This window comes from Lissotriton helveticus, chromosome 1_1, assembly GCF_964261635.1.
Source record: "Lissotriton helveticus chromosome 1_1, aLisHel1.1, whole genome shotgun sequence".
NCBI lineage: Eukaryota > Metazoa > Chordata > Amphibia > Caudata > Salamandridae > Lissotriton > Lissotriton helveticus.
In genome coordinates, this window is record NC_136057.1 from 1,522,061,106 (window position 1) to 1,522,205,284 (window position 144,179).

Here is a 144,179-nt window from a genome sequence, read left to right on the forward strand (position 1 = left end):
AACCCAGTTAACCCGGCCGTATATCGTCAAAGGGATATTCTGCCACTTCGAAAACAACAAACAAATATCCTTCATAACCTTCGTCAGGTTGACCTTTGCAATATCCTTAAGGTCGGAGGTGATTAGAACTCCTAAATATCTAAACTGGTTACTTAGCGGGCCATCCCAGTTATCTACTCCCCAGCACATTATTTCAGTTTTAGTATTGTTTATTAAATAACCAGAATACTGTCCATATTCCAGCATGATCTCCTCTACTCTGGGGAATACCTCCGCCGGATTACTGGTGTAAATCATTAAGTCATCCGCATAAAGGGCCAGTTGGGAAGAATAATCATTTATTCTAAAAGGAGTGACCCTGTTATCCAATCAGAGTGCCTGAGCCAGGGGCTCAATGTATATATCAAACAAAAGGGGCGATATAGGGCACCCCTGTCTAGTCCCCCTCCCCACATTGAGTCGAGGAGACAGCAAACCATTCAGCAATATTGCTGCTGAGGCTCCCTCATAACAACTCCTGAGGGTATTAATGAAGATCCCCCCGAACCTCATAGTTTTAAGCACATCCCACAGAAATCCCCAATTGACGCGATCGAATGCCTTGGCGGCGTCATAAGCAGCCACCGCCAATGGCTCCGACCGCGTCGCCGCAAGATCTATACAGCCTATGAGTTGAAGGGTCAGCTCGTGAATGTGCCTTCCCGGAATAATACCTTTTTGGTCTGGGTTAATCAGGGACGGAGCCAGCCTGGCCAGTCTCCCTGCCAACACACCAGTAAAGATCTTATAATCGGCGTTTAGCAGGGAGATTGGCCTATAAGACTCCGTCCTGAGGGGATCTTTGCCTGGTTTTAATAACAAAACGATGGTGGACTCTTTCCAAGAGGGTGGGATTCTACCATGTGGGCTATAGATAAAGTTAAACAATTCACACAGTCTAGGTGCTAATAAATCTATGAATATTTTATAGACCTCACCCCGTAGAGCGTCAGGTCCGGCTGCTTTATTTTTTTAAATTTTATTAATTTGTGATTTAATCTCCTCTTCTTAAAAGAAGTCTGTTGAAGGGAGGAATGGCACTGCCGGATGTTCTCTGGTATTCTTTCTCCTTTCAATTAAAAAACATTCGTACCCTCTTAACCGTTCCAGACGATTCTCACTGGGGTCGGATATTAAAGGCGATGCTAGATTTAGAAGGGGGAGGTCCGGGTTTTTTGTATAAATACGGGTCTCCAAAATTCTTCAAAAAAGTCCGTCTAAAGGTTTTAAGATCTGCTTTGACGTTGTGGTGTAGACTGAAGCGATGCTGGGGTATAAAATACTATTCAGACCTGGACCCCATCTGGGACTCCCCTGGCACACCACTATGCCTAAAAGACAGTCTTTCCCAAGCTGTTAGAAGTGCAGGTGTAGTCACCTGGTCAGATCTTGTCAAGGCGGAGGGTGTTCTTCCATGGGAAGTTCTGCGGGCTAAGATTGGGGACTCTTTTTCCCGTTTCAAATTCATCCAACTGCGCTCCTGGTACGACACAGAGAAAGACAATATAGGGGGTAATTGGGAAATTGAGGAAGCTCTCCAGTCTGTTGGCATCAGGAAGAAAGAGGTAGCCCTCTGGTATAGAGAATTGTTGAATTCGGAAGTCACCACAGTCACGCCTCTAAACCAGGTTTGGAGCGCATCTGTCTTTGAGGCCCCTGCCGCTGGGCTCTATGAAAGATCTCTTAAATTTCTATATAGGTTTGTTAAGCCGGCCTCACTGAAAAAGAATCACTACTATGTATTAAATAGGTTGTATTTCACGCCCAAAAAAATAGCTACGTTTGTTCCGCCCCCCCTTCGTGTCCAAGGTGTGATTTAGTAGAAGCCGATGATATACACATGTTCTATGATTGCCCGGCAATTGGCCCCTTTTGGACAAGAGTGGGAGAGACACTTGATAATGTTTTAAAAACAAACATTGGTTTGAACGGGGTGAGGGTAATGTTTAGTTTAGACATGGAAACTACTAATGAGCTCAGTGAGGATCATATAGCATTAGCTTTCACTCTAATTATCATCGCCCGTAGAGAAATCTGCATGTTATGGAAAGATCCAGCCTCCCACTACATGATAAGTGGCTATGGTCTGTTCTTAAAACTGCACGGTTAGAGTTGGGGGCTATACGTAATAGAAATACCATAGTTTGGCTTCCATTGTGGGAATGGGCACTCGAGCTCAGGTTGGTATCCGATTCCTTGTTTGTCCAATGATTACACCGGGCCCCGGGATAAAGGGGCAGCCAGGACGGCTTCGGGTGCAGCAAGGAACCTGACCCTGGGCGCACAAGAGAGAAAGGGTTGCTGGCGTCTTTCTTTTGCAAGTACCAAAGGTGAGATGAGGACAAAAAAAAAATATATATATTCACAGGGGAAGGGGGCCACATGGCGTGTTTTAAGTTGGGGAATTAATTCTTCTTCAATCCTGAGGGTCCCTGGGGGCCAACTAGCCCACCAGGTACCTCCAGTATGTGCCAGAGAGCTGCTTTGCACAGAGGTGTTCAGAGGCCAAGCCCCTTTTTACAACACTCTGCTCCGTGGTGCTTATTGGAGGTACCTGGTGGACTACTTAGCCCCCAGGGACCATCAGGATTGCAGAGGAATTAATTCCCCAACTTAAAACACACCACAGGGGACCACCAGGGCTGGATCCTGCAGTGTCCCGGGGTGCCCACCCCCAGGACACTGCTGTTTGCTATGACAGGGCGGGAGCCCTGCGGCTCCTGCCCTGTCATTGCAAACTTGCTTTGGATTTTGGAAGCGAGAGCAGAAAAAGATTGCTTTTCCACACGGGGAGCTGCATGTCAGCAGCTGGCCACTTGAAAAAGCAATGTCGGCTCCTGCAGGAGACAGGGAGCCGGTGGGACCGCGGGGGCATTGGGGCTCCCCAATGAAGTGGTCAGGCCCCGGGGGATGGGGTCCCTAGGGCCAGTAGTGGCTTGGGAGGGTAAAACGGCCACAGGGCGCGTTTACACAGTGGTGAAGGGAGGGTACGGGGCCTGAGGTGACGTGTGCAAACACGCCCTGTGGTGTGTTTTAAGTTGGGAAAATAATTCCCCTTCAATCCTGAGGGCCCCTGGGGGCCAACTAGCCCACCAGGTGCTTACAGTAAGCGCCACTGCACTGCGTTGCAGAGAGGTGGTCCAGGTCATGCCACTTTTTACACCTCTCTGCAACGGCGCTTACTGGAGGTACCTAGTGGGTTAGTTTGACCATAGGGACTCTCAGGATTCAAGGGGACTTAATCTCCCAACTTAAAACGGCCACAGGGCGTGTTTACACAGTGGGGAAGGGAGGGGACGGGCCTGAGGTGAAGTGTGCAAACACGCCCTGTGGCGCATTTTAAGTTGGAGAAATAATTCCCCTTCAAGTCCTGAGGGCCCCTGGGGGCCAACTAGCCCACCAGGTGCTGCCAGTAAGCGCCACTGCGCTGCAGAGAGGTGGACTAGGCCGTGCCCCTTTTTACACCTCTCTGCAACGCAGCACTGTGGCGCTAACTGGAGATTCCGGGTGGGCTACTTGGACCCACGGGACACTCAGGATTCAAAGGGACTTTATCCCCCAAATTAAAACGGCCACAGGGCATGTTTGCACACATGTAACCTCAGGCCCCCCTCCCTTAACCAGTGTGCAAACGCGCCGTGCGGTGCATTTTTAGAGGTATTTTAATCCCCCTGCCCTATTATGTACTAGGGTCTTACAGAGGAGGCCATGGAAAAACACAGGGGTACTGCAACGCATAGTGTTCCCTAGTGTATGTAAGTGTCTTTTAACATAGCACTGGCTCTAGAACTTGTTAGTCAGACTCAGTTACCACCAGTACCCGTCTGAAAAAGTTGAGGGTACAGGATGATTTTGCAACAAGGCTTCTTCCTGCTTCTCTGTTTGTTCTTTCTGCACGTTTTCCTTCTTCCTGCACTTTTCTTCGTCTTTGAGGACTTCTGTTGCTTATTTCTGCATTTCTTTTTTTTCTTTCTGTGCAGTTTTTTCTTCTTTCTTCACATGTCCTACCTCTGTAGGCATGGGTAGAAACTAGCATTAAAAAACCTCTGAAATTCACTGAAAAAAACGTGTGTATCAGTCACGTTAAAGTTAGAAATTAGCATTTTAAAAACCTTTGAAATTCACTGAAATAAACATGGGTTTCAGGCACGTTATACTTAGGAATTAGCATTTAAAAAACCTTAGAAATTCACTTAAAAAAACCACAGGTTTCAGGGGCGTTATAGTTAACTGGACATTTCACTCGTACAAAACCATTGAAATTCCCCTGTTATAGTTAGTTCAGCTAACTATAACTCGCATGCCCACAATGCACTGCTGATGACGTCACATATTACATCACTCATGACATAGTCAGTGACATCACTCACAACATCACTGATGACACTTCCAATGACATCACTGATGACATCACTGATTACATCATCCTTGTTACAGAGTAGCAGACCTCCTCTTACCCTAATATAACCTTTGATACACACGTTCAAAAATAGAAACTAACATTTTCAAAGCAATGGACATACCAAAACCAGTTACAACAACCTATTCAGTAATTCCAAGATCCACATACACACCCACTCATTCACCAGCAGTCCTATACAGTCACTCATACTTGTACTCACCATCATATGTACTCATACACCTATACATCCTGTTACACACCGCTACTCAACCATATAGTTACTCACACAATTAGTCACCCATGCTAATAAAGAATCAAACATCCATTTACTTACATATACAGTTATACACACACCACCACAATTACTTCTACAGAAACGTACACATACTTACTCTTTTAAACAAGCACTTATAGAAACACATACTTATTCATACAGGAACTCTTTCAATCTCTCACTCTCACATATACTCACTTATATACACCAAAATTAAGTCCCCTTGAATCCTGAGGGATGTAAAGGGGCGTGGCCTCTGAACACCTCTCTGCAACGCAGCTCCCTGGCGCATACTGGAGGTACCTGGTGGGCTTTTTGGCCCTCAGGGACCCTCAGTAGTAAAGGGGAATTAATTCCCCAACTTACAACTCGCGTGGGGTGCGTTTGCACAATGGTGAAGGAAGGGGGTGGGGCCTGAGATGACATGTCTGCAAACACTCCCTGTGGCGCGTTTTGACACGGACGCGGAGTTAAGAATGTGAGGATTTAATGTCCTGAGGGCAGGGAACGCTACTTGCCCCATGCTAGACTCGCAGCAACTCCCGTGGCCGCCTACGTTCTCAGAATGCACTGGGTGCACTCTCTGGTAAACTAGAGCGTGTCGCCACACAAATGTTTAAGGAGCTGCAAAGGGACCCCATTCCCCCGGACTCAAAAAATTACATATGGGACCGTGTGGGGAACCCCAATACCCCCACGGTCCCAGCATGCTGCCCGCGTCGTTCGAGAGCCGGCATTGCTTTGTCAGAGAGAGCAGTTTATATGCACCTCTCTCTCTAACAAAAACCAATCTGCTTTCCTACTTAAAAAAGACAGCATATTAACTTGCTCTCTCTTTCAAATAGGAAAGTGGTTTGCTGTGCTAAAGTGGAGGCCACGACGCTTCCGCCCTACCATAGCAAACAGCAGTGTTCCGGGGGTAGGCACCCCGGGACACTGCAGGAGCCGGCCCTGGGAGGTGTCGGACCCCAGGGCCATCAAGAGCTCCAGGAGGGAGGCCGGGCGACCCCCAGCCCCAGAGGTGGGGCTGGGGGGTCCGTGCCGTCACGGACCCCTTATTTTAAATATTACTGCCCCTGGAAGGTGGCGGTCCCCGGGGCGGGTGGGGGGCCGTGAGCCCCCTGCATACTTCAAAATAAAACCCCGGGGGTGGCGTTCCCCGGGGCACCTTACAAGCCCCCCATTATAGAAAAAAATTGCCCCCGGGATTTGGCCCCCCCCGGGAGCTAATTAAGAATAAAAGGGACTTCTAGGGTTTTTTTCCTTTTCCACCGTGTACGAGTACCATACGCGTACCCCGCGTTTTGTTTATTTTAAAAAAAATACAAATTGGGGCCTAAATATCCATGTGGGACCCCCTGAGCAGGCCTAGAGGGTCAACATGTTTCTACCCTGCCCCCTTTCCTTATTTTTCAACTTTCTTTGACAGTTTTCTTGTGACTCTGTGCTACCGAGGCACAAGATGGCTGCCAACACTTCCTGGTTTGGAGTGTTGACAGACAGTTGATATCCAATCAGCATGCAGCTCGTGCTCGTAATTGTACGGATTTCTGTACGTGTGCCGTACTTTGTCTCTAGATATCACTATGATTTTCTCAGGAACTACTGAACGGATTTACAACATTTATCAAAAAGCAAAATCTGCGAACCGAACTCTACCTCTCTGCCCAATTTGGTGTAATTCTGTTCAGCCGTTTGGGCTGTAGCCCTGGCTAAAGGTTCCTATGGAAAATTGCATGGGGAAAACACGTTTTGGGACCCCCCCCCTCTTCGTCCACCAGCAACAAAGTTATTCCAAATAGAATGTTGTTGATTTCCTATGGAAAGTAGGCCCTAACTATAACTACCTACTGGCGACCACCAGTAGGTAATATATATATACATATATATATATATATATATATATTACTGCTCCAATTCCTCCGTTTTGGGAAACAAAGAATTCTCCGCACTCTGGGGTGAATTTTCAAAGGTTGCTTTTATTCAGACATGACAGACGCCCTCGCGTTTTGGCAATCAGCCTTTCTCGATGTCAATGACCCTCAAACAACATCCTGTTTTTAAACAATCCTTGAGGTAGAGGAAGGACTACAAGCTAACTGGCTGTAACCAGCGCCATCTTTGAGTGGTACATATTTACAAATGATAAAATTATCTTGCAAGCACGTTTTTGTATTTCAAAACATGTCTTCCCACCCTTAGCATAAGTCTTTCGAAAAGGTGATTGCACCAAATTGTAACAACATCACAAGTACTTTTATAGTACTTACTCTCGATTAACTTATATTGCTAACAACAAAAGAATTTAGCCGTGTATCGGCAATTCTCCTTCCCTACCACTATTCTAGTCTGTTTATCCAAATCAGCAATAAATCAACCATTTATTTTTTACCGTTCCTGTACATTTTTTCCCATTATTTTAAATTCATTTTTCATGATTACTATTTACCACAAAGCTTCAAATCGAATTGATCCATTAATCACAATACAGATGGAGAAAACCAAGGTTACTCATGAGTTATTTACAATCCCATCACAAATTACTCCAAAAGGTGAAACAATACATATATATATATACATATATACAAATGTGCACGTTCAGTTTTGAAAATGTCACTAGTATAGTTGCCATTAAGCATGGGCGGATCTAGCGGATCTCGCGTACGCGAATTTGCGTATTTACGGATTCGCAATCCGCGAGAATACGCGAACTCTCGTGGATTTTCCCGTTTTTTGTGTTGGCGAGCGTTCGCGCGGATTTTGGGACAATTTCGCAATTGCGAACTTACTTTTCGGCTCGCAACGGCCGCGACTATGTTGTTTCTACGTCTGGTTTATCATCACAGGTTCACAGCACCCTCTGTTTCACCACTGCCACCCCCTGGGACACCCATGCCACCCTCTGGTACATCCTCACTGCCACTCATTAGGTTTGTTTATCACTGTAGTTTATGGGGGTTGAAAAAAGCAAGCACACCTCCCCTACTTCAACTGCCATGAATTAATTTGGGGTTGATTAATGTGTCAGTTATTTTGAAAATTCCAGTCTGGCTGGCACCTGCTTCCTTCCTTATCTGTAATTTGCTTTCTGTTGCAGTGCAATTTTTTTTCACAGGACCTTTATGGTCTACTTGTAGCTATTCTATGAGCCTGCTGTTTGGGTCATAGCAGGGTCATAGAATAGTTGCAAACTCTGGAGGGGCCCCTCAGGAAGCACTAGAGTGAATGTTACTAATGTTAAGTTTGAACTTTTGCACCTGCTCATTGCTTTCAGTTTAGCAAAAATCTTTTTTCTGCAATTTCGCGCGTTTTTTGGGGCGCGAATCCGTGCGAGATCGATTTCGGAAGCCGCGAATGCTTACGAATACACTAAATTTTTCTTTGCGACGTGTATGTTCGCGTGATTTTGTGCGTGTTCGCGAGGCGCTTGTAGCTATACGTTTGCCAAGTTACCCTAGCGGTCGTACACGGGCGCGGCCATCTTGTTTGCGTGACGTAATTCCGTTTCCGCCCGCTATGTGTAATCTCGCAAACTGTGCTGCTCGCTAGTACAATTTCGCGCATGCTCGCGAGGAAAATCTCGCGCAAACTTACCCACGCGGTCGTGAACGGGCGCGGCCATCTTGTTTCTCATTCATTGCTATGGTTCTGGGCATGCTTTCTGTATCATCTCTGAATCTCTGCCATCCTTTGCTTGTTTGAAGTTTATTTGATCTATTTTACTTATTAATCTATCCCTCTATTTTTCTAGCTCTATATTTTTGTGTTTTCTGCTGCTTTTAGTTACTTTTAAACTACTTTTTTAAACTCTTTTCTTTTCTTCTTCACTATTCTATTTCTTCTTTATCATTTAACTTTATTTCTGCCCAGACCATGGTAAAGGGAGCCGGGAAGCACCCTGAGAAGGGGAAGGGTCCCGCACCCCGTGCCCGGCTCCCGTGCGGGCGTTTGAGAGGGGAGCAAGTGGTGCCACGGGAGATCTTTAGCGCGGAGGAGGTGGCCGCACTCATCTTCCACGTCCAGCGCCGCCTCCCCAAGACGATCCTGGGAGGCGGCAAGATCGCAACCGGCTATGGCATCCGGGAGCGCCGGAAGCGGTGGGAGAAGGTGTGCCGGGCCATGTTTAAGCTCTCTGGGGTCCGGCGCACATATAACCAGGCCACCCACCGCTGGACAGATGTCATGGACCGGGAGCGGGACTTGCTGGACGCGCTCAGCGTAGAGGTCCCCGGGCTTGGTGAGTAGTAGTAGCTATTCATCACTACTCTGTTTTATCCGGCTCTGTCATTTGCAAATCTTTGTTCTTTACCAAGAGCAATAATGCTGCCGATTACATTGTAGGTAAATTATATTTCAAAATCTTCTATGCATTTCAGGTGCACTGCTCTCCTTCTCAGTAGCCTTGCTTGCTACTATGCTTATTTGTTTTGTATTTTGTGTTCATTTCATTGGCCTGAGAAATTATGTATGAGTGTAGTGTAAAGATAAGAACTGCGTAATGCTAGACACTAAGGGTCATATTTTCAATTACCGGCGCATCCCTGCAAAGTAGCAGGGGTGCGGCAGTAATTGTGTGCCATGCCACCACCACCCATTGGCCCAAAATGTCACAGAAGCCTTACGCATCTGTGCCGTAAAGGCGGCGCATTGCTGGAGTTGCGTGCCAACGATGGCGCAGCTCCAGCAATGCTCTGGGGTACCCTATCTCCCCAATGCTGCATCAAGCCGTACATCGGCTTCAAGCGCGCAGGGTTTGAGTCATGCATCATTGTCCTAAAAGTGACTGATTCACATCTTGTAGATTTCCCTCAGCCACTTTTAGGATTCGTTCCTGCGCAGGTACGCCCTCCCTTGCGCCGGAACGCCCCCTGATGGCGCAGGGCTTTACAACGTGATGCATATATACGCCGCACCAACACCATGGCGAGTCTTTTGTTCTGCCGCTGCGTCACAAAAGTCATGCAACAATGGAGGAAAATGAGCCGCAAGGGACTTCTAAATCAGCCCCAACAGACTGAAGTCCAGTCCTTCCTTTAGACACATGGCTATAAGAAGAAATAGTGGCGGTGGTCGGTGGATTGATAGTTTGAGTATTCACTGATCTGCAAGCAGGATGGACTTTGTCTGTCACTTCGCGTGCTGCGGACTGCTGCCTGCCAGGCCTAGGCAAACCTCTTTAGTAGTCTGTTTATTGAGTTACATAGGAACTTTCTAAGTCAACGGTCCGCAAATCAGGCAATACGAATAACGTAGTATACCACATGAGATAGATCCCGTGGAATAGTTGTCTATCTATTTGCTATTTCTCCAAAATATTTTGTTATTGTTCTTTTGAAATGTTTGATTTGGTTGACAAATCTCATCCATGTTTTCTGGTCTTTCTTTCTTTCATGTTGTACATCAGCTCCCCCCAAGGGCAAGAGGACACAGGAGGAGGGTGCTGTTCAGGAGGATGCAGGCCAGGATCGGGCAGGCGAGGGCTCCTTTGCTGGCCCCAGTAAGTTTAAATTTTAATAAAGAGTACCTATTTTTTCCTAGCGTTCCTCATTCGATTTTTTCTAAATCGTCTTTGATCTTCTTGTAGACTGGATATAAATTCTTATCCTGCCTCGAATATGACTCCATGTGGTATTACTAGATTATTCTTATTAGTCTGTCTGTGTAGCTAACTAAGATTGGACATTTGGCAATTCCATTGTACTCCCATTCTATTCAGCAATAGCTCTATGCACTGTCTCCTTACTGACTAGATAGTGTGGCAGAGTCATTTAGCTCCCGAAGTCACCGATGATTGATCCCCAATGATCTTTAGATTATCCTACGCAGGACAAGAGTACGGAGTCACAGTCAAGAAGTGTCAGAGGCACTCATGCTTGCAAAAATTCCAAAACATTTAGCTCATCCACTCTAGTCTGGAGGACCAAAAACCACAGAGTCTATTTAAGTTTAATAGCTTTATTAAAGGTAAACACATTTATTAAAATCAACTTTGTCATAAAACTATTTAACTGAAAACGGAAAAGTGCTTAGTGCTGACGATTAATTGGACACATTTCTTGTGGTCGAGCCGAGCTCTCACCTGGTTTGAACTTGATCCTGGACTCGTGTTCTTAGAAGTCAAGCTTTTGTCTGTTAGGAGAAAAAGTGGTGCGTGTTAAAAATAAAAAGCAAGCATTCATCAGTTGTGCATAAAAGTGCAGCAAGACAACAGCCTTCCCTGGAAAAAGGGACATTTTTACTTTAGAGTAGACAGTCACAAATTATTACATTGTATTCTGTTTTTTTAACATTTCTTTATTACTCCTAGACCAAATATTATATAGTAGTGAGTGGTGTATTCTAACATTCTTAAATGTACTTTGTAGGTGGAACATCTGGTGGCGGGGCCAGCGCGGAGGTGGCGGTGTTGGGCGAGGACTCGGAGGACTCTGGGGAGGAAGCGGTGCAAGAGCCGGCGGACGGTCCTGTGGGGGTTCCCACGGTGGTGGCGGGAACAGGTAAGCTATATATTCCTTACTTATTGAGATTGAAGACTGCATAGTGTGCTTTCTGCACAGGTGTATTACAAATCAACCAGGTAGTAGCCTCCTCGAAATGTACTCCGACTTAGCTGTGAAGTTTTTGGTGAGAAGAATCCCAATAAGATCTTAGATGAACGTGATGGATGGGATGAACGAAAAGCGAAAGAAGGGTGTAAGTAAGTGGGACGTGAAATTTTATGATGGCTGGCAAAGAAGAACGATATGTGTTTGCTTGGCCCCCGAGGTGGCTGGGAAGGAAAGAATATGGTATGGTGCATGGCTGGGTCAATGATGAAGCAAGGATGGGTGGAAGGACAGCAGCCTGGGTGGGTGAAACAGAAACTGTATGTGTGCGTATACTTTGAATGAATGGATGCCTGGAGCATGGTATTCTCTGACTCTTAGATAGCACATGTGTATGTAGAGAGAGTAGATGGTCGCTGGATGAACTAAGTGTTACCTTGAAGAGCATGTACCACCGCACCCGCACGTCCGTTCCAGTGTAGGGAAGGCAAGGAAAAGAAATTGTAAATGTGTCCAATACTACCATGAATAGTAGCAGTACTTTGTATTGCAACTGCAAGCACAGCATATATCCGGTTATTACGGTGGACACTCCGTACCTCTCTTAATAACTTTAGTTTAGTTGTAGTACGTCATTCATGTGTGGGTGTATCACTGTTCACTCAATATTAAGCAAAGCACCTAAAGTCATCCCATATGTCATCAAATACGTCCCATGTGAAGTGATAGATAATCAAATTATTTAGCTTCTTCATTTTCCTTTTCTAGTACTCATTTGCACTGTAGGGTGAAAGGTAAATTAATTAAGCAGTAGCCCTTGTAACAGAGTATTCTCAGTGCCACCCGTAATAGAAAAGTAATAGCTTCACCATCTGCATGTACTGGACCGGTACAGTAACGCCAGTGTGTCTCACTCATCATGGTGTGCAACAGTTTTTCTCGGGTGCAAGTTCACTGTGCTGCCATTCTGCCGGCTTGCATAAGATAACGTACCAATTTTCCTAAACAAGAGAGAAGAAGAAGAATAAGACTGGGGTACTGTCATAGTCGACTGAAATGGAAGTCCATAGTGGTCGTAGAATTTGTTCATTAAACTACCACTAATGTTAGAGCAAGGATGCAGAAGTGGGAGGTTACATAGATACTGTCCTCAATAGTTATGTACTGTGCTTTCAATTTGCTACTTGTACTGTGACCCAACTTTCGGCTCATTCACTTTGTGTTATTAATGCTAAGGAGCATTGGTTACAGACTATGTCTTTCTTTCTTCATATAGTTGCTCCTTCCAAATCAACATCACGGAGGGAGCAGGCTCGAATGGCCCGGCAACGGAGGCTGGATGCCACTGTCGCCGAATATCGGCGGCTGGTGGCCCTGGAGGAGGAGGAGGACACGCAGTCGACCGGTGCAACCACCACAACATCCTCGACTGGGACTGCTGCATCCTCCTCCGTGACCCCACGGGCCGCCAGCATGCGCAGTGCTCCAGCGGTACGGAGCCGGGCTAAGAAAGCCAACCGCCACCGCCAAGCAGCAGAAAGACCAGCTGCCCCCCACAGGAGCTGCAAGGCACGCCAGCGCCGCCTAGGAGTCCGAATGTCCTACCTGGAGCAGGAGGTCCTTACGTACAAGAACTTGGTGGAGGGCCTCCGCTTCGACCTTGCCACCCTCCGCAAGGAGTATGATGCCCTGGCCGCAAAATTCACCAGCACCCTCCAGTAGTGGAGTGTCCCTTGCCCTTTTTTTAGAGACTTTTGGGGGGTGGGATTTGGGAGTTGGGTTCTTTTTGGGACTTTTCAAAGACAATCGTTGGGGTTAGGGAGGGTCTTGAGGGAGATTATTTTGTTAGGGCTACATAAATATACTTTTTTGAACTTTATCTGACCATACCTGTTTTTTACTGCTTTTCAGTCTGGTGGGTGGGGGACGGGGGTGTAACAGTAAGTTTGTTTTCCTGAACAGTCGTAGGACTTTAGTAGTACTACCGTCAATCTCTCGTCTAGTCCTAATACTCCATTATACTACCTCCCACCAAACGCTTATCTTACCTGTAATTTGTGTTAGAAATTAGGGCTAGGCCCAGGGCTGGCTCCACGTGAAATGGGGATTAACGTTGGCAATCCTGGGCGGGTGAAATTTCCTCATTGCGGTGGTACTAGTGGTGTGACACAGTGGCAGTTGCATGCCTATGGAAAAAAAGAAAACGTTTCCTGGTTTGTCCTTACTGTAGCATTACAACAGTTACGGTACGATCGAGAATATAGCAGGTGACAGTACACTAGAACAGTGCCATAATGTAGCCTAACAAATTGTAAAGTATTTGCTTGCAAGTATAACTAGTACTTGCGTTGAATTTATTTGACATTGGCTCCTACTACTAGAAGAAATAGTACTGAAGCTGAGTAAGTCTAGAAGATATCCTCGTATTCCTTCGCCAGCCTGTTGCTATGACCTTATCCTCCCCAGCAAGTGTGTGGAATTATTGATGTCATTTTAGTCAGACATCAAGCAAAACAACACAGCCCGGGGGAAGAGGGTTAGGGTTTGGAAAATGGATGGGAATGGGGGTTTCTTTTTGGGTAGGTTTTGTGGAGAGAAGAAAAAAAATGCACAGCCTGGACAAACAATAATTGAAGATAAAGAAATCTTTTGGTACAAACTAAAGCTAAGCACATGCAGTCACACTCATAGAAGAAAACAATGGATACTGTATCTGTATTCTGTATGTTGTTGGAGTTGTCCTGTTGAATTTGGTAAGTAAGTTGCATGCAGCAAACAATTCCTCTTATTAGCGGCACTCCTCCATTCCAGCTGACGCTTCGTCCATCAATGTTGGTGACCACTGACAGAAGACACCCTGTCCACTGCCTGCCTGGCGGATGTTGACTGAAACCCGGCCTGTAATTATTGAACGGAAAACAGGAAGTGCTATTACAATACCACTGATAAATAAATAAAAGGTATGTACGCTGTGTGGTGCAAAAAGTCACACTTTGATTTCCCTAATAGACAGTACAATATTTTTGAAATTGCGTGCTCTGTCTGAGTCACCTTTTTAAGGATAAATAAGTATGGTCAAAATATTATAGCGGATCTTTCCCCTCAAGGTAGGTGTACTGTAAACTGTGTTTTAGAACACAATTTGACCTTCCCAGCAATGCTCCCACCAAGACCCTTACTAAAGCCAGTCGCAAAAATGTAGAAGACCCCCAATCAGATCTCCAAAAACGATGCCTAGCAGAAAAATGGTGACAAAACGTACTTTGAAAGTAACAGTAGGCCCAAATACACCCTTACCGACCGTGGATTGTATTCAAACCACTAGCAAGCAAGCAAAAGTATCCATAGCCAGCATCGCTCCAACAGTGCTCTAAAACCCCAGAACTGCGTTGCAATAGAACACCCCGAAACACATGCAATCCTGCTGCTAGGGCTAACCCTAACGAACCCTAACTTACAAAAAGTGCCAAAAGGTGTTTCCTTATGGATTTTGTCCAAAACACTTCTATCCGTTATTAGACCTTCCCAGGAATGCCCCAGCCAAGACCCGCCAACCCACCCGCAAAAAAGCACGCGACAACACCCCCAAACAGCGAAAAAGATAAATCTCATACTTACTATATCTCTCGGCCTTCGGTCCAAACGCGCTGTGCAGCTAGGTCATCATCATAACTCCTGTTTTCCACCACGGATTTCCTGAAAAGCAAATGCAATCAAGATTAGACTGTCGCAGCAGTGCTTCGACAAAGACCACGGCCGCAACCCACCCACGAACAGCAGGAAGCCCCCCAAAACGCTACATTGAGCAAGATGTCAGAAGAAATAGCAAAAAAAAACGCTTTTCCTTAAGGTGTTTGTCCAAAACACTTCTATCCGGTATTAGACCTTCCCAGGAATGCCCCAGCCAAGACCCGCCAACCCACCCGCAAAAAAGCACGCGACAACACCCCCATACAGCAAAAAAGCTAAATCTCATACTTACTATATCTCTCGGCCTTCCGCCCAAACGCGCTGTGCAGCTAGGTCACCAATCATCATAACTCCTGTTTCCCACCACGGATTTCCTGAAAAGCAAATGCAATCAAGATGAGACTGTCGCAGCAGTGCTCCCAGACCCCAAAACTCACCCACAAACACCCGGAACCCCGCCAAAGAGCACCTCAAAGGCAAGCAAGTCAGCAAAAACGGCAAGAAATTTCCACCTCATATTTGGTCCAAAACACTTTTATCCATTATTAGAGCTTGACAGCAATGGGCCCAAAGCCGTCAACTCACCCGCAAAGAAGTAGAACACCCCCACAAGTGCTGAGTCTTTCTTCATTGGGCGTAATCCAGCACTCTGCTTTGAGGGAAATCGCAGTCTGGAGGAGGAGGATAGAGGAGCATGTTCTTCTGAACTTGTGAACCTGAGGAATGTAGACTGCGGCACCTTCAAATCAATAAGCAAACAAGTGAAGACAGTTCTGCTGATGGGCTTGTTTTTGTGGTTAGGTGATTAAAGTTTGAATTAAATTAACTGTGCAAAACAAAGAAAGACAGACACACAGGAATAAAAGTGAATAAGGACGAAAAAGAAAGTTATTGATTCATTGTCTCATTTTCAGGGCTCGCTGTCAGGGAATAAGAATAAGAGTTCGTCATCATACTCTGCGAATTCAGGCAGGATGAGGTCAGCGTCACCGAACAGAGAACAAATTCCCTCATCTACGTTGCTGTCCTCCTCGTCTTCATGCGGCGTGCTTTCTCGTACTTTGTAATCTGGTGGTATGAGGTGCTGATTCATCTTGATCATTGTTAGCCTCTCCACATTTTTGGGCGAGAGGCGGCTCCGTTTGGGAGTTACAATGCCACCAGTAGCACTGAAAACACGTTCAGAAGACACACTTGCGAGTGGGCAAGACAAGTAGTTTATAGCCAGATTGGAGAGCTGTGGCCACAATTGTTTTTTGCCATGCCAATACTGCAATGGCTCATCATTAAGAAAGACCTCTGTTGAGTCATTCAGATAGTCCTGCACCATCGACTCAAGGTCATCAGCGGTTCCTCCACTTTGCTTACTTTTTGCTGTGCCTGTGACTTTTTTTCGAGAACCATACCCAAGCAAACTTAGCCAATCCTCTACAGCAGCCACTGTTACTGTTGTGTGTGGTGCAGATGATCCAGTTGCCGGTGTCTTTAACGGCTGAGAGGTCACTTGTGCCCCAGCCATAGGTGCAGAAGTGGATTCTTGTGACTGGGGATGGCCTGCTGATGCTGATGCTGATGTACGGCCTTCTCCTTCAATAACCTGCCGTTCTTTTTCAAACCTCTTGGCTGACCAGGCTAGCCAATGTTTGTACTTTTGAACATCTTCATCAGTAAAAGGAAAGAATGCTTCGCCTGCCAGCGCCTTTTTGTAGCGTGGATCCAGAATAGTAGCACAAATGTAATGCTGTTCTGACTTGATCTTTTGAAGACGTTTATCACCACGTAGGCGCTCTAATAATTTCTCAGACAAAATAAAAGGGTCTTTTTTTTTTACATCTTTTTCAAACTCAGAAGACACCGCCATCAGTTGGTGCTCTAGCATGCACAACAATGGGATAGCTTTTCCCAAATTACAGTCCTCCTGGCTGACTGCACGCGTGAAGAACTCAAAAGGACGAAGCATGTCTGTCAGGCTTTTAACTATGTCCCATTGCGCCGCAGCCATCCGCAGGTCCTCCTTCTGAGATGTACCCTCTGTTAAGAAATAGTGATCGAGTACCGTATACTGCTCATACAGACGCTCAAGCATGTAGAAGGTTGAGTTCCAACGTGTTGCCACCTCCTGGATGAGTGCTTTCACTGGCATTCGACGTTCAAGTAGCAGCCTCCTCAGATGCTTCCGGGCCTTAAAAGAATGGCTGAAATGGTTGCACATTTTGCGGCAGGTGGCCATTACCGCGAACGCTGCACTGTCTCTATCACTCAAGAATTTTTGAACTACCAGGTTGATACAGTGCGCCAAACACGGCACTCTGAAATAGCCACCCAGCGACATGGCCTTAACTACATTGGCGCTATTATACGTGGAAACATAACCAATCTGGCGTTTTTTTGGGGATAGCATTTTCGAGACCTTTTTGTTAAACTCGTCCAAAATGTTTTCGGATGTGTGACTTTTCTCCAAGCCAAACATGGCTAGTGTTGCATGTTTCCGAGCAGCTTTGAAAACTTGGTCCGGGTCAACACCTGCGTTTAGCTTTGCTTTAACACCTGAAAAAGAGACCCAGTGTGCAGTGATGCACATGTAATCAGCGCCTGCGCCACTGGTCCACATGTCTGTTGTCAGATGTATTGTGTGAACAGCACTCTTCTGCAAAGCTGCCCCAATCGCCTCCAGCACATCTTCATGTAGTGCTGGAACCGCAACTCTGGCAAAATAGAACCGGCTAGGAACCTTCCATTTAGGGCAGAGCGTTGCCACTAATTCTAGAAAACCTACCGCTTCTACAAAAGAAAAAGGGAGAAGGTCCACAGCTAGCATTTTAGCCAGCTTAGTGTTATACAGACGCGTCAGTGGGTGGTTGCGTTCATATGGCACGTCTGAAGAAAACATGGTTCTAATGTTGCCCTGGACCAAGCATTTACGGGCTGATAATGACTTCGTTGACCCAATTTTGCTCGCTGGTGAACTTTTGTGCGTTGGTGTCTTACTCGCTCCAACACTCTTAGTGTGCCTCACATTGGGTGTGCTGCTGACAGGGGCACTGGGTGTAAGGGAAGTGTTTGACACGTCTTCTTCCTCCTCGTCATCATCAGATGCAACATCAACGTTTTCTTGAATTCGGGCTTCCTTGATCGCATCTAGGTGCGCAAACCATTGGACAGTGTGCTGTCTCCTAAGATGACCTCTCTGGCCTCCGGTACCATAGTTGGTACCTGACTTACCACGACTAACTGCAAGCTTACAAAGGGTACAAATGGATTTTTTTGACAAACAGTAAAGAAGTCCCAAACTGGGGATTTGAAGTGTCTGTGGGGCCTGGAGGAGGCGGCGATACTGGTGGTGGTGGTCATGAAGCTAATGCCAGTTGAAGTGGAGGATCTGGATTGCCCAACTTTTGTACGCTGTGCACTTTCACCGCCACTAATTAAGGTCGAGGTGGATGGAGGTCCCTTCTTGCCAGAAAGAAATATGGAAGCGGGACGAGTTGGTGTACTACTTAACTCCAATGATTGTGGTGTTTCCACTGCCTCCTCATCGACAATATCATCATCATCACGCTCAGCAGCTCTTCGGGCTAGGGTCAAAATGTCTGTTTGCTGCATGCCCGCTGGGGCTGCAGTGACCTTTATGATGACTGGGTCGTCGTTGTCAGAGTCTTCATCAGCAGCAGTATCCGCCACTTCTTGTTGAGCCTCATCACACTCCATAACTCTGAGACTTTGGACGAGCTTCCTTTTACGCTTAACTACCTTTGTCAGATCATGGTGTGCCTCACTGTCAGACGGCAGTGGTGCTGGTTCCCAAGTTTGATCCATATCATCAGAAGGAGGTGTGCTTGAAGAAGATGTAGACACCACCCTTGATCTCTTCCTTGCTAGGGGTGTGGAAGACAATGAATGATCATCAGGAGGAGTGGCTTCCTCAAATGATACCTCGCCTTGATTGTCGATTTCCTGATGTGCCCCTACTTCGGGAGGAACAACTATTGTGGGCACTTGTGACCCTCCATGCACCTCTGCTTGCGCATCTCCTTGCGCTGCCTCTCCTTCCACATGTACTTGGGCTTGTACTTGCACATGTGATTGTTGTTGCGGCTGTGGTTGTTCAACACTCGTCAGATGAGCTACAACAACCTGTGTTGATTGAGGGACATTGCTGCTGCTTTCTTGCGATGAGCCAACATCACTGGTCGATGGTGATTGAACAAGTAGATTGGCTGCCTCTGCAGCACTCAAGGGCTTGGACTTAAGTTGGCGTGGTGGTGGTGGTGGCACTGAGCCCAATGGAGCGGGGGTGCTGCTGCCAGCTTGGTCCCCAGCAGATCCCGCTGCTGCTGCAGGCATACTTTTTTTTTTACTCCCAAAAAAAGGGGCGGGCGGCACACCAGTATCCTTGGTAACTTGCTTCTTCTGCTCCTTACTGGCACCTTTCTTGCTAGAGGAGCTACGGGTAACTTTTTTTGGGGCCATCTTCTTCAGAGCAGGTCAGAACAGCAGGCAGCAGTTGCACGAGTTGCAGAGTTGTCTGTGTCCAGACGTGACGTCGCGTGACGTTATGCTGCACACACACACCGCTGCAGGACTTCTTCCTGGCACTGGTGGTTCTCTTGAGTCTTGTGCACCTAAAAGCAATGGAAGACAGAGGAACATCAGTTCAGTTATACACCCCAAAAAATCGACAAAACACAGAAAAATCAGCACAATCCCATGCCATCCATGATGTTTACATTGAAGACACCCCACAGAAAGACTAGGGCCATGCAAGTATGCAACACTCACTACCCCTGGGCATAATGGATGAAAAGTAGGCAAAATAAGTGCAGGCCTCAGACACTGCCTCTCTTCAAAATGGCCCCTTACACCCCAAGCCAGTCCACATCAACAGTACACCCCAAAAAAACAGAAAAACAGCCAAAAATCACCACAATCCAATGCCATCCAGGATGTTTACATTAAAGAGAGTGAGACCACACTACATGCACACTCAGTCCATGCACCACTACCCCTGGGCAAAAGGCCCCACCAGCAGCCCCAAAAAAACGACAAAAAACAATAAAATCAGCACAATCCCAGCCCATCCATGGCCTCAATGGTGTTTAAATTCAAGAAGACACCCCTCAGAAACACTAGGCCCATGCAACACTCACTACCCCTGGGCATAATGGATGAAAAGTAGGCAAAATAAGTGCAGGCCTCAGACACTGCCTCTCTTCAAAATGGCCCCTTACACCCCAAGCACATGTTGCCTGTACCAGCCAGCACTCAAGATGGCCACCATCACCACCCACATGGCCAGTCCACATCAACAGTACACCCCAAAAAAACAGAAAAACAGCCAAAAATCACCACAATCCAATGCCATCCAGGATGTTTACATTAAAGAGAGTGAGACCACACTACATGCACACTCAGTCCATGCACCACTACCCCTGGGCAAAAGGCCCCACCAGCAGCCCCAAAGAAACGACAAAAAACAATAAAATCAGCACAATCCCAGCCCATCCATGGCCTCAATGGTGTTTAAATTCAAGAAGACACCCCTCAGAAACACTAGGCCCATGCAACACTCACTACCCCTGGGCATAATGGATGAAAAGTAGGCAAAATATGTGCAAGCCTCAGACACTGCCTATCTTCAAAATGGCCCCTTACACCCCAAGCCAGTCCACATCAACAGTACACCCCAAAAAAACAGAAAAACAGCCAAAAATCACCACAATCCAATGCCATCCAGGATGTTTACATTAAAGAGAGTGAGACCACACTACATGCACACTCAGTCCATGCACCACTACCCCTGGGCAAAAGGCCCCACCAGCAGCCCCAAAAAAACGACAAAAAACAATAAAATCAGCACAATCCCAGCCCATCCATGGCCTCAATGGTGTTTAAATTCAAGAAGACACCCCTCAGAAACACTAGGCCCATGCAACACTCACTACCCCTGGGCATAATGGATGAAAAGTAGGCAAAATATGGGCAGGCCTCAGACACTGCCTCTCTTCAAAATGGCCCCTTACACCCCAAGCCAGTCCACATCAACAGTACACCCCAAAAAAACAGAAAAACAGCCAAAAATCACCACAATCCAATGCCATCCAGGATGTTTACATTAAAGAGAGTAAGACCACATTACAGGCACACTCAGTCCATGCACCACTACCCCTGGGCAAAAGGCCACACCAGCAGCCCCAAAAAAACGACAAAAACAACAAAAAACAGCACAATCCCAGCCCATCCATGGCCTCAATGGTGTTTAAATTCAAGAGGACACCCCACAGAAAGACTAGGCCCATGCACGTCACCACCCCTGGGCAAAGGGCCCCACCAGCAGCCCCAAAAAAACGACAAAAAACAATAAAATCAGCACAATCCCAGCCCATCCATGGCCTCAATGGTGTTTAAATTCAAGAAGACACCCCTCAGAAACACTAGGCCCATGCAACACTCACTACCCCTGGGCATAATGGATGAAAAGTAGGCAAAATAAGTGCAGGCCTCAGACACTGCCTCTCTTCAAAATGGCCCCTTACACCCCAAGCACATGTTGCCTGTACCAGCCAGCACTCAAGATGGCCACCACCACCACCCACATGGCCAGTCCACATCAACAGTACACCCCAAAAAAACAGAAAACCAGCCAGAAATCACCACAATCCAATGCCATCCATGATGTTTACATTAAAGGGAGTGAGACCACACCACAGGCACACTCAGTCCATGCACCACCACCCCTGGGCAAAAGGCCACACCAGCAGCCCCAAAAAAACGACAAAAAACAATAAAATCAGCACAATCCCAGCCCATCCATGGCCTCAATGATGTTTAAATTCAAGAAGACACCCCACAGAAAGACTAGGCCCATGCAACACTCACCACCCCTGGGCAAAGGGCCACACCAGCAGGCCCAAAAAAACGACAAAAATCAGCACAATCCCAGCCCATCCATGGCCTCAATGGTGTTTAAATTCAACAAAACAGTTGTATCATGCACCCCTAACCAACCCTGGTCCTACTGGATACTGTGGCTACCCACAATATAATTTATTTAATGCTCTGAAAAAGTTCCAAAATTGTACTTGCAGCAACTGTAATGCCCCAAACAAACTTACTTGTGAAAGTTGATTTCTAATCCAAAAGTGATCCCAAAGACAGTCAAAAAGGCCTCAAATCCAAATATCCAGCAGCACCCACAAAAAGTAATCCTTCCAGCTCCAGATCCAAATGAAAGTGACCAGGAGATGAACAAAGCACTGGGAGGAGCCTGCTGGACAGGAACAGGAAGTTGGAGACTGTGGGGCACTTCCTTCCTCCCCCCCCCCAAAAATGGACTCCTTGCAAAAAAAAAGGGCATGCAAATGTCAACCTGAGGAGTGATTCTGATAAAAACCATAATTTTCTGAAGGTTTATCCTGTTTGCTGGTGATTTTCTTGTGCAGAATTGCAAAATCTCTATTTCGCGAGTGCGAGATTGTTCCTTTCCGCCGCAACTACGTGTTCGCAATTGCGAACGCTCGCGAGGTGTGCTGTGCAAGGTGGCAAGCCGCGATTACGAATTCGCGGGCGCCAAACTCCCGCGGGATCACGCAGCAAGATCTAAAATGGCGCGGCACTAGAAAAATATGATCGAGAAAAACAACTCGGCAAACGCTTAATGACGGAAAGTGAACGCCGTGCACCACGCCGCGCGCCGCAACCAAGCAAAAAATCCGCCGCGAGGGGATTCACGGATTTTCGACAAATTCGCGAGAGTTCGCGGATTGCGAATTTGCCGAAAATCCGAAAAATCCGCGAGCGGAGCGGATTTTACGCCCATGCTTAGTTGCCATGTACATATATCCATATATATATTTCTATCCACCACTCTACACATCACATGTTGTATATCAGATCTTGCAGACATTATTACAGTTTTATTCATGTACCTATGTGTACCATCATGTCTTCGCCACTGTTCAGACCCCAAGGCGTTTTGGTGTGGAGGTCGATGATATATCTTGACTCCAACCTACGCAGTTTTTTAAGTCTGTCCCCCCCTCTGATGTTATCGGGGACTAAGTCTAGGCCATAGCACAGTAGCTGGTTGCGGTCACCCTTATGCTTATCTGCAAAGTATCTTGCAACGGGGTATGCTTGATCCACCTTGTCAATGGCCCTCATATGCTCCAGTATCCTGATTTTAAACGGATGTACTGTACTACCAATATACTGAAGCCCGCACGGGCACACTAAACAGTACACAACATATGGTGTACTGCAAGTAATGAACTTGCTGATCTTTTTCACCCTACCAGTGTCCTAAATTGGTGTATGTAAGGGTCCTTTTACTGTTGCTGCAAGCTTTACACTTGTGACATGGAAAGAAACCTCTCATGTTCTTTAAGGTGCTAGTTTTGGGAGGTATTTTCTCTAGGTGGCTACGTACCAGTTTGTCACGAATAGACCTGGATTTTCTGAATGTAACTAGGGGAAAATTTGGGACATCTTCACCAATAACATTATCAGCTTTTAAAATGTGCCAATTTTTTCTCAGCATATACTTCAAATGATTTGCTTCCGCTGAGTATGGAGTGATTAGTCTAAATTTGCCGGTTACAGATTTTTTATCTTTCTTTTCACCCAACAAACTCTCCCTAGTCATGGCCTTCACTTTACACAGTGTTTTATTCAATGAAATGGGGTTGTACCCACGAATGGCAAACCTGGCCATACACTCAGAGGCTGCCTGATCAAAATTACAATCATGCGTGCAATTCCTTCTTAATCTTAATAGTTCCCCATAGGGGATACTTTGCACACGTTTCGGTGGATGGCTGCTGGTTGCGTGAAGTATAGAATTGCCAGCAGTGGTTTTGCGATATAATGATGTTTCAATCTGACCCCCTATAATCTGTACTCTAAGGTCCAGATAGTCCACTGTACACGGGCTAACCGTTCCTGTAAAATGCAGATTTAAATTGTTGTTATTCAAACTTGCGATGTACTTATGGGCAGTCTCTTCTGTTCCCTGCCAAATGATAAATAAGTCATCGATGTATCGATGCCATCTTATCACTCTACCACTTGACAAATCGTCACTGTAGGTTCTGGACACCTGCTCCTCCCACTAGCCGACGAACAAGTTCGCGTAGCTGGGGGCGAAGCAGGTGCCCATCGCTGTACCAGACACCTGTTTGTAGTATGTAGTTTCAAAAAGGAAAATGTTATTGTTCAGACAAAATTGCAAGAACTCCATTAACATGCAGTTATGTTGAGCATATCTCAGTTGTCTTTTTTGCAGATATACATTAACCGCCTCAATTCCCTTTGAATGTTCAATACAAGTGTAAAGACTTGTTATGTCTAGGACGACAAGTAAATAGTCAGTTTGCCATTGCACATTTTGGATTTTTGTTAAAAAGTCCTTGGTGTCTTTCACGTAGGAGGTTAACTTTTTTACCAGGCTTGCCAGGAAAAAAATCGAGAAACTTGGAAACATGTTCCGTCAGTCCCTGGATTGAAGAAACGATAGGTCTTCCCGGGGGGTGCACATTGTCTTTGTGTAACTTAGGGATATGATAAAAGGTCGGGCAGATGGGGTTAGAGCTACGAAGATATAAATGTTCTTCATCTCCAAGCATTCCTTTTTTGTACCACTTACTTATCAGTTCATCATATGCTTGGATACTTTGTTGGTATATTTTAAAAGTGGTTACTTCATAGCTTTTTCCGTCCGATAACTGCCTTATCGCCTCTTGATGATATTCCTCCCTTGCCTGCAACACGACATTTCCCCCTTTATCGGAGGGCTTTATGATGATAGTGTGATCATTAGCCAGTTTCGTTAAAGCCAATTTCTCTTCCTGGGAAAGATTTGATCCACATTTCTCCGTTTTTTGTTTTTTTCGAAACTGTTGCAGATCTTTGATCATCGCATCAGAGAATGTGTCCAGGGCATCAAATGGCATTTGTGGATTGAAGGTGGAAGATGGTTTATATGGACTTTCTTCCCTGTCCTGCTCAATCCCAGCCTCCAAAGCTCGTTCCACTATTTCTTGGCTATTTGATATATTTGCCATTACTTCGTTTCTCAGGTCTTCAAGTGTTTCTATTCCTGTAAGATCGTTAACAGTCAAACTGTCTGTTGCTGTTAACCTCGCTGTTTGTCTTTTGTTCGTTCTCAAATGAGTCCTAATTTTGAAATACTTATGAAGTTTCAATTTTCTCATGAAACTAAACAGATCAATCCTGGTCTGGGTGTATTCCAGGTATGAGTCAGGGCAGTAGGTGAGGCCGAGACTTAGTACTTTATGTTCCGCATCAGTTAGTGGTTTCTGTGTTAAATTTACCACTGTGAGATTATTGATTCCAATTATCTCCTGTTGTTCCTTCTGCGGTTGGTCCAAGTCGCGCCTTTTGGCTTTTCTGCCACCACCAGATCTCCTGGTCTTCCTACGCTTGCATTTGTTTCCGGGGGCTTGTTCTTTCCTCCCCTTAGCCATGACTGTCGGATAACTTGAAATTCTGACTGAAAAGGGGTTTCAAGTCAAGTCAAGTCAAAAACCACTTTATTCGATTTAGTTAAAAATCATAAAAGCATACTACAGCAAATAAACAGATCGAATACATGTTAAAATTTACATACAGTACAATATATAAAAACAGTAAAAAAGTTCGGGTTAAAAGAAGTCAACATGTGCAAAAAAGCGAAAAGTACCACATTCCTCATAGTCCCCATAATATGGCTCATAGTTTCATCTAAAAGGGGTCAAATTGTAAAGAAGGTCATCATGTACAAAAAAGCGAAATATACCACGTTCGTCAGAGTTACCAATGGATAAATCACAATTTCCTCTTCCTGATTCGTACAGCAGCAACAAGATAATTTGCTACGCTGAACATCACCATGGGCGTATCTAGCATTTGCAAGTACAGTAAAGCCGGTTTCGCTTGCATAAAAGCTTTCTCTTTCAACAGAGGTATCAAATACTTCTGCCTTGGGACATTATAGAGGGGACAGAACAGCATATGGTGCATATTATCTTGAATAGAAAAATTGTCACATTTACATACAGGTGCATCCTCCGGCTTAAACCAGCCCTGTCTGTCACAGAGTACCAAGGAAATCTGGTTAAAACGAAACTTGACTAGGAGCCACCTGTGAAACGGAATGTTAACTAGGGTAAGATATGGTTGAATTGCCGGACAAATAATTGTCATATAATGTGCTCTAACCGTAGGTTTTATTAACTGAAGTTGCTCTCGCTCCAGGATCTTAAGCTTGTAAAAGTTTTCCTTAACCCAGGCTAAGTCAGCTTTTTTTAGATCCAACGGGGAGGAGAAAATCTCCGGGCGTCCAAGTTCTGTTGAGCACTTTTTGATATATGACAGCCAGGCAATATCTTTGTGTTTGTCAAGTTTTAAACAATCCGTCAGAATTTTGTGGTTAAGACCTAGGTTGTTATTAATCCAGACCCTAATCCACAAAAGAATGGGTGCCATGGAAAGGATATCAGTAATGTACCTTACTCCAAGCTCCTGATGGACAGAAAAAGTGGCTGTTGACAGAGGAAGTCCTAACACAGAACAGAAAAACTTATTAACCTCTGTTTGAATGGTATCAGTTTTTACATAGCCCCAAACACCTGCTCCGTACCTAGCTATTGACAATGATTTCGCCCTGTACAAAGCTAATAATGCACCACTTGGCTTCCCTCCAAGTCTCCTTGAGAAGCTCAAGATGGCATTAACAGAGCTCCTCACTGCTTTAGTTTTTGATATTATCTGAGGAGACCAACAGCCCTTATTGTCGAAAATTATGCCGAGGTAGGTGAAAACTTTAACATTAGTGATCACTTCCTCCTTACAATAAAAAGGTTTAGTATTATTTTTAGCAGCCCCAAAAACCATGACATGGGATTTAGAATTATTGACCACAAGTTCAAGAGAAGACATGAAGTCACAAAATGCATCTAAGAGTCTCTGGAGGCCGAGATGTGTTCTGGCTATTAAGGCGGCATCATCTGCGTACAGGAGCACTGGAATGTTAATGTCTCCTGCACGTGGTGTATCCACACAAGCAGCCAAAAGATTCTTTTCCAGAGAATTTATATACAAGGTGAACAGCATAGGGGCGAGGATGCAGCCTTGCCGCACACCCCTTCCTGATTTAAACCAAGCTGTACGATGTCCCTCTTGGTCCATTCTGATGGAGGCCTTTAAGTCCTTGTGCAATTCAGCAAAAAAATAGACCAGAGGGGGATCCAAACCCATTTTTAATAACATGGCCCACAGCTTCGCTCTGTTTACTAAGTCAAAAGCTGTGGATAAATCCATGTAAGCAACAAAGATTGTCCCCTTGTTTGCCTTTGTATATTTGGAAATTAACATGTGCAAATTTAGGCATTGGTCCTCTGTCCCTCTTCATTTCCGGAAACCATACTGGGCGTTGGACAAAATGTCATTTTCTAATGTCCATTTATCAATTTTAGCCAACAATACTTTACCCAGGGTTTTCATAGAAGAATCCAACAAGGAAATAGGGCGGTAACATTTGGGGTCACTTCTTGAACCTTTTTTGAAAATTGGGACAATGATTGAGCATGTCCAGGTATTAGGGAAACCCCCTACAAGTACATGATTAAACACATTCCTCAATATCGTGGCCCACATATCCGGGTTTGATTTATAAAAATCTAGAGGAACACCATCGGGTCCCGGGGCTTTACTCTTGGCAGAGCCAATTATCGCAGTCTTGACTTCAGTATCATTAAAATCTAGATTTAGTTGCATGTCAGAATAACAGGGTATATGGAATGTTTCATAAGCTTGGTTACTCCCATAAATGGCTGAGAAATGTTTAAGCCACTCTAATTCTGGTATATTTACCTCAAGATCTAAATTGCATGATTGAGCAAATAAGGGATTATTTATTATAGACCAGAATTTAGAGCTATTTTTAAGGGTAGTTGAGTCCATTCCCAGGCTTCTTCTTTTACGGCTTTTTTACGAGTTTTTACCGCCTCCGAATATTTTTTCCTTAACTGTGCTACCTCTAGCTTATTTCTAGGAGAATGTTTGAGCGCTGCCAACAAGGCAGAATGGGCTTTCGAACAAGCATGGTCGAACCAACCAGAGACTGGGGCAGGTCCCCTCTTTGGGCTAAGTGTAAGTTCTTCTTCCACCTTGGAACAGATAGCCTCAAAGGCGGCGATTATCTCTTTACCCCCCCTTTCCGGGTCTCTACAGGTCTGTAGTTCCACCATCATGTCTTGTTCGATAAGATTTAAGAAATCATTTGGGCAGACTTTACACCATTTTAGTCGCCTCCCTTGATCTTTGCTCTTAACATTCTTCACAGAAGTAACCAACACAGCCCTTTTGAGCAGTCCAAGCGACCCATCCAGAATTAAACACACCGGGTTGTGGTCACTAAAACCACTTTCAATTGCATTATAGAAATGAACATAATGGAGGAGTCCTGGGGATAGAAAAATATAATCAATAATGGATTCACTACCCCTCGCATTATATGTGGCCACACGATCTTTCAAATCTGAAAAACCCGGTTCATATAAATCATTTACAGATAAAAGATATTCCAAAGCTGATCCCTTCAGGTTATGCTCAAAATGAGGGGGACTCGTAAGATCAGGCCCATTAAAGTCTTTAATCTGACAATGCAAACTACATAGATGAACGTTAAAATCGCCCATTAAAATGATTTGAACAAAAGTGGTTTGTTTTGACATGTAATCAGCTAGAAACGTATTTAAACTTTCTAAAACAAAATTAGGGGGTCCACCCATCAAGGAGTTATAACAATTAATTAAAACAAGCTTATTTTTGTCTGGCTGACGGATTTCTAGAGACTGGAAATAATGTGACGAACTAGTCAGTTCCCTCACACTTCCAGCTATATTAAGTGAAACCAGTAACATCAGGCCGCCTTTGTCCCTTCCCACTGTGGTACACTGAGCTTTGACAAAAAAAGACGAATAACCATCCAGCCAGAAAGTATTTTCCCGTGCCCATGTTTCCTGCATGGCAACTATATCATATTCTTTTAGCATACCCAGCCAGATTGGGTCATTTTGTTTGGCACGTAGACCCGCAATATTCCAAGACAGGATCTTAATTTTTCTATTACCTAACTCTGTTGTAACTTCCCCTTCATTCGATGTAATGATACCTGGGGTAATAGTAATAGCATTGTCTACCAGGGCATTAGCTAACAGATTCGTCTGATGGGGCTCTAGTCAGTCCATATTTGCCTGGTTAGCGAGAACCGCAAATCTATTTGTAAGGGGCAAGTTATCTATGTGCGTATTCATAGTAGAAGTAACTGCGCCAGCAACCCTTGGTTTCCTAGTCACCCATTCATTCCCTTGGAGTGGAGAAAATTGTCTACTCTCTACCCCACAGTTGTTATTTTGCAGCGGCCTACTGTGCCCTCCTCCCGCTGTCAGTAGAACAGGTGGATAAAAGAAACCCAGGGGCATGGCGCGCACACCCTTACCTAATGGATCCAACGGGGATGCATCCCAAAAAAGACGACTAACAACATCACGGGATTTAAAATTAACTATGACACAGTCTCCTGCCACACATTTCTTTGTTTTCCCCACCCAATTGACCCTTCTACACATCAAGATATTAGCTGCGATGTTACCTTCCCCCGAACAATTCGCATTACACCATCTTTCCGTGTGATCAAACAGCGTTTCATATTGTTCCACCGCCCCTGCATCTAATTTGGGCACATTTACCAATACAGCTACGAAGGGAGTCGCATCGGGGGGCAAGTGCACTGGAGGTACTCTACCCATCCGCTCTCCCGGGATACGTCGTGGGTTTTCCAATAAGACACGGTTTGGCGCTGTTTGCGGCAGAGGCATATATCTACCATTTACAACTTTCCCAGTGCTTGACACAAGGTCTACAACAGGTGTCTTTATAGCGGGGACAATAGGCGGGTCGATTTCTATAGGGGTAGAAACCTGTGGAACCTGAATGCAAGTCAAAATTTGTGGTGGCATTACAGGGGGCTGTTTATCTAAGAACTCATTAATGCGTTCACATTTGTTGAGCAAAGTGTTAACACAGTCCTTCAGAGTCTCAGTTATATCTGTTGCGATCTGGATTAAAGCAGATTCAAGTCTTTCTGAGAAAAGTTTTTCCAGAAGAGACGAGAGGCTCTCCTCAGTAATATAGATAGCATTCTGATCCCTGGGCTGGGAAACAACCATGTTTTCAGTAGGACCCATGTCTATAGCAGGTACAGTAGGACCCATGTCTATAGCAGGGTTTGTTTGCTTCCACCACTCGCCACCAGTGTGGCTTGGTCATCACTTGATTCATTACCCGTCAAATCAGACTCTGATGTTTCTACTGTTCTCGTTGGTACAATTTGAGAACTTAGTTCTTTTCTTGAGACATCAAATTTTTTAGCGTAGGTTAATACTCTGCCCTGCGTGTAATCCCTTTCATCTCTTTGAAATTTTTCCTGTTTACGCATCTTGATTTTTTGCTCGTATTTCAGTAATCTGGGTTTCATTTGATCCAATGCTTCAGTGATTTTCTTATCGTCTTCCTCCTTACGTAAGTCCTCTTCCATTTGTTTAATTTCTGCCAAGGTTTTATCGCGGTCACTCCACGCACATTTAACAAGCAGTCCCAAAGTTCCTTTGCAATAATGGGCGGTGTGCTCCGCCCAGTCAGTCAATAGTTGGGGGTCGGGGTTTTCATACGAGGGGATGGTGTAAACCCGCAGTCCTCTAGGGACTCTGTCCACCTCGATATAGCCCTGAAGACTGGTAGCCTCCCACCATTTCCTGACTTCGCGCTCATACAAGCGCTCCAATTTAAGCATGGACTCATTAAATTTGCTTTTTGGTTGTTTGGGATCTGGTTTGCTAGATGGAGCTCCGCCTCCATTCGATTTCTTAAACATATCTTTGGCATCCTCATGCCTGGTTGATTCGCAAAACATATTCGTGTCTAAGGGCTGATGTCTGGGACACACAAGTTCTTAATGTTCATGTAGTTATGCGCAACTCCTTACAAGAAATAGTACCCCTTACGTCGCGCAGCCACACATCACTGTCTTTTGATTCAGAAACAGTAGGAGAAGCTTCTCGCTCACCCAGCGCTGATGCTCGCGTCTCGCTGCGCCTCCTCCGAAGCGCCGTTCCTCGCTTTCACCTGCAATTGGTAATGCTCGTCAATCCTCTCCCTGTGGCTCAAACGCGGTGCGCCACTTTACGTCCGTTCCGGACCCAGCTACATAGAACCACAAGTAGCGGTGCACTCTTCGACGGGTGCGGATAGCGGATGTGGTCACCGCCAATATTACTGCTCCAATTCCTCCGTTTTGGGAAACAAAGAATTCTCCGCACTCTGGGGTGAATTTTCAAAGGTTGCTTTTATTCAGACATGACAGACGCCCTCGCGTTTCGGCAATCAGCCTTTCTCGATGTCAATGACCCTCAAACAACATCCTGTTTTTAAACAATCCTTGAGGTAGAGGAAGGACTACAAGCTAACTGGCTGTAACCAGCACCATCTTTGAGTGGTACATATTTACAAATGATAAAATTATCTTGCAAGCACGTTTTTGTATTTCAAAACATGTCTTCCCACCCTTAGCATAAGTCTTTCGAAAAGGTGATTGCACCAAATTGTAACAACATCACAAGTACTTTTATAGTACTTACTCTCGATTAACTTATATTGCTAACAAATCAAATCAAATAGGAAAGCGGTTTGCTGTGCTAAAGTGGAGGCCACGACGCTCCCGCCCTACCATAGCAAACAGCAGTGTTCCGGGGGTAGGCACCCCGGGACACTGCAGGAGCCGGCCCTAGGAGGTGTCGGACCCCAGGGCCATCAAGAGCTCCAGGAGGGAGGCCGGGCGACCCCCTCCCAACATTAAAAAGCCCCGAGAGGTGGGGCTGGGGGGTCCGTGCCGTCACGGACCCCTTATTTTAAATATTACTGCCCCAGGAAGGTGGCGGTCCCCGGGGTGTGTGGGGGGCCGTGAGCCCCCTGCATACTTCAAAATAAAACCCCCGGGGTGGCGTTCCCGGGGCACCTTACAAGCCCCCCATTATAGAAAAAAATTGCCCCAGGGATTTGGCCCCCCCGGGAGCTAATTAAGAATAAAAGGGACTTCTAGGGTTTTTTTTCCTTTTCCACCGTGTACGAGTACCATACGCGTACCCCGCGTTTTGTTTATTTTAAAAAAAATACAAATTGGGGCCTAAATATCCATGTGGGACCCCCTGAGCAGGCCTAGAGGGTCAACATGTTTCTACCCTGCCCCCTTTCCTTATTTTTCAACTTTCTTTGACAGTTTTCTTGTGACTCTGTGCTACCGAGGCACAAGATGGCTGCCAACACTTCCTGGTTTGGAGTGTTGATAGACAGTTGACATCCAATCAGCATGCAGCTCGTGCTCGTAATTGTACGGATTTCTGTACGTGTGCCGTACTTTGTCTCTAGATATCACTATGATTTTCTCAGGAACTACTGAACGGATTTACACCATTTATCAAAAAGCAAAATCTGCGAACCGAACTCTACCTCTCTGCCCAATTTGGTGTAATTCTGTTCAGCCGTTTGGGCTGTAGCCCTGGCTAAAGGTTCCTATGGAAAATTGCATGGGGAAAACACGTTTTGGGACCCCCCCTCTTCGTCCACCAGCGCCAAAGTTATTCCAAATAGAATGTTGTTGATTTCCTATGGAAAGTAGGTCCTAACTATAACTACCTACTGGCGACCACCAGTAGGTAATATATATACATATATATATATATTACCTACTGGCGGTCGCCAGTAGGTAGCTATAGTTAGGACCTAGTTTCCATAGGAAATCCTCAACATTCTATTTGGATTAACTTTGGCCCTGGTGGATGAATCTTTGCGAATTTCTCAAAGAAGATGGCTCAGTCCGCTGCGCTCCTTCCCTGAAAGTTTGGGGGGGATTGGTGAAGTGGGGGCTGAGATAAAAGGGGGGTCCCAAAACGTGTTTTCTCCATGTTATTTTCCATAGGACGTTTAGACACGGCTACAGGTCGAACGGCTGAATGGATTTATAAGAAATTTGGCAAAACTGTAGAGTCCGGCTCGCAGATTACGCTTTTTTTGGAATGGTGTAAATCCGTTCAGTAGTTGATGAGAAAATTAAAGTTAAAGTCAATTATATATCTGTAAGCGCGGACGGGTGCGCGCACTCAAGCGGCTGCACGCGAGCGGAGTTTTTTGTTGTTGCTGCGTGACGTCTGTTAACGTTCGATTCGAAGGAAATCAGGAAGTGTTGACCGCCATTTTGTCACTGCGAGTAAATATATTGTTCATTTCAAAGCGTTGGAACATGGAAAGGGGAGAAGGTAGAGATTGTTTTGCTGCGTAGGTTTTCTCAGGGTGTGCAGTAAGGTCCTTAAATATATATATATTTTTTAAAGTTGCGGGGTGCGCGCACTCGGGCGCGCACACATATTTACAAGAGTGTGAAAATGGAGATAAATCAGAAGTTTCAGTGCTTTGAAATAAGGTGGCTCAGAAAAGAGCCCTTGTGTTAATTGAGTTTTTTCTGCAATGTATATGTACATAAGCGGCGTTCATTTGTGTTCACCCTCGCATTGCTCAGTAGTTGGTTCAGCCCGGACCATTTATTAGAGGTAGACCACCTGGCTCCACCGGAGGACACCCCTAATAAAAAGGACATATATAAAGGAAAATGCGGATTAGCCGCTGTATCGTGCTAGCAAATAAAAGAACATAAAAATCGTTAGGAAAAACAAAAGGAATCAAGTAAAATCAGTAGGCCACTGATGGGATCTCTTTTCGACCTCACTGAAATGGAAGCATTAGGAACAACCCCTCAGGAAATATGAAACTAGTAAAACCGAACTCAACGCCATGATGACTGCGAGACAGCTCGGCTCCACCGCCCCACCCCGCCCAATTAACGACAAACCCTAGGCAAATATTAGAAATATACAACACTATAGCAAAGTGACAGGTTAAAACGTTTTTATTTGAACAAAAATATATTAAACAACTATTTACATAGCAAACGGCTGCAACAACAAACCCACAATGCATTTCGCCGTCTGCTTGACGCCGTTCCTATCCCTCCTTCCCCAAAAGTAGCAATGTTGGGCTACTTTGGGCTACTTTCTAGTAGGTTTTTGGGCGTCAGATAGTCTACAAAAGCCGTCGGTGGCGGCCTGGGGTGGAAGACCATTACGCGAATAGTCCAGAGGAGACACCACGCGCCAAGGCCTGCCCCCAGGATGTCCGGAGGAGGCGCGGACGACCCCCCACCCCCTTCCCCCTCCGGGTAGGGGGTCGTCTCCAACCCTAAGATTGCCATTAGCGTTCCACACGACGAGCCCGCGGTTGGCTGACCGGGGGACCCGCTCCTGTGGCCGTGGCGAAGAACGGCTGGCCGCCATTGGCCGGAGAAGTCGTGGGGCGAAGGGCCCGGCCCGGGAATGTACTGGTCCTCCCATTCCCTTCCTCCTCTGACGCCTTGCAGGCCACGGGGGGGGATGTCTTGCTCATGCCTCCGACCCCCCCTCTTCTTTCATCGCCTGGTCCGGCCATAACAAATGTCAGCAAGATGCTGTGGGGTGCACTGGGAGGGAGAGGCGGCGCGGACGAGCCTCTCCCGCCTCCCCAGGTGGAGGCCCCTCAGCTGCACCCCCAACGCTCCACGCACCCGGCAACGGGTTCGTCCACTCTTGCGGTGCAGCGACAGTCCACGCACCCGGCAAAGGGTTCGTCCACTCTTGCCGTGCAGCGGCGCTCCACTCGCCCAGCGGGGTCTCGTCCACTGTTGTGATGCAGCGACATTTCGCCCGAACCAGCCGAATTGAGAGATTGGGCCTAGCGTGCAAAGATGGCCTGGTCGCTTGTCAATTAGAAAATGAGTCCCCCATCCAGAAGCGTTCTCCTCAGCTTTGAAGATTCTACGAGAACCGCAGGGGCCCCCGACTCCCGCGGGCCCCCGATGGAGAATGACTGCCATGATTGCCCACAGAACGACCAAAGCGTAGCCACGAGACGTTGGCGCTCTCATGCTGGCGCCGGCCTCAGTCTGAATGACCAAAAATCCTGCAGACTACTGATTTGATCAGTTCCGGTGGAACACCAGTATGACTCGGTAGGAAAGATTGTTGCCCCCTCCCTTTTCTTTGATTGATGGTTCATGTCACCAGTCCCTTCTGTTGCCCCTTAACGAAACTTCTGGACTGCCGAAAGAGGTTTTGGTCCAACCCCGAGTTGGTGGAGACATTTTGACTATACTTGGACCCGCCTGACCCCACCCAAAATGGCGCCGGTACAAACGAAACTCGCAACTCCCCGTTGTGTTCCGGATGCTCAGACTTGATATCATGAGATATGTATGCAGTTTTTTTTTAAGCACAAGGCGGGAGGGGATGAGTATTGATTGAACATTCGGACAATGATTTGATATTAAGTTCTGACGCGCCATTGATTACAGTATTATTGAAAGGTCGATTTTTCAACACTTATGGTACTTGCCCACAATGAATTTTCGATATGATTTTATTGCACTTATTGTACCTTGATGAAATAAAACAACCACCGACTCAGTTATGTTTTCCTCAAATAAATATGCCCTCATGTACAGTTCCAGTCTGCTCCGTGGCTGGCCCACGTGGTTGTAGGCCTGCATTTGTACGTAAACATTTTTTTAATAAAGATTTTGTGAGAAACAAATATAGTCGTAGCTCTTGGATTGGGTAGTTCGAATACACAGCCATCGTTTCCGAGCTACGTAAAATACAGGCGAAATAAAGCAAGTCGATTACTGAAAGGTTAAAAAGCAAAGTACCCAGAAATATTGAACATGTGAATGGTCCAAGTTTGTTGCGTGTGTTCTTTTTTACTTTTGTGCAACGTAAGGCAATCGATAAAGGTCCCGATGTTCTGTTTTACTTTGTATGCCACCTATCTCAGGGAAATTGTTTCTCATCCCCCTAAACCAGACCCGATACCACTGTAGACCACTCCTCCTCCTCGAAGGAGAACACGAGTTCACCCCACTTTACACTGACTGCCCTTTTGTTTCGACACCCCCCCCTACGCAAGATCCGCAACACCACACGTGGGCGATCTATGCAATGTGCAGTCCATCAATGATTATGCCTCCCGCACTACCAGTCCCTCTGGGCTTAAACCGCCGAGATGGAAGGGACTGCACCCGGCGGAGATAGGTCGGATACGTGGTAAGTAAAAGCCTTTTGGGTTTATGTGCGCGGATGTGCCTTAAAACGCTGCCCCCACCCCCTTCTTTTTCCCCTTCTTTCTGCAGGTCACATCGGAACATCGACTAAAGAATGGAGAAGACCTAAGCAACACGACATGGTTTTGCGGGGACAAATGATACATCATCCATGGGGACTGCCCCTGAGGACATGACGACTTGGGTGATGTGAACGCACGCGTGTATGACCGGATGTGTATAACTCGACTGGATATACATTGCACGCGTTGACTCGATAGGAGAGATGTTTTTGTACGACTTGAATGATGAACGAACGACCGATGGAATGGGGAAAAAGGGGGGTCTGAGCATGGCACCTATACACGACGAGCAATGCAACCATGAATGACGTGCACCTACGAGTAGGTTCATACGGTAACTAAGTAGGGGAAGGTTCAGGACTATTCCAGGGTGAGGTTTAACCAAGTTGCGTGGTGCGCGCACTCGTCGCGCACACCTATTTACAAGAGTGTGAAAATGGAGATAAATCAGAAGTTTGAGTGCTTTGATATAAGGTGGCTCGGAAAAGAGCCCTTGTGTTAATTGAGTTTTTTCTGCATTTATAAGTAAGTACCGATGCAGAGTCTGATGTTGCAGAGGAAGATTCTGTTTCCCTCATCTGTGAAATGAACACCATCTGTCCTATAGATGTCTTGCATGTGGTAATGCAAGTTGTTGTGGTAAATAGAACCCATGCTATAATCTCTGAGGAAAGCAGAAACAGATTTATTAACATGTCTCCTTGCTTTCTCAATTTGTGCACAATGTTGATTGGACTAATTCCATTTCTGTCTTTGGCATATATTGGAATATACCAAGGCAGTTCTAGCTTCGGTATTACGAGCACTAGAAAACAAGACATTCTGGGCAATACCATCCTTGACGCAGCCCTTTATTCTACAAGATGGTGTCTTTCAAAAGCCAGGGGTATAGGAGTATGTAACAAGCGAGCCATTTAATTGAAAAAACTAAACGTGACAAACGGTTGCAGGATCAGTGAAGGTTGTTTTTTTTATTGAAAGTATAACAGGATCAGTTACAATAAAATCGTCAATACGCATACCATGGGTGAGTATCATGGGTAACATTACTTCGAAACTTTATTAATACAATAATCAATAATGAAAAATCGACATCAATAGGGTTGTCCGTATTCCTAGTCAGTACCCTTCCCCGCCCGCAATGTGCATAAAGACCGCATACATCCCCCATAACGTCAAGGCTAAGTAACTAGAACGTCATAAGGAGTTGCAATTCGCTCCCATACTGGCGCCATTTTGGTCGAGGTCAGGCAGGACCAGAGTATAGTTCAATGTGTCCAATAAGTAGCGGCAGGACCAGAATCCCTTTCGGCAGTTCTGGCTTTGTCATTACGAGCACTAGAAAACAAGACATTCTGGGCAATACCACCCTTGACGCAGCCCTTTATGCTACAAGATGGTGTCTTCCATTCAGAAAATATTGTTGGCAGCATTTTGAAAGGAAAGATAAACGGCCGTTCTCCTAGTGAGTCTCACATTGTTACATTTATGAAGAAAAAGCCTGAAGAATGTACAAACTGAAAACCAGTTTTTGTCTGCATTGCATCAGCAGCAACACTTGAGTCAGCTTTGTGTGAAGCCGCCATCTTGATCCAATCAATACCGTCCCCCTGCACACATTCAGGGACCAGGCCGCATTGCGAGGGCACCGCAGGACGTGTCTTCAGGTCAAACGGATTGTGGGACAAGGTCCAGAAGACAAGAGTCACCAAAAGGCTAAAAGTCCCGCCGGACCCCGGGAGCCGGCCGCCTATGTCGGGGGCGATCTCAGATGGTGTCTTCCATTCAGAAAATATTGTTGGCAGCATTTTGAAAGGAAAGATAAATGGCCGTTCTCCTAGTGAGTCTCACATTGTTACATTTATGAAGAAAAAGCCTGAAGAGTGTATAAACTGAAAACCAGTTTTTGTCTGCATAGCATCAGCAGCAACACTTGAGTCAGCTTTGTGTGAAGCCGCCATCTTGATCCAATCAATACCGTCCCCCTGCACACATTCAGGGACCAGGCCGCATTGCGAGGGCACCGCAGGACGTGTCTTCAGGTCAAACGGATTGTGGGACAAGGTCCAGAAGACAAGAGTCACCAAAAGGCTAAAAGTCCCGCCGGACCCCGGGGGCCGGCCGCCTATGTCGGGGGCGATCTCAGATGGTGTCTTCCATTCAGAAAATATTGTTGGCAGCATTTTGAAAGGAAAGATAAACGGCCGTTCTCCTAGTGAGTCTCACATTGTTACATTTATGAAGAAAAAGCCTGAAGAATGTACAAACTGAAAACCAGATTTTGTCTGCATAGCATCAGCAGCAACACTTGAGTCAGCTTTGTATGAAGCCGCCATCTTGATCCAATCAATACCGTCCCCCTGCACACATTCAGGGATCAGGCCGCATTGCGAGGGCACCGCAGGACGTGTCTTCAGGTCAAACGGATTGTGGGACAAGGTCCAGAAGACAAGAGTCACCAAAAGGCTAAAAGTCCCGCCGGACCCCAGGGGCCGGCCGCCTATGTCGGGGGCGATCTCAGATGGTGTCTTCCATTCAGAAAATATTGTTGGCAGCATTTTGAAAGGAAAGATAAACGGCCGTTCTCCTAGTGAGTCTCATATTGTTACATTTATGAAGAAAAAGCCTGAAGAATGTACAAACTGAAAACCAGTTTTTGTCTGCATAGCATCAGCAGCAACACTTGAGTCAGCTTTGTGTGAAGCCGCCATCTTGATCCAATCAATACCGTCCCCCTGCACACATTCAGGGACCAGGCCGCATTGCGAGGGCACCGCAGGACGTGTCTTCAGGTCAAACGGATTGTGGGACAAGGTCCAGAAGACAAGAGTCACCAAAAGGCTAAAAGTTCCGCCGGACCCCGGGAGCCGGCCGCTTATGTCGGGGGCGATCTCAGGCCACACCAGGGCAACAAGACTGAGATCAATTTGCTCATACTGATCCATAACGCCCCGGCCTCTCCATGTCGTAGGCCGCAAGAGTGGGCGAAACTCAGCTGGCCGAGCGAGACTTGGGGAGGGCGCAGGAGCCAAGTGCCCCATCCCAGTCCGCGCTACCACACCGTCCCTCGGGGGCCTCCGTTAAGCTGTTCAGGGAGGCATCGCAGGCAGCGGTTCTTTAGATCAGTGGCTCTCACCGGCAAGGCTCCCCTCCGTCAGCAGCGATCGTTGGCGCTGTGGTTGCGGCTGGAGGCTCCGCCTAGTCAACGCCCCGGCCTCTCCATGTCGTAGGTCGCAAGAGTGGGCGAAACTCAGCTAGCCGAGCGAGACTTGGGGAGGGCGCAGGAGCCAAGCGACCCTTCTCAGTCCGCGCCACCACACCTCACCGCCCCTCGTGGGCCTCCGTCTAGCGGCTCATGGGGGCACCGCAGGCAGCGGTTCTTCAGATCAGTGGCTCTCACCGGCAAGGCTCCCCTCCGTCAGCAGCGATCGTTGGCGCTGTGGTTGCGGCCGGAGGTCCCGCCTAGTCAACGCCTCGGCCTCTCCATGTCGTAGGCCGCAAGAGTGATCGGAACTCAGCTGGCCAAGCGAGACTTGGGGACGGGGCAGGAGATAAGCGCCCCCTCCCAGTCCGCGCCACCACACCGCCCCTCGGGGGCCTCCATTAAGCGGTTCTGTGAGGCACCGCAGGCAGCGGTTCTTCAGATCACAACAGAGTCTCATGCTCGATCGATTGAGCTGGCCGAATCAGGCAACATGAAGGTGGGGAGGGGGGGCACCTCTTGCTCAACCACCACCTGAGGAGGTGTGGTTTAGTTCTAAACCAATGAAAAGTGTTACTTTTAGGTCACATGACCTAGCCTTACATCATTAGGAAACCAAAAGTGAAATGAACCAATGAAAAGTTTTATTAACAAGTCACATGACCTGTTATGCTTACGTTACGCGCTTCACGCCGCGCCCCGGATCGCTTCCGGGAAGCTGCGCTTCGCGCCTCGCTTCGCGCACCGGATGCGCTAACGCGGCGCGTCATATGACGCATTACGCGACAACGCGATGCTACAGTGTTTCTGGATGTTTCAGACTGAAGCTGGCGTCAGCATGAGAGCACCCCGTGGCTACATCGAGGCCATTCCGCGAGCAATCATGGCAGTCGCTCCCCACCGGAAGTCTGCGGGAGTCGGGGGCCCCGGTGACTCTTGTAGTATCTTCAAGGCTGAGGAGACGCTTTTGGGAATGGGGCCCATGCCCTAGCAGTCAAGCGTCCGAGTTCCAGGGTTGTCCAGAGCCATCCTTGCAGGCCAGGCCCAAGTCTGTGGAGCCGACCGCCATTTCGTGAGCTCCGTGGCAGCCGCCTGTCGCTGTACCGCAAGAGTGGGTGCAATTCAGCCGGATGGCGGGTGAGACGATGTAATAGCAAGAGCAGGCGCAACTCAGCTGGCCGAGCGAGGTACTGTGCCTCAAGAGCGGGTGCAATTCAGCTGGCCGAGTGAAACGCTGGGGTGCAGCTGAGAAACCTCCACCTGGGGAGGTGGGGGAGGCTCGTTCGCGCCGCCTCTCCCTTCCAGTGCACCCCACGCCGTCTCCTGGCGCAGGTATATGTGATGGTCGGACCAGGGCAACGCAGGACGTGTCTTCAGGTCAAACGGATTGTGGGACAAGGTCCAGAATGGAAGAGTCACCAAAAGGCTAAAAGTTCCGCCGGACCCCGGGAGCCGGCCGCCTATGTGGAGTGAAGCGCTGGGGTGCAGCTGAGAAACCTCCACCTGGGGAGGTGGGGGAGGCTCGTTCGCGCCGCCTCTCCCTTCCAGTGCACCCCACGCCGTCTCCTGGCGCAAGAGCGGGCACAATTCAGCTGGCCAAGTGAAGCGCTGGGGTGCAGTTGAGAAACCTCCACCTGGGGAGGTGGGGGAGGCTCGTTCGCGTCGCCTCTCCCTTCCAGTGCACCCCACGCCGTCTCCTGGCGCAGGTATATGTGATGGTCGGACCAGGGCACCGCAGGACGTGTCTTCAGGTCAAACGGATTGTGGAACAAGGTCCAGAATGGAAGAGTCACCAAAAGGCTAAAAGTTCCGCCTGACCCCGGGAGCCGGCCGCTTATGTCGGGGGCGATCTCAGGCCACACCAGGGCATCAAGACTTGGGGAGGGGGCAGGAGTCAAGCGTCCCCTCCGAGTCCGCGCCACCACATCGCCTCTTGGGGGTCTCCGTCAAGCGGCTCAGGGGGCACCGCAGGCAGCGGTTCTTCAGATCAGTGGTCTCACCGGCAAGGCTCCCCTCCGTCACCAGCGAACGTTGGCGCTGTGGTTGCGGCCGGAGGCCCCGCCTAGTCAACGCCTCGGCCTCTCCATTTCGTGGGCCGCAGAGTAGTTGGGGAGAAATACCGGGAGAGGCGGCATGCATTTGGATCGATGTTGCAGCAGGCTGCCATGTAAATAGTTATTTAATAAAACGTTTTACCCTGTTACTTTGCTGGTGTGTTGTATATATTTATAATATTTGTATAGGGTTTGTCGTTATTTTGGGCGGGGTGGGCGGCGGAGCCGAGCTGTCTTGCAGTCATCATGGCGTTGAGCTCGGTTCCTCTCACTAGTTTCATATTTCTCATGAGGGGTTGTTCTTAATGTTTCTATTTTAGCGAGGTCAAAAAGAGATCCCATCAGTGGTCTACTGATTTTGCTTGATTCCTTTTGTTTTTTCTAACGATTTTTCAGTATCTGCAAAGACTAAACAGAGTATTGCGACTCTGTGCTTGTTTATAAATAGAGAATGAACCAAAGAGAACCAATTCCAAAACAGGAAATGCTTGTATAACAATCAATCAAATGGAGAGGGAAGCAGGCACGACGGATTACAACGGGGGCAAAGGCCTGCGTTACCTACCCTTCACTATCTGCAAAGAGAGTATACTCCTAAAAGAAAAGAGGGGGGGGGCAGCGTTCAAAGCACATCAGCGTGCATAAACACGAAAATGTTTTTACCTACCACGTACTTGACATTTTAAAGCTTTTGATATTTGCTATTAAAAAACCATTGAAATTCACTGAAAAAACCATAGGTTATAGACCATATATAGTTAGGAATTAGCATTTACAAAACCTTATTTTACTCACACAAAACCATTCAAGTTGAGGATATTGGAACACATGCGGGCCATTGTAAACAAGGATTTCTCATATCCTGTGGCCCGTCACTTTTCCATCAGACACAATAGTGACAGGAACCTTCTAAGATACTTTTGTTTGGATAGAGTGGAAGAAAATCCGAGAGGGGGCAATAGATTGCTCACATTAAGGAGACTCGAGTCTCGTTACATCATAGACTTAGAGACTAGAGCGCCCATGGGATTAAATATGGGAGAAGAACTGGCCTCTCACTTGGGTTGATAAAATGGGTTACAGTGCTCTGATAATGATATAATGATGAAATCATGATTTTGAGATGAATTGTATTTTAGCATTTGTGGTTTAGGGTTGAAGATGCTATACATATATTTTCAGTGACATTTGCTGTGTACATTGCTGCATTCTGTTACACCTTTATTTGTGGCAGTCCTAAGGGGCTGCAATTGCCGATCCACGGCGAGATTTGCCCGATGTTTCTATGTCTAAACTATGACCTGATTCAGAGGCTGGAGTTGTGTTTTAGTCGTCTTAGCCACATAGTTCGGATTTAAATTGTTTCCGGATTTGAATATGATGTGGGTGTCATCCAAGATGACGATTATGCCGATACACGGCTTAATTTCTGGTGTAACCAATTTGTCAGCAATGTTTTGCAATTATTGTATTTGCTTAGAAATTCACTGAAAAAAACATAGGTTTCAGGGGCGTTATAGTTAGCTGGACATTTCACTCGTACAAAACCATTGAAATCCCCCCATTAAAGTTACTTCAGCTAACAATACCTCGCGCAGCCGCAATGCACTGCTGATGACGCAATGCACCACTTGTAACCATTCTCATAGCGCGCCCTGTGCTCTAATTTGAGAGTGAGAGAGTGATCGCACCATAGTTTGTACTGCTAATCATTCTCAGCATACGCTACAAATACGCTTTCACGTTACGCGTCGCATCAAAGCTTCCGTGTGACGTCATGTATGGTGCCCCGTACGCGAAGACGCAAATGTTTTTAATTGTTTAAAAACATATATTTATGTATTTAATGAACATACTAACAAAATACAATATGTAGGGTGGTTATGAAAATAGTTTTTTTAAACTTTGAACAATCGTATATTACTTTTGAAAGCATTTACACAAATCGCGGTGGAACGTCAAGCGTACTCACATTGTAAGAGGAACGCAAGCACAGCGTAAGCATACGCAAAGCCATGTGACTTTAAAAGAAGAGATTTGGTTGGTTCATAACACTTCCTATTCCTATTCCTGTTGAAAGTTCCGTCCCATTTTAATCATTCTACTTTGACTTTCTAAGAAGAAGCATCTCTTCTGAGAATCTTCTCAAATAGAGGAAGATTACCATAATAACAGCAATGGACTCATCTTCCAAACCATTCTTCAGAGGAATATTTCATTCCTGAAGAACCTCCAAAGAAGAGGAAAGAAGCTGTAATTTGGCAGTTTTTTACTTTTCCAGAAGGGCAAAAAAAGGTGAATGCTCCAAAAGTAACACCAAATGTTTCTGAAACATGGCATGCCCTCATGTATTCAACAGAAAACAGGAAGATAACAAAGCCAAGAGACCTTTTCAATGTTACCTATGGAGTAGGGCTACACTCATTCAGATGTCATATCTGAGGATGCAGGTGTTGATTCCTTTGCTTTTTGACTGTTTAATTTTAGAACTATCAATATTATACCATGTAATAGTGCTCATATTTCCAACCTCAAAGAAATAAAAGGTAAATTGGCTTTTTTATTGTTTGAATAATTATCCGCAGGCTACAGCAGATGTCAGTGGTGAATGTTTGAGTCACAGGGCAAATGTACTAACATTGTTCACTGGGTTTACATCAACAAACTTGTGAAAAATTGTCATTTGAGATTTACTTTCCAATTTGTGCTGGAAAGATAGCTTAAAGTCTCACAAAGTAGCCCTTTGCACTGCTTTGCTTTGCTTTGCATCAAGAGGGATTCCATGGGCGGTAAATTCACCATTCACATGCAACCACCCATGATTTTTGACACAACTACTTGTCTACTAACAATAGAAGACAGGTCTTTATGCCACAAAAATTACGCCTCTTTGAGGCAGGTGTTAAAATGGAGAAATATTTGTATTTCTCTAAACTATTCTGTCTTTGCTGGTGTGCTTCACTGTAATGCACATATCCGAAGTGGGGAAAGTTGTAATTTTGTCTAGGCGTAGTATTTTCTACTAGAAAGACATCCTTCCAATACAAAACCTATAGTAGATATGACACAGACACGTTTAGGATGTCTGATAGAATATCGATGACAATAATATTGTGTGGATTGAATGTCGTGTCAAAAATATTGAGGTCCAAAATATCAAGCAGGCAAGTACAAATAGGTAAATATAGATTGACTATTCCTAACTCCACATTTGCGCACCTTGAATATATATATATATATATTGTCAAGGTATGTATGTGTGCAGTTAAATATAGTAAAACTTTGCTTTCCTATTGAAATTACCTGCACAATATTCTTGTCTTCAATATTCTTGATGCAATATTTTGTCCACAAGATATTTTATCCTCATTATGCTGTCCAAGCACCCACCTTTGCACTATGGTGCAACGGTGGGTGCACAGGGCTGGGATACCTGATTGTGCTCCAGCACTGGAGAGAGAGCAGCACTGCACTGTATTTTAGTAGATATGACATTGTCCTGCTCCCTTCCTTTCGCGCAGTGAAGCTGCTTTGGTTACCACGCAACGTTTCATGAGTTTTTATAAAATCTATCCCACAGAATGTTCTTGAGACTATTGAGCAGTGTGACTCACCTTTACAGTCTTCCCGTCACTTCCCTTCTCAGTGATTTTTATGGACAAGTGTTGTGCAGTACTGAGTACCTACACTTCTTAATTTGATAGGGAGAGTACCTGCACTTCTCAGCACTGCTCCAATACATTTAATAGGAGAGTGCTGGCACTTCCCAGAAACAAACAGAAGCAAACTCTGGAGCGTAAGTGCCAGCACTTCTGTATTCCCTGTCCCTTCTACTTTGTTGTTCTTATTTTTCCCACCATTCTTACTATTCAAATTGTCTATTCACACCTCATGCCATCAGGACCGTAGGCTAGTAGCTTGATAAGATACAATATATTTGATTTTTTTAGATTTATCACTGCAATATTCGCTGTCTCAGATATACTCATTTATAAGAGCTTCCTATTGTAGATAATGTGCAGAAGACAATGTATTACAATCAGATAAGATAATTTCACTTTATGTACGGTGAGCATTTTTGTTTTAAACAAGTTTTCCAGGGAACCGTGAACTTTTCAATACATACATCAACTTCTCTGCTCAGTATGAATGCGTGCTGCGCTGTGAAGGGTGGGAGATGAGGAGATTGACACACCAGGGTGAAAGCTACATTAGTAGACTCAGCTGTCAATCTTGTGCTCTGCAGGGATGACAAAACATTGTATTGATCTGAGCACGGAGAAGGAAGGCGCCTCCGCCTCTGTGTCGCTGTTAGCAACAACTAAACCTAACACATCTCCTCCCGCCTTTTGTACCTCGCCTCTATATTTGTCTCCATTCATGTGCAGCCATTAAGCCCTTTATGTGTTGTCGCCTTTGTATTTGTGCCCTTAGCAAAAACATAAGCTGCTAACTGTGCTGAAAAGAAAAGTATACAACTGTAATTTGCAGTTGCGCTAACTCGGTGCCAAGTCATGCATTATGCACGCCAAGCGAACTTGAAAGGGAAATACAGACCTTCACAAAGCAACAATGCATTAAAGAAACTAGAAAAACATTCCTAATATGAAATCAATGGCTAATTATGGGTGCTTTATTGACTTTGTCTACAATGGGTGCGATCAATCATACAAGCTCAACGTGGAATATAGGTGAAAGGTTTCTGTCAGTTCGGGCATTAACGGAAAAATTGTGCACATTGGGGCAGATTTACAAGCCCCTTGTGCCACTTTTGCGTCATTTTTAACATGGGAAAAGTGACGCAAAAGTGGCGCAAGGGGCTTGTAAATCTGCCCAATTGATTTTATATTTAAGATATGGCGGAGCAAGCGTTTCTCTTCTGCAGATGGAGGTTACCGCAATGCCCCACCTTACACAGGAAGTGTACACTACTTCACCTGATGTACTCTACCTAGAGGATCTGCTGTGCATGCTTCAATTGTATTCTTCTTTTGTATTTAAATCTTAAGAGACAATTTTATTGCACGCCACTACTTGAGTCTTCTGCCGCATTGGCGACAAGGGGTTGCTGCCAGCTTCCGTGATTGCATGAAGGCGGTCAGCTTCAGGATGTCATCTAACTGCTATAAATTGAACTCCACCAAGACAGAGGTGTTACCTTTTGAGGATCTACCTTCCTTCTGGTCCCCAGAATGGTGCCCGCTGAAACTTGGGCCTCTTCCCTTGCCAGTCAGATTCCTTAAAAATTGTTCATAACACTGACTTGTCCTACACTGATCAGGTGCATTATGTTACTTTTGCTGCTTTCCTCACTCTTAAAAAGATGCTACCATTTATCCCTCCTGAATTGCATAAAATTGTGGTCACATCTTTCGTTCTGTCGAAATTCGACCACTGGTACTCAATAAACTACAGCCTTTACAGAATGCGGCTCCCGGGGCTCCATGTAATATTCTCAAATATCATTGTCTCCCTGACTATCAAGCAGCTTTATTGGCTTTCCGTCAGTGCTAGAATCATCTTCACATCGATCTGTATCCTCTTCATAGCCCTGCATGGTCAGGGTCCTGCTTTTCTGAAGTTTGCTTTCTCTCTCTACCTCCCAGTCAGGTCTCTTCGTTCTGCCTCTTCCACACTTTTGCTTGTTCCTAGTTTTAGACGAGTGAGATGGTGTGGACTTGGTTTCATTCTTGTGGCCTATAAGGCTTGGAATGCGCTCCCACTCTCCATAAACTCCTTGCTTAAACTTCTGGGGCCTTATTTATGAAGGCCTTGCTCCGCCGATGCGGCACTTTTAAAATGGGAAAAAGTGACGCACCGGCGGCGCAAGGCCTTCATAAATAAGGCCCCTGGGGCCTTATTTATGAAAGCCTTGCGCCACCGGTGCGTCACTTTTTCCCATGTTAAAAGTGACGCTCCGGCAGCGCAAGGCCTTCATAAATAAGGACCCTGGCTTTCAGGAAGGCGCTAAAAAACAGGCTTTTTACTTCTGAATAACAGGTTTTTCCTTGTATTGCTCTTATTCTGGTTGCCACTCAGCTAACACCAAGACACCTCATTGGTATTCAAGCACTCTACAAATCTTCATAACATAACATAACATAACATTAACCCCTTAACTGCTGGGCCTTTTCTCCCCAGTACTGAGCCCTTTTTTGGTTATTTGGGGTAGTTTGCGCTTAGGCCCCTGAAAGTTTTTGTCCACATAAGGTATCCACGTCAAATTTGCGTCGTTTTTTTCCAACATCGCAAGGACTCTAAAGGTACCCAAGGTTTGTGGATTCCCCTATAGGGTACCCAAAATTAGCCAAAATACTGCAACATTTTGGGTCATGATGAAAAATGTGAAAAACGTGCTGAAGAATACAGCATCTGTTTTTTTTCCCTACAAATGATATCAATAAAGTGTTTGCTGTGATAAAATCAACATTTTCCCAGGTTTCAGGAACAGGCAGACTTTTGTTAGAAAACCAACATTTTCTACACAGTTTGGATATTTTAGTGGGACCAAGTGTATTTTTCTATTATTTGTGCTTTTAACCTCCATTCAGTTACTGCTAGAAATCGATGTAATACTAATAATGGATCCCAGAAATCTATACATTTCTGAAAAGTAGACGCAATTCTGGATTTAGCAAGGGGTCATTTGTGTAGATCCTTCATGGTTCCCCAATAGAAAGTAACAGTTCAAATAAAAACACAGTGAAAATGAGTTTTTTAAAAACTGCTATTTGTGTCTGCATTTGCACCAGTAACTTCTTCTAAGTATGCTAGATTATTACAAACAATATACCATTATGTCCACTGGAGCCTTATGGTTGCAGAGGTATATAGGACTTATAGGTTTACCAAGAATTCGAAGTGCCCAGAGCCAATAACTGAAATGCACCTTGCTATGGTTTTTCATTGTGTAACGGGTATACAGCAATTCACTTGGTAAAATAAAATGAGTGAAAAATAGGTATCAAGGAAAACTATGTATTACCGAAATGGGAACAACATATTGAGTTTAGGAGCAGTGTTAATTTTCACAACTCTGTTAGAATTGGGGGTCTCTGTGGAGTTCTGGACTTTTTGGTTCCGTCCAGAGGTGTCAGGGACAACACCCGAAGACCCCGGAGTTCAACCTGTCTTGGTACACAAATAAACAGAAACACGGGCTTCTCGATGGTGGCGTCAAAGACCAAAGGTTTATTACTGCAGGGACACAGAAGTCACAGAAACTACCCATGGGCAGTATCTAGGAGCCTGTTCCATTTGTACAAAGAGGGTTGTTCCTTATATACTAAATATTGGGCTTCAGGCAAATTCTTTACATGTTACCACAGTTCTAAACATTCGTGTCTTATACAATAAATATTTGGCGTTGCACAGGAATCGTCAACAGTATCTGATGTCAAAACATTACAAATGAGGGGTTCCCACTAGTCCATCATAATCCCATGTCAATTCTTCATTCAAGACCCGGACCGCCTCATCGTAAATTTCGTTACCACCCCCTACTAAAGGCCCAGAAGGAAAGGAGCAGAGCCAGGTGTGGAAGATAGAAAGACAGGATAAGAAATGTTTGTGGGTCGTAAATGGGCACGGTTACCAGCTTCGGCCGCCTAATCATGATCAGGCCAACGAACACAAGAACCAGTATAGCAGGACTGGCCTCAGGCTGGGGAGGCAGCTCTTGCCGAGTCATGCTGCCACAGCGTTGCTGGCCTAAGGTGCACGTGTCACTTGCAAGGTGAATCGCCGGCCAAAGCCTACTTGTCCTTTAATGAAAAGAGGTCATTGCGTGTCCATTGACTATGTGAGGGCAAGGAATACAAAATGGCTTCCGTGTTCTAAGATGGATGCCATGGGTAGATCACAAATGTGTTGGTAACAGGAGTGCTCTTGCTCGTAGCATAGCGAAAACACCAGGATATACTAAATGGATCATTTGCGGTTCACCGATACCACAATTATGTATTTACGACAATGTTACAAACACGAGTAAAAATCGTCACGGAACCTCAGACCCTCCTTTTGCCCTTACATAGGCAATTACTCAGTCTATATCAGAGTCAGAGTCCATTTCTATGCTCATTAGGTCAGCGACATGTCGTTGTATCATCATCCTGCCTCGTGCCTTTTCTCCTAATGCAGGTGGTTTCCTGAAACAGGTTGCAGCGCAGAGACTACACAGAGCGGGACCACACTGGATAATAAGACAGCACGAGAACAGAAATACTAGGATGACACCAATAACCATCAGAACCTTCCATCCCCACGCTGATACCAGAGTCCAAAACCACTCCATGAAGGACCAGTTTCCCTTATCTACGTGTATAGAGTCGGAAATCTTGTGTAGCTTAGAGATTGCTTCATAGACTGTTGGAGCATTATTAGGAATAAAGACACAGCAGCTCGATTGGATCATTCTGCATACCCCACCTCGATCTGCAAGTATTACGTCTAGAACCATACGATTCTGCAACGTCATGAGACGATCCGCCTGAAGCTCAGCTGTTAAGTTACTAAGGGCACCTGCAGTTTCCGTAATAGTAGATTCAACTACCCGTGTTAGTTGGCGAAGATTTCTACTATTGGCCATAGGCCCCCAAAACGGAAGGAAACCTTTGAAGAAGTCTCCAGCTTCTTGACCAGCGGTATCTTCCTTGCTGAAGACACCTCTTGCTAATCTGGGTTTATGATAATCTGAAGAAGCAGTGTATGTCGGGGGTAACAATCGAGCAATATAACATGAACCTGAAAAGTCAGCAGGCAGCCATGTATATGCTCTGTCCTGACAAATGAAGTAGGTACCCCTAGCAGTCAGAAAGGCAGGGGAGGAGTTAGACGGAAATACGTAAGTCTCAACGCACTCACTCTTCCCTAGCTGAGCTCTCGGATTTCTCCCATTTCCTTGCAAACAGACCTGACCTCGGTGAGGCACGACCCAAACTGAAGTGGAGCTTTTACGCTTGCTTTCTCCCAAACTAAGGCGATACTCTGTAGAGTTCCAACTAAGATACACCAGTAATTCATCTCTAGGATAAGATGGAGTATTATTGACGTCTTTAATCATATCAATAATTCCCTGGACTAAAGCTTTGTTGGCTGAGTTGTATTTAGTGGACCGTGGTGGACGCGGAGGATAGGTCTCAAGGGCATATGAAAAAATGGTCTGAAAGGCCTGAAATGATCCATTATAGCTAAAAGGCAAGACTAGATAGGGAATGCCTTTATCCATAGTGTGAGGTATCAAGCCACACACCCAGCAGTTTGTAGTATTAACTATCAGTTGGTGTTGATGCAAGAGCTGTACAAATGTATTATTAATAAATTCTGAGCGTCGAGCTTGTTCGTGTTCAGGAAATGAGTGAAAAGAATGCATAGAAGAAACCGTAGAAGTAGTAGGATCAAGGGGAGGTACTGTAGCTATTGGCACAAAAATCAAATGTACGCCAAAGACGATTCCACCCACCAGCGTCATCAAAACAATTAAAAATGTAACTGCACATTGCATTAGAAAGCATTTGCTGTGTAGTATTCTGTACAGTCTATTTCTGCGAACATAAATTACATTTTCTCGTTGTAGCTCAGGAAGCTCCATCTTCTACGACCGTTCGCGACCACTGATGATGTGTACGTAGATGAAAATGCCTCTATCAGCCCTGGGAGTTCCCAGAACTAACAGAAAGATCGACCTTGTGTCAGACCCCTGCAGATTCAACTAGGCACACAGCCACGACCCTACGGCTACCCAGACGGCAAGGCAATTTTAAAACAAAAAGAAACAATACAAAGTATTAGCAAACTTCCTGGCTGGAGGCAATGTATAGAAAATGCAAATCTGAAAATAGGCAGTTTTCTGCTTTATTTGTCCATATCGCGAGAACGTAAGTTGTATCTCAGTTTTGCAGGAGCTGTCTGATCTGGAAACAATGTATTTTCAGCTGGCGTTGCAATGTTCACGTTCGCAGGTGGCAAATGTTCTTTTGGTGCAGAAGGCAAATGTTCAGGGTTCAAAAGAGCAGTTTCAGGAGGAGAGTCAGAATTTGGTGAATCCGTGATCAGTTCTGCATCGCTGAAAGGTATGAACCTGGGGACTCGTTCCGTTTCAGAGGCACCGATTCCTTTCTTTACCCAGTTGTCGTAAGGAAGTGGCAGAGGCACACGTTTAGCGTGTGTCGTGTGGATCCAATGTTTCCTTCCGGCCACACGAATAGCAGTTCTCGTTGCTAACAGGACCTGGAAAGGGCCAATAAATCTGGGCTGAAGATTTTTCGTTCTTGCAAAATTTCGGATGACCACCTGATCACCCGGTTTCAGCTGATGGCCTGGACTCTCCGGTGGCTTTGGCAATGCGTCGAAAACCTGTTGGTGAATAAGACTCAATTTAGCAGTCAAGTCGAAAAGGTAATCAATTAACATTGGGTACTCCAGCTGCTTAAATTCTTTCGGTCTAGGTACCCCCCAAACATTTGCAGGACGACCGAAAACTATTTCGTAAGGACTAAGCCCTACTCTAGAATGTACAGTTGCTCTTGTTGATAGCAAAGCCAAAGGCAATGCATCTGGCCAGGACAAACCCGTGGATGCTTGTATCTTAGCGAGTTTCAGTTTAAGGGTGCCATTGTAACCCTCGACTAAACCCGCGGACTGGGGATGATTCGCACTATGGAATTTTTGCCTAATCCCTAGGCCGGCACACACACTCTGCATAACTTTCCCTACGAACTCACTTCCGTTATCTGACCATACAATCCGTGGCATTCCGTATCGGGGGAAGTATTCTTTAAGAAGAATTTTGGCAGTGGATAAGGCAGTATTGTCCTTCAGTGGGTATGCTTCGATCCATCTGGAAAAAACACAAACTACCACTAGGACGTATTTCAGGTTATTACAACGGTCCATGTGAATGAAGTCTAGCTGGATCACTTCAAAAGGGCAGGAAGGAGGAGCGAAGTGACCTGCAGGTGTGGGGATTCCCTTGCCAGGATTATGCATCAAGCATACCATACAATTTCTTACCACTCTCTCTGCACACTTACTAATTCCGTCATTCTTCCAGACCGGAGCCAACATCTTACAAATCCCTTTTGAACTGATGTGCGCTGTTCCATGCGCCATCGTCACTACTGCAAGCACATACGCATCAGGCAACATCCAACGCTGTTGTTCCGACAAGTCAATCCAACACCCACTCGAGTCCAATTTACCCGTGCTCTCTCTCCATGCACGTTTTTCCTCCTCAGTCGCCTCTTTCTGAATTTCCTTCACGCTTTCCACTGTGTCTTCACACATTCCAGACTCAGAAATCCATCTTGCAGACGTTGCAACATACATTCTACTCATCATATTTCTAGCTGTCTGTTTTGCGATCTCATCAGCAAAAGCATTCCCACGACCAACATCATCCGTGATTGCTTTATGAGCACTGCATTTCACAATCGCAACTTCAGTAGGTAAGGTTAGAGATTCCAACAAGTCATTAACTAGCTGACCATGTTGAATCTTAGTCCCATGGGACGTAATGAAACCTCTTTCTTTCCACAAACGGCCAAAACTATGGGCCACGCCGAACGCGTACTGACTATCTGTGAACACATTCACTCTCTTTCCCTTAGCTAAAACGCACGCTCTTGTTAGCGCGATCAATTCTGCAGCCTGGGCAGAATTCTGACTCACTCTTGCAGTCTCCACAATCGTACTCAAAGTCGTTATGGCATAGGCAGCAGTCACATCACCATTCTCCAATTTGAAGCAAGACCCATCAACATACAACGTGCCATCTGGATCTGACAACGGAGTATTTTTTAGATCGATTCGTCCTTTTGTTTCTTCCTCAGTTCTGAAACAACAGTCGTGTGGTTCGGAATCACTCGACTCTTGGCTAGTCGGCAACAATGTTGCTGGATTCAATACATTGCATCTTTTGATCTGAATATGACTAGCTAATAGTGTCAGTTCATAGCCTGATAATCTAGCACTGGTAAGGTGTTGCGTCTTGGTTCGGTTCATGAGTGTATCCACAGCATGAGGAACCATAACTACTAGCATGTTGTTCATTACTAAACCAGCAGATTGTCGAATGGAAGCTGCAGCTGCGGCTGTAGCTCTCAAGCAACTAGGCAGTGCTCTAGCTACTGGATCTAATGTTGATGAAAAATACGCACAAGGGCGTTGTTTATCACCAAATTTCTGCGTCAAAACACTCAATGCACAACCTTCTCTCTCGTGGACATAGAGCGTAAATGGCTTACTGTAGTCGGGTGTACCCAATACAGGTGCTGAACACAGTGCATTTCGTAACTCAGAAAAACTCTGCTGACATTCAACAGACCATGGTACCGGACTCGGAACACCTTTCTTAGTCAAGGCTACTAATGGTTTTGCTAAAAGAGAAAAATTTGGGATCCATTGCCTACAATAGGAGGTAATACCCAAAAAGGCACACACTTCTCTCTGCGTGCTAGGAACATTCATCTGTGTAATTGCTTTTATTCTCTCTGGGGTCAACTTCCTTCCCTCCTTTGACAAGAGATGACCTAGGTAGGTCACTTCTTGGCAGCAGTATTGCATTTTTGAAGGTGACACCTTGTGATTTAAATCTGACAAGTGATGCAATAAAGAAATCGTAGCTGTTTTGCAAGTTTCCTTGTCATCGGCAGCCACTAGAAGATCATCGACATACTGTACTAAAGCAGAACCACGAGGAAGTACGAAGGAATCTAACTGACTTTTTAATGCTTGACTGTAAATGGATGGGCTTTCACAATAACCTTGTGGAGCGCGTTTAAATCTAAAACTTCGTCCTCCTAGAGAAAAACCGAAAATATCTCTGCTTTCCTCGGCTATTGGAATGCTGAAAAAGGCATTTTTCAAGTCGACAACTGAAAACCATGCTGCTGTAGCGGGAATCAACGTTAACAATGCAGTAATGTCTGGTACCACAGGAAACTGTGGGATCACAATTTTATTAACCTCTCTAAGATCAATTACGAACCTATATACTGGAGGCTTTGTAGGGTCAGTTCGTTTCAAAATAGGCAGTACCGGACTATTACAGACATTACCTCTAGTCTCTTCTACAACATCTTTCTTGATCAGGTCTTGTACTATCAGTAGGAGCGCACGCTCACCTTCACTAGAGATTCTGTATTGTGGAATTCGTGGAAGTTTGACATTTGCTTTCAAAGTTACTACATAGGGTGGAATTTCCAATAGACCTACATCATTAGGACCAGTCGCCCAAAGAGTATCAGGGAGTGAACGCAGCTCTGGTGGGAGCGCATCCATCGACAAGTACATCGGGGAGATGATTCTTTTACCCAACGTAAGCTGTACTCCCGCTGGAGAACAGTACAATGTCGCGTACAGGCGTTTTAACAAGTCTAAACCAAGCAGATTTTCGTTACAACCTGTCGTCAAAATCAGGGGTGCTTTCAATTGACGGGGTCCAACAGAAATAGACAAAGGACCAGAAACAGGGTTGTGAACAGGGGCGCCCGAAAAACCTACTGAAACGTTTGTTGAGCCAGACAAAGGTGCGCCAGGGAGTTTTGCATGTATGATAGAACTTTTTGCTGCACCAGTATCCAACAGAAACGGTTCGACTATACCTGATGTTGCTACTGTGACATAAGGCCCACTCTGATCTACTGGTACGGATACTACTCCCTCTCTTTGTCCATGGCTGTCCTAGTATTCACTTTGCTGACCTTCCTCACTAGCTTCATAATAGTCTTCAACATGATACTGTGGAGACCTATTCTGTTGGGCAGATTGTCCATTTCGCTGGTCGAAATAATTAGAGGGGCGATCACTTGTCTGTGGAGGCATAGCACCTCGTCCTCGACCTCTAGAGTTTTGCATAGAACTACCACGACCTCTCTGAGCTGCCGCATCATTATTTTGTGTTCGAACTGGACACTCACTTTTGTAATGACCTTCCTTTTTGCAATAAGCACATTGATTCCACTGGTATTGTGGCCTTTGAAAGTTATAATCCATTCTTTGATATGACCCCTGCTGCATATTAGTTTGATTCATGCGAGGCGGATAAGCCTGTTGTAAAAGTACTTTAGTTTTTAAATCTTTCGTCTTTTTATCTGATTTTTCCTTCTCTTCTTTATCCCTATTTTCATAGTACTGAGCAGTCGCAAGTATTTGCGCAGTCGTAGAGACAGCCCACGCACTTTCAGAATTCTTTAATTTACTACTAAGTTCTGGCAACAGATTGTGCACAAATTTATCGACAAATAATCTCTGGCCTCCTTCTGTGCTCATATCCTGACCACTATGATCCACGAAAGTCTCCTCGAATCTTGTGAAAAAGTCGGAGACGCTTTCGTCTTTCTTCTGTTTGCACGCGGACAATTTGTCCCAGTTAACGCGTAATGCTGGCATTAGGGTTTTCATTAAATCGATTATTCTACCAGGCAAATTAGCAATTAAGGGTTCAGGTTTAGAACCACCTATTTGTTGACCATCCGCTGCAATTATAGCTGCCCAGTCACCACCTAGGGCAACTGGATGATTCTCTTTACGAATTTTAGCCCAAATTGGTTGCGGTACTACATTACCAAATAGCAGATCTATGTCAGTTAAATTTAATACACAAGCGTCAACTGTTTGAGCTAACTCTTTGTAGTACCCTGCAGGATTTTTACGCGGATCTGGCAAAGCCTGTTTTACTGCTAATACTTCAGCTCGCTTCCATGGAATATGTATCCATACTCTCTGGAATTGGGCCGGAGCGGCTGCAATACCAAGCGGTGCATTAGCTTGCACAGCTTCGCGCCAAATTGGTGGAACCTCTCTCATTGGATATTGACGATTTCGTTTCGTACTACGCTTCTCTAACTCTCTCGGTGAAAGAAGGGATGAGTCGGATCTATAACTTAGAACCAGTTCCATCGCTTCTTTTATATTTTGTCCAACTATCATACCTGTAGCAAACTCTTTCTGAACATTAATTAATTCTCCTAGATTTGATTCAGGGTCATCCTCGTCCAATTCCTCACGTAGAAGGAAACACATTTCATCGAACACATATCGTTGTGTCGGTTCGTTCCATTGCATAAATGTATCTAATACATTTTGTACATTATATCTTCCAACTTTCGAAACCCATCTAAGAGCAGTGGAATCTAGTATTCCTCTTTCTTCAGTACTGGGAAGCTGACTACGTCTCTGCACAGAGTCAGAGGTAGGAGTCTTAATCAGAGTTTTATAGAAGGGAGATAGAATATTAGAGACAGAATCAGTGATTCTTCGACGAACAGAAAGCGGAGTCATAATATTAGCAGAGGCAGTGAATAGAGTAGCAGTTGGAACAGATAGATCAGGAACAGTAGGAGTAGCTTGAAAATTAGCTTGTGAAGTAGCAGGTGTGAGCGACACAGGCATAGGTAAAGAAGTCGGCAACCCTAGTAGAGGGGTTGTCGAAGGAACATTAATATTGACCACAGGAGGTACAGGAACTTGATTCAGGGGAGCGAGAACAGGGACACCAGGTTGTCCAGCAACCGGTAATTGAACATTCGGTATAGGTGGAGCCGTAGCACCTTGTGCATACGGTGGGGGTGATCGTAACAAGTAAGACAACAGGGGATCCTTTTCAGGGTCCTCTACTATCTTAGCCGTACTCGATGGTAAAGCAGGATAGCACTTGTCTATCGCTAAATTACGCTCTCTATCGGCCACCTCCATCGCTTTCTCAGACTCGTTGAGTTGCAGCTGCCTAGCAGACTGTTCTAAAGTCAACTCTTGCTCTTTCTGTTCTTTCTTCAACTTTTTAATTTCTCTCTGTTTAGATTCTTTTCGCCAATAACGGAAAGAATCAAACATTGCCGGCCGGGCTTTCTTCTTAAACAACCTTCTTTCTAGATTATCGAGAATTTCAGGTTCAAAACTACCATGTAGTGGCCAACTAAGGACACCATCTTTTTCTGTATAGCGGATCCATATCTCGTTATAAGAGATAGGGCCCACACCAAATTTGCAATATAGATCATAAAGGGGAGTTCCAATCGGAGGAACCAAACACGAGTCCTCCAACTGGGAATCACTGTTGCAACTAAAACAAGACAACATACAATTTTTCTGACTTACCATTTTATAATCCGGAACACAAGACAAACAAAACACAAAAAGATGCGCACTTGAACCGAGAACTTAGGCCTACCAGAACTGACAATTGTATCGATACCTGAACTGAACAGAATGATTATCGTAACTAGAATAACCAGTGATAACCTTACAGAACTGAACTGAACTGAGAACTAAAAGGATTATCCAAATAGGAGCAACCCTCACAAAATAACCAACTAGCAACCACTAAATACTTAACTGAGGCACTGAAGACGTCACCAAGGAGAAACCCGTCACGTTTCGCCGTACTGAGGACTGCACCTCGGGTCCAAGACAGGGCGACGGTCAAGGCAACGGACCACTGCAGCCGTCTGAACGGGAACCCTCGTGGAAGAGGACGTCGGGGCCACTTTTGCGATATGCCGGGATCGATGAAGTGGGGCGCCTCCCTCTGAAATCTTCACACGAAGCTCCTCGAATTCTTCAGGCTTTTGGACCGGTACCGAATGACGTCGCCCCACGTTGGGCGCCAAATGGAGTTCTGGACTTTTTGGTTCCGTCCAGAGGTGTCAGGGACAACACCCGAAGACCCCGGAGTTCAACCTGTCTTGGTACACAAATAAACAGAAACACGGGCTTCTCGATGGTGGCGTCAAAGACCAAAGGTTTATTACTGCAGGGACACAGAAGTCACAGAAACTACCCATGGGCAGTATCTAGGAGCCTGTTCCATTTGTACAAAGAGGGTTGTTCCTTATATACTAAATATTGGGCTTCAGGCAAATTCTTTACATGTTACCACAGTTCTAAACATTCGTGTCTTATACAATAAATATTTGGCGTTGCACAGGAATCGTCAACAGTATCTGATGTCAAAACATTACAAATGAGGGGTTCCCACTAGTCCATCATAATCCCATGTCAATTCTTCATTCAAGACCCGGACCGCCTCATCGTAAATTTCGTTACCACCCCCTACTAAAGGCCCAGAAGGAAAGGAGCAGAGCCAGGTGTGGAAGATAGAAAGACAGGATAAGAAATGTTTGTGGGTCGTAAATGGGCACGGTTACCAGCTTCGGCCGCCTAATCATGATCAGGCCAACGAACACAAGAACCAGTATAGCAGGACTGGCCTCAGGCTGGGGAGGCAGCTCTTGCCGAGTCATGCTGCCACAGCGTTGCTGGCCTAAGGTGCACGTGTCACTTGCAAGGTGAATCGCCGGCCAAAGCCTACGTGTCCTTTAATGAAAAGAGGTCATTGCGTGTCCATTGACTATGTGAGGGCAAGGAATACAAAATGGCTTCCGTGTTCTAAGATGGATGCCATGGGTAGATCACAAATGTGTTGGTAACAGGAGTGCTCTTGCTCGTAGCATAGCGAAAACACCAGGATATACTAAATGGATCATTTGCGGTTCACCGATACCACAATTATGTATTTACGACAATGTTACAAACACGAGTAAAAATCGTCACGGAACCTCATCTGATTGGCACAGGTAGGTACTTGTGACAAGCAGGGACCCTCTCCTCTAGTCAGGGCAAGGGAATTACCCTCTTAAAATAACCCCTGCTCACCCTCCAGGAGGCGTGGCGCGAGCAGGCAAGGCTTATTTCAGAGGCGATGTAAGTTAAGGAGTTGTGACCACATACAGTAAACCGGTGACAACACTACAAATGGACACCACACAGGTTTTATATAAAAAATAGGTATACTTTATATAGAGTTATCACAAGACCAATAAACGACAAAAAGAATCCACAGTACTGTTAAGTTTCAAGAGTTCAGGTTAAAAAGGCTTAAATCAAGGTTCTGTGCGAGTCGTTAGCCTTGTCCGGCTACAGTGTTGCTGAAAAGAACACAGAGTCTAACAACTCCAGTGGACTGCGGCGGTCCGGGCCCACTCAAATGTCGACAGACTCAGTCACAGTACCTTTTCCTTGAGGCGGCCGGCACGGATGTGCAAGCTGGTTCCGGGGTTCTTCGCGGTGTAGAAAAAGAAAGCGTTGCAGCTCACGGTGCCCTTCCAGTCGCTGTGCAGGCTACGGCTCGTTGACGGAGTAGGTGAGCTCAGAGCTTGCGTTGTTCGAGGCGGACGTTGCTCGTTGCGGTGCTTCCAGCTTTACGGTGCGGCAAACGAGTCGGAGTTCAGGAGCTGGCGTAGATCAGTCCTGACAGCGGTGAGAGTCGGGTGGTGCGTCGCAAAGCTTGCGAGGCGGTGCCCAACTCCGGTGCGGTCACAGGACTCGAAGTCAGCAGCAGTGACTGCGTCGGTCAGACCAGTTCGATGCGGTGTAGCGAGGCGTTGCACATCGCGGTGTCCTTCCAGTCGCGGTGCAGGCTACGGCTCATTGACAGAGTTGGTGAGCACAGAGCTTGCGTTGTTCCAGGTGAACGTTGCTTGGTGCGGTGCCTACAGGACACCGGGCCGGTCGTGAAAGTCGGTCACAGCTCCCTGCCTCTGTAGCCACTGGAACAGCAGCAATTCACAAAGGCTGGTGAAGTCCACTGGTCCTAGGACTTCGGTCAGGGGGCAAGCTCTCTTCCAAGCCCTTGGAGATCTTTGCACAAGTTGAAAATTAAAGGTCCACAAAGTCTTTCTCCTCCCTTTGGCAGCAAGGCAACCACTGTAGGCCAATCCCCCAAGCAGCACTTCAGCTTGTTCACCTCAGTTTCTTCAGGTTCCTTCTCCTCAGCAGAGGTTTCGTCTTGTCAGTTCCAGGAGTAATCTAATTTCATGTGCTCAGGGTCCCAATACTTATACCCCAAAATCCTTTGTTCTCTGAGGGGAGAGGGGCCTGTGCCCAGTTAAAGCCAGTTCTGAAGCACTTTGTTTACCAGACTTTTCCTTCCCTTTCACAGCACAGGGCAGGTACATCAGATGCCCCACAGGAGGTGGACCCAGCAATGTGGAAAGCAAGTACAGGCCAGGAGCACTTTGTTGACAGTCTTCCTTCTCTTCTCTCAGTGTGCAGGGCAGAGACATCAGACACACCACAGGGGGTGGAGCCAGCATTGTAGAGGGAAGGCCCAGCCCTATTCAGGTCCCAGGTGCAACTCCTCCCCCCCATCTTGGATGCAGATCTCCCTATTCACCACCGGGCAGCCCCAGCCTGTCTCCTGGAATTCCCCAGTCCTGTCACACACAACCCCAGACAAGGAATCCACAACCTAGCAGAGGCGGGCTCAAATCGTTAGGCAAGCAAATACTTACTTTTTAAAAGTGGTATTTGCATACACAGAATATTAAAATAAGCTTTACTAAAATATGTATTTCATTATTCTGAGTCCAGGCATACTAAACTCGAATTTCTACTATGTTCCCTGAGTCTGCTAGGATTATAAACATGTAACAATCCAGCAGCCCATTCTGGCCTATGGAGAACAGGTAGCCTTGCAATAGAGAAAAACAAAAATGTCTGCAATTCACTATTAGGACATGCCACACACATCAGGGCTTGTCCTACCTTATACTTACAATGCACCCTGCCCTTAGGCCTACCATAGGGGTGACTAATATGAAGTCAAGGGAAGGTTTAGGGACTGGCAAGTGGGTGCACTTGCCCAGTCAGCATGACAGTACCAGACTGCACGCAGGCTCTGCAATGGCAGACCTTAGACACATTTTACAAGGCCGCTTCTGTGGGTGGCACAACCAGTGCTGCAAGCCCACTAGCAGCATTTTGATTTACACGCCAAGGGCACGCTCAGTGCACTGTACTAGGGTCTGACAAGTAAACCAAATATCCAATCATGAACCACTAATCAATACATCAATTTACAGTAAGGAGCACTCGCACTGTGGCACTGGTCAGCAGTGGCACAGTGCCCAAAGCATCTAACACCAGAAAAACACATGAGGCAACAGCAAAAATGGAAGGAAGACCCACGCCAATAGTACCAGGTCTAACAAACTCCATATATGTGGGTGCCGATACCAGCATGCGAATTAGAGGGCATTTTTGAAAATGTATTCTTTTTTACACACTGTCTTACATTTGGAAGGGATACATGCATAGAAAGTCAATTGGCAAAAACTTGTTCTGCTATTCCGTGTTTCCCTAAGTCTCTCGGTAAAAATAGTACATCACTTGTGTGGGTAGACATAGTTCCAGGGACAAGACACAGCCCAAAATGCAACATGGACACATCATTTTTTCCAGTGATAATTCACCCGTGTTTGCACTGTGCCTAGCTGTGGTTTTGGACCCTAGCTCAGCGGGCAGCTAGGGAAACCTAGCAAAACTGTACTTTTTGTAAACTAAATAATCAGGGGGGATCTAGGATGGTGCGACCTGTCTGGCTCTCACCAGGGTCTGATACCCAGAATCGCTTGCAAACCTCTAACTTAAAAAAAATCCTAGTATTTCTGAGACAGAAAGTTCTAGAATCTGCGTGGGTCCACAAAATTCCACCCACTCCCCATTCCCCAAAGTTTCTCAATAAAAACGGTACCTCACTTGTGTGGGTAGACCTAGTGTCTGCGACAGGAAATGACCCAAAACACAATGTGGACACACCACATTTTTACAGGGAAAATAAACCCTTTTTTTTCAAAGTGTCTAGCTTTAGATTTTTAGCCCTAGCTCTGCTGGCACCTAGAGAAACCTAGCAAAACTATATATTTTTTAAAACTAGACACCCAGGGGAATCTAGAAGTGGGTGACTTGTCTGGCTCTCACCAGGTTCTGTTACCCACAATCAAACCTCAACCTTTGTAGGAAAAAGCAAATTTTCCCTCACATTTCTGTGAAGGAAAGTTCTGGATTCTGTGTGGATCCACAACATTCCACCTACCCACATTACCCAAAGTCTCTCGCTAAAAACAGTACCTCACTTGTGTGGGTAGGCCTTGTGCCCGTGACAGGAAATGGCTGAAAACGCGACGTGGACACACCATATTTTAACAGAGAAAACAGACCCTTTTTTTGCAAAATGCTGTGCTGTAGAATTTCAACCCTAGCTCTGCCGGCACCTAGAGAAAACCTAGCAAACCTATACATTTTTGAAAACTATACACCCAGGGAAATCTAGAAGGGGTGACTTGTGTGGCTCTCACCAGTTTCTGTTACCGACAATCTATTGCAAACCTCAAACTTTGTAGGAAAAACGCATTTTCCTCACATTTCTGTGATGGAAAGTTCTGGAATCTGCCTGGATCCACAAAATTCCACCCACCCCGCATTCCCCAAAGTCACGAAATAAAAAGAGTACCTCACTTGTGTGGGTAGGCCTAGTACCTTTGACAGGAAAGCGCCCAAAGTGATGTGGCGTTCCCCTAGCTCTCGATAAAATGGTACCTCACGCATGTGGGTGGCCCAAGAGCTCCCAACCGGTAAGGGTCCAAAACATATTGAGGAGACATCAAAATTGCCTATCACAAAATGACCTGGTTTTGCAAGGGGGGGTCACCTGGATTATTAGCCCCAGGCTCGATGTCCATTGAGGGAAACCTATCAAACTCACACATTTCTGAAAACTAGACACCTGGGGGAGGCCAGGTAGGTATGGCTTGCGTGGACCCCCAATTGTTTTCCTACAAATCCCCTGCAAACCTCAAATTTAGTTTAAAAAACATGTTTTTCGCAAATTTCTGCGTGGGAAAGTTGTGGCATCAACGGGCTGACCCAAATTTCCTACCTACATTTGAATATAAGGCAAACATGGTGGAAATTTCCCAAAGCTTTGCAAAGGGCACGTCATAAACTATGACAAATGGTTGAATGTGAAACACGGGTAGTCTGTGACTACGTAGCATATGTCCAATTCACCACTATGTGCAGTGACTGTAATGCACTTATCATACAGCAAACTGAACATCTACTAAGTTCTGTCGGAGGATGAACATGGCAAGAAGGTAAACGTCCTTTACAATGCAACTTTTACCATGCAGTGCCTTTACGATGCAACTTTTACAACGCAAACCATTACAACGCATTGCGCTGGGGGCGCTTTAGGATACGGAATAGGTTTAAAGTACTATCCAACACCTTCCCTACTATCCACGGGGACTGGAGTTGGAATAGTAAATTAAACTATTCACTATCCAGCGCCTAAAAGACTATGCGTTGTAATGGTATGCGTTGTAAAACGTGCGATGTAAAGGTAAGCATTGTAAAAGTATGCGTTGTAACGTCATACATCCTGGCAAGAAGCATTGACCCATAAGTACTATATGAAATTCTGTACAAGAGTGGCAGCAAAGGATTTGAATCCATGGGTGAAGATGAAGTCATGACATGTATCTGTACTACCTTTGCTATCTGCCTTCTACCTTTGCAATATTCCTGGGAAAGTGCACCTACACTAAGCTGTTCAAACCTGTTTGTGTGTCTGTTCACACCAGAGTCCAGATTAATCCTGGCTAAATGTCGAGAGACTCTATACTAATGCCTTCCATCTCTAGCTACTTGGAGCTTGAGAAAATGTTTGTGTCATGTGCCATCAATGTTCTCACTGTGCTAAATCCAACTTCTTCCAGTATGTGGATGCAAGTTGGGGGGTGTCCCGAGTATCCCAGTAGGTCATATCTCAAACTGAGCAAAATATCTACCTTTGAAAATAAGGCAAACATGCAGGGGTATATTGCCTAAGTTCCTTAAAGTAATAAGCCAAACAAATATCCTGTGGGTCTCATTCACCAACACTTTCACTTTGACAGCTTGAAAACTCGATTACTAACTTGCATCATACACAATGTTATTGTGAAAGGGTACAGGACACAATATCTTGTATGATGATGGTTTTCACATCTTAAATTAAAAATGTGAAAACAATCGTCATACAGGATATTTTGTCTTGTATCCCTTTTCAAATAACATGGTTATGATACAAGTTAATAATTGAGTTTAGTTTGCACACTTTCAAAACAAGTAGAAATGTTGGTGTACAAGTTCCATTCGATAGTGGTTTGACTTAATACACTTACTACGGTTCTCAATGATGATCAGGGTGGTCCTTGTGTAGTATACATACGTTCCCTAACAAGCACTTCAAAATCCAGTCAAGCCTTTAACTTTCTGGAAAACTGGATACTCCGTGACAACACGGCGCATGTTCTATCCACCAGTATGTGCAGCGTGGGCACAATAATGCACTTGTCAATTGGTGAACAGAACAACTACAATGTTGTGAAAGTAGACAAAGGTGTTGAGAAGTCCATGATTTCCTGAAGTAGAGGAACAAATATTCTGCAGCTGCCTGCCTAGTGAAGGAGAGGCCCACAGACAGTAGGTATCCATTTACACCAATTGAAAGGTTTACCTGTTGGCAGCTCCACCTCAGTCAATTTCCCAGTATTTTGCTTTAGAATGATACAACATAAAGCAAGTAAATAAAACAGACGGTGGACTAACTTGGACACTGGGGACAGCAAACACAAGTCTCCTGCCTCTTTCCGTGCATCGAGCACACTTTACAACAACAACATGGTCGCTTCTTTTTGGGTGTTGCATGAATTTTATCAGCAAAGTGTCTCTCCTGCAGCCTTGCCACGTCCTCCAGAACACATGAAGTGGAGGCTGCTGCTTCTGTAGCAGTGAGACTTTCAATCACAGACAACTGAAAGTCAAGGAAAGACATGAGTCTTCCTGTGGGCGTCTGATGATAAACAACATACGCACTATATGTTGACATCTGGATCAGGTGAGTAAACAGTTTCTTATACCAAGTGTGAGTTTTACGACGCATTGGATGGCTGAAAAACCTGGTTGTTCTCATCCACTCCGCCCATGTACTCGTTGTATTCAAACATACAGGTGGGCTTGTGGACTTCGGCCACTTAACCACAAACCGTGACAGGGGAAGTGCTCTCAGCATGAATTGTAGTGAGCACTTACACGTCACGCCTACCTGAGAACTTAACTGCGAGCAGTTCATTGGAATGCAACGCAGTGCTCTGGGATTTCTGGACCTTCATGCAAACAAGCTCCTCTGGGAATCCTTTGCAGCAGCAACAAATTGTACCACAGGCCACAGTGCCAGCTTTGTAGCTCTCACTGAACAGCTCTACTCCTGTATAGAACTTGTCCACATAAAGGTTATAACCTTTGTGAAAGAGTAGCTGGACAAGCTCCTATACACTCTTTCCTGTGACCCCTAGCATGGGAGGGCAACCTACAGGTTTAAGAGTTGTGTTCTTCCCTATATGCACTCTCATGCTGTACTCATAGCCAGTCGAACTCTCACACAGCATGTACAGCTTGGTGCCATAGCGAGCGCGTTTGCTCGGAATGTACTGCCTGAACAGCAGCCAGGACTAGTTGATGGCTATATTCTTTCCAGGAGTATAAACCTCTGGAAACCTGACAGACTAATGTTCCACTACAGGCCCGAATTTTGAACAAGCTGTCATGGTGTTGATGGCCCTGGGATAATGCCGCAGAATTGTCATTGAAATGCAGCATGCGCTGCAATAGCAAAAAATGATCTCTGCACATGTATGTGTGAAGATGGGGGTGAACCATACCGTGCGAGTAGACCAGTATGTGAGTAGACCAGTAGAATAGCAAGGTTGGTTTATGCACTACCCCATTAAGCGAGACCAAAAAATATCTTCAATTCCCCTAATGAAGTAGGAGTCCACTTGTGTGCCCTAGAATGAGGCCCAAGAGCGCCTCCATGCTCCCTCAGAAATTGTTTGAAATGCAAATTTGTCTGCTGCACAATTTTATCAAGGAAGTCAACATTCAAAAAGAGATGGATGTAGTCAATTGGCAAAAAGTTAGCTGTATCAACTTTACATCCAGCGCCACCACTGAAAGTCGGAATTTGGGGCTGAACTAAATTGGGAGGCTGACACGAGTGCACTCCGTCTGTGCTTGTAACCACACGTGCCTGCTCTCTGGGTTGCTCTAACCTGCTACTGGTGTCCCGCTGCACAAACTGTGCTTGCAAAGGGCCAGCATGACTGATTTCGTCTCCTTCAGATTCGCTGGAAGATGAGTTGTCAGAGGGAAATGCGCCGACTGAAAAATAACTCCCCGATTCTGCTCCATTGTCCTCTCCTTCAGATGCTGTCGTAGTATCTGCTATCTCAGCCTCTGATCCTGCCTCAGAGCTGGACTCCAGAACCAGATTTAGGGCCTGGGCAGCATTCATCTAACAATACGCCATCTCTACTAGTGCCTAAAACCTTCCTTTCAAAACACTATCCTACATAGAAGGCAGATAGATTGTTGGTCTCAAAGTGTAGTTGGGTGTGTGTGTGAGTGAAGTGTGCAATAGTCAGTAATGACGAGGTCACCTTACCTTTCATTTGGGTAATCTGTAGGCTCTCAAAAAACAATAAGAAAGAGAGAAGAGGGAGAGGGGTTGGCCTAACGGCTAAGGCGCTCGACCTCGAACCTGGGGATCTGGGTTCGAGTCTCGGTAACGACACCAATAAACCCCCTGTGATTCTGGGCAAATCACTTAATCTCCCGTGCCTAAAAAAAATGAAAGTGTGTCCTCATGTAACGTAACTGGTGCTATGTAAAGCGCTCTGATAACTGATTCGGTTCGGTTCTAGTTTGCGCTATATAAAACTCCGGAAAAAAAAAAAAAGAAGAAGACACAGTATTACTTTACCTTGCCACATACCCATCATCACAGCCTTTAGTGCTAGTGGCAGCCAGGGCGACAATCATTTTGGCGCCCCCACCATGACCTCCAATAAATATCTGTTATTCAGTGCCAACATGCCTACGGGTGAACCTGTGCTTTTCAAATGCACACCAAGACCTCCTTTGATTCCCTCATTACCATCCAGCAAACATGCCGCTCATCGCTCCATAGCCCCTTTCTCACATACATTTCATTTGTTTCAAAGGGTTTCTGATGTGTGGCTTTACTAATCCACTTAGCTATCCACATAATACAGATCTGTTCTTTCCAGCATGCCCTCTGTGTTACTTTATGGCATCAAGACTGCCACTAGACAAAACTTTATCGCCTTTCATGTAACTTCAAAGAGACTTAATTTAGTTCTTTCACAGTCACATAATTTCAGCACTGAAGCTTTTTCAAAAGCTATACAACAAAGTCCTAGATGTTGGATATTTATATTATGCATCTAACAAGCACTGACAAAGCAAATAGTACTGGCTTGTAGGTGTAATGTTGCTTGTTGTATTATACCTGAATGGCATGACAGAAGTCGCAAAATACAAGTCGGGCAGAACCCTAAACTAAGCACAGATTTTTAGCTTACGTGTTTTAAAGCCACACCATCAATTACATCAGCCACACCTCTCCCCCAGCTTTTTTCATCCCACTGCGTCTTCTGTTTAACGTAATTGAATTTGGGGCAGGATCCAGCCCATACACTGAGCACCCGCTCTGGAGCGCTTTGAGCTGAAAGGATCACATTGTGGACATTTATATTACCTACTGACGGTCGCCACTAGGTAGTTATAGTTAGGACCTATTTTCCATAGCAAATCCGCAACATTCTATTTGGATTAACTTTGGCGCCGGTTGACAAATCTACGCGAAATGTAAAAAAAACTGGTGGGGCGCTCCGGTCCTCACCTATCCTGAAAGTCTTGGGGTGATTCATGAAACGGGGGCTGAGAATAAAGGAAGGTCCTAAAACGTGTTTTCCCATGCAATTTTCCATAGGTACCGTTCATCGCGGCTACAGCCCGAACGGCTGAACAGAATTACACCAAATTTGGCAAAGTGGTAGTCCTTGGTTCAGACTCTTGCTTTTTGCTTATATGGTGTAAATCTGTTCAGTAGTTCCTGAGAAAATTACAATTAAAAGTACATATATATCTAGAAGAGACAGAATTAGGTGAGAGATCAGGCCATTATGCAGGACAATATCGTTTATTTCCAACGCATTTAATTGGAGGCATTGTGTATCTAGGCCACTCTGCTTACCTTGTGTAAACACTGTGGCAGACAGAGTTCACAACTTGAAGTTTGCTTTGGTCCTACACTGAAGACTGTATTAAATTCAGCCTTGATTTATTTATGGGGAGAGAGTGGACGGCAGCGTCCATAACCTGAAAAGAGAAAGAGAAAAAATGTGAGAGAGAGGGAGAGAGAGAAAGAGAGAAAAAATATCATTGAAAGTGTGAGAGAGAGAAAGTAATAAATAGAGCAGTAGAGGTAGTATTTATACTGGAGAAAATCTTTGTAGCTCACCTTTTTGGCTCCATTGTATGGCAAAGCACGTGCCGGTTCATAGTGCACCCTCAAGTATAGTGATCTGAAAGATAGTATAGAGTTAGTAATAGCAGAGTACATACAACTGCACAAGTATATTTCTGCTTTATGCCTTTGGACACTCAGGATACTGTATTACATCAACTTTCACTACAAGGTTGTGTCTGTATGCTCTTTTTCTCCCAGAGTACTATACCCCATGCACTCACACTGATTAGCGGTGAGTTCTCATTACTGCGTACCCAGACTGTTGCACCCCATTGACTCCCAGAGTCCGGAGGTGAGTGCCTCTCCAAAGGAACCCCGCTCGAAATATGTGATTACGGAGCAGGTTTGGTCTCACGATTCAGATTGCAAACCACAACAGAGCCGATTTATATACGTGCCGAATGGCACTGGAGGACGCCGCTGGCATCTAAACCAGATTACACACCACCACTAAGCATGGGCGAAATTTGTGAATTCGCGTTCCGCGAATTTGCGGATTTCCCCACGAAATCGTAAAAAAATCTGCGAATTCGCAGATTTTTTTGCGATTTGCCCTGGAGTACTTTCTACTGGCTAATCCAGTAAGTGCTCCCTCATTGGGTAAATGTATAGTGCTTTTACTACACTGCAGCTGCGTAAAGGGCCATAAGATGTGTCTCCAGTGACCATGTATGCCTGTAACACAGGCACAGGCACACATGGTCACTGGAGACATATCTTCTGGCCCTTTGCGCAGCTACAGTGTAGTAAAAGCACTATGGGGCAGATTTACAAGCCGCTTGCGCCTCTTTTGGGCCACAGTTGCGTCACTTTTGTGATGCAGCGGTAGCACAAAAGATGCGCCATGGGGCTGGGTATTAACAACGTGACGCATCTGAGATATGCGTCACGTTGTAAAGCCCTGCGCCATCAGGAGGCGTTCCGGCGCAGGGGAGGGCGTTCCTGCACAGGAACGCCTCCTAAAAGTGGCTGAGTAAAATCTACAAGATTTCACTCAGTCACTTTTAGGCCAATGCTGCGTCAAAACCCTGCGCCTGCTTGAAGCAGGCGCAAGGCTTGACGCAGCATTGGGGAGATAGGGCCCCCCAGAGCATTGCTTGAGCTGCGTCGCGCTTGCGACGCAGCTCCAGCAATGCGCTGCTTTTACGCATCTGTGCCGTTTTTGCCACATGGTGCGCCACATTGTAAATGCGGCGCACCATGGGTGGCGGAGCTGCGGCGCACAATAACTGGCGCATCCCTGGGGAAGCGCCAGTTATTGTAAATCTGCCCCTATACATTTAGCCAACGAGGGAGCACTTATTGATTAGACAGTAGAAAGTACTCCAGTTGAGTAGAGGTATTGCACAAAAAGGTGGCATCTACGTGGACAAACACGCAGGGCGGGATTCATTCTGCCCCCTGTTAGACTCATTTTTTGTGCCCTCTGTTAGACTCGTTTTTCCCTTGTTTTTGTGCCCTTCTGCCCTCTGTTAGACTCGTTTTTCCCTTGTTTTTCTGCCCGTCTGCCCCCTGTTAGACTCGTTTTCTGTGCCCTTCTGCCCTCTGTTAGACTCATTTTTCCCTTGTTTTTCTGCCCTTCTGCCCTCTGTTAGACTCGTTTTTTGTGCCCTTCTGCCCTCTGTTATTCCCTTGTTTTTGTGCCCTTCTGCCCTCTGTTAGACTCAATTTTCCCTTGTTTTTGTGCCCTTCTGCCCTCTGTTAGACTCGTTTTTCCCTTGTTTTTCTGCCCTTCTGCCCTCTGTTAGACTCGTTTTTCCCTTGTTTTTCTGCCCGTCTGCCCCCTGTTAGACTCGTTTTTTATGCCCTTGTGCCCTCTGTTAGACTCATTTTTCCCTTGTTTTTGTGCCCTTCTGCCCTCTGTTAGACTCGTTTTTTGTGCCCTTCTGCCCTCTGTTATTCCCTTGTTTTTGTGCCCTTCTGCCCTCTGTTAGACTCGTTTTTTGTGCCCTTCTGCCCTCTGTTAGACTCGTTTTTGTGCCTTTCTGCCCCCTGTTAGACTCGTTTTTTGTGCCCTTCTGCCCTCTGTTAGACACGTTTTCCCCTTGTTTTTCTACCCTTCTGTCCTCTGTTAGACTGTTTTTTTAGCCCTTCTGCCCTCTGTTAGACTCGCTTTTCCCTTGTTTTTCTGCCCTTCTGCCCTTTGTTAGACTGCTTTTTGTGCCTTTCTGCCCTCTGCATCACCACATCATCACTCAGCGCTACCCCTGCATCACTCAGCACCACCACATTATCACTCAGAACCACCACATTATCACTCAGCACCACCACAGCACCACTCAGCACAATCACAGCATCACTCAGCACCACCACAGCATCACTCAGCACCACCACAGCACCACTCAGCACCACCACAGCACCACTCAGTGCCACCACAGCATCACTCAGCACCACCACAGCATCACTCAACACCACCACATTATCACTCAACACCACCACAGCATCACTCAGCACCACCACAGCATTACTCAGCACTACCACAGCATCACTCAGCACCACCACAGCACCACTCAGCACCACCACAGCATCACTCAGCACCACCACAGCACCACTCAGCACCACCACAGCACCACTCAGTGCCACCACAGCATCACTCAGCGCCACCACAGCATCACTCAGCACCACCACAGCATCACTCAGCACCACCACAGCACCACTCAGCACCACCCCAGCATCACTCAGCACCATCCCAGTATCACTCAGCACCACCACAGCACCACTCAACATCACCACTGCACCACTCAGCACCACCACAGCACCACTCAGCGCCACCCCAGCATCAATCTGCGCAACCATTCAACAACAACTGGTTCAAATATGTTCTCTCAATGTTTCAAGCTTTATTACAAATGTCACAAAAAGATGTTAATATTTCACTTCTGTTCTTGGATTTTCATCAAAATAAAATACACTGAACATAATCTTCACAAAAGTTATTTACAAAAGTTTAAGCTATTACCATTATAAATGAAAATCACTTTTATTTAAGTATTAATTATTTAAAAAAATTAAAAGCCATTGTGATTTGTAATAGCAATACATCTAAGTCACGTAAATACAAAACATGTTGCATTACAAATGCTGTAGGTGTCACATTTGCAAAAGTTATAACTATTGGCATTGTAAATGACAAAGCTGATAATTTTGCTATTTTCAAAACCAACACATAAATAAAAAAAATTGTCATTTACAAGACCAATAGCTCAAACTTTGCCTAATGCGAGACCTATTGCATTGCAAATGCTTGTTTTTATATCTGTCAGTGCTTCCTGTTGAGGTTTAATTTCCGTGACAGGCGCCTCATTGTCTACTTGTAACTATTCTCTGACCCTGCTTCAAGGGTCAGAGCAGGGTCAGAGAATAGTTGCAAGTAGGCAACGAGGCACCAGGAAGCACTTACAGGCTTACAGCAGCAGGTGCCCAAGTTGAAGTTAATTTCTTTGTAACCCTTTTGTAAAAGGTTACAAAAAATTATCTTCAACTTTTGCACCTGCTGCTGTAACCCTGTAAGTGCTTGGCTGAAAATTCGTCCCCACTTATTTTCGGATTTTACCGCGATTTCGCGAGATTCGCGGATCGCAAAACGCGGCAAATCCGCAAATTCCGCGAGCGGAACAAATTTTTAGCCCTTGCTTAACCACCTCTGAGCCGGATCATATACGCGCCAGATGGCGCCGAAGGACGCCGCTGGCATCTGAATCTTCGTCATTTGGTGGTGTCAATCAAAGAACCGTTTGACTTAGAATTTACCAAAGTTACTTCCTATAGCTCAGCTTCTTTGAATAGTTGACCTTTGGCAATATCAGAATATTGTTGTTCGGTCCTGATGAGAACCCCATGAACAAGGGGGTGTGAAACGCGTAGACCAAGTTGTGTTGTTTCCAAACAGTTGTTTTGTCCATTATATTTTGGTTGTATTGTGCCCAATCAAGGAAAATATCTCATCTATTGTAAGCTGTTGTGAACACTGTATAGGGCGCATAAAAAATGTGGATGTCGACCATAGGTTTGTTTGGCATCTGGGGTGCAATTCAGGTGGTTGAAGTGTATCTCTTTTTGCCCCAAGAATGGGCATTATGTGTGGAGAGTGAATGGGTTTGTATGGAAGTGTTTGAGTGTAAGTGGAGTAATTTTCCCTGTTGAATTTTTCTTATTAACAATTCATTTAGGTCCATCACATGTATTAGAGTGTTCCCTTTGGGATAAAAAATTCTAAAATAATTTGTGCTATTGAAATAAAAGCTACTAATGAGCTTATGGTTGTATTGCTTTATGGTTCTTGCACCATTTCCAAATTGATTTAAATTGTTGTTCAGTATTGGCATTCTCTTTTTTGTCTGGTTTAAAGTGCTCAGCCTTACTGATTGTGAGCCATACCCTTTATTGTTATACAGCTACATTCTTTGTGAGCATAGGTCACAGGATGCAGGGATTAAAGGTGCTTGCGCATACTAGCAGTGCCACAAGAGTATTTTTTGTCTCTGCCTTAAATAAATCAGGGCTGAATTCCCTACTGTCTGTAGTGTAGAACCAAATCTGAATTCAAGTTGTAAACCCTGCTGTCCACAGTGTAGATCTTAGGCTGCACTGCATTATCCGTAATCACGATTGAAATAAAAGATGAAACATGTACGGAGTACATTGTCAAAATGTGTATGTTTCAGGGACATTATCGTTCAAGTAGTGACCTATGCTGTCCGCAGTGTAGACTGCCATTGATTGTGCCTTTGCACTTGCAGTGTGAATTTTGTTTTTCAACTAAACCTAGAACTGATATGAAAGAAGTTTTTGTAGGAAGCATAGTAAAGGGATATTGTATAGGGTTTGATAAATGTTTTACTTAGTTTGGTTCTGCACTCTGCAAATAATGAATGAAGAGTCAGTTGAATTCTGCCTGAATACGGCCACGTAGCGATGAATTATGGTGCACTGAGTTAGTAGTACCTTTGGGACTGAGCGTGTACGTAACCTGCAATGATGCGTGGTCCGGACAGGCCGCACTGGGGGTAATGTTTTTTGACTACTGAATTTTGACTTAATAAAGCCACGTGGCGATTATTTATGGTGCACTGAGTTAGTGGTACTTCTGTTGTTTAGCGTGTGCTCACCCTGCGATGATGCATGGTTGGAACTGGCTGCACTCAAAACATTGAATGTTGCATACTGGATTGCATGTACTTTGAGGGGAAAAAAAAAACTACCATCGATGACTATCAATTGTTCTGCAAACTAGGTATACTGATTGCTCCACATAACAAATTAAACAATTGCACTTCACGCAGTGCATTCTAACTTTCTTAAAATGAGTACTTATGTCTGGTGGCAATGTTGCAGATTGGCAGCATTTGGTTTTCTTAACCGATTATAGTCTCTTACACAATTTGCATCGGTACTAATCTTGAATTGTGAGCCCTACTGTTCGCAGTATAGACCGGAGCCAGTCGTCAGGAAGGGCCCACAGCCATGTTGCATTGACTTGAGATGTATAGAGTTAGTGGTAGGTGTGGCTCTCAGCGTCTACGCAGCCAGCGATGATGCGTGTTGTGGGCCAGCCGCACTGGGACCAATGTTTTTTGCCTAGTGATTTCTGTCTTAATAAGGCCACGGGGAGATGACTTGTGGTGCAGTCAGTTAGTGGTAACTGAAGAATTCAGCATGTGCGTACCCTGCGATGATTTGTGGTTCGGGCGGGTCGCACTGGTACAATGTCTCTTGCCTACTGGAATGCGTCATGTGCAATCGCCATTCCACCTGAATTGTGAGGCCTCACAGTGTAGATCGAAGGCAGTAGTCAGTACAGACATTGAGGAATGTTTTTTGTCACATCCTGTAACAAAATCTGAGGACATAGAGTACAATTGTCTCTGCATTAAAGAAAGCAAGGCTGAATTTCATGCTGTCCGTAGTGTAGATCCAAAGCTGAATTCAAGTTGTAAACCCTGCTGTCCGCAGTGTAGATAGAAGGCAGTAGTCAGGACAGACATCGAGGAATGCTTTTTGTCACATCCTTTAACAAAATCTGAAGACATATAGTACAATTGTCTATGCATTAAATTAAGAAAGGCTTAATTCAGTGCTGTCTGTAGTGTAGATGCACAGCTGAATTCAAGTTGTGAACCCTGTTGTCCGCAGTATAGATTGAAGGCAGTAGTCAGCACAGTTTTAGGCGAATGCTTCTTGTCACATCCTTTTACAAAATTGGAAGACATAGAGTACAATTGTTTCTACCCTAAATAAAGCAAGGCTTGATTCTTTGTTGTTCGTAGTGTAGTTCCAAAGCTGAATTCAAGTTGTGAACCCTGCTGTCCACAGTGTAGATTGAAGGCAGTAGTCAGCACAGTTATAGACGAATGCTTTTTGTCACATCCTTTTACAAAATCGGAAGACATAGAGTACAATTGTCTCTGCCTTAAATAAAGCTAGGCTAAATTCATTGCTGTCCGTAGTGTAGATCCAAAGCTGAATTCAAGTTGTGAACCCTGCTGTCTGCAGTGTAGATCGAAGGCAGTAGTCAGCACAGTTATAGACAAATGATTTTTGTGACATCCTTTCACAAAATCGAAAGACATATAGTACAATTGTCTCTGCCTTAAAAAAAGCAAGGCTAAATTCAATGCTGTCCGTAGTGTAGATTCAAAGGTGAATTCAAGTTGTGAACCCTGCTGTCCGCATTGTAGATCGAAGGCAGTAGTCGATACAGACATAAGTCTGCCGTGCTGTGACGCTGAGTTGGCAATGGGCCTGTATCGAGGAGGCACGTGGTCATGGCGGCAGCCACGTGGCCAGGTGAGAACCTTCACTGTGTCAGAGTCTTTGGTCTTCGCACAAGTGAACCTCACCCAAGGCGTAGCCTATGTATTTATACTCTTACGCTGGAGTTTCGTACGTTGGACCATCCCACTCCGCTTCTGCTTCAAGGGGGGGGACAGTTACATGACCAAGATATTCCCCAGTGTCTGAGGTAATATGGTTGCGTCCACTGTGCAGTACACTACATGTATCAATACTATATATCCACATGGAAACGTTTTTTGTTCCTATAGTGAGTTGTGTATAGCATATCACCGGTATACTTGTGATTCTGTAAATTATTGTTCATGTGCGTATGTACTCCCTTATACATAGTTGGTTGCCACATCTCTGAACATTCCTCTATTGTGCGGTTGAGAGGATATGGTATCTTGGGAAGGTCCGTTGTCCTGTTTAGCGTTGCCTCTGAGGTAGTATGGGGAGAGGGGTCAAGGGGGTGGTTGTGGTGGTGGTGGTGGTGCTGGGTGTTGTGATTTTGTTGGGTGTGGGAGGTGCATGATTAGTACCACTATCAAATATTCGTCTTTAAATATGGGTGTGAGTTTGGTGTAATTCACGCAGTAGATAGTCGACCTCCATACACCAGTTAAATGTTGATGTTAATTTGTTACTGGTAAAGGGGGCTATGGCCTGTTTTTTTAGTTGTTTGTGGCGATTTTGTTGGCGGGAGGAATCAATTGAAGAATGGTGATATTTGCAGTTTTTACTAGGTTGAGATTGGGATGATTATTAAAAAAGAAAGAAAAAAAGATATGCTTAATGAACAATATAATTAGAAATTAGCATTTAAAAAATCTTTGAAATTCACTGAAAAAACCATAGGTTTCAGGCAGGTTATAGTTAGGAATTATCATTTAAAAAACCTTTGAAATTCATTGAAAAAAACATAGGATTCAGGGATGTTATAGTTAGCTGGTCATTTCACTCATACAAATCCATTGAAATTCCTCCGTTATAGTTAGTTGTACTAACTGTAACTCTCGCGCCGCAATCCACTAGTGATGACGTCACATTTTACATCATTCATGACATGGTCAGTAACATCACTGATGACATCCCTATGTTTCTTCAGTGAATATATATATATATATATATATATTCACTGAAAAAACCATAGGTTTCACACCAGTTATAGTTACCTGGAAATTTTACTCGCATAAAACCATTGAAATTCCCACGTTATAGTTAGTTGGACTCACTATAACTTGCGCGTGCAATGCACTGCTGATGACGTCATATATTACATTACTCATGACATGGTCAGTGACACCACTCATGACATCACTGATGTCACCATCCAGTGAATGTGTGTCTTTCTGAAAAATAAATATGTTTTATATATGTATATGTAAAAGTTGATGGAAGAATAAATGTTTAAATAAGTGTCTAAATGGATGTTTTTTTAATAAAAAATTAATTGGTTAACTGGTTTATTATGTGTATCTTAGTGAATACATATATTAGCGAGTAATGTTTACATATTTAAATATATGTATTAGTGTTTCACTTTGTGTATAAGTGGCTGCATGGGTTGGTGAGTAGCTACATGTGTATGTAAATGGGTTATTAGATGTTTTTCTTAGTATCAGTATGAGTGTTTTTATGGTTTGGTGGGGGTATTACTTAGCACATAGATGCATGAATGACTGACTCTCTCTTTGTATGTGTTTTGAAGACAGCATATGTGCAGGACTGTATGGGTGGATGAGTGTGTATATGTGTGTCTTAGTGAGTGAATGACTGTCTCACTAGTGTCTTTATCAGTAACTACATATGTTTTAATCTAGTATATATGAATATTGATGTATATATTTGAGTATATGTGAGAGTGAGGGATTGTAAGAGTTCCTGTTTAAATAAGTATGTGTTTCTATAAGTGATTGTTTAAGAGAGTAAGTATGTGTAAGTTTCCTTAGAAGTAAGGTGGTAGTGTGTGTATAGCTGTATATGCAAATAAATGGATGTTCAATAGTTTATTTGCATGTGTGAGTATGTGTGTGAGTAACTTTTGGATGACTGTTGGTGTGTAACAGGATGTGTAGGTGTAGCACTACATATGATGAGTGAGTATATGTATCAGTGAGTATATAGAACTGTTGGTGAATGAGTGGATGTGTATATAGATGGTGGAATTATTGAATTGGTTGGGTATCTCCATTTTTTTGTTAATTTTTGTTTCTATATTTGAGTATGTGTTTCAAGGGTTACTTTACAGTGAAAGGAGGTCTGTCACTCTGTCACAAGGATGGTGTCATCAGTGATGTCATGAGTGATGTCACTGACCATGTCATGAGTGATGTAATATGTGACGTCATCAGCAGTGCATTGCACGCGCAAGTTATAGTCAGTCCAACTAACTATAACGTGGGAATTTCAATGGTTTTATGCGAGTAAAATTTCCAGGTAACTATAACTAGTGTGAAACCTATGGTTTTTTCAGTGAATTTAATAGGTTTTTTAAACGCTAATTCCTAACTATAACTGGTGTGAAACCTATGTTTTTTTCAGTGAATTTCATAGGTTTTTAATAGCTAATTTCTATTTTATAATGAATCCTATATTGTATATTTATGTAATACAAATTTTTTTTTTGCCCTGGAGCGCTCCCGGTGCGCGTACCGATGAGCGCACCGGTAAGCGCAGTCTTGTGGCGCGCCCCGGTGCATCGTGACGTATCGCGTAGCGGCGTGATGCGTCTTATGACGCACGGCGTAAGCGCTTCCGGAAGCGCCAGAGCGCATACGATCGCGGTACGTAAGCGTCCCCGGGGCGTGTAGCGTAAGCGCGTCGGGTCATGTGACCTGAAAATAACACTTTTCATTGGTTCAGAACAGTTTTGGTTTCCAAATGATGAAAGCCCGGATCATGTGACTCGAAAATAACACTTTTCATTGGTTCAGAACAGTTTTGTTTTCCAAATGATGAAAGCCCCCACCTTTTTTCCTCATTCTCACTTTGTTCTTTGAGTGAGGAAGACCTGCTTTTTTCTTAGAGATATGGCTACAGTACTGTCAGCAGCTGGAGCATCTGCCCCACCACCACCACCACCACCACCACAAGGACCACCAGAACATCACATTGGTGGTCAAGAAGAAGAGGAGGAGGAGGAGGAAGAGGAGGAAGAGAGAAGGCAGTTCCTGCCAGAAGACAATCCCCCATACAAACCTAGGGAGCACTTTATATGGGAGTTTTTTAAAATCCCAAGGGGTTCCAAAAAAGTAAATGCTGCAAAGGTGACCTGTCTCATCTGTGGCGCTGTACTATCCAGGGGGAACCCTGCAAAAAAATATTCATTTGGCAATCACACAATGATTCGCCACATGCAACGATTGCATCCAAATAACTATTCTGGAGCAGAGGTGAGAGAACTGTGCAGAAACCTATCCCAATCGTCTTCCAGAACCTCAACAACTAAGGAACCCACTCCATCGGGTCCAGAGGCAAGGGAGATGGTGCCAAACATACGAACCAAGTTTGGTAGGTACAAAATCGTTTGCATTGTTTGTGTAAAAATAATTACCTATGGTGAGCAAAGTATTAATCTCATCAACCTTGCTGGTGACAACCAGCAGTGCTGAAAGAAGCCTTAATTTTTTCCTGTTTTTTTTGCTCCAGTTGAGCCGTTTACAATTCCCTGTTTTTTGTTTGTCCCCATAAAAAATACAAAAAAATATAAAATTCTTCATAAAATCCAAAAAAGTAAAAAAAATTCAAAAAAACAATACAAAAAATATAAAACAACAAAAAGAATAAAAAAAACAGTTCTTTTTAGAACTACCTCTAATTTATAAAAAAATGCTACATTTTTTTAAAACTGTCATTCTTTTTTCTCCAGGGTACGCGTACCGGTACGCTCCCCGGTGCACGTACTGGGGCGTGCACCAAAAAATAAAAATAAAGGAGTGAGCATGAGGGAAGCACACAGAGAGAGTGATGTTAAGAGAAAGAGAGCTAGAGGGAGCAACACAGAGGGACTGTGTATTAGATAGTAAGACAGAGAGAAGGTGTAATAGGGTGTAAGTGAGAAAAGGAAAATGAATAAGGGAGCAAAACAAGGGAAGAGAGAGGAAGAAAACTAAAGCAGAGGTACTGGGAGAATGTTAGTGGGTGTTGAAAGTAAAGGGAAGGACAGTAAAGCATGGGGAATGAGGGGTAGTGACGGAACCGGAGTAAAGGAACAACGGTGAGGGAGGGTTAGAAAAGAGCAGTGACTGTAAGTAAAGGGGTGTGAAAGAGGGTGGAGAAAAGTGAATAAGGGTAAGACATGGGGAGTGACAGAGAGAAAGGAGAGAGAGAGTAAAGGAAGGAGTGACTGAAAGGGAGTGAGGGAAGCAGCAAAGAAAGGTAAGTGAGGAAGTGTGGGTGAGTTGTAGGGAGTGAGCATGACAAAAGAGTATTGACAGAGTGAGGGGACAGAGACAGCAACGGTAAGAGAGACAGAGTGAGGGAACGGAAGTGAGGAACTGTGAGGACAGACGGACTGAGAGAAGGAGTGAGAGGAGTGAAGTAAATGAGTAAGGGAAAGAGAATGAGTGCGGGAGCAAAGGAAGGCAACAGAGGGTAAGGGAAGTAAAGCAGGGGGACTGAAAGAAGTTGAATGTGGGAGGGGAGTTAGGGAAAGGGGAGTAAACATGGAGGATAAGAATAAGTGAGGGAAGCAGAGTAAGGAAACAGGAGTGAGGTAGGGTGAGAAATAGTAGTGAGGTTAAAGGAAAGGGTGATGACAAACTACATTTTTTAAGTCACACTTACCATATAATTAATGTAACTTTAATTAATTTTTTTTTACTACACTTTGTATCTGTGAAAGAGAGAAGAAAAAATAAGTTATAATTAGTAAAATATATATTTTAAAATAAAAGATACAAATGAAGAGGTTAAAAATCATAACAGTGTATTAAGAAATAAAGTACGATTGAAAGACACAGAAAGGGAAATAAAGTAATGTAGAAGGACAAAAAGAGGGTAAAAGAAATAGAAGGAGAGCAAATTACTAAGAGTAAGGCATATAGATTCACTGACAGAGAGGAAGAGAAGAAGAGAGAAATGAACTGAAGGTAAGAAAGATACTAAAAGAATGTGAATTAGCAAAACTAAATCAGGAAACAGGAGTAAGTAAAAAGACTGAGAGGGAAAGGAGTCTGATTGAGGATGCATTTAGAAGAATGAGGAATGGAAGATAACTGAGAGTAAGTGAAGGAGAGTCATAGAGTGAAGGGATGAAGGGAGAGAGGATAATATAGAAGGATTCAGGGAAAAGAAGTGAGGAAGTTAGTAGACAGAGAGACTAAGGGAAAGACTGAGTGAAGTGGAGTACAATGAGTGAGGAAAGGAAAATGAGTAAGGGAGGAAAAGAAGGAAAAAGAGGAGAAGAGGACTAAAGCAGTGGTACTTAGAGAAAGTGATTCGGTGATGAAAGTAAAGAGAAGGACATTGAAAGATAGGAAATGAGGGGTAGTAATGGAACCGGACTAAAAGAAATGGGGTGAAGAACGATGAGAAAGAAGCAGTGAAGTTGTTGTAAGAGAAATGATAGGAGGTAGATAAACACAAGTGAACATAACACAAGGAGAGTGAGGGACTGAGGACATAGAGGTAGTGAACGGAAAATAGAGAGAAGAGGTCAAAAGAAAGGAGCAAACAAAGATAAGCGAGGGAGAGTGGGTGACTTATAGTGACAGAGTGCGACAATACTGGGGAGTGAGTAAAGAGGAATTACTAAAAGAGCAAAGGAGGAAAAGACGGAAAAGGGAAGTAAAGCAGAGAGACTGAAGGCTGAAAAGTGGTGCAAGGGAGAGAGGGGATGCAGACAGTTGAAATGGAAATGAGGGGTTGTGAAAGAAGTGCAGTAAACGAATGGGTGTGAAACAGAGTGAGAGAAAGGCAGTGTGAGTGAGTAAAGAGAGCTGAAAGAGAGAGGAAAAAGGAAAGTGAGTGTGATACAATGGGAATATAATATAAATTACACAATACAAACTATAGAATAATTTGTACAACATGTTAGATAGTTTATTTTTGCTGTTCTCAGAACATATTTAATTTCACTAAAAACAGTGAGTTTAAACTATTCATCATATGACAGCAGGGAAAAAAACACAATCAAAAAGATTGTGTTTAAAAAAAAACATATAAACTTACAAATCACATATGTACACTAATCTTTGATTCACTTACTTTTCCTCTAGGCCAAATAGTACATCATGAAGGTCCTTTTCGTTGGAAGGTACTCTGCTGTTCTCTAGAAATTCAATTTCATCGACTTTCTAGAAGAAAAGATCCAAGAACATCTGAAATATGTTTCAATGTTTTTATATACTCCTTGTGTTCAGTCATGACTCTTTCCTCATTCCTTCACCTTTCCTTAAGGCCAAATAGTGTCAGATGTATCATTATATTTTCAAATTACTTAAAACAAACTCTAAAATTACCGTTTTCCCGACGTTCTAAAAGAAAAGCTCAAACAACATTTTCACATAATTTAAATATTCATAATTCCATCTCTGGCTCTCTCATGTTGAACATTTCCTATAATACTGATATCACTTACTATGCGATCCACTTACCGTACCTTTATGAGAACTATAATTTTTATATTATCTTCATCACTTTTACTCACAATATAATTTTAAACAGCAGAGTAACTTTTATTAACTGCTCCCGTCTTCATAGGCCAATTACCTTTACTTAAATTATGGTTGTAAAAACACTAGGTATGAATTTTTTAAGTCAAAAGGCAAACGTTGTTTGAAAGTCAAATGAGTATCATTACAGTTAGTCCAACCTTTTCGACATTTTAAATAGCATGTGTAATGCCCTGATGTTGTTGAAGGACAGTCATGATAAATAATAGCTACAGTTGCAAAAGTTCTTCCTAAAATTGATAACTGAGAAGCCACGAAATTTTTATTAGAAGTTGTCAATTTAGTTCCATCAGGTCTACATCGTTGGAACATTAAAATGACATACTGACCATAATTTTGTATAAATATTGTGGACAGCATTGCAGACTTACATTGGGTACACACCATATTGTGATCAGCTGCTTTAACTAGATTATTAAAAGGCACTGATTTGCAGTCTGGTAAAGTCAAATATATAAATCTTTCGGTGTCTGTTGTAGTACTACTTGATAAACTACAGTTGTCGCAGTAATGCTGCCATTGATAAGAAAGGCTAAAAAGATTTTTTATATCTACACCTTCATCTTCCAATACATCAAACATATACATTAAAAAATCCTGACAATCCTGCTGAATATTCTGTGAAAATTGATTTTGACCAGAACATATGTCTAAAAGATTTCGAATTTCTGAAACACTTTCTATTTTTGCTCTATCACTGCTACATTTCTCAAACACATAATTCAATAAACAGCAGAATGTTTGATCCCGATTTTCAACAATCTGTTCTTGTAAATTGTGAAGAAAAAAAAACATTAAGCACTACATTAGCATAGCAGTTGACACCAGAACTGTTTTCAAACTGAAATCCAACAACATCTTTAACTGAATCCTTTTCCTTTCTGCTTACAATTACAGTTTCATCTACTTTTTGTCTTTTTGCGACTACCTCACTGCAATTATTCGCATTTCTTCTTTTTCGGCCTACCACACGTTTTTCAAACAGAGGATATTGAGGCAAATGTGGAGCATACTCTCTTCTTAACCTATTGTATTCTTTTACACAATCTAGATCTGCACAAATCTTTGTTTCATCACACTCAATCAAGTACAATCCTGATAAAGTTCTGACTCGTGATAATGCCACATATGCCATACCCTCTTTAAACACAGAACTTCCAATGTTCACCAAAGCACTATCTACACTTAAACCTTGAGATTTATGAATTGTCACCGCATATGCCAAACAAACAGGAAACATTTTTCGGCGAACATATAAGTCTTTCACAAGCAAAAATCTAGCTGAACAACGACAAATGTGTTTTATTTCGTCAATGCCATCAAATGTAATTTTTAAAATTTCAATTCCATGTCTATTTTTGTAATTCACAAAATCAACAACATGACCCATTGCTCCATTTACCAGACCTCTTTCAACATTTAAATTCCTTCTCAAAATGATACGACAATTTAAACACACATTCAGAGTCTTTTCTAAACCAGCAGTTTTATATATACTCTTCTCTAATGAATCCAATTTTGATTTCCAATTTTCTGACAAAATAATTGTTGCTCCCATATGCTCTATTTTATCTATAGCTTCCAGTTTCACAATCTCTTCATTTTCTAACTCTAACATTTTGTTGTTGAAGATGGAACATTCTTGCAGAGTTGGCATCAAACATATCCCAGATTTGTTCTCAGTAATTTTCTTAAAAATATTCTCTGGAAGAGTGTTTTCATTTGGATACAAATTTGAAATTAATCGTGCATGTAATGCTCCTTTCCCATGCTCACTTACTTTTCCGATTCTTACATCTTGTAGAATATTTTTATAATCTTCATCCTTTGCCTGTCGCATATTTTGAAGCAGTTCTGCATATTTGAAATTTATCCATATATTAATGTTTCCAATGCTTCCTAGGCACTTCCTGGTATCTTCATGCGTGAGCATTTTAAACACTGGTTGTCCTTTCACTGGAGTCAACTGGAGTAGATGTCCAAAAACAATAATGTGTTTTCCTCCGAATGAGACATCATAGTCTGTTCTAAGAATTTCTTGCATTCTCAAATGCACAAAAGCAAGCATTAGATTTGAGACCATGCTTACTTCATCAATGATAAGAAGTTTCATTTTCTTCAGGACTCTGGAAACTTCAGAACAAGCATCTCCAGATAGCTTGTGGTATTGTAATTTGTTATCATGCTCCACTGGTAGCATTGGTAAACGATGTAAAGTGATCCCTTTAATGTTATGTGCTGCCAGCCCAGTTAGAGCGGTAACAACACAAGACAGCGGTGATTCAGTCCTTTTCTGCAGATAAGTTGCAATTGCTTTAATCAGAAAACTTTTTCCAGTTCCCGCTTCCCCACTCACGTACAGTCGGACAGGCTTAAATGATGTACATGAGCACTCTTTTTTCTCATGACTGAATCCATGTTCAACCTGTTCTGTTACTTCGTCATATATCTGTTTCTGCTCAAGGTTTAGTTGTTTCACCAAATCTTCTAAGTTAACTACATCATCTTGAGCTTGTTCCATAGCTCTTTCCACCTCATCCATGGCAGTGGCAGCTTCATTTTGGATCATTGGTCCTCCTAGTGGATCCTGACTCAATGAAGCAGAACTCTGACTGTCTTGAGAACTGTCTCCAGCAATCTCTACAGCAATTGTGGCTTCTTGCTCTATTTCTTCGTTCAACATTTGCAGATAATTTGGAAAATCAGGACATTCTATGGTATCCTTGGTTGCATTAAAAGAATCTTCGTAACAGAGAAAATCTCCAAGTAGTTCCTCTTCTGTACGCCATGGCTTAAAGAGTTGCAAAAGAGCTTAATAGTAAAATTCCCTTTTCTCTGGATTTTCGCAACTCAATTTTCGATGATTAATCAAATGGCCTTCTCTCTGCTTCACTAGACATCCTTCACACCCAATGATAGCATATATTCCATTATTGATATCTTCTCTGATGGTCCTCTTATAAATATAGTTTTGCAGAACTTCATACAAACAACTGTTCTCAAGATGACTACTTCTATTTGGATAGTATGTATCCAACATGTTTGTCTTCAAAATATCTGTACTGTTTGGTTCTTTCTCCGCCAAATACTCAATTTCTTGTACAGATTTCAAAACTCGGTTTCGTGTTGCAGCAAGACCTAGACTCACCCAAATAATTGTTCTAGACTTGGCGTAGAGACTTGCTGATGATAACCGATCAGAACATTCATATGCTCCAATTTCTCGATGCGACAACATCTTCAAACTGAAACTGTATAATTTTTTACTTATACTCTTTTCATGTGAAATGTCCTCCCACATTTCCTTCAGTTCTGTCTTTTCTTTTTTTGTGATGTAAGACGTCACATATCGAGCCACAGCAATAGAGTTGTCAGCAACGAACTGAATATCCATGTTAGCATTCCACATGGACAAAATCACTGGGTTGTAGTCGTTGATGTACTTGGACTCTTCATTTCTTTTTAAATTTAAATTGTATGTATTTTTTGGTGATTTCCTCGTCACAGTATGTCGCAGAGAAGACATCAAATTAATTACTCTTCCTTTAGAAATCACTGGTCGTGGAAACCCGAAACGACATTTTGTGTAGAACTTGTCCTTGTTTCTGAATTTTCGACGACAGTACTTTCTACAACGATGGGATTGAAAGCATAAAACTTGTTGCCTTAAACTGTTTTCTTCGGTAGTTTTCGGAACAGCACATGTTGAATACTCTTCAATGAAACTCATCACTGTGTCATCCGAATCTGTTCCAAATGTGGGTGCATCTTTAATCCATAACAACATATGTATGTGAGGAGCACCTCTTGCTTGATACTCCTTTCTCCAAAAGAAATCCAAAACCTCTCCAAGGGGAGGATTTTTTTTGTTGGTAATAAAAGACATCATAGCTTCAAATCTATGATTGAAATATCTACATACATTCACTGGATCCAAAGAACACAGTTCTCCAGGTGTTTTGAATTCTATATTTTGTATGTTTGCATTTGCCTCTCGTAGAAATTGAAGTAAGTCGTCCCATGCATCCTCAGCACAGCTAAGAGTGAGGAACCATGTAGGAGGTCCTAAGTTTCTTAGCATACATTTCAATTCCCCATGACGACGGTACCAATACTCATTTGTACCACGCTGACATGCCATGAGATTGATTAGATGAGATTCCAAGATATTGTCTTGCAGATTGACTTTCTCCATAAAGTCCCTCGCCGAAACATTTTGCAGATGTGCTCCACTTTTCAGTATATGGTTTACTGCATAAGAAAGTCCACGCAAGTCACTTTCATACAGTAGATGAAACAAATATGGGATGCATTGACGAAACCTTGGATCTTCAGCATATAATCTTAAAGTCCGTTATTCAGATGCAGGAATTTGAAGTGGTCGATCATCATATCGTCCACCTTGACCTGTTGGAAATAGCTGTGGAAAAGAACGAGCTTCCAAACTTTCTTCCCATACACTAATGGGACTTCCTTTTGCTGCTTTCATTTGAAACAAGTCAATTGCATTCCCCATTACTTCTTTGGAATGCAAAGGATGAACAGTATAATGTTCATATATTTCTTCACTTCTAGATACATCAACTTTTTCAATTTAGCCGGCTGAACAATAACTGTCTTCTTCTGCAGCTGTTTCCTCTGCTCCAACACATACATCTTTGTAGTACTCATTGTTTTTGACCAAATACAACGTTGCCTTTTTGACTTTCCTAACATCCACTAAATCTTGCCAGATTTTCTTACTCTTTGTCGGAACCCCATTAACTAGAATAAACAGAGGTTCCTCTTCCACTTTCTCTACACCAATTGTATCAATATTTTTCTTGAAATATAGAGGCAAATAAACAACTCTTCCCTTTAATCCTCTCTGTAAATCCGAAGGAGGCAATTTCCCTATCTTAGGCTCCATGGGAACAATAGCCTGAAAAGGATGGACACATTGAATCAAAATAGATTCATATGTATTTAAATCCATCAATTCAGGAGGAATGTCTACCAACTCAAGATTATTATGAACAGCTCTAGCAGGCATTCTGTTTTCATTTAATTTATTATAACAATATTTACAAATACGCTGATCAGAACTCAAATCAAAAGAATTCTCCACCAACAAAAAAGTTGCAAAATTCTTCCATTCACTATTATTTTCCATTTCACTTTCTGCATATAAATCAACTAACCTAGTCTGAATCTCATAATGAGTCCGTCGACAACCCACACAAGTAAAATTAGGCCTTTCACTTGATTTCACCTTAAACTTGGTAATTTCCTGGTCAAACATTTCTGTACTTGAAATCTGTACATTGTCTTCCACATTTCCTTCCATTACTGTGTCAATTTCTACACTGTCCTCTTTTTCACCAAAGTAACTTAACTCAATTTCTTCACAAATTTTCTTCACATCTAATTCAGTTCCATGCAAAAGAGCACTGTTTAACTGTTTAAGCTTAAGTGCTGGACTTTTTGCATAATACAACATTCTCACTAATTTCCTCATTTTAGTATGATGCACTGCTAACATCCTAAAATGATGAAAAACACTCTGACATACTTTTCTAGAAAGACAAGCCAGTGAATGCCCATGCAAACCTGTGTTTTCTCTGACTCTGCAAGGATCTAAGTCTTGCAACATCTTCATTTTCTGTTTTAGACTTTTCTTACTATATGTCCGTAAGAAATTACGAAGCAAATCAATTGAATCCTATCGCACACTACAAATACTACTACACTTCCAAGTGTACACAGGACCCTTAGTACGTCTCCCTAAAACTTCATCAGCTAACGCCTCCACTGCATTTCTAGACACAAGTTTCTCTTTTTCAATCGGACAACCGTCTATCACCTCATATGCTCGACCACTGGTGTCAACTGCATGCACCAAATCATTCTCCTGGAAGTAACTCTCCTCATTAAAAAATGAATCACAACTTGAACTGTGCATCCATTCTCCAGAAAAAACTTTACAAAAATTAGTCCGATTAATTACTCTTTTGCATCTACTGTTTGATTTGAAAACATCAATTGTCTTGTTAAGTGTCCTAATTCTATTGATTACTAAAATAAATAATGTTTTCTTAACTTCAAAAGCCTGATCAACAATTTTCTCTACATTTTTCTTTTTCTTGTAAAAAGCAGCTCTCTGTTTACCTTTCTTAATATTTTTCATCAAATTTAAAACTACTCTATTGCAAAACATTCATTTACGAATGTCCCTACATTGGTTTTGCCTTCTATTCCTATAGATATTATTCTCTCCTGCTGCAGTAGTAACATTTTGGGGGGCCTCTCCTTCCTCTTCAAATTTGCTCTCTCCTTCTGTTTATTCACATTCTCATCATCATTTTTTTTTTATCTACATATGTTCCGAAAGAAAGACTTAGTTGTCTTACCAGGAGCTTTTTTTCCTGTCTTTTGAAGTATTTATTGTAGAGGAGTGCTTTAATTCCGTTGCTGTTTTTTATTTTTTCCGCTTGGCATCTTTTCTTCTCCTCTGCCTTGAGGGCTTATTTCCTTACTATTGAAATCTTGATTTTAATCTGTGTTAAAGAAAAAAGATAACACATTTCAGACCACTTTTACCAAACAACAAAGCAATGACAATAAGCAAACGATATAAACACTACTTTACAACATATCTAAGTTTATATCACAGCAACTATGTAACTAGGAGTAAGACAGAGAAAGAGAGCTAGAGGAACTAACACAAAAAGACAGAGAGAGTCAGACAAAGGAACAGGTAGAGGGAGTAAAACATAGAGAAGGAGTAAGACAGAAAGAGTGTATAATATGTTGTAAGACAGAAAAAGGATGTAATTAGGAGAGGGAGTCAGTCAAAGAAAGGGACAAAGGGAATAAATCAGAAAAAGGATGTAACAGGGTGTAAGACAGAGAGAGGGTGTAAGAGGATGTAAGACAGAGAGAGGGTGTTAGAAGGGGAGAGGATGTAAAAGAGACTAAAACAGAGAGAGGCTGTAAAAGGTAGAGAGAGAGACTAAGTTTGAGAGAGGGTGTAAGAGGAACTAAATCAGAGAGAGGATGTAACAAGGAGTAATGAGAGAGAGGGAGTAAATCCAAGACAGGGTATAAGAGAAAATAAGTCAAAGAGAGAGTGTAAGATAGTGTAACACAGAGTCAAGATGTAAAAAGGAACAAGTCAGAAAGAGGGTGTTAGAAGGGGACAGGTGGAAAAATACAGTAAGTCAGGAAGAGAATATAAGAGAGACTTATATATTCTTGATAATACTTAGTGAAGAAATGTTGGTGCATAAAGGAATTGTATTTTGTAAATGAGCGAGGTTTCAGTACTGTAATGAAATGCTTATACATATGACCTTTTCTCTGTTTTTTAAATGGTATTCTAAAAAAAGATTTCGGGCACATGAATTTGTTTTACATTATTGACAAGGATTAGATAGTATCTGCATCATTAAAAAACATATATTAGCACATTTCACAATTATGTCACCTGTGTTTCCTCAGATTAGTAAGCAGATTGTGCACATGAGGTGAGGCATGTCCAGGGGTGCAGAGGAGGTGAGGCCTGTGTCCAAGAGTGCAATGGACAGGACTCACTTCCTCTGACCCTTGGACAAGCCTCACCTCCTCCGTGCGCCCTGGACAGGCCTCAATGTATTGGATATAATTGATGGTAACAGGATGCAGATAAGGTGAGGCCTAACCAGGAGTGCAGATGAAGTGAGGCCTGTCCAGGGGAGCACAGGAGGTGAGGCCTGTGTCCAAGAGTGCAGTGGACAGGACTTCATAAAGCCTCTCCCCCACTGCACTCTTAGACACAGGCCTCATCTCTTCAGCAAATTTCACAATCATGAAAGCCATTTCGACTTTCCTCACCTCCTCTGCACCTTTTGCAATCATGTCAGGTGTGTTTCCTCATATTAGGAATCACATTGTGTTTTTTATTGTTGCTTTCTGTTATTTTTTTAATGCTTCGTTAAAATTTTCTGCTGCATACAGGAATTGTATTTTGTAAAAAACTGAGGTTTCAGTAGTGAAATGGAATGCTTGTACATATAACATGTACTCAGTTTTCTTAATGTTACTATAAAAACGATTAAAGGGCAAATAAATGGCTTTTACATTTTTTAGAAGGAATAAATAGTGTCTGCATGATTAAATAAATATTTTTGAACCTTTCACAATGATGTCACCTTTAGGCCTCTTTGAAAAACGATTTAGGGTTGCAGATGAGTTAAGGATTGTCCAGAGGTACAGAGGAGGTGACACTTGTGTTCAAGACTGTAGTGGGAGAGATGCCTCTCCTGGGGAGCATAGGTGGTGAGGCCTGTGTCTAAGAGTGCACTGGACTGGACTTCATGAAGCCTATCCCCCACTGCACTCTTAGACACAACCCTCACCTCCTTTGCACCCCTGGACTGACCTCTCTTGCACTACACTCTTCAACACAGGCATCACCTCCTCTGCACCCCTGGACAATTCTCACCTCATCTGCAACCCTGAATAGACCTCAACTCATCTCCACCCCTAGACAGGCCTCACCTCATCTGCACTCCTGGTTAGGCCTCACCTTATCTGCACCCTGTTACCATCAATTATATCCAATACATTGAGGCCTGTCCAGGGCGCACGAAGGAGGTGAGGCTTGTCCAAGGGTCAGAGGAGGTGAGTCCTCTCCACTGCACTCATGGACACAGGCCTCAACTCCTTTGCACCCCATGACATGCCTCACCTTATCTGCACAATCTACTTCCTAATCTGAGGAAACACAGGTGACATAATTGTAAAAGGTTCAAATGTATTTATTTAATCTTGCAGACACTATTTATTCCTTCTCAAAAATATAGAAGCCATTCATTAGCTGCAAAATCGTTTTTTAAATAACATCTACGAAACAGAGCGCAGGTCCTATGTACAAGCATTCCATTTCACTACTGAAACCTCACTATTTTTCAAAATACAATTCTTCTATCTAGGAAATATTGATACCAAACATTATCATTAAACTTAACAAAATACAGCAAGAAAAAAGCTCAATCTGCTCCCTAATCTAGAGTAACACAAGTGACATGATTGTGAAAACTGCAAATATATTTATATAATCATGCACACACTATTTATTCCTCGTCAAAAATGTAAAAGCTATTCATTTGCCCAAAAATCGTTTTTCAAATAAGATTTTAGAAACAGAGCGCATGTCCTATGTACAAGCATTCCATTTCACTATTGAAATCTCACTATTTTACAAAACACATTTCCTCTCTCTTGCAAACACTGCTACCAAGCATTATTGAAAACCATGACACAATTCAGCAAGAAAAATGCTCAATCTGCTTCCTAATCTGGGATAACAGATGTGACATCATTGTGAAAGGCTCAAGTATATTTCTTTAATCATGCAGACACTATTTATTCCTTTTCAAAAATGTAAAAACCATTGATTTGCCCCCAAATCGTTTTTTAAATAACATTTTAGAAACAGAGCACAGGTCCTATGTACAAGCATTCCAGGTCACTACTGAAACCTCACTATTTTAAAAAATAAATTTTCTCTTTCTTGCAAAAATTCCTACCAAGCATTATCAAAAAACATGACACAAAACAACAGCCAAGAAGCTCAATGTGCTTCCTAATCTGAGGGTACACAGGTGACATGATTGCGAAAGGTTCAAATATATTTATTTAATCATGCAGACACTATTTATTCCTTCTCAAAAATGTAAAAACCATTGATTTGCCCCAAAATCGTTTTTTAAATAACATTTTAGAAACAGAGCGCAGGTCCTATGTACAAGCATACAATTTCACTACTGAAACCTCACTATTTCACAAATTACATATCCTCTATCTTGCAAATCTTGATACCAAGCATTATCAAAAAACATGACACAAACCAACAGCAAAGAAGCTCAATGTGCTTCCTAATCTGAGGTAACACAGGTGACATCATTGTGAAATGTTCAAATATATGTATTTAACCATGCAGACACTATTTATTCCTTCTCAAAAATGTAAAAGCCATTGATTTGCCCCAAAATCGTTTTTCCAATAACATTCAAGAAACAGAGCGCTCGTCCTATGTACAAGCATTCCATGTCACTACTGAAACTTCACAATTTTACAAAATGCAATTCCTCTATGCAGTAAAAACTTTTTACCAAGCATTATCAAAAAACATGACACAAAGCAACATTAAAAAACCACAATTTGCTTCCAAATCTTCTCCATAGAGTATACAAGTCTCTATCTATATTAAATGAATCATTACTCACCCTTACAAATGCTTTGGGAGATTGAGAACAGTGTCAGACACACACACCAATATTTCTTTAGCAGAGCAAAAGGTATGCACTCCAGGCACTGCAACCATGAATGGCACAGAAAACCTCTAATTCTACACACATATCCCTCATGTTAACCAATTAAAACTCTTCCCTCTCTATTTTCAAACCAACACCCTTCCCCCCCTCAGCCCTTTCTACCTGTTACCATAGCAACTCCCTCCTCACTGAGGTCTCAGGTTTAAAAGTTTATTCTACAATGTTGCAAATGAACTCAGCAAGGGTGTTTGACCTCTCAATACACCAGCTTATCCGGTGCAATGTTTCTTTAAATGAGTTTTTCTTAACCATTCAAATTACTTCTTTCACACAACAGAACCATGCACCCTAACTTTCAGTTTTCAACTATCTGAATCCACCAATCATTGCTTGTGATTCAAGAGCACTGAAACTCCACAGTTTTTTTGTAGCAAACTCCTACTGTTCCAACTGCCATTTCATTCCCACACTTCATCTGACTGCCCCAGAACCTCCTCTCACAATGTATTCTGTCTGGATTATTGGACATAGCTACATCCACTGGGCTCAAAGGTATGCAGCTATCAGAAATTTTCACAACCTTGATTTACCAAATGTAGACATCAAGTGGATTGGCCAAAGAGGATTGAGATGTCATCAATTGATACCATTGGTGAAAACCTTTTACTGTCTGCCACACCCTGACCTCATACTTTTGCACTGTGGTGGAAATGACCTAGGCACTTTGACTGGGGTAGGTCTGGAAATGCTTTTAAAGGACACCTTTGGGCAATTGATGACACTTTTTCCACAAACTGCCTTGGTATATTCCAATATATGCCAAAGACAGAAATGGAACTGGTCCAACCAATTTTGTCCACAATTTGAGAAAGCACGGAAACATGTGAATAAATCTGTTTCTGCTTACATGAGAGACTATGGAATGGGTTCAATATACAACAATAACTTGCGTTATCACATGCAAGATATCTACAGAGGAGATGGTGTGCACTTCTCAGATGAGGGGAATAGAATATTCCTCCTGAATTTAAGACTGTGCATTGGAACCTACTTGTAGGTACCTAAATCAGCCACAGAACCCAAAAGCTCTTTTCAGGGCTACCATACCTCTCATCACTCAAAATGATTACTTTACTCTAACTTTTTACACTGGTTTTTTTCCCGCCTATATGGGCCTCCTAAGCCCCCCTCAGAAAACCTAGGGGGTCAGGGGGTGTCTACCGTGCCCCCTTTTACCCATTCCCAACGTTGTTTGTCCTCCATCTTGTGTCTCAAATCTACCGAAACACAGGATGGAGGACTCCCGTTGCGCACCGGTAAGCGCTCCCAAAATTTTTTTAAAGTTAATTTACATAAAAACCACTGGAGAGACTTTCACCAAATATAGAATAGGCCCTACTACATACCAGTCCCTACCATTTTCCCAAATTTGATGGAATACCATTGAGCCATTTTGGCTGTAGCCCTGTCTAAATATCCTGAGGTAAATTACATGACAAAAACACATATGAAGTGTTAAAATGTACAACCAATTAAAATGTTACTTTCATTTTCTACTTTTATTTCCTGACATTTGATTGGTTATGTACATGAATATAAATGAAAAATGAGAGGGAAACACGGCCATTTTGACTACAACTACCTGAGGTACATCTTTAAAGGATTTTCTCATTTATCTTCATCTCCTTTATATAAGGTAAGTTGTTAATTTGTAAGGGGCACTTTAAGTTAATTTGTAAAAACGTTTTCTGATAGTTATTTACTGTCCCTCTGTTATAGTTATAGATTAAGATAGGCTTCTCTATTATAGTTATAGATTAAGTTAGGCATCTCTGGTATAATTATGAATTTACTTAGGCTTCCTCACATATACTTTTTAATATTTCTACTTCCTTCCTGATACCATACACTGCCCAAAGATAACTTCACTGTTAAAAACTCAGAAGTACCTCTCTGAACTTAAACCCAACAGTGCCCTAACCCTACTGATATAGTTATTTTTTGTGCAATTTACAGCAAGAAAATGGAAGGAGAACAAGAAATCATCAATATTTATTTCGAAATTACCGATGAAGCGATTGTTCTTGAAGATTATGTTAACGAGGATTTTATGGATGAGTCTCTGGACCAACAATTTATTGACTGTTTACAAGATATTGAAGCATGCAATTTTGAGGAGATTCCAGATCATCTGATGCTGGAAGTTTTATTAAACTATGAAAATTCTAACCAATACATTTTTATTTAATAATTAAAAATTGTCTGAGACATTATTCATTTTTATATGTAATTCATGAAGTAGTACCAAAATGATTATAATATAAAGTGATACTTACAGTATACTGTGCAATTTTAAAACATCATAAGGGAGCAGGGTAGACTACCCATGATCCCCTAGGCCTTCTCAGGGAGTCCTTAAAGGATCTGTTTCTGCTTTCCTGACAGACTATGGTATGGATTCCATATACCACAATAACTTCTGTAACAACATGCAAGATATCAACAGAAAAGAAGGTGTACATTGAATGTAAGACTCTGCATTGGTACCTACATGTTGGTACTTAAATCACCCACACAACACAACAACTCTATTCAGAGCTACCCTACCTCTAAGCACTTTAAATTATTATTTTACTGTTTCACTTGGTTTTCCCCATGGTACGTTCCCCGGTACGCTCCCCGGTGCGCGTACCAGGCGCTCCCCCCGCGAAGATTTTTTTTTGCCCCGCGGGGCCCTTTTATGGCCCCAACATCAAACCTTGGGGGTCAGGGGGGTCCACCCTGCCCCCTTATGGTCATTTCCCCCTTTGTTTTTGCCACCTCTTGTGTCTCGATCCTACCGAGACACAAGATGGCAGCCGCTCCGGACTGTTTGGAATGTTGACAGACACCCGAGAGCCAATCAGCTTTCCGCTCGCATACTCGCGTAGCGCGCAGGGTGCGCTCCCCGGTACGCGTACCGGGGCGTGCTTATAGATATATATATTTTTTTTTAACCTAAATTGCTCAAAATCCTCTGGAGCACATACCTTGAGACATAGCAAAGGCACATCGGGCTACCAGTCCCTACAATTTGGCCAAGTTTGGTGGAAATCCATTCAGCCGTTCGGGCTAAAAGTGAGTCCAACCGCCCTATGGAAATTAACATGGAGAAAACACGTTTTGGGACCCCCCTTTTATCTCGGCCCCCACTTGACGAATCCCACGGAAACTTTCAGGGAAGGAGCAGAGCGGAGCAGGCCATCTTCTTTGAGAAATTCGCGAAGATTCGTCCACCGGCGCCAAAGTTATTCCCAATAGAATGTTGCGGATTTCCTATGGAAAACAATCCTAACTATAACTACCTACTGGCGACCGCCAGTAGGTAATATATATATATATATATAGGTTGCAGCGTGAACAAGGGCTTTCGCAGCTCGAAACGCGTCGCTGGTTCTGTTTCTGTAATAAAACCATCTGTTGCTGACTTGGTTGGTCCGTTCCTCATTTATGATGGCGCGGAGGCGGTGTCTGCGAGCGCAGAGCGTGCTGAGGAGGAGCTCTAATTTCATATATATATATATATATATATTTATATATATATATATTCACTGAAAAAACCATAGGTTATACACCATATATAGTTAGGAATTAGCATTTAAAAAACCTTATTTTACTCACACAAAACCATTGAAATTCCATATATAGTTAGTTGCACTAACTATATATCGCGCACCCGCAATCCACTGCTGATCATGTCACATATTACATCATTCATGACATGGTCAGTGACATCACTGATGACATCACTGATGACATCTCAAATGACATCACTGATGACAACATGCAGTGACTGTATTTTTCTGTAAAGTTAAAATATGTCTTGAGTGGATGTATAAGTGTCTGGATGAAGGATTTAGTAGGTGCATGACTGACTGTATGAGTGAGTGATTAAATGTGTCTCACTGAATGCATGGGTTAGTGACTAAACTGTCTTAATTTGTGCATCATTATGTCTGTTGTTCTGTAAACTGCTGCATGTGTTGATCATTAGCTATACGAGAGGCTATATGTGTTATTAATTGGTTGCCCAAGTATTTCTATGGGAGATTGAGTTTGTGTGGGGGTGGCTGGAAGGTGTGTGACTCTATGCATAGATGTGTGAGCAGTTTATTCACTAGGTGTATGAGTTCAAGAGTGCATGTGGAAACAGCTACATGGGCAGTTGACTGTGTGCATGAGTGTATTGATGAGTGAATGGATATCTCAATGCTACATGTCATAGTAAGTACATATGTAAAACACAGTACATGTGAGAGTTGGCATATATAAATAACTGTGCATGAGAGCCACTGAATGAGTGAGTGGTTGTATCGATCATTGTGAACTTGTATCAGGGATTGTATAAGAGAGTAAATATGTGTTAGTATATGTTTCAATAAGTAAGGTGTGTTTAACTGTATAGTTGAAGAAATGGAGGTGAGATTGTTTCTTTGCATGACTGACTGGGTGTGTGAGTAACTCCATGGATGAGTGGCAGTGTGTGAGTGTCTGTTTACACTGAGTGTATCTAAGGTTATATTAGAGTCTGAAGAGGTTTATCGTATTAGCACAAGAATGATGTCAAATGAGATGTCATCAGTGATGTCATCAGTGATGTCATTTGAGATGTCATCAGTGATGTCATCAGTGATGTCACTGACCATGTCATGAATGATGTAATATGTGACATGATCAGCAGTGGATTGCGGGTGCGCGATATATAGTTAGTGCAACTAACTATATATGGAATTTCAATGGTTTTGTGTGAGTAAAATAAGGTTTTTTAAATGCTAATTCCTAACTATATATGGTGTATAACCTATGGTTTTTTCAGTGAATTTTCAAGGTTTTGTAAATGCTAATTCCTAACTATATATAGTCTATAACCTATGGTTTTTTCAGTGAATTTCAATGGTTTTTTAATAGCAAATATCATAAGCTGTCGAATGTCAAGTACGTGGTAAGTAAAAACATTTTCGTGTTTATGCACACTGATCTGCTTTGAATACTGCCCCCCACCCCTCATTTCTATTAGGAGTACTCTCTCTTTGCAGATAGTGAAGGGTAGTTAACGCAGCCCTTTGCCCCCTTTGTAATACGTCGTGCCTGCTTCTCTCTCCATTTGATTGATTGTTCTCTTTGGTTCATTCTCTATTTACAAACAAGCACAGAGTCGCAATACTCTGTTTAGTCTTTGCAGATAGCGAAAAATCGTGTAAAAAAACAAAAGGAATCGAGCAAAATCAGTAGGCCACTAATGGGATCTCTTTTTGACCTCGCTAAAATAGAAACATTAGGAACAACCTGTTGAAAATAGCAATGCGTATGTACATAAGCGGCGTTCATTTGTGTTCACAGTACCCCTTGTTGATTGTTTCAATCGAGCATTGAATTGTTCGAAGTTAATTCTCTTAAGGATCTTCTCTGCCTGCAAACGAGGAAGAATAGGAATATTCTCTCTCCCTTTGCAGATAGTGAAGGGTAGGTAACGCAAGCCTTTAACACGTCGTACCTATTTCATTCCTCATTGATTGATTGATTGTCCGAACATTGACTGTTTGGGAATTAGTTATTTTTGGAGGTATTCCCTGTTTGCATATAAACGTAGGAAAATCTTTGCAAGTAGTGAAAGGGTACGTAATGCGGACCTTTCTCCCCCGTTGTAATCTGTCATGCCTATCTACTCCCCACTGATTGATGCACCTTTTTCACCCGGACCATTTACTAGAGATACGTCATCTGGCCCGACCAGAGAGCACCCCTAGTGAAAAGGACATATGCAATAATAACGAAGTGATCACTGTATCCTGTTAACAGAAACTTTACCATGAAACAACCTGGAAAGAAAAAAATAGGAAAACGAAAATCAGTAGGCCACTGATGAACATGAACTTTTATTAAACAACAAACAAAGAAACGATAACATAACGTAATGATAAAACCTATTAATGTCCTAGAAACAAGAAAACGTTAAACTATGCCAGTGGTGAGAGACCAGAAAAACAGTCCGAGAAACCAAATCCGAGAAACCAAATCACCCCTCGCTGTCCCAACTCATGCACTCTGAAAGTTCAAAGTTTTGAGGAGTGCTTGTAACATTGTCTGAAGCCTATTTGCAATTGCTTCATCTTCACTATTCTTAAAGTAAGTGGGGGCTGTTGTGATGCGGTGCCACCCTGAACCGCTTGACGGAGGCCCCCGAGGGACGGTGTCATGTCGCGGACTCGGAGGGGGCGCTTGGCTCCGGCCCCCTCCCCAAGTCGTGTTGCCCTGGTGTGGCCTGAGATCGCCCCCGACATAGGTGGCCGGCTCCCGGGGTCAAGCGGAACTTTTTTCCTTTTGGTGACTCTTCCATTCTTCACCTTGTCCCACAATCCGTTTCACCTAAAGACACGCTGTAGTGGGGCACCCCTTTTCCGTTTCATTTGCCATTCAGCCCGCTTTTGCTACACTGTGCCTCTTCCGCTATTCAGCTGTTTACCGCCCGCTCTTTCGACTACAGCGTCTCGCTCACCATGTACTTGAGTTGCTCCCGCTCTTGCGGCGCAGCGATAGGCGGCTGCCACAGGACTCTCAAAATGGCGGCCATCTCTTCAGATTTGGGCGTGGTCCACTAAAATGGGCCTGCGACACCTTGGAACTCGGACGCTTGTCTGCTAGAGCTTGGGCTCCATTCTCGAAAGCGTCCCCTCATCCTTGAAGATTCTACAAAAGTCTTGGGGGGCCCCCGACTCCCGCAGGCTTCTGGTGGGGAGCGCCTAGCATGATTGCTCGTGGAATGGCCACGACGGAGCTACGAAATGGTGGTGCTCTCATGCTAACGCCAGCTTCAGTCTGAAACATCCAGAAACACTGTAGACTACCAATTCGATCAGTTCCGGTAGCGCTCCAACGTGACCCGGTAGAGAAGAACTTGCCCTCCCCTCTTTGACTGATGGTTCTTGTTGCCTGTCCCTTCTGTTGTCATTTAACAGAACTATTTAGCCTGCTGAAAGGGGTTGTGTGCCGTCCGCTGGTTGGTGGAGACATTTTCACTATATTCTGGACCTGCGTTGTCGCGTAATGCGTCATATGACGCGCCGCGTTAGAAAGTTTAATAAATTATTAAACACAATAAACAATCCTTAAAAAATAAAAGTCTATCATTCATTTTTCATTGCAGTACGCTGCCCAGAAAGCTTCCCGGTTCCCGGACCGGGCGCTACCCACGCAAAAAAACAAAAAAAAAATTATTTTTTTTTGCCCCGCGGGGCCGTTTTAAAGCCTCCACATTAAACCTAGGGGGTCAGGGAGGATCTACTATGCCCCCTTATGGTTATTTGCCCCTTTGTTTTGGCCTCCTCTTGTCTCTCGATCCTACCGAGAGACAAGATGGCGGCAGCTACGGACTTTTTGGAATGTTGACAGACGCCAGAGAACCAATCAGCTTCGCTTCACAAAGCTCCGTTGCGCGAAAGGTACGCGTCCTGGAGCGCTGCCCGGTCCGCTGCTACAGATATATATCTTTTTTTAAACGTTAATTTCTCAAAATCCACTGGAGCACATATATTGAGACCTACAAAAGGCACATCGGGCTACCAGTCCCTACAATTTTGCCAAGTTTCGTGCAAATCTATTCAGCCGTTCGGGCTAAAAGTGAGGCTAACCGCCCTATGGAAAAATCAATGTTAAAAACACGTTTTGGGACCCCCCTTTTTTCTCGGCCCCCCCTTGACGAAACCCCCCCAAATTTTCAGGGGCTGCTCAGAAACAAAATGTGCCATTTTCCTGAAAATTTCAGCCAATTCCGTCCACAAACGCCAAAGTTATTAGACATAGAATTTTCAAAAAACCCATAGGGAAAAAATCCTAACTATATATACCTACTGGCGACCGCCAGTAGGTAATATATATATATATATATATATATCAAAGAAAAAAGTCCTGCTCCCAAAAAGAAGAGGCACGTACACGAAGTGTGCATGGATAAGGCTTCTTTATTGTTATTCAGGTCTCCCACGACCCCGCATTAAAAGATATAGATATATATATATATTCACTGAAAAAACCATAGGTTATAGACCATATATAGTTAGGAATTAGCATTTACAAAACCTTATTTTACTCACACAAAACCATTGAAATTCGCATATATAGTTAGTTGCACTAACTATATATCGCGCACCCGCAATCCACTGCTGATCATGTCACATATTACATCATTCATGACATGGTCAGTAACATCACTGATGACATCACTGATGACATCTCAAATGACATCACTGATGACATCACTGATGACATCTCAAATGACATCACTGATGACAACATCCAGTGACTGTGTATTTCTGTAAAGTTAAAATATGTCTTACATATTGAAGAATGAGTGGATGTATAAGTGTCTGGATGAAGGATTTAGTAGGTGCATGACTGACTGTATGAGTGAGTGATTAAATGTGTCTCACTGAGTGCATGGGTTTGTGACTAAAGTGTCTTAATTTGTGCATCATTATGTCTGTTGTTCTATAAAATGCTGCATGTGTTGATCAGTAGCTATATGAGTAACTATATGGGTTATTGATTGGTTGCCCAAGTATTTGTATGGGAGACTGAGTGTGTGGGTGGCTGGGAGGTGTATGACTCTGTGCATAGATGTGTGAGCAGTTGATTCACTAGATGTATGGGTTCAAACGTGCATGTGGAAACAGCTGTATGGGCAGTTGACTGTGTGCATGAGTGTATTGGTGAGTGAATGGATATCTCAGTGCTACATGTCAAAGTAAATACATATGTAAAACACAGTACATGTGAGAGTTGACATATATAAATAACTGTGCATAAGAGCTAGTGAATGTGTGAGTAGCTGTATGGATCATTGTGAACTTGTATCAGGGATTGTATAAGAGAGTAAATATGTGTTAGTATATGTTTGAATAAGTAAGGTGTGTATAACTGTATAGTTGAGAAAATGGAGGTGTGATTGATTCTTTGCATGACTGAATAGGTGTGTGAGTAACTCCATGGATGAGTGACAGTCTGTGAGTGTCTGTTTACACTGAGTGTATCTAAGGTTATATTAGAGTCTGAAGAGGTTCATCATATTATCACATGAATAATGTCATCAGTGATGTGCTCAGTAATGTCATCAGTGATGTCATTTGAGATGTCATCAGTGATGTAATTTGAGATGTCATCAGTGATGTCATCAGTGATGTCACTGACCATGTCATGAATGATGTAATATGTAAACAGTTAATCAACAGGGAGGGATGAGGATTTTGTGTGTCCGTTTCTTTCCCCAAAGTAATGAATTTTTTAATCAACAAAATTGGACACTTGTAACACTGTTCAACCTTTGGTTCAGTGTAAGTAAGGAAACCCTCAGAGAAGTCAATGTTTGAATGGAAATTGCGGTATATTGTTTCATCCGCCCCACATTGACAATCATGCAGTTATCATAGGGTTATTCCTATTAGTGTGTACTGCTTGCCTCATCCAGAGGCACCTCCAGTCTCGAGTGCAGTGTCCAGAGACAAAAGGACTTTCCCACAAAAAATTGTTAAAAATGAAAATGTATGCCAAAAGAGGTTTATTGCAGGGCAAATTTCCATTAGTTAAAAAAGTAGTAGATACTTAGTTTAGGCCGAGTTACTAGGCCGTATAGTATTGCAAGGATAAGGTTGTCGACATGTTTCAGCTCTATTGGGCCAGGGGGTCTGTAGAGCTTTTGTCAGGACTTACATAACAGAGTAAACAAACATGAAATTGTATAAACACACAAAACTACTCACACAACTTGTGCGGTAATCCCATACTCATAGCAATTATATGAGGGTTGTGTTCTTCACGATCTATGGAAGAATGTACATTCAGGCATTTTAGGTGGGTTAGTGCAGAGCCACAGGTAATAATTTTATTAACACTGGGATTATTCACAAAGGAAGGAAAAATTAGGAGGCTATCGATACATCTTAGTTGAATGAGGGCGCTAAGTAATCTCATTAGCTGATATCTGAGTTTATTTTAAAAGATATCGGCTAACTGACGGTACCGTACGCATTTCTGTATTGTGTTCAATTGGCATAGGAGGGGGTGCCTGTTGTTTATCTTGTGAGGCCGCCATTTTACAAATTGTTACCGTTAGTTCTTATTGCTGTTAAAAACCTACCCTGATTGTGTTAGTGCTGGGGAAGTAGGGGACGGTCAAATAGTGCTCAAAAAAGCATAGGTTTTATTTCAGAAACATTGGTCAAAAGGGGTTATGGGCGTATACTCGTTCCAATATATGCCCTCTCATTTTAGCCGCTAAAGAAGCCGTATTAGCTTTTAAAACACGCAGTTAGATCTTACCTGTCGTGTAGGAAAACTCTGCTTCCAACGGGGGACAACTTCTTGTAATGCAGAGCTGAAGTAGAGCAGAGACCTCAATGAGTATGAGGGGAAAAGGAAATCATACGTCTTACCCAGGATCAAGGTCGGGAATATCTTGCGCCATTACCCGCGTGGAGGCTACACTCTAGCCTTGTGCTGACTCTGCCCCCGGAGTGCGGAAGTCGCGTTGTAGTCTCTTTTTTTAAAACCTTTATTGTGCATAAATTGCTCACAAATACGGGCCTACAACCCATCGGGCCGGCCACCACCATTATAGAAGCACAACGGTCAGGACAGAAGCTCCAGCAGGGTACCACAGTAATGCAAACGGGAATCAAAGGCGAAAAGCCACAGAGCAACCACCACGAGCAGGATGAGAGAAGGTTGATTTTATAATAGAAGAAGGGGTATAGTAGAATGATGGCAATCATTAAGGTCCAGAGGGCCGTGGCGGGCCGCGAGCAAGCAGTAATACAGAACACAGGAAAATTCAAAAAGAACAGTTACATTTTAACAAAGGCAGAACGTGAGTCCCACATTAGTAAGCAATTGCAACCGCTGCCCAGCGCCCACCCACCACTACGAGAACACACAATGATACAGAGAACGGAAAATTGGCTTACAAAACAAAGAGCCCTTGTAGTGTAGTTCCTATCATCCCAATAGGCTCTGCGCATTGGAATAATACCTACAGCAGTAAAGGCCTAGGCCAGACGTTAACTAGGTCTACTACTGTCGATACTAGACTTAAAGTTTTGGGTTTGCCAGCTTAGCTCAGAGTTCACTAGAAACTTTCTCGAATGTTCAAGGAGGACTTAACTTCCCTGATTAGACAAGAAGGGATTTAGTTTCTGACAACCATAGAACATGACAACTTTGCTCTCCCCTAATCAAGAGTAAATCTCGAGAGTCGTGTGAACAAAAGGCAAATTATTTTACTCAGTCAGTACGTGCATTCTTAGTCTCATCAGAATGTAGAGAAAAGGAAGAGACGGGCGTGTTCAATAAAAAGGTGTTATTTATTGATCAGTCTCTTTTCTCATACAAGAGAAATGGATCGATATTATTGCAATACTTATAGCTAAGTAAAGTGCATACATTAAAAGCAATAGTATAAAATAATACTGTAAAAACATTGATATGGTTTCTAAGCCATATGATGTTTTAAAATGAATAAAATATATTACATACACATATATACATTTGACTAAACGTACTCAACTGGTGTTTCTAAATACGCCTACCCCGTGTACCTGACCTAAGTCTAATACGTGGGCGGGAATAGAAAGTTACAGTTTAAGTTAAGTTTGTTTTTGCCAAGTGAATAACTAAAGAATTCTCTGTGAGGGGTTATTCAGTTCTGTACCTGGAAGTTAGGATGAATGAGGAATAGTATCTCTCTCTCTGGTCTCGATATTCCAGGCTGCCTGCGAGGGCTGCCCAGAAACGCCGGTGCTGGATTCTCGGCAGGAGAAAGCAGCGCGTCTCTCAGCGCGTCAGAAAGGCGGGGCTGCTGCCAGCGGGGTCTGCTCTGCTCTTGGCTTCGGCAAGTATGGCTGCTCCGTCTCGTCACCACGCGTGTGTTTGCATAGGGCAAGATCGGTAATATTTATACCTTTAAGGTGCCGAGATTGACGTAAGGATGGACATAGATACGTCAATAAGGATGTCATACGACTTGCTCGTTAGCACATTCTTTTACTGAAGTTCTCGGTGAAATCAAAACAATGGCCGCAGGGTTTTGCCCAGGTTGTCATAGGTTTGATTTGTTATGAGAACTCCGTATGCCTTATCAGGGGCTGGAGGAATATCGCTTGTCTAATTAGATCGCAAGCGTTATGACCTAATCAGATAACACGTTCCTGTGCCGTAGTGTGACTGCGTCAGATAACGGTATCTGCATCATGGGGGTTTTCTGCCTCATGGGCTGACTGCTAGTTAACTTGTTGGTTTGTTTAACTAGAATAGGGTCAGGAATAGGGGGATCGATTCAGAACCTATAGGAATTCATGACACCCACTCCACGCTAACTATGGACATATTTACTAATCTAGGCATAGTATAACATAGTACAACATACTATAGAGTAGTGTGTATACCTTACCACCCCAAAATACATAAATGCATTTTGAAATTCTTCAAATATACGGAAAATTTGCAGACATATATACTGTATGCACTCAAGCTATGGAATAATGCAATACTAATCACGCATTTGTATACATTATTGCTTATTTGGTATATGAGAATTACACATGAAATGGTTTCTTAAATACAGAAAAAAGTTTCGAGACCATTCCATCACAGAATAAAATATTTGTGAACATACCAGCGGGCAGCTAAAGTCTATAAAGTATCTAAAAAATTGAAATTTTAGTTCTCTAGGAATAGTTTCTTACTTTAAGCAGAAGATAAGTGTCCCGAAAAACCGAAAAAATAAATTGGGGCTTCTGAAAGAGTTGCTGTCCGTGAACTGGAGTGAAAAATAGTTCATGTGACTTTATTTTTAAAGTTGAAGGCCGAATTCAGGGAACGCCGTGTGCGAGCTTGCTCAAAAGTCTCTATTTCTGTTCGGGTGAGAACATCATATCATTTAGGCTTTCGAAAAAACTGTCAACAGCTTCCTGGGAAAGTTCCACTAACTCGGAAATAGGTGTAATCATGCATTCTTGCGCATGATTGTCTCCATTGACATTCTGATTTGCATTACTTGTGTTAAAACCTGAAAAATATGAATATTTGTCGTAAACGGTTCTTGAGCTCCCTTTTGGAGGTGTTGCACAATGTTCCCATTGATTATAATTTAAAACATTTCTAGGTTGTGCAGATCTATGTAAAAATTGGTTACCATAGTGGTTATAGCAATACATACTATCATAATTTGTAGAACCCTGCAAATAATCATGTTTGGTAAATTTAGCAGACATTACTAAGTCAGACATCATATTATTAATGCTTTCGAAGTCCCAATCATCAGCAAATGAGTTTGGTTTTGCAAAGTCACTCAAGGAGATCTTAATTTGGTGTGGATATTTCAGGATCTCGACCGGACCATACATTTCATAGTCAGTGTTGTCCCAGGCTACCCCACCAGGTATCGGATTGGCTGTGAAGTTGGCTGAAGAAAGTTCTCTTTTCTCGACGTGTGAAGATGTGTGTGGTTTGAGGATCAAGTTGATTTTCTGACTTGCTGTGTCCATTTTTGCATATTTTCCCTCAATGAAGCGTCCCAATGTTAGTATCATGATGAGCCAAAGTATGAGGATAAATGCACCAAAACCCACCCAAAATTCAATCCATGGGGAAATCAGATATGTTTCTTTCAGTTGTTTCAAAAGTTCCTTAGCTTTATCTTTAAAGGTTTTTGATGATGGCTGTGTCTTTGATTCACTGAAGCCTTCAGAGGAATCATCGAAGTTTATGAAGTAGCCGGATGCAGTTCTGTCAATTGTTCCAATTGGTTCAGGATTTCTGTTTCTTGCATTTTCACTTGGTACTTCATTATAGATTGGTGTGTCTCTGCTAAATGTTTTTATTTGGGTTTTCAGAGGTCTGAGTTCTATTGCATTGCTGCATAGTCCTTGTTGTTCTTCTGTAGGCGTTTCGAATGTGATGAGCCTCTTTGTTAGGACCTCTGTACTGGTAGCAAACCTTGGTGTTCTGCTACTTATTGGGAGTCCACTTGGCCAACTGTTTGTTATCGGCCACATGTTGTGGTTTTACCAGGTCGATGGATACAACTCGGTTCTCCTTTTTTCCAGCAAGTGGCGGTAGTACAACTGATCTTGTCCCGTTGACAGACAAGACAGGAACTGCTTTTCTGTAAGAAGGCCCAAATTCCTTCTTTACCGCGATCTTTTCCCTGACTAGATCCCCGACTTTTGGAATCCAGACAGGTCTTGCTGGGACAGGTGGTGGTTCTTCAGTGGTTGTTGGCTGTTGTTTCAACTTTATGTTGCTCAGGTCTTTTCTTGTTTTGTTTAAGTCCTGCAAAATAGCCAAACGGTCTTTGATATCAAAGCTTTTTTCTTTCACCACTGAAGTCTGACTATCAATGTCAGAGATCATCATCCTAGTTCCAAATAATAATTCGTACGCACTGAATCCCTTCAGAGAATTTCTTGGCAAGTTATTGAGACTACGTTGGACACTTATTTGATGTTTGACCCACCCAGCTCCCGAACCTAATACCTTCGCCGTTATAGATTGCTTTATGTCACGGTTTTTTCTTTCAACAATTCCGTTCCCCTCAGGGTGAAATGGACAAGAGTACCGCAATTGCACGCCCATGCTGACCATGGCCTCCTTATAAGCCCGAGAGCTAAAAGCAGGACCGTGGTCTGAATGCAGCATGCCAATTGCGTATGTGCCGATAAAGACTCGCAAATCTTTTATAACAGTTCTGGCGTCAGCCGTTCGCTGGGGCCACATCCATATGAATCTCGTGCATGAATCCACTGCGACCAGGATATATTTATAGTTACCATCCCTTTGTAAGGGACCACAGTGGTCTAGGTAAACACAGGCTAATGGTTTATCCGAGATTAGAAGGGGCGTCTGAGCTGGACGTCTCACAGTTGATACTTTCATTTTTTGACATATCTCACATTCTAGAACATAGTTCCTTGTTTGTCTTCTCATTTGTGGCCACCAGTATCTCTGTTTTAATAATGATACTGTGGCTGAGACGCCAGCATGGATAGAAGCAAGCCCTTCGTGTGCCGCTATTATTAGTCCTAACCTATGTTCCATGTTTGGAATTGCCCTATCCCCCACTCCAGGGATTCGAGCAAAAGGAACATTGTTTGCATCAGTTATGTATGAGTATTTTACTGGAAAGCCTTTCGGGAGTGTTTCTATCGAATCCTTTTCTGAAGCGCTGACAGCTTGTAATATTTCGCTGTCTATTTTTGTTTTTGACCGGGTGATGGCAGCTACGGAAGCCGTTTGCACAGCTGCCTTCGCGGCCTCATCAGCCAATGAATTCCCTGCAACGTGAACGCCATCACGTTGATGACTCAGTGTATGTATCACGTGAGTCTTTGGTAGTTCTTTTTGTAAAAGAACTACTTGTTCCCAGAGCATTTTATGCTTGATTGTGCCACCTTTCGCATCCTTGAAACCATTCTGAAGCCAGATCTGCAAGTATTCATTGTAAGACTGAACGCAATAATACGAATCGCACACTATGAGTGTGGGGAATTCTCGATCGGTATTTTCAAGCGCCATCTTGAACGCCAGTAGTTCAGCTCGCTGAGCTGTACAATCTCCTAAAGATTGTGTTTTAGTGATTGTTGGTTTAAATTTTCCTTCGTGCCAGCGACCTTTAACGATCGCGCACGCAGCACTGTAAGCTTGCTTACCCCCCACTGCGGGTTGTGCTGATCCGTCTGTATATATTATACAGCCGTACTGGTCTAGAGGCAGAATTTCGGTCGGCGGAGGACATTCAAATTCATATTGGAGAAATTCTTGTGTTTTTAAGTAAGGATCAAATTCGTACGCCACGTCTGTTGCAGCAAGAGAATTAGCCCATTGTATCCATCTCGGATGGAGTGCTTTAGCATTAGGAATGCTTGCCTGTGTTACCGCCTCTAGGGCTGGTATTGGTGTCACGATTATTATTCGTTTACCTTGTGCCAGGGCTCGTTCTTTTGCTATAGCTGTCTGTGTTGCCGTAAGAATTTTTTCCGTTGGGCTAAATTTCATTTCAGCCTTAGTGTACAAGTGTGATTTGAATGCAATTGGTACCTTTTCTCCCTCATTAGAGGTCAGGTATGTGAATCCGCATCTCCCTGGGATGACTCGAATCACAAGATTGCGTGTGTTATCACGTGTTTCTAATTTTGTTTTAATTAGCATGTCTGTTTGTAGGGATCTCAAAATTTCTGTGTGTATTTGAGTCCAATTGGATCTTTTAAAATCTGGTTTTATTAGATCATAAAGGGGTTTGACCCTTTCTGCGTAATTTGAAATGTATGTTCTTCCGAAATTTAGGAAGCCTAGAATCGACTGTAGGTTTTTTAGTGTTCTAGGTGCTTGGATTACGGCACATTTCTCTAGGAAATTGTCGGCCAGGCTTTTGCCTTCACTTGATAATTCATATCCTAAGAACAGGACTTTCAGATGGGCAATTCTGGATTTTTTAAAGTTGAATTTGTAACCCTCTGCTGCGAACCCAAGTATTATGGTGTTCACTCTTTTCAAGTGAGTCTCCAAGTCATCATCTGTTAAGTAGATGTCATCGACATAAGATAATGCTTCATCATCATATAGTTGTAGTAATTCTGTTACTCTCGCTGAGAATGCTCCCGGGCTGTTCTTGTACCCCTGGGCTAACCGACAGAATTGTTTTTGAGTGCCATTTATTGAGAATGCAGTTAAATATCTGCTCTCTGATGCTATGTTTTGACAAAAGAATCCATTAGAGATGTCTAATGTTGTTTTGTATTTTTTGCGCACTATGTTATTCATTAGTGCAGCACTGTGTGAGTTTTGCACTGCAAAAGTTTTGCAACATGTGTTAAGGTGTCGGTAATCCAAAACTAGACGATATGAATTGTCTGGTTTGGAGACCGGAAACAAAGGGTTGTTCATTTGTGAGGTGCAAGTTTCAATCACCCCCTGGTATTCTAGCTGATCTAGTATTTCATGTACCTGTTTTTTAGCTTCTTGCTTAATTGGGTACTGCCTTTGTGCAGTTGGTTGTGATTTTAACTGGATTTTGTGAGGAGGAGAATCCTCATCCCATCCCACGTGATTTTTATATAAAGCAGGAGCTAGAGCCACTGCCCACTTTCTAGCAAGTGTGTATTTTTTATGAATTGGAATTTGATTTGAGAAGGCAGGCATAATTACTTCTTCGCCATGAGGGCACTCCCTGACAAACTCTGGTGGCCAGTCTTTTTCAGCTAGAAGGATATCATCGCCCTTGGAGAGATTATCCCAAAATAGTCCCCTTATTTTCCTAGTCTTATCCCCCTCTATACGCAATGTTATTTCGTATATTTTGTGAGGTTTGCTAACTCTGGTGTCCGCAGTTTCCACTTGAAGATATTCATTCGTGTCCACTGTCTCCAGATGATTCATAAGGACTTTGCGAGCTATGCTCACTTCTGCTGCACTGTCTAGCATTGTCTGAGCCCATTCTCCGTTTTTCAGTTGTGTCCTCAGTATTCTCGGCAATGTTAACTACCTTGATACTGGCTACCTTCTTTTTTGGAAATTGTAATTTCTTTTTTAGCTGAGCAGGTTCCTTGTCTTTGGACTTGGTGTGCTCTTCTCTTTGTTCTGATCGTCCTCTTCTTTCCGATTTCAGCGAGGAAGTCTGAAAAGATTGAGAGGGACGTGTATCAATGTCTTGATATCTATCAGGTTTTTTTATATTATCCCTATTTCTAAGGTTATATCTTTTCCCAGAGGGGTCACTCTGGGGTGACCTGTGTCTTTGGTTCGGAGATTTCTCTCTTCGCCTAGGAGACCTTCCTCTGGACTGGAATTTCTTTTCTTTAGGATTGGATTGTTTGTTTCCATCCCAGTTCTTTATTGGTGAATTATTATTAAAAAATATTTTTTCTGGACTTTCAGTCAGTTGTGGTTTTACTGGTATTCCACCTAAACTATCTCTGCCTAGTTCCTCATAGGATTTTTCTATGATTCTGGCAATTTCAGCTGGTTGGTCTGCTATATCTGTCTCTTTTAACCTCTGGCGGATCGCCACGTTTGCTGCTTCACCTTTTATGTTGGCTAATAATATAGCCGAGACCTGCTTGAAGTCTTTCAGTAATTTCATACCAAGAGTTAAAGCGGGTTCAGGACCATATTCATCTTGAATTTGTTTTAGCACATCTGGTATTACCGAAATGGATGGAACACCGTGCGTTTTTGTGTAGATGGAAGCAAAGACTGTACCCCAAGTGTCACAGTCCTCAATGTGTGGTGCGATTCCCATTGGGAGACAGATAGTCAGAATCCTGTGCTTTTCTAGCGGGGTGGTGTCAGGAAACACCGCCTCAATTTGGGTAATTTTCTGTGCCAACCAGAATGGTATTTGTTCCCGTTTAGCCGGTACTTTACCTAGGCAGGATTGGATGTTCTGTGGTGTAATTTTATTTGTGTTCCCCTGGTGAGTGGTCAGCTGTGGAAGTTTAATCGCTGGCTGAATTGTTGAAGTCCGCATCACATACTGAACTAATTGTCTATGAATTTTTATTAATTGTTTTAGCTGTGTTAACAGCTCTGCTACAGACATCCCATTGATGTCTGGATGTGGTGTGTATCCGGCTAGGACCGGCCACGTTGCTCCTGGTCTACCTAAAGGACCGAGCCTGGTGATGTGATTGTTATGTTTTAGGGCGCCATCAAATAAGAGCAAATGCTCTTGGAATTTGAGTGGTACTTCCACCTCCTCGAAAGGAGTGTACTCATTAGGAGGTTCCTCTATTTTGTAATAGTGGAAGTACTTTGTTACAGCATTTGCTGCTGGAAAATGTATCCATGAATAGTATACCTCTGTCTGCCGATATTCGTGTGCCTCAATTACGAATATGACTGTGCCACCTCTGGGTGTCAGTCCATTTTCTATAAGTTTTAGGGTTATAGATCTCCTTTTGATGACCGGGATGAGTATTATATCCCCGTCCGCATCTAGTGCTGCAGCATCAGCCGCTGCGAGTTCAGCTGCTAATCTAACTGCCTCTCTTTCTTCTTCATTGTCTGACATTTTACTGTCCTGAAGGTTATTTCTTTTGTTTGCAGATCAGGTTTCTTATGGAAACAAAGATTAGATGCACAATATTTTGGAACTGTTTATCCTTCAACGTTGACTTATACCAAGAACCATACATAGGAGTTCCCTCCTGCGAGGTCTGGCGGATATAACCTTTCACCCACTCCAGACGTCTTTGGAGTATTTGGGAAAAGGGGTCTGAGTGAGAAAGCACGACTGAGTTACTCTAAATGTCTTACGTTAGTTTTATCGCCCTTTCCAAATGCGTTGGGCGCCATGTAGTGTAGTTCCTATCATCCCAATAGGCTCTGCGCATTGGAATAATACCTACAGCAGTAAAGGCCTAGGCCAGACGTTAACTAGGTCTACTACTGTCGATACTAGACTTAAAGTTTTGGGTTTGCCAGCTTAGCTCAGAGTTCACTAGAAACTTTCTCGAATGTTCAAGGAGAACTTAACTTCCCTGATTAGACGAGAAGGGATTTAGTTTCTGACAACCATAGAACATGACAACTTTGCTCTCCCCTAATCAAAAGTAAATCTCGAGAGTCGTGTGAACAAAAGGCAAATTATTTTACTCAGTCAGTACGTGCATTCTTAGTCTCATCAGAATGTAGAGAAAAGGAAGAGACGGGCGTGTTCAATAAAAAGGTGTTATTTATTGATCAGTCTCTTTTCTCATACAAGAGAAATGGATCGATATTATTGCAATACTTATAGCTAAGTAAAGTGCATACATTAAAAGCAATAGTATAAAATAATACTGTAAAAACATTGATATGGTTTCTAAGCCATATGATGTTTTAAAATGAATAAAATATATTACATACACATATATACATTTGACTAAACGTACTCAACTGGTGTTTCTAAATACGCCTACCCCGTGTACCTGACCTAAGTCTAATACGTGGGCGGGAATAGAAAGTTACAGTTTAAGTTAAGTTTGTTTTTGCCAAGTGAATAACTAAAGAATTCTCTGTGAGGGGTTATTCAGTTCTGTATCTGGAAGTTAGGATGAATGAGGAATGGTATCTCTCTCTCTGGTCTCGATATTCCAGGCTGCCTGCGAGGGCTGCCCAGAAACGCCGGTGCTGGATTCTCGGCAGGAGAAAGCAGCGCGTCTCTCAGCGCGTCAGAAAGGCGGGGCTGCTGCCAGCGGGGTCTGCTCTGCTCTTGGCTTCGGCAAGTATGGCTGCTCCGTCTCGTCACCACGCGTGTGTTTGCATAGGGCAAGATCGGTAATATTTATACCTTTAAGGTGCCGAGATTGACGTAAGGATGGACATAGATACGTCAATAAGGATGTCATACGACTTGCTCGTTAGCACATTCTTTTACTGAAGTTCTCGGTGAAATCAAAACAATGGCCGCAGGGTTTTGCCCAGGTTGTCATAGGTTTGATTTGTTATGAGAACTCCGTATGCCTTATCAGGGGCTGGAGGAATATCGCTTGTCTAATTAGATCGCAAGCGTTATGACCTAATCAGATAACACGTTCCTGTGCCGTAGTGTGACTGCGTCAGATAACGGTATCTGCATCATGGGGGTTTTCTGCCTCATGGGCTGACTGCTAGTTAACTTGTTGGTTTGTTTAACTAGAATAGGGTCAGGAATAGGGGGATCGATTCAGAACCTATAGGAATACATGACACCCTCTGCTACAACAACCCAGGGGAGGGAAGAAAAAAGGGGGGGAAAGGGAAAAAGGAAAAGGACATAGGGAAAAAGGGGAGAAGAAAGAACGCGGCATCACGCATGCGCCCCATGGCTAAAAAAGCACACAAAAATAGACCGGCACAGGGAACCAGTGGTAACAGGAGTAAGAGATGCGTAGTAAACCGTGACGGCAAGGAGACCAGAAGGCCCATGCTAGCAAAAAACACCCCAGGGGGCCCACATGCAGACATCGCGTCCCGAAAAAAGGGATACATAAGAGCCATAGAACCAAAAAAGGAAAAGAGGGGAAAAAATAAAATAAAAAATGACAGACCCCCCCACCCCGCACACCCCACCCTGCACCCCTGCAGAAGGCTATGGCCTACCCCCCAGCAGCGTGCCTGTCGCCCTAACAAGAAACCCGAAATATAGAAGAGTTAAAAGTAAAGAAAGAACCACAAAGACAAAAAGAAGAAGGGGAAACAGGGAGACAACGACGGGAGAGGAGCCACATAATCAAAACCATCAGCTCCCACCCCCCCGTCCGAACACACTCAGTGCCCACGGGAAGATAATAATTACGAGGATAAACTTCCAGGAACATGAAGGAGAATCGAACCTAATCATACAGTCACAAACGGATCATCCTACCATACCGCAAAACAATAGTCCACCGATGCAAGTGCATCTCAACCCTGTCCTTGTCTATCGAAAGCCGTAGGCATCCAACGCACCAGGAACCAGATCATGAGGAACCAGAGGCGAATAGCAGGGAGTCCAATCGTCAATCCACACAAGTCATATCGATTTCGACCCAGATGAACAGGAAAAGACGGTAACCACCGCAGGAAATGCAGGCACAGTTCCGCCAACAAGAGGAGGAAAGCCGTTTCAGCGGAGCAACCACAGGATCTCCGTTCGGCCATTCGAGGCAAAAAAGGAATGGGAGATCCAATGAGACCGGTCAGGACGGGACCCGGCCGGCGGACCCCGAGCACAGGAGAAATCACATGATGATTGAGAGCAGCGGGTATCCGTACACCCAAACACGCGGCAGCCGCCGGGTCCATGACCTCCAGGAAAGTCCCAGCAGCACACAGCAGCGATGAAGCCGCACACATCGGGGGGGGCCCAGCAGGCGCGGCAAAATGATCATCATCCAGTCCAGCGATAGGTGCGGTCACGGAAGCACTCCAGGAGCGCAAGGCGGCGAGAATGTCGCCAAGCGTAGGCTCACCTTTACGGTTTTCAGCAAACGAGCCATGCGGCGGACCAGCGTCGCCAGTCTCGGCCAGGCTGAGAGACAGGGAGCCGGCCGCCATCTTGAAAGCCCGGCGGGGCTGCGGCAATCTCCAACCCCCGTCCGGCCACAAGCGGGGTCACACAGGATACAGCCGACCACAAGCAGAGGCACCCCCAGGGCAGGAAGGTGGGCCACCAGGATAAGGAGGGTCGCCAGCTCCCCCACACCACCGGCTCCGTTCTCCGAGTCCGGGCGGAGGGACTCAAGATGGCCGGACAGGAGAACAAAGGGGAGACGAGCCACATACACGGTCAACCCCCGTCCATGGAAGGCAGCGCCTCAACACCAGGCAGCAGGATCGCCGGTCCAGGCCCGGAGAGCCGTCACCGGTCTAATTGCACATCGGCCTCTCCGACCGAGCCCACACCTCCACCAAGGGCCGGCTACAGCGCTCCGCCCCGCCCGGGCGCCACCGAGGAGTTTCAGGCCCGCCCGCTCCGGAGGCCCCGAAGCAAACAAGGGCGCAGCTCAGGATCCGCGGCACCTAGGAACAGACGGATCGGACGGTAAGTGCCAGCGAAATGTCTTAATTCCGTAGTCTACCAAAGAATACTTCCCGGGGCAGGATAAGACACAGGATAGACGTTCCAGGCAGGAAAGCGAACGGAGCCGAGCTAAGACGCGGCCATCGCGGACGCGAGCTTGGCTCCTCCCCCTGTAGTCTCATTTTTAAAGGCGATAGGGCGTTTTGGATTTAAAGGCACATTGACAAATCATTTTTACTAGTAGACATGGTGGTGAAAAAGGTTCGGAAATTCTCCGTAGGCGGTCACAAATTAAATTACAATATGTAATCCTTTGAAGGATATTAATTCCAAACGATGGTTATTTATTTATACAATGTTATAGTTAAGGATTGATTACATCTTTTAGGCATTCTCCTTGTGGAGGCACAAGGAGAATGCAACGGGCAGAAATTCGCATCTTATCAAGTGAAGATACTCATGCTTACTTTGCAAAGTGATGCCTGGCAATATTGTCATTTAAACCAAATTCAAAAGTGCGCAAGCGGTCCACCCATCTTTGCTCCTTTTCGTATAATACCTTTTCCACATTACTAGATTTGTTGGTCAGCATCTCAATGACTGTCCACTGCATTTCTTCATGGGTATGGTTCATTTCCAAATAATGGGAGCACAACTTGGTAGTATTCTTTTTTAACCTGATGTTACTCTTGTGCTCTCCTATCCTGAGCTTGACTTTGCGGCAGGTCATTCCAATATATTGCTTCTGGCATGGGCACTGAATCATGTAGATAACATGAGATGAATTACAGTTTGTGAACTGCTTCTGTGTCCATACAAAATTATTCTTCAGTTGTAAGGTTTTTGTGGCTGTTGTTGTTTTGCAAGCAACACAGGTTCCGCAAGGAAAGTGTCCTGACAGGGGGGTCATATTGACACTGTTAGTTATTGGCAGTCGAGTATTGGGCCTAGGGCGGGTATGCACCAAAGTGTCCTTAAGGTTTTTGGTCCTTCTATTCGCGAACATTGGTCTTGGCCAATCGAACTGTCCAGTGTTTATTATATGCCAGTTCTTTTTTATCAACTTCTGGATGGCATAGGTAGCTGGATTAAAGGTGGTCACACACGTAGTTAAGTCTTTTACTGGTTCTTTTTTGTATGTTTGTAGGAGGCACTCACGAGGTTGGTTGTCTGCTCTTTTTTTACATTTCTTGATGACTCTTTCAGTGTAGTCCCTCTTTCTTAATTTTTCGCATAGGCCCATTGCTTGTTCTTGATAATCACTATTCTTGCTACAATTTCTTTTGAGGCGCAAGAATTGACTGAAGGGCAAATTGTCTCTGAGAGGCTTGGGGTGATAGCTTTTGTGTGACAACAAGCTGTTTTTTGCCGTCGGTTTTGTATATATTTTCGTCTGTAGGATACTCCTTTCATTGAAGATTGTCAGGTCCAGAAAATCAAGATGGTTATTACTGGAGGTGTGTGTGAATTTCAACCATGGATCCAGAGTGTTAAGCCATAACATAAACTCTGTCAGGTCTTGATCAATGTTCCAAATAAGGAAAATGTCATCGATGTATCTCTTCCAGTATATAATACTGGAAGAGAACATGTTGGTTTCGTTAAGGACAAATTGTGTTTCAAATTGGCTCACATAGAGTCCTGCCACCGAAGGCGCAAAGGCACTGCCCATGGAGGTACCATGGGATTGAAGGTACAGCTTGTCATTGTATTTGAAAAAAATTTCTTTGAGTGCCAGCTTACAACATTCCAGGACAAAATGTCTTGGTGTGTTGTACTGCCAGGTCTCTGAGTAAAGGACGTCCTCTAGCATCTGTAGTGTTGTATCTTGAGGGAGGCTTGTGAATAAGGATTCCACATCTAGGCCTACTAGAAGCATCGTTTTGGGATCAAAAGGCATGTTTGAAATCTGTAATAAAAGATCTCTAGTATCCTTTAGGTACGTTTGTGTTTTTTGAACAATAGGTTTCAAAAATTCATCTGCGAATCTTGAAAGGGGCTCGAGCACAGATCCAATTCCGGACACTATCGGGCGCCCTGGTGGTGGTGTCCTGTTTTTGTGGGTTTTTGGGAGGGAGTAGAAATATGGAGTGACTGGCTCCCTTACCATTAAAAAATCTGCTTCTTTTTTGGATATCCACCCTTTAGTTTCAGCCTCATGTACCATGATGGATATGGTGTTTTGGAGTCTCTCAGTGGGATCCACTATGATTCTCTGGTAAAATCTTGTGTCTGAGAGGAGAGCTAGACATTGTTGGTTATAGCCTGCCTTATTGAGGATTACTGTGCCTCCCCCCTTATCCGCAGGTTTTATCTGCCAAAGCGCCGGGACACCCGTTCTGGGTAGCCGTGCGCTCAAGAAATATAGTTTTAACATAACATAACATAACATCACCAGGTCTTCGTTTTTACTCAGATCTTCCATTGCCAAACGTTCCTTCTTTGTCAGGTTTTGAAAAACTTTGGTCCTGCTCGTGTCCATATTATCTATTCCTTTAAGGAGAGCTTGCTTGAAGGTGTGAAGTTCCGGCGGTATGCTGGATGATGGGGGGTTGAAAGTTGATTTCTTCCGAAGGGTTGTGTCACCCTCTTGCTGTTTGGTAGTGATATTGGAGAAGAAAGCTTTGAGTTTGAGAGTTCTGCAGAATTCAGCCAGTTCACTTTTGATTTTGAAAGTGTCTATTTTTGGGGTAGGGACAAAGCCCAGTCCTTTATTTAGGACAGATATTTGGTCGCTATTCTATTCTATTCTGGGTTTGGTGAAGCGCAACAGCTACCCCAGCAATGGGGCGTCCCGGTGCTGAGAGACAAACACACACCTTACAGGACGGGGGGGGAGGGAAATTAAAAGTGCACTAGGGGGTAGGGAAGAGGAAGGTCTTGATTGCCTTGCGAAAGACAGAGAGACATTGTATGGAGCGTATGCTGAGAGGAAGATCGTTCCATATTTTGGGACCGAGAACCCTAAAGGATCGGCCTCCAGAGCGACAGAGCTTTGCTCTGGGTATTTTCAAGAGAAGTTGGCTAGAGGAGCGTAATTCACGGCCAGGGACATAGGGGTAGGCCAGGTTTCGCAGCAAAGGGGGGTTTCCCTGTTTGACAATTTTAAAGATCGTGATGAGAGCTTTAAATTTGACTCTGTGTTCCACAGGCAGCCAGTGGAGTTTACGGATGGTGGCTCTGGCGGAGCATCTGCGTGGGAGACCGACCAGCGTTCTAGCCGCCGCATTCTGGATTCGTTGGAACCTAGCCATTTCTGCTTTGTTTGCTCCCAGGAGAAGGACGTTCGCATAGTCCAGGCGTGATAGGATGGTTGCCTGGAAAATCAGCTGGCGAACATTTGAATCAAAGAATCCGAGTATAGGCCTGAGGTTTCTTAGGAGACCTATACAGGTGGCTGCCACCTTTTTGGTGTGTGTCTGGAAGCTGAGGTTAGCATCCATCCACACTCCCAGGTTTTTTATACAGTTTTTAGGGAGTGGGGTGGTACCAAGGGATGACGGCCACCAGTGCTCGTTCCATAGGCTGGTGTTTCTGCCAAGGAGGAGCACCTCAGTTTTTCCGGCGTTAAGTTGGAGGTAGTTATCCGTCATCCATTGTGCCACTGCTGCCATGCCCTCTCTGAACTTGGATGCCGTGATGGACGGGCTTTCAGTGAGGGTGACGACCAACTGGGTGTCGTCGGCGTACGATACCAGCGTGAGCCCCCACTCTTTAGCCACAGCCGCAAGCGGCTGGACATATAGGTTGAAGAGGGAGGGGCTCAGCGCTGAGCCCTGGGGAACTCCTTGTGCTATCGGATGGGATTTTGAAAGAAATGGGGGGGCTGATACCCTGAAGGATCTGTCTTTAAGAAAGGAGTGGAACCAGGCTAGGGCGAGGCCAGACACACCGGCCCTCTCCAGACGTTTCAGAAGAATGTCATGAGATACCGTATCAAAGGCTGCGCTGAGATCTAAAAGAATCAGCGCAGCACTTTGACTGGAGTCTAAAATCGTCCGGAGATGTTCGGTGGTGGCGAGTAGGGCAGATTCGGTGCTGTGGCCCGCTCTGAAGCCATTTTGAGATGGATCCAGGATTCCATTAAGATCCACATGTTTAGAGAGAATGCCATTGACGTGGGCTTCTGCGGAGGAGGGATATTGGCCGGAAGCTTTCCGGCTTCGAAGGGTCCAGGGTGGGTTTTTTGATTATTGGTGATACCCAAGCTTGCTTCCAAGCTATGGGTACAGAAGCAGAAGTGAAGGAAAGATTAAGAATATCCATCATGGGGGGTAGGAAGAAGTCAATTGAATCCAGAAAGTGAGAGGGGCCCATAGGGTCCGCCGGGGAACCAGATTTCACTTTCTTACAAAGTTTAATCAAGTCAGTGGCCGTGATGGCAGGGATTTGGGTAAGTGGGGTGAAGGTGGAGGTTAGGTCCTTGAGTTCCCCAGAATGAGGAGAGTTCTGCAAGAAAGTTGCGTAGATGTTTTGAACTTTCTCAACAAAGTATGTGGCCAGCTGCTCGCATTGTTCATTGGATGTAATTTTGGGAGAGGGTGACCTGGGGTTTTGTAGTTCTTTGACAAGTTTGAAGATCAATTTAGAGGGGTTCGGGTTGGAACTGATTTTGTCAGCATAGAAAGCTGCGCGGGTAGTGTTGATGGCTTTGTGATAGGTTTTGAGCTTGGATAAATAGTTAGCCTTATCCTGACTGTCAAAGTTTTTCCTCCATTGACGCTCGGCTCTTTTGCAGTCCTTACGCATGGCTTTAAGGGTATCATCATACCAGGGATTAGAAGGTGTGATTCATCCTTTAGTTAGCTTGGCTGGGATGAGAGTATCAAGCCCACCTGTGATCCAGGTAGTGAAAGAGTTATAGGTCGTATCTATATCCTGATTTGCTTCACAGTGGAATCCTCCTAAGGTTTCATGAAGAGTAGGAGTGGAGAGCTTGTGCCATGGTCTTTTTAAGCGGCGGTTGGATTCAGTTTTGTGCTGTCGTCCTGGGGCTGGGACCGTTAGCTTAATGAGGTAGTGGTCCGTCCATCCCATAGGGGTGGGGACCTCTGTGACTGCCTCGTTGATATTGGTGAAGACCGGGTCTAGGGTATGGCCGGCTGTATGGGTGGGAACATGAATGAGAGAATGAAGCTGCAAAGCCGAAAGATCAGTGAGGAGATTAGCAATAGTGTGGTCATTAGTTAGATCAAAATGCAAGTTGAGGTCGCCCAGAATCGTGAAGTTGGCGGATTTGGTAATGAGTGCCGTAGACGTCTCAAGAAGGGCGTCAATGAATCTGGAAGCAGGGCCTGGTGGGCGGTAGATGTATAGACCCGACATAGTGAATTGAGGGCTAGTGCTAATTTTAAATTGGGCGCATTCACAGTCAGGGAGAGTTTCTTTAGTAAAGTAGCAAGTGAAGTGCTTTTTATAAATTACTGCGATGCCACCGCCTCGAGTTTCGCGGTTTATGGTAGCCAGGTGAAACTCATCTGGGAGCGTAAGGTTAGGGATGGTAGAAATGCCGTCTCGTAACCATGTTTCGCAAAGGAAGAGGATGTCAGGATTTTCATCCAGTAAGAGCGAGTTTACCTCTAGATGGTGTTTAGAGAGGGATCTGACATTGAGCTGCAGTATTGTCAGAGGCGGGAGTGTGGTTCTGTCACGGTATCCCCAAACGCGAGTTGGAGTGTGGAGTGTCGGTGGAAAAATGGCAATGGTTGCAATGGAGTTGCGAGTGGCCAAGGGTACCTGTAGCATCAGAACATCTTTGACTAAGATTCATGGCAAGGAGTTCCTCACGGTCATAGCGTATGGGCATGTGGGGCCTGGTTGGACCAGGGGGACTGGCGACTGGCGACGGCGTGGCGATGAAGGGCGCAGACGGGCTTGCCTTAGGCGCGCCTTCGGCGCGCAAACGGCGCTCCCGCAGCGCTCGTCCGCTGCGCTTCCGGTGACAGCACATGATGTAGGGGGTAGGGGGTGTGGCCTTCAGGGGGGCGTGGCCTCCGTCCTCGTCGAGATTGGCGTTTTTGTTCAAGATTTGTTTGCCTACGAGTCAGCGCTAGATCCGCTGCTCGCTAGGCTTAGATGAAGGTGAGTGCCCTGGCGCTTAGCTAGCGCAAGGTGAAATTGTTAAAAACACAAGTTATTCAAGTGACACAGGTGAAATATTAGCAGTTCTAAAAGGCTCCGGGCTTCCGCCTCAGGAATGCGCACTAGTCAGATTTAGGCGCTCGCGTTCAGCGCTTTAAATACAGCGACAGGGGGAGGCGTGGCCTTCAGGGGGGCGTGGCCTCCGTCCTCGCCCAGATTGGCGTTTTTGTTCAAGATTTGTTTGCCTACGAGTCAGCGCTAGATCTGCTGCTCGCTAGGCTTAGATGAAGGTGAGTGCCCTGGCGCTTAGCTAGCGCAAGGTGAAATTGTTAAAAACACAAGTTATTCAAGTGACACAGGTGAAATATTAGCAGTTCTAAAAGGCTCCCGGCTTCCGCCTCAGGAGTGCGCAATAGTCAGATTTAGGCGCTCGCGTTCAGCGCTTTAAATACAGCGACAGGGGGGGCGTGGCCTTCAGGGGGGCGTGGCCTCCGTCCTCGCCGAGATTGGCGTTTTTGTTCACGATTTGTTTGCCTACGAGTCAGCGCTAGATCCGCTGCTCGCTAGGCTTAGATGAAGGTGAGTGCCCTGGCGCTTAGCTAGCGCAAGGTGAAATTGTTAAAAACACAAGTTATTCAAGTGACACAGGTGAAATATTAGCAGTTCTAAAAGGCTCCCGGCTTCCGCCTCAGGAGTGCGCAATAGTCAGATTTAGGCGCTTGCGTTCAGTGCTTTAAATACAGCAACAGGGGGGGGCGTGGCCTTCAGGGGGGCGTGGCCTCCGTCCTCGCCGAGATTGGCGTTTTTGTTCAAGATTTGTTTGCCTACGAGTCAGCGCTAGATCCGCTGCTCGCTAGGCTTAGATGAAGGTGAGTGCCCTGGCGCTTAGCTAGTGCAAGGTGAAATTGTTAAAAACACAAGTTATTCAAGTGACACAGGTGAAATATTAGCAGTTCTAAAAGGCTCCCGGCTTCCGCCTCAGGAGTGCGCAATAGTCAGATTTAGGCGCTCGCGTTCAGCGCTTTAAATACAGCGACAGGGGGGGGCGTGGCCTTCAGGGGGGCGTGGCCTCCGTCCTCGCCGAGATTGGCGTTTTTGTTCAAGATTTGTTTGCCTACGAGTCAGCGCTAGATCCGCTGCTCGCTAGGCTTAGATGAAGGTGAGTGCCCTGGCGCTTAGCTAGCGCAAGGTGAAATTGTTAAAAACACAAGTTATTCAAGTGACACAGGTGAAATATTAGCAGTTCTAAAAGGCTCCCGGCTTCCGCCTCAGGAGTGCGCAATAGTCAGATTTAGGCGCTCGCGTTCAGCGCTTTAAATACAGCGACAGGGGGGGGCGTGGCCTTCAGGGGGGCGTGGCCTCCGTCCTCGCCGAGATTGGCGTTTTTGTTCAAGATTTGTTTGCCTACGAGTCAGCGCTAGATCCGCTGCTCGCTAGGCTTAGATGAAGGTGAGTGCCCTGGCGCTTAGCTAGCGCAAGGTGAAATTGTTAAAAACACAAGTTATTCAAGTGACACAGGTGAAATATTAGCAGTTCTAAAAGGCTCCCGGCTTCCGCCTCAGGAGTGCACAATAGTCAGAACACCCTGTATACCCTGTATTAACTGATTATCTGTACAGTCTGACTAATACCTTTTGTACTCTTTATCACCAGGCAAAAGAGCTATTGAGCTCTACATCTGAAAGATTGACGATTAGTGATTGTTCTTGCTGGTAGAGGGTTGTGCTGCTGCCATGCTCCGAGTTTGGACATTCCTCTGCTGATCTTGCCAGGTCAGGGACTTTCTTTTTCCTCGGGGCTGTGGGCGGCCTCGGGATAAAAAAGAAGGTTGCTCCAATTTTGTTGATGTAATATGTGACATGATCAGCAGTGGATTGCGGGTACGCGATATATAGTTAGTGCAACTAACTATATATGCGAATTTCAATGGTTTTGTGTGAGTAAAATAAGGTTTTGTAAATGCTAATTCCTAACTATATATGGTCTATAACCTATGTTTTTTTCAGTGAATTTTCAAGGTTTGTAAATGCTAATTCCTAACTATATATGGTCTATAACCTATGGTTTTTTCAATGAATTTCAATGGTTTTTTAATAGCAAATATCAAAAGCTTTAAAATGTATTCTTCTTTAATTCGAAAAATATATTTTATATGTTTTTAATACAATTTTTTTATGTATTTATTTTAATTATTTTTTTTTGTGTCGCTCCCGGTCCGCGAACCGGGTAGCTTCCCGTTAGCTCAATTTGGTGCCGCGACCCGGTCCGCGAACCGGTAAACGTTCCGTTTGCGCAACTGCCGCGTTAGAAAACAACATCGTGACACGTCGCGTAATCGCGACGTATGGCGTTCTCGCGTAATGCATCTTATGACGCGCCGCGTTAGCGCACCCGGAAGTGCTCCAGAGTGCGAACCGAGGCGCGAAGCGCAGCGCCCCGGAAGCGATCCGGGGCGCGGCACGCAGCGCGTAACGTAAGCGTAACAGGTCATGTAACTTGTTATCAAAACTTTTTATTGGTTCATTTCACTTTTGGTTTCCTAATGATGTAAGGCTAGGTCATGTGACCTAAAAATAACACTTTTCATTGGTTTAGAACTATTTTTTTTCCCAAATGATGAAAACCCCTCCTTGTTTCCTCACTCTGACTTTCAACTTTGTGAGAGGAAGACCTTTTTTGATTACTTAGAAATGGCAAGTCTTGTAGCTGCAGCTGGTGCACCCCCACCACCACCACCACCTCCTAGGAAGAGAGGACCACCTCCTCAGATTATCATTCAGGAAGAGGAGGAAGAAGAGGAAGAAGAGGAAGAGACGCAAGGGGAGAGGCAGTTTTTGCCTGAGGAGCCAAGAATTTCCCATGTAAAGGAAGATTTCATATGGCAATTTTATTCATTTCCCCAGGGTCAAAAGAAAGTGAATGCCCGTTATGTTACTTGCCTTATCTGCCAGAAAGATCTGTCCAGAGGGACAGAAAAGAAATATAGCTATGGCAATTATACCATGCATCGCCATATGCAGAGGTGGCACCCTATTAATTATAGTGCTGCGCAGGTACGTCACCTGCAGGATAACCCCCCTCCTGTGGCCAGAACATCAAATGTAGAGGCAGTGACGGGACCAGAGGCGAGGGAGACGGTCCCAAATATACAGATGAAGTTTGGGAGTGTCAAACAAGTCTGCGTTTATTGCGGCCAATTGATTTGCTACAGGGAAAGTAGCATCACTCTAATCAACAGAGCTATCGACAATCATAATTGTCCAAAACTCCCCAGAAAATAAATTATCTTTTTTTGTTGTTGCTCCTGTTGAGCCCTTTATAATGAATCATTTTCCTTTCTCCCCCCCCCCAAAAAAACAAAAAAAATATAAAATCGTTCAAAAAATACAAAAAAAGTAAAAAAAGTTCAGAAAAATAATAAAAAAAATATAAAACAACAAAAATAATAAAAAAAAGTTCTTTTCAGAACTACCTCCCCTTTATAAAAAATTGCTAGAATATTTAGCACTCTGGCAACCTCTATTTCTTTTGATTCGCTTCCCGGTTCGCGCGCCGGTACGCGAACCAAAAAAAAAAAAAAAAAAAAAAAAAGAAGAGTAAGTATAAGGGAAGGAAACAGAGAGTAATGTTAAAAGAAAGACAGCTAGAGGGAGTAACACAGAGATGCTGTTTAATAGATCTATTTACCGAAGAAAAGATGGAAGAGGGTATAATTGTGAAAAACAAAATAGATAAGGAAGTGAAAGAAAAAAAGGAGAGTAGAAGAATAATAAACAAGAGTTTCTTAGAGAATGTGAGTGAATGTTCAAAATAAGAAGAAAAATAGTAAAGGATGTGGAATGAGAGGTAGGGATAGAACCGGACTAAAAGAACAATCCTGAGGGAAAGTGTTAAGAAAACAGTGAGCAAAAGTAAATAGGAATAAAACAAGATGTATGATAGTGACTAAGGTTAAAACATGTGGAATAACAGAGAGAAAAAACAGAAAGCAGAAAAGAAGAAGTGACAGAAAAGGAATGATTGAAACAGCAAAGAAATGTAAATAACATAGGGGCATATTATCAACACAGGCGATAAAATTATCGCTGCTTTTATCGGCAGAAAACTGCCGCTAAAGCCGCTTTTGCGGCAGAAAACTGCAGCTAAAGCCGCTTTTGCAGCAGTTTTCTGCCAATAAAAGCAGCGATAATTTTATCGCCTGTGTTGATAATATGCCCCTTAGTGTGCTTGAACTACAGGGAGAAAGCATAATGAACAAGTAGTGAAAGAGTGATCAGTCAGAGACAGTGAGAGTAATAGAGACGGAGTGAGTAAACAGGAGTGAGGAACTATGAGAACAGAGGGACTGAGAAAAGGAGTGGAAGGAGTAGAGTAAGTAAGTAATAGAGAAAGGAATGAGGGAAGTAGCAAAGGCAGGAAACTGAGGGTTAAAGAAATGAAGCAGTGGAACTAATAGAAGTTAAATGTGATAGAAATGTAACGAAAAGAGTAAAAAACATTTACCTTATAATTGTCGTTAACTTAGTCACTTGTTATTTTTATACTTTCAATCTGTGAAAGAAAGAACAAAAATTAGAAAAATATTAAAACATGTATTTAAAAATTAGAAAAGACAAGGGAAAAGATAGACAATCATCCCATTTTAAAAAGAAATAAAGTTAGAGATAAACATGCAGAAAAAAAAGAGAAAGAAACGGTGATAGACAGTCAGAGACAAAAAGAAATTGAAATAGAGTAAATTACTAAGAGAAAAAAAAAGAAGATACTTTCAGTGACAGAAAAGAAGGATAGAAGAGAAAACTAAATTGAAGTTGTGTAAGCTACTAAAAGAAAGTGAGTAAGGTAAACTATATAAGGAAAGGGTGAATAAGGAAAAGAGAGTGAGGGAGAGAGGAGACAGAGGTAGTGAAGGAAAGAGTGTCAGATACAGACTGAGTGAGGCATCTACACAATGTGATTCATAATGTTAGGAAACACAGGTAATGTAATTGAAAAACGTTCAATTTTTTTTGCTCATTCCACAATCACATCACCTGTGTTTCCTTTGCTTAGGTATCTCATTGTGCAGATGTAGTCTAGCATATGAAAGACTACACAGAAGGTGAGCACTGTATGCAACAACTTTGACACTTACAGAAGCCTCTGCTTCTCCATGCCCCCTACACAGTCCTAAATATATACATTTTAAACTGACGGTATCTTGTTGCAGATGAAGTGAGGCCTATCTTGCAACATGGTGCATCTTTTGCACTGCTGTTGTGTCACAAAAGTGACGCAACAGCGGCGCAAAAGAGGCGCACGGCCATCATAAAACTGCCCCTAACATTTTAAATGGTTGTTTCAGGATGCCGATAAGGTGTGGCCTATCCAGAGATTTGTTTGAGGTGAGGCCTACTCAGAGTTACAGATTAAATTTAGGCTTGTTGAAGAGTACAGAGGAGATAATACATGTGCAGACCTACCAACGAAGTGAGTCATGTCCACTGCACTCTTGAACAAAGGCCAGACCTCCTCTGTCTCCCTGGACAGGCCTAAACCTCATCTGCACAATGTGATTCGTAATGTTAGGAAACACAGGTGATATAATTGAAAAACGTGCAAATATTTTTGCTCATTTAACAATCACATCACCTGTATTTCCTCAGCTTAGGTATCTCATTGTACAGATGTAGTCTAGCATATCCAAGAGTACGCAGAAGGTGAGGACTGTATGCAACAGAGCAATGTACATTACTCACCTCCCTTGACACATACAGAAGCCTCAGTTTCTTCATGCCTCCTACACAGTTCTAAATGTATATCATAAATACAAAAAGTACAGAATTAATTATACATGTTAAATGGTTTATTTTTGCTGTTCTCAGAATATATCAAATTTCACTAAAAACAGTGACTTGAAGGTATTCATCATATAACAGCGGGGAAAAAAAACACAATCAAAATGATTGTGTTTAAAAAACCCATATAACATAACCAATCAGAAATCAGAACTCCTCAAAAGTAACTTACTTTCCATGACGTCGAAGGATGCCCTATGAACAGCTTATACTCTGTTGTGCTGTTATTATTTTCAGCCCGCCACTTTCTGAAAGAAAAGCTCCATCGTTTTGACAAATATGTTACATACAATAAATGACTTCTCGCTCTCTACCGCACTTCTCCTCAAGGCCAAATCGTGTAAGAGCCATTTATAACTCTTGGAATTCTTCTAAGCAAATCCCGTCATTTTCTTTTCCCGCAACTTTCAGAAAGAAAACGTTCAAGATCACTTTCACAATCCTGTACTAGTAATATCTCACCCTTCTTGCTCACTCATGTTCCACATTTCCTATGACACTGATACTGCTTACTATGAAGCAGACTTACACTACCTCTATGACTACTACAATTATTTAATTCTCTACATCACTTTTAATCACAAAGCAATTTAAAACAGTACATAAAATTATATCAACTCCTAGAATCATTATAGGCCAGTTACCTACCCTAAATTCTTTCTTCTGAAAACAGAAAGTAAGAATATTTCTAAGTCAAAAGGCAACATTGTTTCATAGTCAAATGTGAATCATTTCCGAAACATCAGCTTTTTTTACATTTTCAATAAGCTGTGTAATAAGCGGATGTTGTCAAAGGACCATCATGTCATATAATAGCTGCAGTTAGGAATGTTCTTCCTAAAATCAACAACTGTGTAGCCACAACATTTGTAATTAAAGTTGAAAACTTACTTTCATCAGGTTTATATAGTTGGAATTTTAAAATGACATTATAACCAAAAGTTTGTTCAAAAAATGTGTACAGCATTGCAGACTTACATTACCTCTACTCCATGTTTTGATTGGCAGCTTGAATTAGCTTATTAAAAGAAACAGTTTTTCTGAACTCATTCAAAGTGCAGTTATTTTTCCATGACGGCAAGTGTTATGGTAAGAACACCGTTTGCTTTGGGGAATACTCTGTTGTCCTTTAACTAATCCGTGCCCGCCACTTTCTGTAAGAAAACCTTCTTTTTTTTCAGGAACTACTTAAAACTCAAAAATAACTTTTTACTCTGTACTACACTTATCCTCAAGGCCAAATAGTGTAGGAGCCATTAGAACCTCTTGAAATTCCTCAGAGCAAATCCCGAGATTCTTTCCCTAAAATCCTGGTTGTAAAAACACCAGGTAAGAATTTTTAAGGTCAAAAGGCAATTTTTTTTTAAAGTTAAAACAGAATCATTGCAGAATGACCAGCCGTTTCTAGACTTCAAATAAGCTGTGTAATGTCCTGATGTTGTTGAAGGACCGTCATGATATATAATTGCTGCAGTTACAAAAGTCCTTCCTGATATTGACAACTGCGAAGCCACAACATTTTTAATTAAAGTTGTCAATTTTGTTCCATCAGGCCTACATCGTTGGAACATTAAAATGACATACTGGCCATATGTTCGTATAAATAATGTGGAGAACATTGCAGACTTACATTGGCTACACTCCATGTTGTGATCAGCTGCTTTTACTAGCCTATTAAAGGACACTGATTTACTGTCTGGCAAAGTTAAATATATAAATCTTTCTGAGTCTACACTAGTAGTACTTGATAGCCTACAGTTCTCGCAGTCATGCTGCCATTGATAAGAAAGGCCAAACAGATGATCTACATCTACACCTTCATCTTGCAATACATCAAGCATATACATTAAAAACTCCTGACAATCTTGCTGAATATTTTGAGAGAATTGCGTTTGACCTGAACATTTGTCTAACAGATTTTGAATTTCAGACACACTTTCTATTTTTATTCTATCAGTGCTACATTTCTCTAACACAGAATTCAACAAACTGCAAAATCTTTGATCCGAATTGACCACAATCTCTTCTTTTAAAGTTTCTAGAGAAAAGACAACATTAACCACTACATTAGCATAGCAGTTGACACCAGAACTATTTTCAAATTGAAAACCAACAACATCTTCAACAGAATCCATTTTTTTTCTGCTTATAATTTTGGGTTCATCGACTTTTCGTCTTTTTGCTACAACCTCCCTACTATTGGTCACATTTCTTCGTTTCCGGCCTACCACACGTTTCTCAAACAAAGGATAATGAGGCAAATGTGGCGCATACTCTCTTCTTAACCTATTGTATTCCTTAATACAATCTAGATCCGCACAAATGTTTGTGACATCACACTCAATCAAGTACAATCCCGATAAAGTTCTGACTCGTGACAATGCCACATATGCCATACCTTCCTTGAACACAGAACTGCCAATATTCACCAATGCACTGTCTACACCTAAACCTTGCGATTTATGGATTGTCACCGCATATGCCAAGCAACCAGAAAACTGCTTACGGCGAACATATAAGTCATTTACAAGCAAAAACCTAGCAGAGCAACGACCAATTAGCTGTACTTCCTCAATGCCATCAAATTTAATTTTTAAAAATTCAATTCCATCTCTATTTCTGTATTTCTCAAAATCAACAACATTACCCATTGATCCATTTACCAGACCTCTTTCAACATGTAAATTCCTTCTTAAAATTATACGGCAATTTAAGCACACATTCAGAGTCTTTTCAAAACCAGCAGTTTTAGATATACTCTTCTCTAATGAATCCAATTTTGATTTCAAATTCTCAGACAAAATAATTGTTGCTCCCATATGCTCTATTCTGTCAATAGCTTCCAGTTTCACAATCTCTTGGTTTTCTAAATTCAACATTTTATTGTTGAAGATGGCACATTCTGCAAGAGTTGGCATCAAACATATTCCAGATTTCTTCTCAGTAATTTTCCGAAAAATATTCTCAGGCACAACGTCTTCTTCTGGATACAAATTTGACAGTAATCGTGCATGTAAAGCTTCTTTCCCATGCTCGGTCACTTTTCCGATTCTAACATCTTGTAGAATATTCTTATAATCTTCATCCTTCGCTTGACGCATATTTTCACGCAGTTCAGCATAAGTGAAGTTGCCAATGCTCCCTAGGCACTTCCTGGTATCTTCATGCGTGAGCATTTTGAACACAGGTTGTCCTTTCACTGGTGTCAGCTGCAGAAGATCACCGAAAACAATGATGTGTTTGCCACCAAATAACACATCATACTCTGTTTTGAGAACTTCTTGCATTCTCAAATGCACAAAGGCAAGCATGACATTGGAAACCATGCTTACTTCGTCAATGATAAGAAGTTTCATTTTCCTCAAGACTCTTGAAACTTCACAACAAGCATCTCCAGATAACTTGTGGTATTGTAATGTGTTATCATGCTCCACTGGCAGCATCAGTAGACGATGCAAAGTAATACCTTTAATGTTATGTGCTGCCAGTCCAGTTGGAGCGGTGACAACACAAGACAGCGATGACTCAGTCCTTTTCTGCAAATAACATGAAATTACTTCAATGAGGAAACTTTTTCCAGTTCCCGCTTCTCCACTCACGTACAGTCGGACAGGCTTCAACGACGTACATGAGCACTCTTTCTTCTCATGAATTAATCCATGATCAATTTGGTTGGTAACTTCGTCATATATTTTCCTCTGCTCAACGTTGAGTTGTCTTTCCAAGTCTTCTAAGTTAACCGCATCCTCCTGAGCATGTGCCATGGCTCTTTCCACTTCAATCATGGCAGTGGCAGCTTCATTTTCGATAACTGGTCCTCCTAGTGGATCCTGACTCAATGAAACAGAACTCTGACTGTCCTGAGAACTGTCTCTAGCAATCTCGGCTGCAATCGTTGCTTCCTGCTCGATTTCCGCATTCAACATTTCTAGATATTTGGGAAAAACAGGACATTCTATGGTCTCCTTGGCGGCATTGAAAGAGTCTTTGTAACAGAGGAAATCTCCAAGCAGTTCCTCTTCTGCACGCCAAGGCTTGAAAAGTTGCAAAAGTGCTAAATAGAAAAACTCTTTTCTTTCAGGAGATTCGCCACTCAATTTTCGATGGTTTACCAAGTGGCATTTTCTTTGGTTGACCAGACATCCCTCACTTCCAATTACAGCATACACTCCTTTATCAATATCTTCTTTGATGTTCCTCTTGAATATGTAATTTTGTAGAACCTCATACAGACAAACATTCTCGAGGTGACTGCTTCTATTTGGATAATATGTATCCAACATGTTGGTCTTCAAAATATCTGTACTGTTTGGCTCCTTTTTCGCCAAATACTCAATTTCCCGCACAGGTTTCAGAACTCGATTACGCGTTGCAGCAAGACCAAGAGTCGCCCAAATGATACTCCTAGATTTGGCATAGAGACTTGCTGAAGACAACTGGTCAGAACATTCGTAAGCTCCGATTTCTCGATGCGACAACATCTTCAGACTGAAACTGTACAACTTGTTACTGAGGCTCTTTTCATGGGAAATGTCCTCCCACATATCCTTCAATTCTGTCTTTTCTTTTTTGGTGATGTAAGATGTCACATACCGAGCCACAGCCATACAGTTATCAGCCACAAACTGTATATCCATGTTAGCATTCCACATGGACAAAATCACTGGGTTGTAGTCGTTGATGTACTTGGACTCTTCGTTCCTTTTCAAATTGTATGTATTTTTTGGGTGATTTCCTCGTCACATTATGTCGCAGCGAAGACATCAAACTGTTCACTCTTCCTTTAGAAATCACCGGTCGTGGAAAGGCGAAACGACATTTTGTGTAGAACTTGTCCTTGTTTCTGAATTTACGACGACAGTACTTTCCACAACGATGGCTTTGGAAGCGTAAAACTTGTTCTCTTAGGCTTTTGTCTTCCTTTGTGTTTGGAACAGCACATGTAGAATACTGTTCTATGAAACTCATCACTAAGTCATCCGGATCTGTTCCAAATTTGGGTGCATCTTTGATCCATAGCAGCATATGTATATGAGGAGCACCTCTTGCTTGGTACTCCTTTCTCCAGAAGAAATCCAACACCTCTCCAAGAGGTGGATTCTTCTTGTTCATGATGAAAGACATCATAGCTTCAAATCTATGATTGAAGTATCTGCATACATTCACTGGATCCAAAGAGCACAGTTCTCCGGGTGTCTTGAATTCGATATTTTCAATCTTTCCATTTGCCTCTCGTAGAAATTCAAGTAAGTCTTCCCAGCCATACTCGGCACAGCTGAGAGTGAGGAACCATGTGGGAGTTCCTAAGTTCCTCAGCATACATTTTAAATCACCATGACGACGGTACCAGTACTCATTAGTACCACGCTGACACGCCATGAGATTAATCAGGTGAGAATCCAAAATACTGTCTTGCACATCGACTTTATCCATAAAGTCCCTTGCCGAGATATTTTGCATCTGTACACCACTTTTCAAAATGTGGTTCACTGCATATGACAGTCCGGACAGATCACTTTCAAACAGTAGATGAAACAAATAGGGAATGCATTGACGAAACCTAGGATCTTCTGCATACAATCGTAAAGTCCGGTATTCAGAAGCATGAATTTGATGAGGTCGCTCATCATATCTTCCTCCTTGACCTGTTGGAAATAGCTGTGGGAAACACCGAGCTTCCAAACTTTCCTCCCAAACACTAATGGGACTCCCTTTGGCTTGTTTCATTTGAAACAACTCAATAGCATTCCCCATGACTTCCTTGGAATGCAAAGGATGAACACTATAATGTTCATATATTTCTTCATTTTTAGAGGCTTCTACTTTCTCAATTTGTCCAGCACACAAATCGCTGTCCTCTTCTTCACTTACTTCCTCTTCTGCAACATATACATTCTTGTAGTACTTATTGTTTTTCTTCAAATACAATGTTGCCTTTTTGACTTTCCTAACATCCACTAAATCTTGCCAGATTTTCTTACTCTTTGTCGGAACCCCATTAACTAGGATAACCAGAGGTTCCTCTTCCACTTTCTCTACTCCAATTGTATTAATGTTTTTCTTGAAATCTAGAGGCAAATAAACAACTCTTCCCTTTAATCCTCTCTGTAAATATGATGGAGGCAATTTCCCTGTCTTTGGCTCCATTCGTACAATAGCCTGAAAGGGATGGACACTTTGAATCAAAATAGATTCAAAAGTATTTAAATCCTTCAATTCAGAAGGAATCTCAACCAATTCCAGATTATTATGAACCGCTCTTGCAGGCATCTGGTTTTGATTTAATTTGTTACAACAATAAGTACACACACGTTGATCCGATCCCAAATCAAAACAATTTTCTACCATCAAGTATGTTGCGAAATCCTTCCATTCACTATTATTTTCCCTTTCACTTTTTGCATATAAATCCACTAACTTAGTCTGATTCTTATAATAAGTGCGTCGACAATACACACAAGTGAAATTAGGCCTCTCACTTGATTTCACCTGAAACGTGGCAATTTCCTTCTGAAAATTATCTGTACTGGAAACCTGTACACTCTCTTCCACATTACCTTCTTCTTCTGGGTCAATTTCAACATTCTTCTCTTTACTTGTAAAGTAACAAAACTCAATTTCTTCACAAATATTCTTCACATCTACTTCAGAACCATGCAAAAGAGCAGTGCATAATTGTTTAAGCATAATTGCAGGACTCTTAGCATAATACAACATTCTAACTAATTTCCTCACTTTATTATGATGCACTGCTAGCATCCTGAAATGATGAAAAACACTCTGGCATACTCTGCTGGAAAGACCATGCAAACCTGTCACTTCTCTCACTCTGCAAGGATCTAATTCTTGCAACAACTTCATTTTCTGTTTTAAAGTTTTCTTATTAAATGTCGGTACAAAATCACAAAGCAAATTGATGGAATCCTGTTGCACACTGCAAATACTACTACACTTCCAGGTGTACACTGGTCCCTTAGGACGTCTTCCTAAAACCTCATTACCTAACACCTCTTCTGCCTCTGTTGACTAAGGGTGGGCGGCCAGCTACGCTCCGTGCACGGAGTGCACGGAGTGCCTTCTCCTACGCATTTTGCGTAGCGGGCGTAGCCAGGCGGCACTACGCGCGCTCCGCAGACGGTGCGTAGCCGGCCGCCACCCGCCACCCGCCTCCCTCCCGCCCTCCCTAAATACATCAATAAAAGTATGAAAAGCTATTAAAAACACTTACCTTGTCTGCCGCGTCCCCGGGGCTCCCTCTCGCCGTCCCGCGATTCTCGCCGCCATTTCGGGTCCTAATGCGCATGCGCAGGCGGCCGCGCATGCGCATTTCCCATGAGGAATGAGCATGCGCGGCCGCCCACGCATGCGCATTAGTCCAGGTCGGTGGCGGCGCGAATCGCGGGACGGCGAGAGGGAGCCCCGGAACGCGGCAGACAAGGTAAGTGTTTTTAATAGCTTTTTATACTTTTATTGATGGATTTAGGGAGGGCGGGAGGGAGGCGGATGGCGCAGAGTGGGGCTACGCGGAGTGCGCGGGTGGGCGTAGTTGTGTGCCCACTTCGCGTAGCTCCGCGGAGCCCCACTCCGCACACTACGCCCAGGGTTACTGTTGACACAAGTTTTTCTTTTTCAACCGGACAACCATCTTTCACCTCATATGCTCGACCACTGGTGTCAACTGCATGCACCAAATCATTATCCTGGAAATAACTCTCCTCATTAAAAAATGCCTCACAACTTGAACTATGCATCCATTCTCCTGAAAAAACTTCACAAAAATTACTACGATTAACTATTCTCTTCCATCTACTATTTGTTTTGAAATCATAAATTACCTTGTTTAGTTTCCTAATTCTATTGATTATCAAAATAAATAACTTTCGCTTAATTTCGAATGCCTGATCAATAATTTTCTCAATGTTTCTCTTTCTCTTATAAAAAGCCACTTTCTGTTGACGTTTCTTAACATTTTTTAACAAATTGCCAATTATCCTGTTGCGAAATATTCGTCTACGAATGTCCCTAAACTGATTTTTCCTTCTACTACCATGCACAGAGGTATCTCCTGCTCTAGCAGTAACATTTTTGATTGGCCTTTCCTTTCCGTTTAAATTGGCTCTCTTTTTCTGGACTAAAACATGTTCTGTACTGATATTTTTTTTCTGCAAATGTTTCTTAGGAATGATTTCGTTGTCTTACCCGGAGGTTTCTTGGTGACTTGACGAGTTTTTATTGTAGAGGACTACTGCAAGCATGTAGTAAGCTGCTGTCTTTGACGTTTTGTAGCCTTTCGGCTTCTTTGCTTCGATGGCATACTGTATTTTCGAAATGATCTGCCGTTGAATCTGTGGTAAAATATAATAAAAAATGTTATTAACCACTATTACCAAACAGTAAATCAATAACAGTCGTCAAAAAATTAACACACTACTTGTCAATTCTACATACAATAATTTTTAGTGCATTGGCAAATTTAGAACTCACAAATAGTAGCAAAGAAATAGAATGCTTCTACATTTGACCTTTGCTCTTTTATATGTGAATCTGAACTAATTTTATTAGCATATTTCACTATTTTATTAAAGACACTTCACACAAGCTGTTTTTGAAGTTGTGTTTAATTTTAAATGAAACGTTAACATGGTTACTTTTCATTTCCAGTAACTTTTAAAAATAACTGTTTATAGTTCCATAGGCTCGAGCAAGTCAGCTTCCCACCCTATGTCATACAATTCTGACAAATCGGCATCCTCATCATGTTCTTTATCATCCTCAGGATTTAAATCATCCAAGGGATCTACTTCCACTGATGTTTCAATGACAATTTCAATGATAATATCGAGATCAACAGTTTGCTCATTATCACTCATGCTTGATGTTGTCGTTATCTTTAAAAAAAGAGAACAACAATGAGATGTTGCAGAGTAAGAGACAAATCTCAGAGACTATAATAGTAAAATTGTTTAACAAGAGTAACATTTTGCAGATATTATTTAGCCATGTCCAGCGATGCTGAGGAGGTGAGGCCTATGTCCAAGTTTTCAGTGAACAGGACTCATCTCTTCTTAACCTTGGATAGCCTCACCAACTCTGTGTCCCCTGCTCATACTTAAATGTAAAGGGGCAGATTTATGTTAACTGGCGCATCCGCAGGGATGCAACAGTTAACTTGCGCTGCTGCTCTGCCACCCATGATGTGCCGTATTTACAATGTGGAGCACCATTGAACAACAATAGCACAGATGCGTCACGCATCTGTGCCGCAAAAGCGGCACATTGCAGGAATCACGTCATAAGCGCGACATGTCTACTACAATGCACAGGGGCAAGCCACACATTGCATGGTGCGTCACTCCTTATGGCTGTTTCAAACAGGCATAAGGATTTGATTCAGCAATGCCATAAAGCTGACTCAGTGAAATGTTCTAAATTTCACCGTGTTAGTTTTACAGGGCTTTCATGCAAATGAATGCCCACCCTGCAACAAAACGCCCACATGAAACCTGACGCAGGTTTCATGTGGCACAGGACTTTACACCGTGACACATCTGCCTAGATGCATCAAGTTGTAAATATGTCTCAACATAGCGCATCTTTTGCGCCGCCGCTGCGTCACAAAAATGACGCAACAGTGGCGCAAAAGAGGCACACAGCCATCATAAATCTGCCCCTAACATTTTAAATGATTGGTTCAGGATGCCGAATAAGGTGTGGCGTATCCAGGCTTTTTTTTTACATGAGGCCTACTCAGGGTTGCAGATGAAATTTAGGCTTGTTGAAGAGTACAGAGGAGATAATACATGTGCAGGCCTACCAATGAAGTGAGTCATGTCCACTGCACTCTTGAACAAAGGCCAGACCTCCTCTGTCTCCCTGGACAGGCCTAAACCTCATCTGCACAATGTGATTCGTAATGTTAGGAAACACAGGTGATGTAATTGAAAAACGTGCACATTTTTTTGCTCATTTCACAATCACATCACCTGTGTTTCCTTTGCTTAGGTATCTCATTGTGCAGATGTAGTCTAGCATATCAAAGAGTACGCAGAAGGTGAGCACTGTATGCAACAAATTTGACATTTACAGAAGCCTCAGCTTCTCCATGCCCCCTACACAGTCCTAAATGTATACAGTTTAAACTGACGGTATCTTGTTGCAGATGAAGTGAGGCTTATCTTGCAACATGGTGCATCTTTTGCACCGCTGCTGCGTCACAAAAGTGACGCAACGGCGGCGCAAAAGAGGCGCACGGCCATCATAAATCTGCCCCTAACATTTTAAATGATTGATTCAGGATGCCGATAAGGTGTGGCCTATCCAGAGGTTTGTTTGAGGTGAGGCCTACTCAGGGTTGCAGATGAAATTTAGGCTTGTTGAAGAGTACAGAGGAGATAATACATGTGCAGGCCTACCAATGAAGTGAGTCATGTCCACTGCACTCTTGAACAAAGGCCAGACCTCCTCTGTCTCCCTGGACAGGCCTAAACCTGATCTCCACAATGTGATTCATAATGTTAGGAAACAAAGGATGATGTAATTGAAAAACGTGCAATTTTATTTTGCTCATTTCACAATCACATCACTTGTGTTTCCTTTGCTTAGGTATCTCATTGTGCAGATGTAGTCTAGCATATCAAAGAGTACGCAGAAGGTGAGCACTGTATGCAAAAATTTTGACACTTACAGAAGATTCAGCTTCTCCATGCCCCCTACACAGTCCTAAATGTATACAGTTTAAAGTGACGGTATCTTGTTGCAGATGAAGTGAGGCCTATCTTGCAACATGGTGCATCTTTTGCACCACTGCTGCGTCACAAAAGTGACGCAACAGCGGCGCAAAAGAGGCGCACGGCCATCATAAATTTGCGCCTAACATTTTAAATGATTGATTCAGGATGACGATAAGGTGTGGCCTATCCAGAGGTTTGTTTGAGGTGAGGCCAACTCAGGGTTGCAGATGAAATTTAGGCTTGTTGAAGAGTACAGAGGAGATAATACATGTGCAGGCCTACCAATGAAGTGAGTCATGTCCACTGCACTCTTGAACAAAGGCCAGACCTCCTCTGTCTCCCTGGACAGACCTAAACCTCATCTGCACAATGTGATTCGTAATGTTAGAAAACACAGGTGATGTAATTGAAAAACGTGCAAATATTTATGCTCAATTCACAATCACATCACCTGTGTTTCCTCAGCTTAGGTATCTCATTGTGCAGATGTAGTCTAGCATATCCAAGAGTACGCAGAAGATGAGGACTGTATGCAACAGACCAATTACATTACTCACAATAAAGCATTTTAAAAAAAAAAAAACGATTTTCTGCTCATAATTTGAAAACACAACACAGCTCCTATGTAGAAGCACACCCTGTCAGTACTTAACACACATGGGTGCGTATTTGCAAGGACCTTGCACCACGGGGAAATGACTTAAATTAAAATGGGGAAAATAACATCAAAGTGACTCAAAGGCCTTGTAAATATGCCTCAAGCAGCCTATGAAACTCTAGCAGTACATATCAAGAAAACTATTTGATTTCAAAAAACGTTTTTAAACACATCAAGTAAATCACTTATTTACCCACATTCATGGGGAAGTGACTTAAAATGCCCTAACACACATGAAAGCGTATTTTTAAAGCCCTTCCACCACTTTTGCATCACTTTTAACATGGCTATGAAACTAAAAGAAACTAAATCTATTTGTAAAACACTTGACACAAAGCAACATTTTAAATACACAATTTTCTTCATAAATTTATCCCTAAAGCATAATATTCTCTATCTAAATTAAATGAATCTTTTCTCACCTTAGCAAATACTTTTTGAGTTTCAAAACAGTCTCAGACACACACCAATTTTTCTTTAGCAGAGCAAAAGGTATGCACTCCAGAGGCTGCAACCATCAATGGCACAGAAATGCTGTAATTCATAACACATATCTCCCAATCAAAACTCTTCCCTCACTTTTTTCAAATCAACACCCTTCCCCCCTCTGCCCTTTCTGCCTTTTTTCCATAGCAACCACCTCCTGAAAGACCTGTCATGTTTACAAGTTCACACAACAATGTTTCAATTGAACTCTGAACTCTCAGTACACCTGCGTATCCAGTGCAATCTTTCATAAAATGATTTTTTCTTGACCATTCAAATTACATCTTTCAAAGAACTCATCCATGCACCCTAACTTTCTGTTTTCAGCAATCAAAATCCACCAATCACTGCTACTGAATCATTAGCACAGAAACTCCACACTTTTTTTCATTACATACTCCTACTATTTCAACTGCCATTTCATTCCCACACTTCATCTGACTGCAGCAGAACCTCCTCTCACCATGTCTTCTGTCTGGATTGTTGGACATAGTTACATCCACTGGGCTCAAAGGTATGCTGATAACAGAAATTTACACAACCTCAATTTACAAAATGTGGAAATCAACTGGATTGGTCACAGAGGATTAAGATGTCACCAATTGATACCATTGGTGAAAACCTTTTTGCATTTGCCAAACCCTGACCTGTTAATTGTGCACTGTGGAGGAAATGACTTGGGTACTTTGACTGGGGTAGGTCTGGAAATGCTTTTAAAGGACACCTTTGAGCAATTGATGGCACTTTTTCCTCAAACTGCCTTGGTATATTCAAATATATGCCAAAGACAGAAATGGAAGTGGTCCAACCAATTTTGTCCACAAATTGAGAAATCGAGGAAGCATGTAAATAAGTCTGTTTCAGCTTACATGAGAGACCATGGAATGGGCTCCATCTACAACAATAACTTGCGTTACTACATGCAATATATCTACAGAGGAGATGGAGATCACTTCTCAGATGAGGGGAACAGAGTTTTCATCCTGAATTTAAGACTATGTATTGGTACCTACTTATAAGTACCTAAATCTACCACATACCCAAAAGCTCTTCTCAGAGCTACCCTAACTATGATCACTCTAAACAAATTTTAAATGTAACTTTTTTTAACTAATTTTCACGATTTACGCTTTCCGGAGCGCTACCCGGTACGCGCACCGGACGCTAACCGCGCAAAAATTTGAAAAAAAAATGTGTTTTTTTTTCGCACATATGGGCGTCCTCAGCCACCCTCAGAAAACCTAGGGGGTCAGGATACGTCTACCGTGCTCCCTTCTACCCATTCTGAACATTATTTGCCCTCCATCTTGTATCTCAATTCTACCGAAACACAAAATGGAGGACTCCCGTAATGCTGCCGGTTCGCGTACCGGGGCGCGCACCGGGAAGCGCTCGCTTAAAAAAGGTGGGAAAGTAATTCACAGAAAAACCACTGGAGACACTTTCACAAAATATAGATTAGCTCATACTACATACCAATCCCTACCATTTTCACAAATTTGATTGGAATTCCATTTAGCCATTTAGCCTGTAGACCTCTCTAAATACCCTGAGGTAAATTACTTCACAAAACACATCTGAAGTGTTGGAATTGAAAACCAATTAAAATGTTACTTTCATTTTCTACTTTTTTTACCTGACATTTGATTGGTTATGTACCTGAATATATATAAAGAAAGAGAGAGAAACACAGCCATTTTGACTACTACTTCCTGAAGTACATTGCAAGAGCATTTTCACTGACAACTTAAACTTGTTTTTAAAAGGTAAGATGTTATTTTGAAAACTGAAGTATACTGTGCACTTTAAGTTAATATGGAAAACTTTTTCTGATAGTTATATACTATCCCTCTGTAATAGTTATAGATTTAGATACACTTCTCTGTTATAGTTATGGATGGATTTAGGCTTGTCTTGTATAATTATGAATTTACTAAGGTTTCATCACATACACATTTTTATATTTCTACTACCAGTCTGATACCATACACTGCCCAAAGATAAATTCACTGTTAAATTAATCCCAACAGTGCCCTATCTCTACTGATATATATATATATTTTTATGCAAATTTCAGGCAAAATGGAAGGAGAACAAAAAGTGTCATTTGAAATTGTCCTTGAAGAGACCAATCAAGAAAACATTGAACCAAATGACATTGAATTCATGGATGAATCACAGGACCATGAACTACTACAATGTGTACAATCTGTAGATTTCCTCCTTCAAAATGAGGTCATTTCAGACACTCAAATGTTGCAAGTTATGTTCACTGAAAATGACGACATTTCGGACAGTCAAATGTTAGACGTTCTATTAAATTTTGAAAAACAATCACAAAAATAAAAAATAAAAACGAAACGAACAATCAATAAACATACAATATTTGAAAAGTCTATCATTCTTTTTTCCTCATAGTACGCTCCCCGGACCGCTTCCCGGTGCGCGTACCGGGGGCTCCCCACGCAAAAAAAACGAAAAAACAATTTTATTTTTTTTGCCCCGCGGGGCCCTTTTAAAGCCTCCACATCAAACCTAGGGGGTCAGGGAGGATCTACTATGCCCCCTTATGGTCATTACCCCCTTTGTTTTGGCCTCCTCTTGTCTCTCGATCCTACCGAGAGACAAGATGGCGGCCGCTCCGGACTGTTTAGAATGTTGACAGACACCGGAGAGCCAATCAGTTTCACTTCGCGAAGTTCCGTTACGCGTCAAGTACGCGAACCGGAGCGCTAACCGGGGCGCGCTTACAGATATATATCTTTTTTTGAACGTTAATTTCTCAAAATCCACTGGAGCACATATATTGAGACCTAGCAAAGGCACATCGGGCAAACAATATCTACAATTTTGCCAAGTTTCAGTAAATCCATTCAGCCGTTCAAGTTAAAAGTGAGTCCAACCGCCCTATGGAAAATTGCATGGTAAAAACGCGTTTTGGGACCCCCCTTTTTTCTCGGCCCCCCCTTGACGAAACCCCCCCCAAAATTCCAGGGGCTGCTCAGAAACAAAATGTTCCATTTTCCTGAAAATTTCAGCCAATTCCGTCCTCAAACGCCAAAGTTATTCGACATAGAATTTTTAAAAATCCCATAGAGAAAAAATCCTAACTATATATACCTACTGGCGACCGCCAGTAGGTAATATATATATATATATATATATATTCACTGAAAAAACCATAGGTTATAGACCATATATAGTTAGGAATTAGCATTTAAAAAACCTTATTTTACTCACACAAAACCATTGAAATTCCATATATAGTTAGTTGCACTAACTATATATCGCGCACCTGCAATCCACTGCTGATGATGTCACATATTACATCATTCATGACATGGTCAGTGACATCACTGATGACATCACTGATGACATCTCAAATGACATCACTGATGACATCACTGATGACATCTCATTTGACATCAATGACCACATCACTGATGATATCATTCATGTGACAATACAATGCATCTCCTCACATTTTAATATAACCTCTGTTTCACCCAGTGTTAAATACAGAATATAATTTTTGAAACCATTGACACACCAATACTAGTTACTACATACGCACTCACTGATTCCTACGTCTACACACACCTTCACTCATTCACCCATACTATCATTCATACATACAATCACTCATCTTTACAACACTATCATATGCACTCATACACCTATACAGACACTCACAGTCTGCCACTCATCCATGGAGTTACTCACACACCTAGTCAGTCCTGTAAAGAATCAATGACACTTCCATTTTCTTGTCTATACAGTTAAACATAGAGCACCTTACATTTTCAAACATATACTAACACATACTTACCTTGTTATACAATCATTGATACAAGTACACATTGATCTGCACAGAGTCACACACCTCCCAGCCAGCCACACACACACTCAGTCTCCCATACAAATACTTGGACAATCAATCAGTAACCCATATAGTTAATCATATAGCTACTGATCAAAACATGCAGCAGTTTACAGAACAACAGACATAATGATGCACAAATTAAGACACTTTAGTCACTAACCCATGCACTCAGTGAGACACATTTAATCACTCACTCATGCATTCAGTCATGCACCTACTAAATCCTTTGTCCAGACACTTATACTTCCACTCATTCTTCAATATGTAAGACACATTTTAACTTTACAGAAACATACAGTCACTGGATGTTGTCATCAGTGATGTCATCAGTGATGTCATTTGAGATGTCATCAGTGATGTCATCAGTGATGTCACTGACCATGTCATGAATGATGTAATATGTGACATCATCAGCAGTGGATTGCAGGTGCGCGATATATAGTTAGTGCAACTAACTATATATGGAATTTCAATGGTTTTGTGTGAGTAAAATAAGGTTTTTTAAATGCTAATTCCTAACTATATATGGTCTATAACCTATGGTTTTTTCAGTGAATTTTCAAGGTTTTGTAAATGCTAATTCCTAACTATATATGGTCTATAACCTATGGTTTTTTCAGTGAATTTCAATGTTTTTTTAATAGCAAATATCATAAGCTGTCGAATGTCAAGTACGTGGTAAGTGAAAACATTTTCGTGTTTATGCACACTGATCTGCTTTGAATGGTGCCCCCCCCCCTCATTTCTATTAGGAGTACTCTCTCTTTGCAGATAGTGAAAGGTAGTTAACGCAGGTCTTTGCCCCCATTGTAATCCGTCGTGCCTGCTTCTCTCTCCATTTGATTCATTGTTATCCAAGTATTTACTGTTTTAGAATTAGTTCTCTTTGGTTCATTCTCTATTTACAAACAAACACAGAGTCGCAATACTCTGTTTAGTCTTTGCAGATAACGAAAAATCGTGTAAAAAAAAAGAAAAGGAATCGAGCAAAATCAGTAGGCCACTAATGGGATCTCTTTTTGACCTCGCTAAAATAGAAACATTAGGAACAACCCCTCATGACAAATACAAAACTAGTGAGATGAACTGAACTCCACACAATGATGGCTGCAAAACAGCTCTGCTCCGCCACCCACCCCGCCCAAAATAACGATAAAGAACGGCTGCCATGATTGGTTGCGGAATGACCACGACGGAGCTACGAAATGGTGCTGCTCTCATGCTAACCCCAGCTTCAGTCTGAAACATCCAGAAACACTGTAGACTACCAATTCGATCAGTTCCGGTAGCGCCCCAATGTAACCCGGTAGAGAAGAACTAGCCCTCCCCTCTTTGACTGATGGTTCTTGTTGCCTGTCCCTTCTGTTGTCATTTAACAGAACTATTTAGCCTGCTGAAAGGGGTTGTGTTCCGACCGCTGGTTGGTGGAGACATTTTGACTATATTCTGTACCTGCGTTGTCGCGTAATGCGTC